The 144,179-nt window shown below is 39.9% G+C and overlaps 1 protein-coding gene across 3 annotated transcripts; it reads left to right on the forward strand.

Annotated features, from left to right (window-relative positions):
- Positions 1–1,053: 1,053 nt before the first annotated feature.
- Positions 1,054–115,424, forward strand: NETO1 (neuropilin and tolloid like 1). Of its 3 annotated transcripts, XM_055559113.1 has the most exons (10): positions 1,054–1,081; positions 3,094–3,147; positions 3,385–3,522; positions 8,279–8,527; positions 57,989–58,030; positions 58,110–58,276; positions 69,475–69,703; positions 96,301–96,414; positions 99,094–99,652; positions 115,071–115,424. In XM_055559113.1, the coding sequence occupies exons 1-10, from the start codon at positions 1,054–1,056 to the stop codon at positions 115,117–115,119; spliced, it is 1,629 nt and encodes a 542-aa protein (XP_055415088.1). In that variant the 3' UTR covers positions 115,120–115,424. The 3 variants fall into 3 exon arrangements, with proteins under 3 accessions (XP_055415088.1, XP_055415089.1, XP_055415087.1); XM_055559114.1 differs by lacking the exons at positions 1,054–1,081; positions 3,094–3,147; positions 3,385–3,522; positions 115,071–115,424 and adding exons at positions 6,822–7,072; positions 100,626–100,700; positions 101,559–103,407; XM_055559112.1 differs by lacking the exons at positions 1,054–1,081; positions 3,094–3,147; positions 3,385–3,522; positions 115,071–115,424 and adding exons at positions 7,119–7,414; positions 100,626–100,700; positions 101,559–103,402.
- Positions 115,425–144,179: the final 28,755 nt, after the last annotated feature.

The following is a 144,179-nucleotide window of genomic DNA, read 5'->3' on the forward strand; positions in this document are numbered from 1 at the left end:
TGCCCGGCGCCCTCTGGCCCCCTCTGCCCGGGCTTGCGGAGTGACGGCTCCCAGCCTGGTCCTCGCCCCTCTCCCCCTCGCCCCACCCCCAGGATCGGAGCGGGTGTGATGTCCTTGCAGCCGCCGCCGCCGCCCCTTTCGGCCGCGCACCAGCCCTGGGGGCGCCGGCCGAGCGGAGCTGCGCGGCTGTACGCGGGCCGCTGGCTTCCCGGAGGGTCACGCCGCCCCGGGCTATGACTCAGGCGCCCACTTGGTAACTCTGCCATCTTCCCGCTCCCTCCCCGCCCCGTTCCCGTCCCCGCCCCCCGCCACCCGGGTCTCTCCGCCACCACCCTGCAGCCCTCCTCCCAGACGCCCACCCACCCGCTCCTCTCTCCGCAAGATCGCAGAGGTGGCGCGGAGCCCGGCGAGCCGATGACGGACCCCTTCCTCCTCCTGTCTTCAATGCCTCAGCGGACGATCCCCAAGGGCTGGACCGAGGAGGGCTGCTCCGACCTGCTGCTCGTGGTGTATGAAACTGGGGACTGAGCGAGCCCCAGCCGCCGCCGCCGCTGCGCGCTCCGTCGCTGCCGTCGGTCCGGACCTGCCCCCGCCTGGCCGCGCCGCGCGGCCCCAGCCCTTGCCCGGCCTCGGCTGGAGTGCCCCAGGGCTCGCCCCGCGCCCGCCGCCGCCCGCGCGCCCTCCTGCCAGCCGCGGCGGCGGCGGCGGTGATGCAGAGGGGGCGGGAGCAGCCGCCGGCGGCGCGGATGGAGGCACCCGGCGCCCGGGCGTGAGGCGAGCGTCACGGCCGGGATGCTGCCGGCTTCGCGGCGGTGAGAGGGCGAGCGGGTGCGAGCGCGAGCCCGGGGCGGAGGACGCGCGGACTCGGATCTTGCTGCTGTGTGGGCTCGGATCGCTGGCTTTCCCCCACCTCACTCTCCCCCCGCTCTTCATCTGTTCCCGGTTTGCACCTCTCAACCCTCTCTCGACTCCGTCCTCTCCCTGACCACTGGAAGTCTTCCCATCTCTAAATGGAATTAGTGGAGCCTGGAGCCTCTGGTGTAAGGAACAGACATGATCTATGGACGCAGTTTGTTTCACAGTGAGTACCTCTTCCCGCCACGCCGAGCCGCCCCGGGGACCCTCCTCCCACCTCCCTCCCCTCGTGGCCGAGCGCTCAGGGAGAGCCTGGCCCCCGCCGCGCCCTCGCCGGACCCCGCAGTCCCCGCGAGTCTGGGGCAGATGTAAACTTTCTGTATTGCAGCATCCTCGACCCGGCGTGGCGGCGGCGCGCGGCGGTGGTCCCTAGAGCTGAGTGTCGGCCGAGGAAAACAGCCTCGCCGCGCGCCGGGGTGTCGGCGGGTGGAGGGTGCCGAGTACCCGGTGGGGACGCGCACGTGCGGCAGAGGACGGGGAGCGGGTCCCAGGGAGGTCGCAGGTGGAAGCGGGGGGAGGCAGCGGGTTCGACAGCTCCTGGGAGAAGGAACGGTCCTTTCAGGGGCTTCTGGAGCCCAGCGGGCCCGTGTCGCCCCTCCGGTGGGTCGTGTGTGAGCCACCTGAACGCCACGCTCGAGGCTAGCGCGAGTGCCAGCCTAAACTCTTCCGGAGAGTGTAGATAGACCTCGAGTGTCGCTTCACGAGTGTGCGGTTCGCGTGCGGTTCAGGGGAGAGCGGGGGACTGGAGGCAAATAGCGTCACAAGTCATCGAGTAAAGGCAGGCTAAAAAGATCCGTGGTGGGAATCTCACAGGATAGAGGGAGGGTGAGGCTGCCCGTGCCACGCAGCCAGGAGACAGGCGTTGCTGCTGTGTTCCTCACAGGACACAATCCACAGTGCGGTTCCATCCGAGTAGAAACCCCAAACCAGCAGCTTGGTATTGGTGGCTGTAAACGTGTGTGTGTGTGTGTGTGTGTGTGTAGACATGGCAAGAGTAAGACTTTTTTTTCTACCTGAACACAGACAGTAACAACCAGTGTTTTAATCTAAAAAGCAGACAGGCTATATAGAGTACAAGTAAAATAATGGACATACTTTCTCAAACATTAATATCAGGGCTCACATATACTTTTCCTGGAACAGTCTTAATGGATGCCTTTTTAAGATCCTGTCCTGAACTTTCGTGTAGGAAATCATTGTGGATTATACCTGCCCTTATCCAAAATCATTTTTAAGTGGACTTAATAATTATAGACCCAATGAAACTGAGAGCTTTTAGATAATTGACAAGAAAATAAATGATAAAAGAGAAATACAGAAGGCAAAATCAGAAATTATGAAGACTAGATTGCTTTAATACTTCTCTCAGTTTTAGACTTTGTGAAAATACTAAGTCAAGGATGTGGAAGTAAAACAGTAGGATGCATTTTAATGGTCTTCATAGATTTACTGTTAAGTTTTAGATCAGAGTCTTTTTCTGATACTGCAAATCTGCCTTAATAAAATGTTTATAGACATAACCTTTCTTAAAATTATAAAATATTCCTGGATAATACAAAGGATTGCATCAAAGTTAAGGTTAGGAGAGATTCATTTCCTAGCCTAAGCATGCTGAGGACTGGGGTTACTTGGCAGGTCAGTTTTGTAAAAGAAACATGTTTATTATGGTACTTAATGCCTTCAGTCCACATTAGGCTGTTCTTCCCTTGTTTCCCTCCCCCACCTGCCATAGGATTTGGTGAAATATTTGTTTCCTAAAATACAGTAACATTGTTGATGCAAACACTTTTCCTTTTCGTCTTTTGACCTGCTGACCCTCTGTCTTCTTTGCAAGAAGCTGGCAAAGTCATTTACAAAGGGCAGCCAGGCCACATTCCTGAAAGCCCACCGTGATGTGACATTAGTAGGGGACAATGTTGGCTCTTAGTCTCAAAGTCTGAATTTGCCTTAGGAGCTTGAGCCTTAACCATTCTTAACTGGCATTACTTCCTGAGGAGATTCCTCAATTGTCCTGATTTGTACATTTTGAATCAGTTTGTGCAAGTTCTTAGTTATCTGAGAAGGGTTGACGGTAATAATCTTCTTTGATATCTTTTTATCTTTAAACTGTTATGTTGTTAATAGAATTTGGTCATTTCAGGGTACATTAATCTTCCCAATTTTTCTGTTCTGTTTCAGTTGTAGCAAGTTTAATCATCCTCCATTTGTCTGGAGCAGCCAAAAAAGGAACAGGTGTGTTTCTTTGGAAAAATTCAAGTGGGAGGCCTCTCCTCACTTGCATTTTCCTGTATTCTTCATATTCTTAATATTCCAGAATATCTGAGCGTTTTATAGTGTGTATAATTGATTGGTTTTGACTAAGACAGCATTTAGAAGTTAATTTACTAATGGATATTGTAAGAATGTCCTCTCTATTTTTAGTTGTATAGAAAATTGGATAATGGGGCTTTAAAAAATTTTATTTTGCAGAAAAGCAAACCACCTCAGAAACACAGAAGTCTGTGCAGTGTGGAACTTGGACAAAACATGCAGAGGGAGGTATCTTCACTTCTCCGAACTATCCGAGCAAGTACCCCCCTGACCGGGAATGCATCTACATCATAGAAGGTGAGGGAGCCAAGTCCGGCCTGGCCGTCCCTGAGCTCAGGATGGACAGTGTGCATATAGGCATTACAGAGATTGCTTCTGGAGACCGTACACATAAATATCTCTGAGTGAAGCCAATAGCCATAAAATCTGGAATCGAGCTGATTATTGAAATGATTAGTAAAGGCTTTGTTGTTGTTGTTTAGTTGCTAAGTCGTGTCCAGCTGTTTGCAACCCCATGGACTGTAGCCCACTAGGCCCCTGTGTCCATGGGATTTCCCAGGCAAGAATCCTGGGGTGGGTTGCCATTTCCTTCTCCAGGTGAACTTCCTTCATCTAGGGATCGAACATGTGTCTCCTGCATTGGCAGGCAGAATTCTTTACCACTTAGCCACCGGGGAAAGCCAGTATACATAGAGACATTACAAAAATTGGTTCTGGACACCCTACACAAAAAATGTCTCTGAGTGAATCCAGCAACTATAAAATGTGGGATCGAGCTAATTATTGAAATGATTAAGTGAGTGAATGAAGTTGCTCAGTTGTGTCCAACTCTTTGCAACCCCGTGGGCTGTAGCCCATCAGGCTCCTCCATCCATGGAATTTTCTAGGCAAGAGTACTGGAGGGGGTTGCCATTTCCTTTTCCAGGGGATCTTCCCCAAACCTGGGTCTCCCGCATTGAGGGCAGATCCTTAACCCTCTGAGCCACCAGGGAATCCCTGAGTGAAATGATTAGTAAAGACTTATAAACAGGTAAATTCTGGAAAATAAAAAGAATTCAACAACTTAGTTTATTTTGCAGTTGATTTCATTGATGTGGAATTCTTAATTAATGGAATGGATGTATGATTGGTGTAATATTACCGAATGTGTAACAATTTTGGCAGCTCATCTTTTATGGGTTAAATAATTAGTAGAATAATCTATACTTTTGTTGTTTTCTCTCTTAAATAATATGAAGCACCCAAAACGTATTCATGTAGAAAGAAATGTAATCATGTAGGGTGGGAGGGAGGCTCAAGAAGGAGGAGATGTATGTATACCTATGATTGATTTGCATTGTTGTTAAGGCAGAACACAACATTGTAAAGCAATTATCCTCCAATTAAGCTTTTTTTTAAATTCATAATCATATTTTCCAAATATCAATCTGAATATTATTCTGAGCCTCAGTCTGTGCTCAAAAGTGACATTTTCATCCTTTCACACCAAAGTCAGCATTCCAAATGATGATGATGCTTCTCATCAGCTTTTTTCCCAGCCCGAAGAATAAAAAGTGCTGAAAAAGGGATTCGCTTCTCTTTGAACATTTTCCATTTCCATTACCCTTGTAGACACCTCTCTATTAAGGACAATTTTTTTTAAATATATGAACATTTCATTTAGTGGTAGAAGTTCTTAATATTATGTGTTAGCACCTAATGGCCCCAAACTTGCAACTTCCCAAACACCTGTGCTCCCCGCATCACACACACACACACACACACACACACACACACAGAGTTACCTTACCAGAGTTAACCATAAAAGGTATTTATGCTCACTATTTACTTACAAGCAAGGCACATGTTAATTTGATAGGTCTTTCTTTCATGTCAAGGACAGAATTGAAAGTTGGGAAATAAAGAGAACCTCCTATCACTGTGAACCCTTCTTGAAATACTTCATGCTGCTGCTGCTGCTGCTGCTAAGTCGCTTCAGTCGTGTCCGACTCTGTGTGACCCCATAGACGGCAGCCCAACAGGCTCCGCCGTCCTTGGGATTCTCCAAGCAAGAACACTGGAGTGGGTTGCCATTTCCTTCTCCAATGCATGAAAGTGAAAAGTGAAAGTGAAGTCGCTCAGTCGTGTCCAACTCATACTGGCCCCTTTTTCATTCATACATTTCACAAATATTTACTGAACCACTCTTGTTAGTACAGTTTAGAGAGTATTGAGCAAAATAGACATGGTACTTGCCTTATGGAACCTACAATGTGGCCTGGGTACTATGCTCTTTTCCAGTAAACAATCTAAAGTGGCTCTGAGATGAGCAGTGTTTGGAACAGGGAGAAAGAGAAGGCTATAAGGAGAAAGAGATGCTTGCATTCAGTTCTAAAGACCATTCAGGACACTGCCATTCTCCGTGTAAAATAGCATGTGCAGAAGTTCAGAGATACAGTGTGGTTGGTTAACCACGTGTCGATACAGAGGGCTTTTGCAGAGGGTAAGGAGAGGGACAAGTGAGGAGGCTGGCGTGCACGTGGTCTCAGATAAAGGAGAATTTGGTATCCGTCTGCCACCTAGGCCGGTTTGGACTTGATATTGTAGACAGTGGGGTGCCACTGAAATAATCTCAGGAGAGAAATAGTAAGCTGAGATTTTGATGAAGTAACTGGAAGAAAAGAACCGAAGTGGAAACTATTGTGAAAGACCAGGTAAACCACAGGGAAACCCTGAACTACAGAAGTGACATTGATGGGAAAACGATGAAAGGTATTTGGGAAACTGAACCTTGAGTGACTGGATGTAGGGAAGGGAGAGTAGGCCATCCTGGGACTGTTTTATAGGTTCTGGCTTGGTGACTTGTTAGATGCGATCGTTATGCCACCTAAGGAATAGGGGTGGAGAAAGGGGGCTTAAAGGGAAAGCCACGTGTTCAATTTCATGTTTATAGAGATGTCTCATGAAGAAATTGCATGTGTGGATCTTGAGTTCAGTGAATAGTCCTGGCATGAAAGTATATGTTTACAGGTGATAAATACAGAGATTGCTGTTGAGACTGTTAGTATGAATACCATCATCCAAAGGGCATTTATAGCATTTTAACTTTTTTAAAAAATAGAGATACCTGGGTCAGCCTCCAGATTTTCTCATTTAATTGGTCTTGGATGGAGCTGCAAATACTATTATATTATAATCTCACTCCTTTGGGATGTCCATGGCATCCAGTGAGTGCATTGGTCTGGAAAGAGAGGAGATAAGAAATACATAGACTAGATTTTTGTAAACTAATACGTAAGGGAGGGCAGAATAAAGAGAAAGGCGATATGGACTATGAAGGAAAAGGCAGAGAGTTTCTGGGTTATAAAGTGGTCTCTAATTTTCTGGTGATCACATATCTCAATTCTATATATGTTTTGATACCCATGCATTCATTTTAAAGGCAAGCATATACCAAAGGCTTTAGTTTTAAAGCCACTCAAGTGTGTGATATTCAATATATATTTAAGAACTGGTGTGGAGGGAACAGTAGTCATTCGGGATGATTGCTGATCACATGGGAAGTGGGCCCTCCTGTGCCAGGTCTTAACTTTCAAGTTTCTGGAGGAGTTGGTCTTTGGAGACGGTCAGGAGGCTAGAGAGCACTCAAAGGATTCGAGACAGCTGTTTGCTAACTAGGATAAACGTGTGGATATTTCAACAGCTGTGATGGCTATACTGGGGGTACCCTGACTGATTTTCAGTCTAGAATGCCAGGATTTTGAACTGTTGGCCATGACAAGGCAAGAATGGAAAGGCTTCAGCAAATGCCTCCATGCAGAGGTTTACAGAGCCGCTCACCTGATCTCACTTTCCTGTGATGAGAGCTGTAAGCACATTTATAAAGATAAGCTCATTTACTGCAATTCACCCAACAGTGTTGTTGTTTTTGACAAATCCTTAGGGACAAGTACTGTGCTTGAGTGCTGAAGGAGGAAGGTGGTTGGTGGTGGTTTAGTCGCCAAGTCGGGTCCGACTCTTGAGACCCCATGGTGTGTAGTCTGCCAGGCTCCTCTGTCCATGGGGATTCTCCAGGAAAGAATACTGGAGTGGGTTGTCATTTCCTTCTCCAGCATATCCTACCAACCCAGGAATGGAACCTGGGTCTCCTGCACTGCCGGCAGGCAGATTCTTTACCGACAGAGCTATGAGGGAGGCCCGAAGGGAGAAGGTAGACAGATACAGTTTGTGTCTTTAGATTTAGAGAGAAGATGTTTTCTTTGTGTGTGTGTGTATTGTTTTGCTGTTGTTTGTTTGTTTTTTAAGCAAGATTTCCTCACGTAAACAGGAGTTGGTTTGGAAGTATACAGGTAGTCAAGAATGTGGGAAAACACATGGAAACTTGAAAGGGCATGCTGTCTTAGAAAACGTGAAGGCCTGGAATGGCCTGGGCTTGAGCTGTTCGTGAGGTGGAAGGGCCCTGCTGGGGCGAGCGGTAGGAGGCTTCGAAGAAACCTGTGTGTCCATCGCGTTGATTGTTCCCTTATAGCTGAGAGTCTCTGAACGAGTTTAAGCCTGAGAATGACGGGATAAGACTTGTGTTCTGGAAGAGTTACTCTTCATATTCCTCTTCACACATTTCGCTCTAACCAAGACATCTGATTGGGACTACTTGAATGACTGTAGAACTCCATGCGAAGCAGATCTCAAGTGGTGTCTGACCGGAAAACTGGCTTCTCCTGAAGATACGGGAGAAGTAACGGAAAGACGCCTCTCCATTCTTTAAACCTGAATTGGGAGCCTCTCACAAAAATACCGTGACTTGTTCATTGTGTCAGACATTGAAATGGTCTTTTTATATCAGAATAGTATTTTGGGCAACCTCCTCAGTTTTAAGAATCATCCCTTAGACATTCTTACAGAAATTTAATCCCTTAGAATACTAACTGAAACAAACGTCCTTAGTGTTTCTATGTATGTCACAAAGTTGGATAGAAGTTATTATACCAGATGAAATCTTAAATAGAATCAGAAAAGTCAAACTACAAATTTAAAAAAGGACCTTCTAGACATAATCTTCCTTTCTTTTTTTTAGCTGCCCCAAGACAGTGCATTGAACTTTACTTTGATGAAAAGTACTCTATTGAACCATCTTGGGAGTGTAAATTTGATCATATTGAAGTTCGAGATGGACCTTTTGGATTTTCTCCAATAATTGGACGTTTTTGTGGACAACAAAATCCACCTGTAATAAAATCCAGTGGAAGATTTCTATGGATTAAATTTTTTGCTGATGGAGAGCTGGAATCTATGGGATTTTCAGCCCGGTACAATTTTACACCTGGTAAGTGGGGACTTGTTTTTTTCCCATCTCTGTTTTCTTCCTTAGCTCTCTTGCTATCATAGTGTAAGACCTTCTGTAAGACAACATTATCATTTCCAAAGAGATTCCCAGTTCTATTTGGAACCAAACCTACAGTGCTCTTTCTTTTCATTTCATAAATTCTGAAAGGGAAATTACTTTTCCTTAAAATTTAGCCTACTCTAGAGGTACACCGTAGTGACTCAGGGGTTTACGTGGTCATCAGCAACACAGTTAATTAGTTGGACTTCCATTATGCCGAAACATGTAATTCAAGAGGCAGTCTGTAATAGAGAAACTAATTATACTTTGAATCCCAATAAACTTGAAAAGGCAATTGCAATACTGCAAAATGTATCCATCAAAATGATCTTTGGAGAACTTGAATAAAATATTCATTTGTTCTGAAAATTATCATTTTTAAAGCAAATGGATCTCAGGATAAAGCCGTCTAATCTCTTTTTTAGAAATGCAAATCCCTAAGAGTTGTGATGAAAGGAAAAGTGAGCCCCCTAGCAGCCCAGTATTCATTTGCAAGGCCTGGCACACATTATCTGTTATTATATAATTATCCGTTCTATGTCAATTTTCCTTTTAAACTGTTAATATTAAAAAAGGCCTATGATGTTGACTGGCTCACTTTATGATGAGCTATCATTTGTTACAATAAAAATTGTTATCACATTTTTAAACTTTGTGAACATCAGGCTGCAGCAATTTGAGATTTGATGAGGTCTTTTTTTTTAAATGGAAAGATGACTCAAATTACATAAAACACATTATTTACTTATAATTACATATTTTTTTAAAGTTTGTGTGTATCGTTTTACTCAGGTTGTAACAGGCAGTAAATTAAATTGGAGTGTACATAAACTTTGTTCAAGTTTCCATCCCACATTACAGAGGTAACATCAGAGCAGGGCTGTGATGCTCCATTCAAACACTAAAATATTTTAAATAATTAATATGACATTAATGATGACTTTTATTATGATACTATAGACTAATAATACAATAATTAAAGTAAGTGAGATATAAACTCTATGTGTTAGCCTTAAACATTACTAGATTGTGGTTTTTATTATGCTTTTCTAATATTGGGTTGTTAACAGAAGTCATGGATATTTTACATGTGGCGATCAAACTTGATGTGTTCTGAAAACGTATAAACATTGTGATTACTTAATTTGGGTTTTTAATGGAAATACATATTTTCTTCTTGACTGCTAATTTGGAATATAACCAGAACCTAAAGACAATGACGTGTGTTATGATCTAGGCTTTCCTAAGTTCCATTTTCATCCTGAGATTGGTAATCATGGAAACGATGTGAGGATATAAAATTGTAGTCTCATTAGAGATGTAGAGTCAACTTCATCAATTTATCAACTTAAGCAATGTGATCCAGATTCTGGCTCTATTTGAGATGCATAAATGGTGACGCTCAACTGCTGTCCTTGGTTTTCAAAATCTTCTTGGTTCTCAAGTGCTGTTCTTTGCTCCTCGTTTCTTTAGAGCCATGCTACTTCATCTGTAGAAGGAGAAGATTTTATCACCAAGAGCTACTGAATCAGAAGGGAATGTGGGGAGGTGGTTCATGAAATGATGAATACATCAAGGATAGATTTAAGCTTCTCTAGTCACTTGGACAAACTAAAGTGTATCAGGAAGCCTACACCTGGCATCTGAGGGAAATGTAGGACCATAAGAGATGTGTAAAAATCCCATGTCTGTGGAAGTGACATTCCATGGCCCAAGGCCATTGTCTGAGTGGTACCATAATCCACAACTCATTCTGTAAAGAGACAATATTGAGGAGGCCACTTAGTTGATGAAGGAGGCAGAGATTAGTGATAATTTGTCTGTGGACAGAGGAGTCTGGCGGGCTACAGTCCATGGGGTTGCAAAGAGTCAGCCATGATGGAGCGACCACAGAACACGCAGCATATAGAGAACAGGGAGTCGCAGAGACTTCACTTTAATTTGGGCTTTATTTTTATTTGGTAGTATGCTTCAAGTGGTGATTTGTGGAAGTTGAGCAGAGTTCTTCAAGTTCACTTTATCATTTAAGTTATAAAGCAGTGCTGACATTCTGAGGGCCCCCAAGCGGGATGCCCACTGCGAGGGGATCTTCCCCACTGGCCTCCAGCATGGCTGTGAGGAACACTGGTTTTAGAAGCAGATTAGGCTTCCAGTTCAGACTTTCTTATTCTTGCTTGCTATAAATCTTGGACATGATTCTTAATGTTTTATGACACAATATTTTTATTTGTAAAATAAAAATACAAATAATATTGATTACCTCAAAAGATTTGTTGGAAGATTTTTTGATTACTGACCAATGCATATTTATGGACTTTTCACTTCCTGTAAGATCTCAACTATTGATAGCTCATATTTTATTAATTTGATTGTGTGTTCTTTAGAAGTAAAGGAGACTTGGCATACTTTATTGGGAGAGCAAGCATCCCACATTTTTTTAAAATTACAACTGCTGTTTCCCTGACTTTGGGGGGTGGATATGCAAAACTTAACTTTCCTGATGTCACTTTTCCTTATGAGGTTTGTTTAAGTGGGTCTAAGTCTCCACAGAAGGGTTATAGTTACTTCTGATAACAGTCATAAAATACGTTAGAGCAGAAATAGCACTGAGAAGACCAGGTGGTCTTCATTATTTTTGAAAATTTATCACAATCTGGAATCGATCTTAATTTATAGTCTCGGAAACTTGAGGTGGGCACATGAGAATTTACCCACTCTTAGTAATGAGTCCCATTAACCAAGCTTAAAAGACTGAATATACACATATATGTGTAAACATCTATGCATATACATATATGCACACATATAAAAACATACATACATTTTCAGTTAAGTGTTCCTAGGCTCACACAGCTCAATGTTTCTTGTAAGCAACCATGCATAGACATCCAGATTATAATAAGAAGATTATACAGTGAGTGTGAAATCCAAATATTGAAGCTTAACTTTGTAACTTGCATCCAGCTAAGATACATGATGATTCACCTCTATAACATGGATCATTTTTTCCCAGTGATGGTTTAGGTTTAAGCTTTTTGTTGTTGTTTAGTCACTAAGTCGTGTCCAGCTCTTTGCGACCCCGTGGACTGTAGCACACCAGGCTCCTCTGTCTCCACCATCTCCCAGAGTTTGCTCAGAATTGTGTCCATTGAGTTGGTGATGCCATCCAACCGTCTCATCCTCTGTTGCCCCCTTCTGCTCCTGCCCTAAATCTTTCCCAGCATCAGGGTTTTTCCAATGAAGCAGATCTCTGCATCAGGTGGCCAAAGTATTGGAGCTTCAGCTTCACCATCAGTCTTTCCAGTGAATATTCAGGGTTGATTTCCTTTAGGACTGACTGGTTTGATCTCCTTTCAGTCCAAGGGACTCTAAGAGTCTTCTCTAGCACCACAATTTGAAAGCATCAGTTCTTTGGCACTCAGCCTCCTTTATTGTCCAACTCTCACATCTGCACATGACTACAGGTTTCAAACTGCCATGGGTCATTTCCTCTGTCCAGTCTTGAGCTGTGGTCTTGCCTGACCAGGACACTAATTTGTGTCAACTCTTATCTCAAAACTTGTTTTTGTCTCTTAGTATCTGAGTATCTTTGACTTTCTTTCCTAGTCACCTCTAAACATAGGCCTTTAATCCCTGGCTCCTGTGTTCCTGGGAACTACTTGTGATCTGGTGGTAGATAGTGGTGGATGGAGGTCACATGTGGACTTGGAGGGTGAGAAGCAGAGCCAGAGAAGATGCCACCGATTCACTCTTAACAGGGATTTCCCATCTTCTGAAACATTTTGATGACTCTGCAGTTTTTATTTTATAGACTGTGACTATTTCTGGATGCTGTACCTTTACACAGTGCAGTGAGGAATCACCTAGGATTACAGTCTAGCATGCACCAGAAGGATTGTGAGATTGAGCGACAGTCAGAGAAAACTCAGCCGGTCAAACTCTGAGGTCTGCAGAAATGAAGGACAGAGTGAGGTCTGAAAAAAAGGGCTGAGGACCCCAGAGCCCTGGGGGGAGGTTCTGGGATGATCCCTCTTGGGAAAACCTCTGTGCTTCCGGTGTAAACACAGCTGTGTTGTGACATACACTTTCCTGCTCCTGAGACAAGAAATGAATTCAGAGTTACTGAGAATGTTACAAGTTACATGATGGAAAATTTGATAACCCACAGATAATCGAAAAAGAAAACATATTAAAATTGCAATAGACTGATATTATTTTCTCATCTTAATAAGGTTTTCTCATCTTAATAACATTTATTGGGAAATATTTTCTCACATGAGAAAATATTTTATAATAAAATTACCTTAATAAAACTGGAATAATATTCACCAAACTCGTAACAATAATTACCTTAGATGATTTTGGGAGTAGGATAGTTGAGAAGGAATTGAAGAAACCAAAATAGACATATAGTGAAAATTTATCAGCATTATCAGTTTTTTTATTTTTGAAAAGGATACTATATTATTTTTGATATCACTCATATAAATAAAACTTAAGATGAATCAAAAAGAGAACATACCATAGTTGGTCATTTTAGGATGAATTTTATTCAAATTTAAAATGTATTTTTAAATAAAAATGAATTTTTAGAAGAGTGGATACCACTTCTCCACAATCCACATTTTTTTTACTTAAACAGAAAATGCCGTTTCAGTAGAGAATAACTCCCCCTGCAGCCAGCTTCCCTAGGCCTCAATTTTCTTTGCCACTTGAAAATATAAACTAAAGAGAAAATATATAACCGTATGTGCTGTTCCACCAGTTCAGAGGCATTATCAGGGACTCGGTGTGATATTAAGAAAGAAGAACATCCCAGATATTCTACTCTTGGGGGATGTAACCCTTTCAATCTCTTTAGGAACAAATCTCTCTTCTTGTTGTTTAGTCTCTAAAGTGGAGTCCAAATCTTTTGTGACCTCATGGACTGTGGCCGGCCGGGCTCCTCTGTTCATGGACTTCTACGGGAAAGAATACTGGAATAGGAAGTCAATCCCTTCTCCAGGGGATCTTCCCATCCTAGGGATCAAACCCCATCTTCTGCATTGCAAGCGGATTCTTTACCAGCTGAGCCACTGGGGAAGCCCAATTAGTCTTGTGCTTTCCTTCCTAATGGGGAGACTTTCTGCTCTTTCAGTTCAGTTCAGTCACTCAGTCATGTTCGACTCTGCAGCCACGTGGACTGCATAACACCAGGCTTCCCTGTCCATCACCAACTCCCGGAGCTTGCTCAAACTCATGTTTATCGAATCAGTGATGCCATCTGACCATCTCATCCTTTATCATCCCCTTCTCTCCCTGCCTTCAATCTTTCCCAGCCTCAGGGTCTTTTCCAATGAGTCAGTTCTTCGCATCAAGTGGACAAAGTATTGGAGCTTCAGCTTCACCATCAGTCCTTCCAGTGAATATTTAGGACTGATTTCCTTTAGGATTGACTGGTCTGATCTTCTTGTTGTCCAAGGGACTCCAAAGAGGCTTCTCCAACACCACAGTTCAAAAGTATCAATTCTTCACCACTTAGCCTTCTTTGTAGTTTAACTCTCACATCCATACACGACTACTGGAAGAACCATAACTTTGACTAGATGGACCTTTTGTTGGTAAAGTAAAGTCTCTGCTTTTTAATATGCTGTCTAGGTTGGTCATAGCTTTTCTTCCAAGGAGCAAGCATCTTAATTTCATGACTGCAATCACCACCTGCAGTGATTTTGGAGCCCAGGAACATAGTCTGTCACTGTTTCCCCATCTATTTGCCATGAAGTGATAGGAACGGATGCCATGATCTTCTTTTTATGAATGTTGAGTTTTAAGCCAGCTTTTTAGTCTCATCTTTACAGACATAGGAAATGGAAACCCACTCCAGTACTCTTGCCTGGAGAATTCCATGGAGGGAGGAGCCTGGTAGGCTCCATGGGGTCTCAAAGAGTTGGGCATGACTGAGTGACTTCACTTTCACTTTTACAGACATAAAATGTAATGTTTTTGAAATCTTCCTCTTTTGATGATATTTTCCTGAACTTGAATGTATCAAAGTTATACACATCCTATTGGAGAAGTTTAGTTTAAGGATTATGCCTCAAAGGATCAAATAAGTCAGGTCGAGTTAGGTGTTGTCATGGGATAAGTGGCATTGTCAATATTGAAATTATCAGGATATTTTGTACTTAAATAGCACGTTTCATCTGAGCAGTGCAAAGTGTTTCAGGAACATTCTGCACAATTCCTAGACTCCTTGGAAAACTCCATACTGATTCACTCCAAAGGCAATGCAAGGGATACACTGCAGTGCAGTGATTTAAATTGAATGTTTAAAAAGGATTTCTGTGCATATTAAATGATATATATTAATTAGGTAAAATACTGTCGTAGACTCAATGTTACTTTAATTATCCATTGCAGTGCTTTTTCTATCTGAAATATGTGAATATTAAAACATGTTGAAAATTACTAATTTTTCTTGTCTAGATAATCAGAGTTTAGATATGTGCTTTGGTGGTAAGAACGAAAAGCTATATTTCATCTATCTGTACCAGTTTTTCAGTAACTAAACTTTAATTTGCATTTTATACTAAAAGATGAAAGAATAAAAGAGTTTATAGGTTAATGTTAAAACAAGGACAAGGACTTTATCTGATTATTTTTTTCACCTAGAAATAAAAGATTGAATAAGTTTTGGTCAGATAGCCTTATGTTGTCTTTCTATTATCTTTACACTGTAGGCTCCCAGTATTCTAATTTCAACCCAAACAAATACTGTCAAATGGAAAATGTATGAAATGAAATTACATTTCTTCTTGAGGCTTTTATTTTTCAAGAAATGAAACTGAAAACTTGAGAGTCACAGTAGGGACATATAATAATTACCAAAGATATTCATGTAAGGGCAATTTCTCCATGCTTCAACTCTCATCCCCCCAGCCTGTGATTTGGTTGATCTGATGTGTATAGAAGACGGCTCAAGGGAAAGGCTGAGGAATAAGTAAAGAGAGAGAGAGAGAGGGAGAGAGGCTGTTTGGTCTAGGTGGGTGTTCAGGAGAGAAGTTGAGAGTGGGAGAGAATTTCCAGGATTAGCTCCCATCTGTACAGAGAATATTGAAAGCTGTAGCAGAAGAGAAGAAAGATTTTAAGAAGTTTCCTGTACAGACAGAATACCTTTCCTCATCTTGCTCTTTCCTGGAAAGGTAGAGAAAAGTGTTTAGGTGTGTGTTTTATTTTTTATTTTTTGTTATTTTAATGATTAATTGTTGGACTGCATGTTTTTGAATATGATACATTTGAGACTGGTCCATGTGGAGCCTCAGGTATATTTACATTATAGGCATGTGTTTTCTTTAGATCTGAAAGAGACCTTGAAGTTCATCTCATTCAGCCTTTTTATTTTAAAGATAAAGAAAGCAGTGATCTAGAGAAGAGGCGTTGCCCAGGTTTGTGAGCTCTGTGTAGAAGTTCAATGACTGCTTGTTCATCAGTTACATAACCACTGTGCTGATACACCGTTCACAAAGGTAGAGATCATGACTTTAATTACACCACATATTATAAGTGCTTTCAGTTTAGTTATATTAAGAAATTTAATTAAGGGATAAAACTGTATCACCCACATTTCACCATTACTGGTTATGGATTTTAAAATTCACCTTTCCCATGTTGCCTGAAATGCCGTTCAGTTGACAGTGATGAAAAAGGCAATGATTTATCTTCTTTCCCTCTACCTCTGTTACAGACATCTGCCTTTTCAGCCCCCACCCCCCAGCCGGAAGTGTGTGACTCATTTCCTATTCTTCTCCAATGTCTGCTGTTACTGACCTGGTCAGTTAGCTGTGTGTAAAGTGCTCTCATGACTTGGAACCTGTGACTGATGTGCTAAATACTCAAGGAAACTCCTTGAATTTCTTCCTCCTGCAATGACTCCCTCTTCCTAACACATGTGTCTCTGACTTTTTTCAGAGACCAGTTGCTTCCAGTCACCAACAGCTTCCCTCTCCCCAGGGCTGCTGTGTACAGCTGTGATGTCCAGGACACTAGGCTGAGGGAAGGAGAGCTGATTCTGTGCCCATTCAGGCGCCCCAGGCAGACCCATATCCGGAAATGGGTGCTGTTTACTAATTTCCGCAAAGGCGTCTTATGGATTATCTAGGATTATACATTGATCAATCAAAACATCGCCTCTGAACCCATCACCTTTGGACCCAATCACACCTTTGGATGTCCCAACATTCCAAGACCACCATCCACCCTCCACTAAAATTGTCCTAAAGAGAAATGGTATCATCCGAGTCAGAGAAACATTCAAGAAATACAATAAAAGAACAACAACAACAAAAAGCATCTGTTTTATCTCCATTTTGCATTCTTATGTTTTTTTCTAAGTGTCCATAGTTATGAGGCTTTTTGGTAAAATCTCCTAGCAAACGCTAACATTTAACTTATAGCATATTCAAAAAGTATTATGCTTTTCAAATTATAACATCCTATATCTATATGTTTTGACTAAGAAAACATTATAGTCTAAGCTTTTTTATTTTCCAAAATTTTTCACAATTCGCCCATAGTTTAATACTTCTTATTATTTATGTGCAGAATCAATCAAATAGTTATCAGGAAAACACTCACACTGTTATTTTGTTGACCCAAAATGTCTTTCTATTTTATAATTTGTCTTCCATTATAGCTATTTAAGTGCAGCTCATGTAACTATACTCAAAGTGAACTCACAGAATGACTTAATCTCCACTTGTATTTGCCACTTACACTTATTCAACAAGTATTTATTGATTTACTGTGCTAATATTGTAAATATACAGTGTGTAAAACATCCTGTCTTCCCTACAATGAGTCCATATTCTATGAGAAGAGTAAGATATTGTGTAGTAGAGTAATGCCCTTCCCCCTTCAAAAAGTTGATACTCTATTTCTATATGTATGTATGTATGTACCTATCTCTCTATATCATTTGATTTTATGTGAATGCCATCTTTATACATAAATATGGCAGCAACTCCAACAAAATAGCAACTTGTGATCCTTTCCAGAGATGTGCATGGGATGGTGGCATTTTTGTTTGCGGCAATAATAGCTATTTGTAGAACCTGGCACTCTTTAAGCCTCTGCCTCTCCATGACATATCTCCCTGATGCCTTTGCTTCAAAAGAGCTATGCTGTCTGTTGTTGCTTGCTCACTTGGCTAGCTTCCCACCATTCCACAGCTATGCTGACTTGCTTGAAATTCTGCTTCAGTACATCCTGATGGCATTTTCCCTCTCCAACTCATTTCAGACACCTCACTTCACCCAGACGACCACAAGGATTACAGAGTGATTATGATACAGAAGGGACTATTCACAATCAGCAAGCCATGTACCACAGAAGAGCTAAACTTGGCTTTTAAGCAGAAGATCATATTAGTCGTACATATGTCACTTCTATTCTGTTGTCTATTGATCATAACCCAAATCAGAAGACTGTTCTATTCCTTTGGAACTTTCCTTCTGAAATTTGCACTTCAAAGCCCCAAGGAATGTCTCTAAGTGATTCAAAGAGAAATGAGATACAGAGATCCCTATTACCTTAAAACATTCCCAGACTCTATTATGCTTGCTGGTGCAGTCTGAAACCGTATTACCTTTAGCAGATTTGGCGGGCAAACAAAGTCGAATTTGTAGACTGGTCAGTGGTGGTGCTGATGAGCTAGGAAAGCAGAGATGAGGGTTGTCATGGCAATGATAGGTGAAGTCTGACATAGAGAGTTTCCACAGCATGAAAATGAGTCAGGTTTGCAGAGATCTGCTGTGGTAGATAATTGGTTAACTGGTGAGAAAATTATTCTTAGGTTTTCTGCATGAGCGTATTACTTTCCTTTAATAAGTATTTTCAAATAATATTTACAATTTTATTATTTTATTTAAATTTTCAAATAATACTTGGGATAAATAAGGTTTATCCCAAATTTAAATTCAAAGAAAATTATCATCAAAAAGTAATACAACCATGCTTACATTTTGTTGACCACTGTTTTATCATTTGTATCATTTCTTCTGTCCATTCCATTCAGTATCCCCTTGGTTCTTGCTCTTGCTTCTGCTTCCCCATTCCTTCTTTCATTTACCTGAGTAGTGGCCACATACCTCTTTCCTTGACAGCTATAGGCAGTGTGTCTTCCACTGGCTTCTACTAACTCCTTACTGCCTTCTACTCAGAGGTTGCTGGGTCCCTAGGCTCTTCATTATGCCACCTCACTGTACCAGCCCCATTGTTTGGTCTGATCCCACATTTTCTAGAAAAAATTAAGATACTGTGTCCCTCTTGTTTATGAGCCCTGACATAGGAAAAATGTAATGATTCTATGAATAAATTCAGTGTTTAGTTTCCTGTTCAAATGTCGTTGTTGGCATGTATGTTCTTCAGACTACCCTTTTCATGTCTAGCTTGAGTTGTGTATCAGTTTTTCCTCCATTAACAACTTAATATGTTCCATTCTAGATCATAAAGTAATCCACAGTGAAGCCCAGCTTTTTGTTAACTTAAGGCACGTTGCTTCTAAGGATGTGATTTGTTGTGTCGTCTCATTATCTATGGATGACATGTTCTTTTATGCCTAAAAGGTACCCTTGTTTTAGAAAAGTTCCTCAATAGCTTCAAGTTATTTTCAGTGTAACATCTCTGTCCTCATCAGGAAAAAATAAGTTGATACCATAACTTCTAGTACATATTTAAGTGAAAAGAGTTGTTTAGGCATTTCCTTTGAAATGTGCAGGGGAACGCTCCGTTCCTCTCAGAGAATATCGGCACTATGCTAGGTCTTTGTTGCAGTCTACCTGGATGAGTCTTCAGTTTTTCATTTCTGCATAAACCTATTTTTCTCAGTTTCATGGTTTTCTAATAATTTCATATTGTACGCATGTGTACATATACATGTATACATATATATATATAATATTTTGTTAAATGTGGTCAAATATGGGTCATAGTGCTAGACTGTCGAAGGTTTGACTTAGAAACTTTCTTATTATGTGACTTTTGGCAGCAGCAGTTTACTTAATCTCTTAGAGTTTCAGTTTCCTCATGAGACCAGTACTTGACCCAATATCATTATGGATTTTGCTACCAAGGATATAGCCAAAATATGAACATATTTTGTTGGATGTGATGTGATATTCCCTGAGGTCACATCTAAACCTCTGATTATTTCTTGGAGTCATTCAACAGCACTAGAAGAGTTTTGACCCATAGTTGGTCCAAACCGTGCAGTAAACGCTGAGATGTGAACATGACTGAGATGCAGGATCTACTCTTGAGGAACTGAGGATGTGTTTGAGGACAGGAATATTTATACCTAATATAGTGAGTGCCACGGCAAGTGCACAGAGCGCTGGCCCCTAAAGGGTAAGTGGGGGCATCACCTGATGACAAGAGACATGTTGCTCAGTGGCATTTCCCTGCACACCCCTCCCTGCATCCTCAGCATGACCCTGTATCCTCCCGGGCTCACCCAGCCAGCTCCATCATGCCTTAGTGACATGCATTACAAAAAACTTTCTTTCTCTCCATTGACTCCAGACTTCTTGAAAGGAAGGAACTTTGGTTTATATCTTTAAGTTTCTAGAGCCTCTTCAGTGTTTGGCATGATCTGATAGTTACTGAAATTTACATGAATGAACACCTACATGAGTTAAAAGAGAAATTAATGGAGTTAAGTACCCAAAGAAGATAGAAAGAATGAGATAGCAGGCATGTAAAAGTTGGTAAAATGTATAGCAGGAAGTCAAGATCATTTGGCATGTGGGAGCTTTAGTTGCAGCATGTGGGATCTTGTTCCCTGACCAGGGATCAAACTTGGGGTCCCTGCTTTGGGAGCATGGAGTCTTAGTCATTGGACCACCAAGGAAGTTCCAGTCAAGACCATTTGGAAAGCAGAGTTGTGACTTTGTAAAAAGTTGAGATGAGACTGATTCAGATAAATAATGTTTCAAAAGCCGTGGTAGTGAAAGTCACTCAGTCATGTCTGACCCTTGCGACCCCATGGACTGTAGCCGACAAGGTTCCTCTGTCCATGGGATTCTCCAGGCAAGAATACTGGAGTGGATTACCATTTCCTTCTCTAAGCCATGGTTCAATTCAGTTCAGTTCAGTTCAGTCACTCAGTCGTGTCCGACTCTTTGCCACACCATGAACTGCAGCACACCAGGCCTCACTGGCCATCACCAACTCCCGGAGTTCACTCAAACTCACTCCCATTGAATCGGTGATGCCATCCAGCCATCTCATCGTCTGTCGTCCCCTTTTCCTCCTGCCCCCAATCCCTCCCAGCATCAGAGTCTTTTCCAATGAGTCAACTCTTTGCATGAGGTGGCCAAAGTACTGGAGTTTCAGCTTTAGCATCATTCCTTCCAAAGAACACCCAGGTGTGATCTCCTTTACACTAAGCCATGGTAATGATATATAATTTTAGGAGAAGTGGGAAATAGACTAGTATTTTAAATTGAATGGCAATATTTGAGACATTTATTGTACTCCTGCCTGTGATTTATTAGAATGTGGAGGATGGATTGAGTAGAGAAAGAATAGAAATGCAGGAAACAAAGATAAACAATTAAAGTCATGCAGGTAAGAAATTGTAAGAGGCAAAATGAGCGTAGTGTGTGCGGCAATGTACTGAAAGAACAAATTTGACATCACTAAGATTTAGTGAGATTAGGTGTGTGTGTCAAGAAAGAAGAGTAGAAATGACTGAAGTTTCCATCCTTAATGATTTGGTGATTATGTCATAACTTATGTTGGAGAATCAAAGAATAGCAAGTGCTATGTTTGTTTTTAAAGATGTCGAAAGGGAAGTGCCTAGTGTGATAGCCCTGGGGGCACATTGCAAGCCGGTTAGCAATTCAGAGCTGAAGCAGGACGAGCAGCTAGGGAAGGTGAAGAAGTGAGCGAATTAGAGAGCTGAGCACAACTAATTATGACATCCACAAATTAGAATAGAACATTTTATGAGTTTGAGCCAATACTCTTCCAAGTAAATTAGAACACAAAATTGTATATTTTGGAATTTTACATTTTATTTGGTCTTGGCTTCTTCTTATTGGACAGTCTTAGTTGGTAATCAATTGGCATCCATTTTTCTTTGAGTGTAGGTGAACTTTAGGGGCTTTCCAGGTGCCTCAGGGGTAAAGAATCCACCTGCCAATGTAGGAGATGCAGGAGACATGGGTTTGATCCCTGGGTCAGGAAGGTCCTCTGGAGCAGGACATACCAACCCACTTCAGTATTCTTGCCTGAAAAATTCCATGAACAGAGGAGCCTGGCAGGCTACAGTCCATGGGGTTGCAAAGAGTCAGACACGACTGAGCATGCACGCCAGGACATAGTCCCATGATTGGAGGGTTCTAATGATTAGGGGCTTTTTCCTGAGTTATGGAGAGAACTACTTCCATGAGACAGGTTACAAAAGATGAGCTTCCCTGGGATGGTTTTGAAAGGTTCAAGGGTAGACATGAGCTGTACTGCATATTGAATGACAGATCATTTAGTAATATTTTCATTTTCTTTCTGTATGGCTTTGCCATACTTCCTTTTAGTAATGATATCATTTATTATACTTTTGAATATATAATATCTCAATTATCAGGATAATTTCAGGTGTCTTTCAAGATTTGAAGAAACACATTTGGTCTAATTTAATGAAGAGGTCAGCGGAGGGAGAAAAGAAGAGTTCCTTTTCTATATTCATTATTTCCCTGTAATTCAGACAATATTTACTTTACTATTTTATCTGCTGCTTGATTGTCTCTATTGAATTTACGCTGATCGCTGTTGCAAGCTGTAACATTGTAAAAGAGCAATGGTATTCACTATCGGCTACAATTTAGATGGTAGGGATAAGAAAGGGGAAGTTAGTTTGGAAAATATTCTGATACACATATACTACATATTTATCAAAAGCTGCTTTCTTATCAAAAGTATTTGGATTTATTAGATAAAATATCTCCTTCCCAAATTTCTCCATGTTGTTGTCCAGCAGAACAATATGTGATAAATGTAGTCATTCAAAATTAATTTAAATGAAATAATGGTATGATTAGACAGTGATTCTTGCCTTCCACTGTCTGATTATAAGATATTCATCTTGATAAAGCTAAAGAATTATTGAGTTCTTATTCTATGCCAGAGGTTGTTCTAAGCACATTGCATACACTATTTCATTTGATTTTTATAGCCCACCTGTGAGGTATTGTATCATTGCCATTCTCATTTTAAGTTCTTGAAAAAACAAATATTTAAAATTTTGCATATTGTGCTTAAGGTCATCTCCCTACCAAAGCTGAGATTTGAACATAAGAAATGTTTATATTTAGGTATTATGTCCTGCTGTTAACAGACATCTGTTTCCTTCAGGGCTAAACTTGACTTTTTTTCATCCTTTGTGATTTTTATTGTAGAGCACTGAGATGTTTTCATTCATCCTAGAGTTTATCCTTTCTGTGTATTTTGCCATCTTTCAGATAACAGCAAGTTTTGTCTCTATGTCATAATTAAGCAAATAAATAAATTCCCCTGGATTTTTAAAACCTTAATTACAGGAAATTACTTTTATTATTGGTTGGAGAATGATCCTATAAGCCAGTCTCTACTGATGAGAAATATTACCTGATGTGGAATTTTAGTCACCCCAGCCACGAAAATCTGCATTTTATTTTTTAAGTATTTTAAATTAATTATTCATTTATTTTTAAATGTCTAATATTAATTTTTTTGGCTGTGCTCGGTCTTAGTTGCGGTATGTGGATCTTTAGTTGAGGCATGAGGTATCTAGTTCTCTGACCAGGAATTGAACCCAGGCCCCCTGCACTAAAAGTGCAGAGTCATAGCCACTGGACCACCAGGGAAAGCCCAAGGGAGAATGTTTGGATGACATGCAACTATTGGATTTTGAGAAGCTGAAATATCAGAAAGTGAGTCTTAATGATCATAAGAAGAACTTTCTTAGAAATTAAAGAGTTATAGAATCCTCTCAAGCTTTCATTCACCGACAGGGAAAGAAATTTCTACATCAGTTAAAGGCTATAGTTAGAAGTAAAATAAAGTAAGATTATTCCTCTTTGAACTCCATAGGAATAAACCTAGTAAATCCTAGTAAACAAATCTATTAAAACTATTTTCATATTTTAGAAAGAAAAAAACAAAAACTTAGAAATGTTTAAAAACCTACCCAGCCTCACCCAGTTTACAAGTTACAGTAGAAAACGTAAAATCCCTTGAAGTTTGACTCTAACTCTTGCTTTTAACTCCCATGCAGTACTTCCCAAGAAAGTTAAATTGATAAACTAATTGTGGTCCTAGATACCTTCACAGTAAGGAAGAACAATATTTTAACTCAATTTTTATTTTGCCGACCAATGCAGTGATTGTTTAATCTTCATCCCACGCCATTGCTCTTCCTACATTTATTTTATTGTAGTCCCTCTGGAGTCAATTGGGGAGTCAATTCTGCAGAGAGCTTCTTAATAGAGATCCCCTAGATGTCCACTGTTATATTTATGATGTTCAAACTTGAGCTCATTAATTTTGCATGCCAAGTGAACACCACACACTAAAAAATTCCCCCAGGCTTAAGTCTTCTCCTGTGTTCTATTTGTTGTTATTCAAGAGCACCATGGTTCATCCAGAAATTCAAATTAGATGAACCATATTTAATTAGAGAACCATATTTAATTTTCTCTCTCCTACTCCCCAAGTCCTCATCACTCACTAAGTTCTCCTGAATCTACATCCTGAAAGTTCTCCACTGCTTCTAATCTCCCCCATTCCTACTCACATTATGTTCATTCTGGCCCCCAGGATGCCTCATCTGGCCAAGTGTAATATCTTGCGTCCTTTTTTTCAGACACATTATCCCATCTCTCTAACCCACTTCTGCCAGAGTTATATGAGACAAAAATCTAATTGTATTCACCCCCTGGTTAAAACCATTCAGTGGCTGAGTATCCCATTTCTTGGGAGGACAGTCGTGGGCCTTAACAATGTGATGTCTGTCTAGCCTTCCTCCACCATTCTACTTTTGACTCATGTCTTCCATTTATAAAAAGCCATTTGCAGTTACACTCTTCTGTGCTTCTGCACGTTTCTCCTGCCTAGAATGTCCTTCTACTCATTCATTTATGTAGGCTTTTTTTTTTTTTTTAATTGGAGTGTAATTGCTTTACAGTGTTGTGGTAGTTTCTGCTGTACAACGGAGAGACTCAGCCATATGTATGCACATGTCCCCCTCCTCCTCTCTCTCCTCCCACCCACCTAGGTCATCCCAGAGTGCCGAGCTGAGCTTCCCACGCTATGCATCAGCTTCCCACTAGCTGTTTTACACGTGGTAGTGTGTATACATCAATCCCAGTCTCCCAGTTCATCCCACCCACCCTCTTTCCCCACCCACCTCACCAGGCCCACGTGTCCACTCACTGTATTGGCGTCTCTATCCCTGCATTTATTAATCAAGACTATATTGTGTACTTGTTCTGAGCATTGTGGGCATTGGGATCCACTGATGATCCTGACAAATAAGTATCTTCATCTTAAAGGTCTTAAATATCTGGTTACAGATATTAAATAACATATTTTAAATGATTAATTAGTTACACCAAGTCCTGGAACCAATCCCTCATGGATCCTTAGGATGACTGTATTATATCCCTCTCTTATTGCTCTTCCACATGGTATTGTAATTAACTGTTTACATCATTTTCCTCCCACTAAACCATGAGATTCATGAGGAGGTAACTGTGAGTCATATTTGTGTTTCAAACATTAGCCATGGTATTAACATATAGAAGAATACGCTTCAAGTATTTCCTCCTTCTCATCTGTTTATTTCTCTCAACCAACTCCTATTTTTACTTGCGTGTCCACTTCAAATTCAAGAGTATCAGTATTTGCTTCCCAGAAAATTATGTTTTCCTTCCATATTTCATGTTTTGAGTAGTGGCACCACCAATTCCTTGGCCTTCAGACAACAAGCTGTGCATTATCCTTCACTCTTCCATCTCATTTAAACATTACATCGTTCAGAAGTGCTTTCTAATTATTTGTTGAATTTCTGCCGTACCTTCCTGCCTTGGCACTGATTTTGCGCCCTCCTCATTTCTTAACTGAGTTGCCAGAAAGGAGTTTTAATGTATGTTCCTGCTTCTGGATTGTCCCTCCTGTAATACCCAAACATCTACTAAAGTGATTTTCTAAAATTCACAGCAGGTCATGATGCTGGCCTAATTGAACTCCTTTATTGGAAGTTCTTTGCCCCGGGATAAAATCTAAACTCTTCAGCAGGGCACACAGGGTGTTTTGTGATCTCCTTGCTTCTCCAGTCTGATGCCTGGATGCTCCAGTGCTCAGAACTCTGATTTAAACGTCTTGAACCACACTCAGAGCACCCAAGGCGTCACCGTTTGTGCCACTGGAAATGCTGTCCGGCTAGTTGCCTCTTCCACTTAGCAAATTCCAAGTCACAGGCTAATCTCAGATGAAGACCACTCTGCTCTGTGAGGCCCCTCTCCTGCATATCCCTGCTGGCACTCATGGGCTTCCTATTGCAATCTTAGTTGTGACTTAACCCTCTTCCACTAGAATACTGTGAGTTCTTCAGCTCAGATGTTTTGCCCTAGGACTTTAAAAGGAGAAGGCAATGGCACCCCACTCCAGTACTCTTGCCTGGACAATCCCACAGACGGGGGAGCCTGGTCCATGGGGTCTCTAAGAGTCGGACACGACTGAGGGACTTCACTTTTACTTTTCACTTTTATGCATTGGAGAAGGAAATGGCAACCCACTCCAGTGTTCTTGCCTGGAGAATCCCAGGGACGGGGGAGCCTGGTGGGCTGCCGTCTATGGGGTCGCACAGAGTCGGACACTACTGAAGCGACTTAGCAGCAGCAGCAGCAGCAGGACTTTAAAAATCACCAGTGACATAATCCTGGAAACTACTATATATTTAACATATTTTAGCCCAAACAATGTTGTCAATAAAAATTCGAGATAGTAGTTTATTTCTCTAAACAGTGAGACATTTGGAGATGACTTCAGGGCCAAAAATAAATGCATAAATAAATGAATGAATTTTCTTTGGCTCAGCTCATTATGATCTGCATAAAAATGTTATGTAGTTGACAACTAAATTATTTTCATTACTTCTGTTATGCAAAAAGAAATTAATATTGTTTAAAATACTTGATTAACTTTTTAAAATATCATGTAACTTAAAAGTGGAATTGGAGCTGGAGCACAAATAGTTTTTCTGTGTTATATTGTCTGGTATAGACTCTGTTTCTATGGAAATGGTTTGCATTAAATATCAGCAATCTAGCATAAAGTTACACATATTCAGATCCTTTTAACTGGTGTTCTAAAGATTTTGCTACAGCAAAATAGAACCTGTGGTTCAAAGGCAAGTATCTCACTTTAAAGGAGTTCAGTTAAATCCTGCTCCATCTACTTTGTAGTCATGTGGCCTTTGATACCCTTCAAATTTCTCACCTAAAAAGTGGGAACAACAGCACCAAATTCATTGGGTTACTGAGATGTTTAAAATATAAGGCATGCAAAGGTTTTGGTACGTTGTATGGAATTATTGACTTAGAAAAATTCACAGCCTAAAAGTTGAGAGTTATGTTAGAACTTCAAGCCTGGGAGGCAGCATCTCAAGTAACCCGGAGAGAACTGCTCTCAGGAGGTTGGTGGGGGATCCAGGTTATATGGAAGTCATGCAACAAAGGGCAGGTAGTCTGAACGTCAATTGATTATTGTTAAAGGGAAAGCAGATACCTCCAGTTAAGGAATTTAGTGCTTTTCTATTAATATTTATGTAAAGATGCAAGAGTCTGGGCTCACTGAAATCCATCCTTTGATGTGCACCTCAGCCATCTGGGGCCAGCCTCCTGTGTTTTCACTTCCAGAGTCCTCCCAGCCCCGTGGGGGAGGGGCTGCAGTCTGATGGCTGCCTGATGGCAGGTATTCTTTCCTTCCTGAGCCTCTCAAGGCTCATCAGCTCACCATCGGTGGTGCTGGCAGTCTCAGATGACTGTTACCTCCTTTGTTGATATGGCAGGAAATATTTCATTTCTCAGAATATATTGCTTAATAAGCATTTATTGCATTTATCACTTTTCTCTAGATTGCACATACACACTAGAATCTTCAGTGACTATTTGAGCAAGAAACATGGTTAAATCTGTCTCCAGGGTAGGAAATAAAATATTTCTAGTGGGTACTTTTAGTCACAAACTAAATGCAACCTGTAGATTCTCTGTTTTGATTGTATGAGTTATTTAAGTAAATAGTTTTCATGCTTTTTTCCCCTTTTTTAATTTTGTATGTCAAAATCTACCTAATGTTGGTCAGAGTCATTGAAGAGACAAAACTAGGGAAGGAAAGTGATGATTGCCACTTTTTGTTTTCTCTGAAAAGTTCTTTACCACCTTTTGCTGTGTTCTTATTAGATTCCTCACCATTAATTGCTTTAAGTAGAACTCTCTGGGCATTTTATCCTGTTGAGAAAAAATATTCTTCTTTCATAAAATGTTTTTCCCTTGAATATTCCTACTTTGGTGACTTTTCTTTGAATTCCTATAGCATGCCCTTTCTAGACTATATCCCCAGATTTGGCAGTAGTTATTTTTTACTGCTGTGTGTTATTCTATAAGTTTCATGTTAATAGGTTAAATTTTCCTAGGTAGGTTTTACTTTCCTTGACCTGATTCTGTATATTATTCAGTATCTACTGAGGTTCTTTTAAAATCAGTATATAAGTAATGATAGATTGATGACCAGAGAAAATAAAGTAGGATAAATACTTTTAAAATCTTTAAATTAATAAGACATTTCCATTGAAGAGTGTTCAGACTACCCAAGAGTATTCCTAACTTTTGCTCATTATATTTTTCAAGTTATCCACATAACGAGCCACATATTGAAAAATTGAATAAGGTAGTATTGTTAAGGAAAGAGTGTGTGTGTGTGTGTGTGTGTGTGTGTGTGTGTGTGTGGTGGGGGGGGCAGGGTCTAGCTGCTTGTCATTCAAAAGCCTATAAACAGGCCAGGTGGGTGAAAAGGAAAGTTTGCTTTATTTCAGATGCCTGCAACTAGAGGGGGGAGGGTGGCCAACATCTATTCAAAGGTCTACTCCCTTCACCCCCTACTCCCCTTCCCCTGGACAAGCAGGGAGTGAGACCTTTTATAGACAGAGTCAGACAGGGCAGGCTCCATGCAGAAACAGCACAGTCAGCTCTGACAGCCTTCAAATTGGTCATCAGTGGTCTGACCAGTGTCATCTTGATTGTTTTAGGTACAGTTGTTTCAGTTCCAGGGTCCATTTGTTCCCATTTCTTTGAGGCTGGTTCTCGGAATTGTGGCGGCTTATGTCCTGGATACAGTCTGGTCATCGTGTAGTCAACTTCTTCCACCTGGGTTTTCCGTATCTATGAGACAGCTCACAGGATAAGGCTCGGAAATTATCTATAATCTTTGAGAAGGAACTAAAAGTCCTTGACTGTGCTTAGTGACTACATTATTATTATTTGGTCTCCTTTGACTCTTTTCCTTTGTCTCAGCATTTCTTACTTCTCTGATTGCACTTGTTCTTTGACTGAAGTGTTCCCCAGATGGAAGGCAGGCTGAGGACATGGAGGGGCAAGGACCATAGGGCCCTGCTTCTTGTCAATATCACTTGCTAATAAAAATATATCATTATTAGGAACAGTATTTTATTACACTCCTGTATAAGCAAAATGTACATCATTTACACCAAAAACTGTAAAATTTTAAACAGAAAGCTGAATTATAATAAGTGATGCATTGGTCTCTTCATCCCTGTTAGTCTGTCTAAACATCAGGGCAGCCAGCAGAGTATATTAGGTTAGTCTAGTCGCAGATCAGTCCCTTGGGTCATCCTAATACACCAGAGATGTTGTAACAGGGATGATAAACATCAACTGCCCAATGCTACCTGTGAGCTCAGGAGACAGAATTATAAGCCTTGCAGTGTATGGGTTAATAAAAGCCTAAAGAAGATGACTTGGCTATTTCTTAATTCTTATGCAATATAATTCAGAAGTGGCTCTTCCTGAAGGGTAAATGTGAGCAAATAAAACCTGAAGTGTTTATTTTTCCCTGAAAGAAATTTGATCTTTAAGAGAGTGGTGCAAACTACCCAAATTTCAGACCTGAGACTTATCAACTCTTGCAAAAAATAATAATTTTCCTAAAACTGTTTTGAGTCTTACTGAAATATCTAGGGTGTTATGAAATATTTCTGTAAATAAAGTTCAGGGCCTATATGTTTGTATTATATTTTCTAAGAATTATAAAACATTTTACATTGCAGCAGAATTTAAGAGTAAGCACATGGTAGACCTAGCAGGAATTTTAAAGATTATCACCAAGTTTTCCTGTTAGTTATTTATTCATGTGATAAGAATTGGAGATAAATAAATAAAGCTTATATTGTTCATATTCTACTTTAGGAGACAAAGGGTACAATATGTTACATGTCATAATAAAGGTAACATATGGTTTTAGGAAGAAGATGCCTACAACTCAGACAAGACTAAGCAACAGAAAAGCATTCTCAAGGGGTAAATCTAAATCTCAAAGTACTTAGAAGGAGGAAGGTATGAACAGACCTTCCAGACTCTTGCAGCACAGTGCCCCCAAACAGAAATATTGCTATTGCTTTTCCATTTAAAAAAATATGCAGCAAGTGATTTGGCTTGGTTGAAATAAAGGCTAGGCACAAAAATATAATAAATGATGTGTTTGGAAAAGGTATCCGAGATCAAAGTCAGTATTTGTTATGCCAGCGTATTTGTTCAATCTTTAAACAATGGAAACCACTACCAAAAGATTTCATGTATGGAGATGATCATTGTTGAAACAGAAATATCATTGGATCACAAGACAGAAAGTAATTTGGGAGAAGGTAGACTTGTTTATGAATTGGGAACCTGTAAAATATGTCCAGGTGAATCAATATGAGTTCCAGTAGTAGCACTAGAGATGAACAGGAAGATATAGCACCAAGAGTTATGGAGATGTTAAAATTTATAGCATATGTTCTCTGATTATATGTGCGGGGAAAAGACAGTGAGTTACATTGAAACATCTTTGGTTTGAGGTGAAATACAGAAGTGAAGCAACATAGTGTTTTATATTATCTGATGCGCCAGACTGCAATTCTGTGAAGTAGATCATTTTTAATTCATTGTTGTAGCTCCACTTGTTGAATAGAATTTTAAATTATAGGAGAGATCTGATCAGTGAAATCAATTGTGTTAGTCATTGGCTTGGGGGTGGTAGTAGAAATCATGAGTGTAGATTGTATTGCTCAGCAAAGAAATGCCAAGAAAGATAAAGACAACATTTGAGTAGGTGTATTGGCAAGAAAACAGAGAGGGTGCCGTTTGACACCTAAAATAAATGCTCTGATGGGTGGCTAACTAGTGTCAGAACTTCAAGTGCTGGAGTGAGGATCTCAGAAACCAAGGGGAAGAAACCATTTCAAGTAAGTTGGTTTCCAGTGTATAAGCTGAAATATAATTATCAATCTGATTTTTTTTTAATTTATCAAATAGTTTTCCCAAGTGGTTAAAGTAGAATTCAAACTGCAGATAAATAAGCAGTGAATAAATTTGGGCAACCAAATAAGTAAAGAATAACCTTTCAAGGACCTAGTCATTGAAAGAAATAATGGGATGGGAGGATGAAGAATGGGTTGGTGATTGAATCTGAGGGGCAATGCAGAGACAAAGAAGGGGGATGGTTCAAGTCCATCTCTTGTCACTTCTTTACGCAAGACTTGGCTTCACTAGGAATTCGCTTTAACACAGGTTTTTCTTATGCCTTGCCTCTACCTGGTGAAATCCATCTCCTTCCTGCCTGTGTTATCCCCCAAATGAAGTCTGCTCCACCAAATTCTGGCAAGCTTCTTTATTATATCTGCTCAATGAGGAATCACTAGCCAAGTCACAGCACCTAGGCCTTTGTTATTTTTGCCATTTTTCTACTTCTTTCTTGGGATCCTTGTTTAGATATTCCAGTCCTTTCCAGTGCCCAATATAAGTGATATGACAATGGTTTTCTGAAGACATATGTGGTGTTACCTACATTGCTGAAGTTCACACTTCGATGCCAGCCTCAGTTTCCGGTGTCTGGATACTGTCCATGGTGCTGAACATGTGGATGCACATGCCACAGCTTTTGCCAATTTCAGCAGCACGGTTCCCACTCTCAAGCCTGAGCCAATACAGCACTGCTGTTCCTCTCTCATGTGGGGGCTGCTCCCTGCTTCCGTAATTCTGCAGATGACATATATGCCATACGATAGGATGACAAAGCAATAGATATTTTAGTACTTCCTCTTTGATTTCATCCACACATGTAGCCCTGGGGACTGGACTGAGGCAATCTCAGAGACATACACTATGAGTTCTTCCAAAGTGCCCTTCTTCTTTATTTATATAGCCAAGAGTTTCTATTTTCTTGGGCTGAGGTTAATTTCACCCCCACCCCTGTGGATACACCCCCTGTGTATTCAGATGTATCTTAACCTGCCTGGGTCAGTCCTGGGATACTGTATTTCATCCTCTACCTCTACAGCAGTGCTAAGCCCTACACATACACACATTGTCTTTATAGCTGCACTGATGTGGCAGAACCATACTGTCACTAGAAGTCCTAGCAGGACTAGCTTATGATCCTGACTAAAGAACAGTGGGTGTGCTGCGTCGGTTTCAGAGAAGCTGGGCAAAGATTGTTTTGTTCCCTAGGGTTTTTATTCTGCTCTTATTATTCCATTTATTTTTTTCAATCTACTTGTTGGCAAAGGAGAAAATAATTTGCTTGTGTTCCAAAAAGTAAACATATGTTAGGGTAAAACAAACACAGATCTGTTTTAACAGCTAAAGTAGATACTGGATGTTGAAATGCACATTTAAATTTCTCAGGTTTGAATCATGTCAGGTGTGTCAGGAATGTGCTGAGACTAACTGTGAAAATATAAGAATAATGATAATAAGTTGTATTATAATAAGATTTAATAACTAGTCATAGGGTCTTGGGTATTTCTGGATCTTTATTCTTCCATCAAAGAAGTGGAATCAGCTTGTCATGACCCACTAAAGAAGACCACTGTTGGGGTTTTGGTTGGTCTGTAGATCAACTTGAGGAAAGCCAGCATTTTTAATATGTTGAGTCTTGTAAAATTTCATGATCATGGTGTACACTATAACCCGTGTCTTATTTAAGTCTTATCAAATCCCTTTCAGTATCATTCAGTCCTGTGTCTTTCAAAAAGTCTTCTTTGACCCATTCTTTTGTTGCAGCAATTGTGGTTTTCAATTTCTGTATGAAGTTAATTTATTTTTGTTACTAACTTCTAATTTAAGTTGTATTGTGATTAGAAAATGTGGGATGCTCTTTATTCCCATTTTTCCTTTATTTTCTGATCTTTCCTACATTTGAAACTGTTCTGGCATCATATTTCTTTGAGAATTACAGCCTCAAATTTTCCTTTAGAACCAGTCTCTTGGAGATAAAAATCTTCCCATGTTTACTTACTGTCTAAATGTCTTTATTTCCCCTTCATCCTTGAAAGATCCTTTGGCTGGCTGACAATTTCCAGGTTGACAGGTATTTTCTCTCAGCTCTCAGTAGATATTATTTGACTGTCTCTTGGCTTGTGTTTTTGCTATTGAAATGTCTGCCATCACTCTAACTGTCATTGCCCTTAATTGACATGGCCTTTCTTTCTGGTCCTTCAAGGTTTTATCTTCATCTTCTGTTTAGTGATTCTCCTGCCACATGTCTACATGGATTTCCTTTTATTTATTTACTTTGTTGGAAGATACTATACCCTCTAGATCGGTGGCTTCATATTTTCATCAGCTCTCCAAAATGTTTAGCTATTATTTTTAAAATATTGCCATTTTCAATTGTGTTCTTTAACAAATTTATATACAGAAATTCCATTTTCAGTCTTTTTTAAAAAATAATTTCTTTTTGCATACTTCTTTTTGCAAATGCCTCTTTCAAATCGTTATATGTGTATCTATAGAAAGTATATTCTGTATTTGATGATTTCACTCTCTAGAATCTACTGTATGTTATTTCTGCTGGAGGTCATGTGGAATGATGACCCTTCTCCTTTTGTGAACTTTTTATATTCTCTTTTAATCTATTGCCAAATGTGGACTAATCTGGGGAAGCTTCCCTCTTAAGATGGCTTGTTCTGCTTCTGCTGTGTTTCTGCAGTAGCAAAGGGTAACACCTGACCAGTGCCACTTCAGCACCCTTGAAAGTGGTTTTCAAATTTAAAAACCCCCATAGAAATGTCCATACAGAGATCACATATCAGCAGTACCCTCTTTTGTTGTTTTATTGCCTAGTTGCTCAGTTGTGTCTGACTCTTTTAAGATGCCATAGACTGTAGCCTGCCAGACTCCTCTGTCCCTGGGATTTCCCAGGCAAGAATACTGGAGTGGATTGCCATTTCATCCTCCTGGGGAATCTTCCCAACCCAGGGATCGAACTCACATCTGCTGCATTGCAGGCAGATTCTTTACCACTGAGACACTACTGGAGAAGCTCAGTACCCTCCTTGATGTATGTTCAAACATTCAGATCAATTTATGTTTGCATTCTTTTCCCCACATTTTCTCCTCCTCTGGACCAGGTCACTTAAGCCCAGCCTCCATCAGTGCAGCAAGAGCTCAGTTCAGACTTGTAGGATTGTTTGAGTCTGAGAGTCATTTTGTGATTGGTGAACCAATGAGGTCTCTATGAGTGTGATTGTCATGGGACTATCCTTGAGGAAGAGTGTATACATGCGTGTGCATGTGTATGTATGTGTGTTTAAGTGTAGTGCTTCTTAGAACTTCTAGTCAATTAATATGACAAGAAATCGAAGTCCTCAGAGTCATTTCCAAACAATTTACTATGAATATATTAAACATCAAGAAAAAATAGACTAAATATAAAATTCTGCAAACCCACTTCTGAGCCTTTAAAATATTGGAAGGTTACCATATTAAACAAATAACTTACACATTTGAGAACAACCACTACGTGTATACAAATACCGTCTTACTGTCTGTGTCTGTTAGAAGGGAATACAGAAAGCTTATAAATCAAATAGAAGGCAGAAAGACAGGACAAAAGAAATGTGAAGAAAAAGGAGGTTTAAGAAAATTTAAAATTTGGTGGCAAAAAACATCTTTGTTTATATTTAATACTGCTGCTCATGCTGCTAAGTCACTTCAGTCGTGTCCGACTCTATGCGACCCCGTAGAGTGGGCTGGCAGCCCACCAGGCTCCTCCGTCCATGGAATTCTCCAGGCAAGAACACTGGAGTGGGTTGCCATTGCCTTCTCCTATTTTATACTAATCAATATAAAATATAAACAAAGTAAATTTACCAATTTAAAAAAAACTGAGAAGTGGATTAGATTAAGGAAAAGAATCAGCTATATAATACTCACAAGAAACATTTCTGAAATTAATTAAAGTATACATATACACATACAGGAATAGAAAATTAGGACTATAAAAAGATAGAGAGGTATTAACTGGAAGAAAACCACCATTTCTTATCTCTTTCCATGTTTAGTATGGTTACCTGAACCATCCATGACTGGAAATTTCTTATTGTATTAGAACTTTCACAAGAATATGTGACAGCCCTTCTTGTTCTATAATACTAAAAGCAATATGTAATTTTATATTTGGTCCAAATCCCTTTTATTGTAATTTAAGTAACTTTTCTAGTCTTGAGAAATGAATATTTGGAAACTATTCTCATCCGATCATGTTCTCAGTAGTTAATGAATATTTCCCAGACCTTTCCTGTTGTCCAAAGAAGACTCTTAATTCATCTATACCAAGTACTCAGAGCCAGATAACTGTAAATTCAATTTTAGATCATAACTCTAAAACTGAGGCTCACAAAAACTTTATGAGCAGAGAAACATACGCATGGTAGAATGCCATGGAAATATACTTAGAAATAAAGTTCCCTTCAGTCAAGTCCTATATGTGACTTGAGTCACAATATGACCAAGTCCCATTACTTCTTCAACAGTTATTTCATGAGTAGCCACTAAATGTTAGGAATTTTGAGAACTGTGTTTACTGAGATTAAAACAAACCAAAAACCTCTGCCTACTCTCTAAAGTACTTGTCTACTCCATTAAAAGTTTTGGATGAGTAAACATTATTGCCATAGAACAAAATGGTGTAATACAGACATAAAATTGTATAATAAAGTCAAGTTCTATTCCCAACAGAATATTTTCCACATGGCAGTCACAGTGTTCTTTTAAAAATACAGCCACAAAATCATCCCTCTATGCAACCGCCTACTATTTTTCTTTTCCATCCGGATCCTTCCATTGCCAAGATTGCCTTCAGGAAAGGACCAGGAAGTAAATATTTTGGGGCCACACAACCTCTGTGAAATTCACTCAGTTCTGCCATTGTGGGGGGAGAGCAGCCCCAGACAATGCATAAAAGAGTGGGTGTGGATGTGTTCCAATAAATCTTGTGGGTGGACAATAAGAATTTTTGAGTATCTTTATTTTTTGGAGGGAAGGAGATTGGAGAATTTATTGCAGTAGCTTCTTTTGTTCTTGTTTTCCCAGAAGTTGGATTGTGTATGCAGGTTTAATAATTTACTTTTTAAAAAAAGCTTAGAGAACAATGTCTGCCAAGAGTTAAGTCTTCAGCTTTTATTCCTATGACAACTCATGCTGTTTTGATAATAGTAGCACAATTATTATCTATTCCGTAGATTTAAGATGCATGAAATTTGGGCTTAGAAAAGTGTCACTCTGTTTCATCACCAAAATTATGTTCTTGACTCTGAGCTCGCAGATTTGCTTAGCAGTAAACAACTTCATCTTATGCAGCACATTTTCTTTTTCTTTTTAGTCATAGTCAAAATTCCCCTCAATTCTTTTGACGCCTCCTCTGCAAATGGCTCTGTTCTCTGCTCTACTTCCCAAGTCCTGCCATGGGACACAAGAGCAGGGCAGCGCTCCTCCTTATCTTTCGTTGATGGTGTCAGGAAACGGTAGCTACTACACTTGCAGTCTGATCTGTGGCTTGGGTTGTGCCCAGTGCCCACTGTCCACGGGGGCATTGGTCCATCAGTAGCTTCCTGGCATCATGAGCCCATGTGAGTTTACTCTCTTGAATGGTCCGCCTGCCTGTTTGATGATCAGTTGTCTCTCTGGTACCACCTGTCCCCACCTCCTCCAGCCTCAGGAGACTGGAATCCCAGTCAAGCTCCCACGTGTCTTCTAACATCCTTTCGGTACCTGTGAGTCACACACAGATCCCCCTCTATCTGTGAGGGGTCAGAGATGCTACAAGACCTCTGCTATTCTCCTCACAGGCTCTTTCCCGCTGAATCTGGTATTAGGAAAACTGTGGTCACAGACAGGTTCGATCCCTAGGTCAGGAAGATCACCTGGAAGAGGAAATAGCAACTCACTCCAGTACTCTTGCCTGGGAATTCCAAGGACAGAGGCGCCTGGTGGGCTACAGTCCACGGGGTTGCAAAGAGTTAGACATGACTGAGCACACACATGGGCACAGAGGTGTCTAGGGAACACCCTCCACTCATCAGAGCCCAGCAGCTCTTCAGCTTCTCTCCTCTTCTGTTGAGAGCACACTGGGACAACCTAGAAGACTAACAGGAAACCAGCAGGAAGGTCAGCATGTAACCCGGGTGACCGTGGGCACACTGTGTCATGACAGCCTCATGCCTGTCCCCTTGCAGCTCCTTTAAATCATAGAATGACACTTAGTCATGTAGCAGGTCAGAGTATGGGCTCTAGAGCAAGATTACCTGCATTTAAATTCCACTTTTTCCACTTGTTTGACGCATGATCTTCACCATTTTTCTCAGTCACCTGAAGTTGTACTTCCTTCAGCTTTAAAAATTGGGATGATAACCACCTTGAGAGATAGATGTTACTGTGAGAATTCATTCAGGTCAGTTCAGTCGCTCAGGTGTGTACAACTCTTTGTGACCCCATGGACTGTAGCACGCCAGGCTTCCCTGTCCATCACCAAGTCCTAGAGCCTGCTCAAACTCAGGTTCATCGAGTCGGTGATGCCATCCAACCATCTCATCCTCTGTCGTCCCCTTCTCCTGCCTTCAATCTTTCCCAGAATCAGGGTATTTTTTAACGAGTCAGTTCTTCACATCAGGTGGGCAAAGTATTGAAGATTCATCTTCAGCATCAGTCCTTCCAATGAATATTCAAAGGACTGATTTCCATTAGGACTGACTTGTTAGATCTCCTTGCACTCCAAGGGACTCTCAAGAGTCTTCTCCAACACCACAGTTGAAAAGTATCAATTTTTATGCACTCAACATTCTTTGTAGTCCAAATCTCACATCCATACAAGACTACTGGAAAAACCATAGCTTTGACTAGATGGCATAGTTTCACTAGACAGCAAGCCATAGTTTGACTAGACTTGTCAGCAAAGTAATGTCTCTGCTTTTTAATATGCTGCTTAGGTTGGTCATAGGTTTTCTTCCAAGGAATAAGCATCTTTTGATTTCATGGCTGCAGTCACCATCTGCAGTGATTTTGGAGCCCCCCCCCCCCGCCCCCAAAATAAAGTATCTCACTGTTTCCATTGTTTCCCCATCTATTTGCCATGAAGTGACAGGATTCGATGCTGTGATCTTTGTTTTTTGAATGTTGGAGTATTAAGCCAGCTTTTTCAGTCTCCTCTTTCACTTTCTTCAAGAGGCTGTTTAGTTCTTCTTTACTTTCTGCCATAAGTGTGGTATCATCTGCATATCTGAGGTTATTGATATTTCTTCAAGCAATCTTGATTCCAGCTTGTGCTTTATCCAGCCTTACATTTCTCATGATGGACTCTGCATAGAAATTAAATAAGCAGGGTGATAATATACAGCCTTGACGTACTCCTTTCCTGATTTGGAACCAGTCTGTTGTTCCATGTCTGGTTCTAACTGTTGCTTCTTGACGTGCATACAGATTTCTCAGGAGGCAGGTAAGGTGGTCTGGTATTCCCATCTCTTTAAGAATTTTCCAGTTTTTTGTTATCCACATAGTCAAAGGCTTTGGCATAGTCAATAAAACAGAAGTAGATGCTTTTCTGGAATTCTCTTGTTTTTTTTTTTAATGATCCAACAGATGTTGGCAATTTGATCTCTGGTTCTTCTGCCTTTTTAAATCCAACTTGAACATCTGTAAGTTCATTGTTCACATACTGTTAAAGCCTGGCTTGGAGAAATTTGAGCTTTGCTCTGTTTATGTGTGAGTTGAATGCAATTGTGCATTAGTTCTTTGGCATTGCCTTTGTTTGGGTTTGGAATAAAAACTGCAGAGCATCAGAGTCTTTTCCAATCCTGTAGCCACTTTTCCAGTCCTGTGGCCACTGCTGAGTTTTCCAAATATTCTGGCATATTGAGTACAGCACTTTCACAGCGTCATCTTTTAGGATTTGAAATAGCTCAACTGGAATTTCGTCACCTCCACTAGGTTTGTTCGTAGGGGTGCTTCCTAAGGCCCATTTGACTTCACATTCCATGATGTCTGGCTCTAGGTGAGTGATCACACCATCCTGGTTATCTGGGTCATGAAGACCTTTCTTGTATAGTTCTTCTGTGCATTCTTGCCACCTCTTCTTAATATCTTCTGCTTCTTTTAGATCCAAACCATTTCCCTTTATTGTGCCCATCCTTGCAAGAAATGTTCCCTTGGTATCTCTAATTTTCTTGAAGATATCTCTAGTCTTTCCCATTCTATTGTTTTACTCTATTTCTTTGCATTGAACCCTGAGGAAGGCTTTCTTATTTCACCTTGCTATTCCTTGGAACTCTACATTCAGATGGGTATATCTTTTCTCCTTTGCCTTTAGCTTCTCTTCTTTTCTGAGCTATTTGTAAGGCATCCTCAGACAACCATTTTGCCTTTTTGCATTTCTTTTTCTTGGGGATGGTCTTGATCACTGTCCCCTGTACAATTAACTTTGAGGATTAATGAAGTCAGCAGTGTTAAAGTGTCTGCAAATTGTGAGGGTTTGCTAAATGTTTCACATTTCTTATGAGATAATTCCCATAACTTTATTTATTTATATAAAGTGGAGGTCAGAAAGGGCAAGAAAGCTCAGCTCCAAGAATCAAAATATAGGCACTAAGGCATAATAAGTAGGGTGCTAGCCAGTTTTAGGGCTGTTTCTGGGCAAGAGGTGGGCAGGAGAGAAATGGGGACCTGTGTGTCATCTGTATTGGTCAGGGTTCTTCAGAGAAATGGAATCGATTATGTAGGGAATCAAATATATCAATCATAAATATGAGATTTATTAAGTGGAATTGGCTCCATGATTATGAAGGCTTAGAAATACAAACATCAATAGGTGGGGCCAAAGAAAGCAGATGGTTTACTTCCAGTTCAAATCTAAAAGTCTGAGAACTAGGACAGCCAATACTGTTTAACTTATATGCAGAGTACATCATGAGAAATGCTGGGCTGGATGAATCACAAGCTGGAATCAAGATTGCCAGGAGAAATATCAATAACCTCAGATACGCAGATGACACCACCCTTATGGCAGAAAGTGAAGAACTAAAAAGCCTTTTAATGAAAGTGAAAGGAGTGAAAAAGTTGGCTTAAAGCTCAACATTCAGAAAACTAAGATCATGGCATCCAGTCCCATCACTTCATGGCAAGTAGATGGGGAAACAGTGGAAACAGTGGCTGACATTATTTTGGGTGGCTCCAAAATCACAGATGGTGAAATTTCACTACATGAAATTAAAAGACTCCTAGGAAGGAAAGTTATGACCAACCTAGACAGCATATTAAAAAGCAGAGACATTACCTTGCCAACAAAGGTCTGTCTAGTCAAGGCTATGGTTTTTCCAGTGGACATGTATGGATGTGAGAGTTAGACTATAAAGAAAGCTGAGAACCGAAGAATTGATGCTTTTGAACTGTGGTGTTGGAGAAGACTCTTGAGAGTCCCTTGGACTGCAAGGAGAATCATCCAGTCCATCCTAAAGGAGATCAGTCCTGGGTGTTCATCGGAAGGACTGATGTTGAAGCTGAAACTCCAATATTTTGGCCACCTGATGTGAAGAGCTGACTCATTTGAAAAGACCCTGATGCTGGGAAAGATTGAAGGCAGGAGGAGAAGAGGATGATGGAGGATGGGATGGTTGGATGGCATCACTGACTCAATGGACATGAGTTTGGGTCAAGTCCGGGAGTTGATGATGAACAGGGAGGCCTGGCGTGCTGCGGTTCATGGTGTTGCAAAGAGTCAGACCCGACTGAGCGACTGAACTGAACTGAACTGAACAGTATCAGTGGAAAAGCTCCAGACCAGATTTCAGTTTGAGTCCAAAGGCAGAAAAAAAACTGATGTCTTATTCAAGCAGGTAGGCTGGAGGTCTTTCCTCTTACTCCAGCTCCAATGTTGTTCTATTCCAGTCTTCAACTATTCCATGGATGAGGTCCATCCACATTAAGGAAGGGGCTTCCAGGTTGGCTCAGTGGCAGACTGCCTGCTAACGCAGGAGACACAGAAGACATGGGTGTGATCCCTGGGTGTGAAAGATCCCCTAGAGAAGGGAATGACAACCCATTCCAGGATTCTTGCCTGGAAATTCCTATGGACAGAGGAGCCTAACAGGCTATATGGTCCATGGAGTCACAAAGAATTGGACATGAATGAGCTCACATTGCCTACCTTATGCTAAAGAGGGCAACCTTCTTTACTCTCTACCAATTAAAAGGTTAATGTCATTCAGAAACACCCATACAGACATACAGAGAACAATGTTTGGCCAAATATCTGGGCACCGCAGGGCCCAGTCAAGTTGACAATTAATTGTTGCATCATCCTGTGTGTTTCCCAAGGAGCACAGATGTCTGCTGAACAAATGGTACCACCAATACGAGCAAGTGGCCTGGTGGAAGACGGACAGAGTTCTATTGCCTGGTTAGGTAAAGATGGCAAAGGATACTGCAACCAGCATAATCTGTCCTTGATTCTGCCTTCCAGTCTGGATGGTTCCAACACATTAATCTTGATGTTTAACTGCTCTACATGGAGGTAAATTGTGACGAGTTGAAACTTTAGAAATAGGAGCTTATACAATCTATTTCTCACACATTTTTTGTCAGTCTTTCCTGAAATGTAAAAAGTAAAAAATCATTTATCTGTCTCTCATTGTCTATATATAGATTAAATGAACATCAATGAACTGTCCATATGTCAAAGACTTTTCTGAATTTTTTAGAGTAGTTTAGAAATTTGAATTTTCTCACTTATGTAGCTTTAATGTAAAACATATTCTTCACTTCCTTCTAGTACAGAAGCAGAAACAGAACCATTTTATTTTTTCTAGTGCCAGAATAATGCTGTCTATATGTTTTAGTTTTTATAGTATGCATCTCATGCCAATAGGTACATTTTGAAATAGATTCTGGAAACAGTTTCATTAAATATAATTAGCTGAAAAAATTAAGTCCTGATATATTAATAATATATAAATTTAATATCCTGAAATGATAGTCATTTCATATCAAGTATAATTCAGAATTAATTTTATGTATTTAAAGAAAATGTAGGGCGGCAAGATAGGGGTATAAGATTAAGAGATAAATTAGCAACAAGGATATATTGTGCAGCACAGGGAAATACAGCCATTATCTTGTAATAACTTTAAATGGAGTATAATCTATAAAAATGTTGAATCACTATGTTGTACAAATACATCAATTAAAAAATAAACTTTTTTATTCTAACATTTTTATTTTGAAATTTCTCTACATTTAACATTGTTTTTCATGCTTAATATTATTATTGTTTGTTTCCTTGTGAGGAAAGTTTCATGATAGTTGACAATAAGGAATTTCAATATTTGAGAAAATAAATTTTAAGATAGGCAAATTAATAAGTGAAACTAAAATTATATCAAAAGTTTTAATGTTTTTAATATTTCAAGTCTTTTAAAATTCAGATTTATATATTTTAGTGTTGGCAGACTTAAGATTAATTAAAGGCTTTGTTGTCAGAACAGAACTTAGGAATGTTATGAAAATATCTCATTTTGAAATAAACCCTATATTGATGTTAAATATGTTTGTAATCATAGCATTACTTAATTGTGAAGTGTTAATCAATTCTCAAAATTTCAGCAATTATACAGTTTTTTAGAAGTTCATAATTTTCTGTAAAGAACATAGTATCAAATATATAAATAAGCTAAGATTTGTTAGAAGAATATATACATTGTTGGAATGAAAAGTGTCACAATTTTCCCAGCATCATTTGTTGAAAAGAAGGTCCTTTTGCCATTGAATGTTTTGGAACCCTTTTCAAAAATCATTTGACCGCATATGGGAGTACTTAGTTTTGCTTTTTATGTCAATTCAGCTAAAACATTATATACAAAGTACTGAAGAAATGGGGGACTAAGGCAAAGAGATTGGTTAGAATTCTGATGCCCTAAGGTGAGAAGGTGGGACTAAGATCTTTGCAGACTGGAAAAGGAGGTTGGTAGTGAGAGGTTTTACAAAAATAATTGAAAGCTCTTGGTATCTTGCTGATGAAAGAACGGTGCAAAGTTAATTTTGTTTTTGAAGTTTTCAGCTCAGGGAATCACGAGAAGGCTAATGATTGATAAAATGAAAAGTCTAAGGGAATAAAATTAATGGGATCTCATCAATCTTACTCTCTGACTAAACAGGAGGGACCTCATTTTCTCCTTCCAACCTAAAATTTATGATGTTGATTTATACTGCTATAGACCATTACTTTGGGGAAACTATGGATTATTTTTACACCTCTTAAAGAAATAACCTGAAGTGCGGTTATATTTGAAAGACAGAAAAATAAGCAAAGGGAATGCAGATTTAACAAATGTCTCAGTAAATACCTGGGTCTTAGACTAGTGCTGTCTAAGGGCAAATGAACAATTTCAGAGTTTTTGTAATGCAATAGTGTTTTCAGAGTTACACAAGTATTTTTTTAAATGCCAGTGGAAAGAAATGTCAGTATAGTGCTATTTAAAATTCTAAGACATATTCCAATGAACATTTCAAATTGTGTTTGATGTAGGTTGAAAATTAGCTTGATTCTTTAAATCTTTAGGAAATGATAGATTTGGGGATCAAATGGATGCTCTGGCATCAATCATTCTCCCCAGGATGGAGGTTACACTTTTGAGAGTTAACTCTTTTTCAGAGTTGGATGGGTTTTGGGAGCTCTGGTCTGATATGGCTAACATGTTATTCAAAACTAGGTTCCCGATTCCAATCACCTGTATTCTCAAGTGAAACAGTCATGAAAAATACTGTCTTATACACTCATTCGAACCTGCAGAATCACTGTGATCTGGGGGACCTGAGGAGAGGGGGATGGAAATCACTGTGAAAAATGGAAATGGAAAGATGATGATTTTTTTTGTAATTATATAATTCCCCTAGATTTAAAATGGATAAAGATTACTCACTAGTGGAGAATACAAAAAAGTGATGATCTTTCCATTTTCAGATAGTTTCATAAACCTAGGAGAAGACCTCTGAAATTGCCAATTGCGATGTTAGATACAGTGCTTTCTTACATGGCTTCATACATATTTAGATTAGCTCTGTTTTACTCTAAAATTTGGACATAATTTTTGAGCTAAATGACATAAAAGGTCCTTTTGTACCTAGTCTATGTTGTTATACACTAAGGGAAAAATGGATATCTGGAAATTTACCAGGTATCTAGCTTACATTTGGATATTTATAAACATTTGTAAGAATTATGTTATGACTTTTATGCAGGAATTCTCCAACTCATCTCAGGCATTTGAGGAAGTGAGATGCACTTCCCCAAATTGAAGGCTTTCTAATAGAAATAATTGCAGTGTGAAGAAGATAATGAGGCTACAGCAATTGTATTTAATTTGTAATTTTAAAACCACAAATAATATTTTAGGTATATAAAATAATATTTCAGGTATTTTTCATCCATTTTTCACCCAAGAGCGAAAATTCTAGATTTTACATGGATATAATTTGTTTTTAGGTGTTGCTTTATACATCAGGAAATATGTATCCTATCTATGATCTATCAATAGTTGATATTGGCAAGTCTGCTTTGTACCAAGCCCAGCTGATATTTTTATCCTAATCTTTTAGAAAGAAGCCTTATTGTTGTTACATAATACAAGTTCAACATCATTAAAGCTTCTGGTGGATTCTTCTTGATGAAATTAATATTTAATTCACTTTTTGATGATATATTTTGGCTTTTCTTTCAGGTCCATTTTGTTTAATTGAATACATTGTCATTTTTTCATTTATTATCGTTATTAACATTATTTAACTGGCAAATCATTTTGCCCTTCTAATCTCAATCCTTCCACATCTCCATGCATTGCTTGTGGCTGTGATAAAGGGCTGCTCATGGCCAAGTTTGGGGATTTGAAGAGCAGAAGACTAGCTAGAACTCAAAGATTCTGTCTTTGGTGAAAGGAGGTGGGAATTGTGACTTAAAAGTAAGATCACATTTACATATAAAGACAGAACCAGTCTGGTCTAGACTGGGAAGCCATTCCATGGACTTCAGGAGGATTTCTCAGCAGGAGCATCCTGCGTGCTTCCACACAAATCAATTGCTAGTGCCAGAGCTTGGCTTGTTGAATTTGCTCTTTTTTCTGGGCCCGTTGTGGCTCTTTTTGCCCATGTGCACTGCTAGTGCCTGGCATATACACTCTAGTGTCCTTGCCAAGGGTACCAACAGAGAACATTCCCCATGTTTCCAATTAGGGGCTGTTCCAGTTCTATTTAGAAGGGGCTAAGCTTGTCAAATTGACAGGAAGTTCAAAAAAATCTTGCCTTAAAAAAAATAATCTTGCATTGAAGCTAAATTTGCTTGGCTTGTACAACTTTGCTATTATTGTTGTTGTTCAATCACTAAGTCCTGTCTGACTCTTCGTCAGACACCCACAGACTGCAGCACGCCAGACTTCCCTATCCTTCACTATCTCCCGGAGTTTGGTGAAACTCATGTCTATTGAGTTGATGATGCCATCCAACCATCTCATCCTCCGTCACCCCCTTCTCCTCCTGCCCTCAATCATCAGGGTCTTTTCCAATGAATCAGCTCTTTGCATCAGCTGTGACTTATAAGGCTTCTTCAGGATACTTGCATTTATATTTTTAAATGAAGTGAAAGACATAGCATTTTAATAAAATATATCATTTTATTAGTTGTCAGTGATGTGATTTATTTAGCATGAAGTGACCTAAATGGGATGAAAGATGCTGATGTGAGGATGAGCCATTCCTCACCACCCCCCTCCCACACACACACAACTTGTGGAGCCACCCCTGCTTTCGGTTCCTGTCATGTTCAGAGCCGGGGGGATTCTATTCCTCTGCAGCCATGTGCACACATGCTGGGCAGATTCCAAAGCAATTAGTTATCCCCAGATTCTCAGTTGCTCTCAAGAAGTCATTTCCTGTTCTGACTCGTCTAGGCATAAAACCTCAGATCCAGTCTCTACTACCTGCCATGGTCTGCTCACTGGCTGTAAAAGGATTTCCAGACATGAGGCTGAATGAGAGGAGTATAGAGTTTATTAGAATCAGAGATGCTGTTAGAACAGTGGGATGGCTCAAGAGAGAGTCAACCCCTTTCGTGGACTAGTAGCCAATGGTTCTGGGCTTCCCTGGTGGCCCAGCTGATAAGAATCCGCCTGTGATGCAGGAGACCTCTGTTCCATTCCTGGGTCAGAAAGATCCCCTGGAGAAGGGATAGGCTACCCGCTCCAGTATTCTTGGGCTTCCCTGGTGACTCAGATGGTAAAGAATCTGCCTGCAATGTGGAAGACCTGGGTTCAATCGCTGGGTTGGAAAGATTTCCCTGGAGGGGGGCATGACAACCCACTCCATTATTCTTGCCTGGAGAATCCCATGGACAGAGGAGCTTGGCAGGCTACAGTCCACAGGGTCGCAAAGAGTCAGACACGACTGAGCAACTAAGCACAGCTAATGTTTATAACCTGAAGACAGAGAAAATCCCTACTGGAAGGGTGGCTTTAGGTGACTGGTTAGGATGCTATAGCTGCTGCCGCCAAGTCACTTCAGTCGTGTCTGACTCTGTGCGACCCCATAGATGGCAGCCCACCAGGCTCCCCCGTCCTTGGGATTCTCCAGGCAAGAACACTGGAGTGGGTTGCCATTTCCTTCTCCAATGCATGAAAGTGAAAAGTGAAAGTGAAGTCGCTCAGTCATGTCCGACTCTTAGCGACCCCATGGACTGCAGCCTACCAGGCTCCTTCGTCCATGGGATTTTCCAGGCAAGAGTACTGGTGTGGGTTGCCATTGCTTTCTCTGAGGATGCTATAGAGCAGGTAATAAAATGAGTATTTTACCAAATATGGGGCCAGGGAACTGGCTGTTTAAGATCAGGAGACTCATGGTAACAGTTGCTATGTGTGTGTGCTAAGTCGCTTCAGTTATGTCTAACTCTGTGCGACCCCTTGGACTATAGCCCGCCAGGCTCCTCTATCCATGGGATTCTCCAGACAAGAACACTGGAGCAAGTTGCCATGCCCTTCTCCAGGGGATCTTTCTAGCCCAGGGATCGAACCTGTGTCTCTTAGTCTCCTGCATTGGCAGGTGGGTTCTTTACCACTGGCACCACCTGAGAAGCCTTTTGGGCTTGGTTAATCCCAGAAATTTTTGCCCTCCAACCTTGCTACAAGGCTCTACACCTGGGACCTTGAAATAGGCCTCCACACTACCTGCCAAAATATTTACTCTAAACTCTCCTATAGTCAATCTTCCAATCTTCCTCCTGATTACTAAACAATACTCACTATGCATGTCAAAAGACATGAATGGGTACCAGGAAGGGAGCGATGAGAAGTAATGGATGAAGAGAGGAGGACATTGGAGGTATTTTAATCACTGACAGTGCTGACCCCACAGTTGTGCCAGCAGGAAATGTCCTACTAAACCAGTTCTAGTGGAAAAAGATGGTTCGGAAGATGGATTCAGTTATTTGTGGTTTCATGTGATTTGGGACCTACTTAGGAAGCCAAATCCAGCCTCTGTGCCCCGACAGTGAGTTAATTCTAGGAGACAGAGTTCTAGATCACGTAGAAAAGATTGGCTTTGTTGCTTTGCTGGGTGAAGGGGGCCACAGTGGGCTAATGTCCTCAAAACTGTGTGCCCCAACCTGGAGGTGGTAGTGAGTTGTTTTGTATTAGTGGTCCAAAGAGGGCTTGATCAGCTCGTGGACATTCTCCTTATTGGTTGGTGGTGAACTAAACTGGAGTCAGTCATCGGCCTTGTGGTTCCAATGGGTCTGCGGTCTATGTGTTTGTGGGCAGCATACTGTTAACCTCTCTCACCTGGTGGGGGTTTCAGTATCTGCAAAACAGTTCAAAGATACTGTGTTGTATGGGCTTCCCCGGTGGCTCAGCAGGAAAGACTCTACCTGCTGATGCAGGAGACTCAGGTTCGACCCCTGGGTCAGGAAGATCCCCTGGAGAAGGAAATGGCAACCCACGTCAGTATTCTTGCCTGGAGAATCCTGTAGACGGAGGGGCCTGGTGGGCTACAGTCCATGGGATGGCAAAGAGCTATGGACTAACTAACAGCACCGTGATGTGTATCCCTTGAGGGGAAACCAGGACTCTGGACCAGGCCTGCACTATTGTTTCTTGACTGCTCCTCTTTATCTCTGCAGCTCCCCCATCCCCTACTTCGCAGTTATTTGGACTTGGTCGTTACAACTCAGGGAGGGTCCTGGAGGCTAAATGAAGACTGTTTCCAGTAATCCAGAAATGGGGGACACAGGAGCCCCACAGGGTCTGGCTTGTGCCCAGGAGCCCCACAGGGTCTGGCTTGACACCGTGATCATCTACTTACTGGATGAGTGAATGAGGGAATTCTGAGAGAAACTGTTGGCAGGGGAGTGGTTTGCCAATAATCAATCAAGAGCTTTCCTGGTTTTCCTTGGACAGAAAATTTAATACGTTCTATAATATCTGATTCAAATACCAAACTCTGGTTTTGGACAATCTAGTTTATTTTTTTTAATTGTCTTTGTTATTCTTTTCACCTTCTGATGATTTCTTCTTCTCTTCTTTCCTCAAGGTTTGTCTCTATTCTATAGAGAAATGCATATTTTCTGCCTGGAATATTACTATTGCCTTGTGACTATCAAAAACAAACATTGCAAAAGCCTACTTCATGTGAACACAAGCAAAATCCAGCATCTGTGCATTCATTTTATAAGGAAGAATATATTCTCTCAGTATATTTAAAATTAAGAATATGAGCATCATGAGGACACAGAATATATTACAGCTAAATAAATAAGGAAGCAATACATCTATAAAAACCATGCAAATATCAATAATATTTTACAGGACTTGCAAACTTCCTTCCAAAAATTCTTGTATGTTTTTATTTCTAAGATTCATATATGCATAAATTTTATGTTAATCTAGAAAGAAGAAATCATGATATGTAAACTCTGCACTGCGGGCTACAGTCCATGGGGTCACAAATAGGGGGACACAACGGAGTGACCAGCACTTTGATTCATAGTCACGCTTCCCTTATGAAGGCAAACTCGTAGTGAAGCCGCTGTTGCCACAAACAGTAAACCTTTAGAAGAGGCTTAAATGCATATTACACTGTGCATTTTATGCTGGGTTGATGTTGCTTCTGGAGAGAGATAAATCCAATTATTAGAACACTATATACTATGATGATGCAAGCTATCTTAGTACTGTGCTGCTGAGTGTTTTTGCAGTCAGTTTTTAAAATGGCATCCTAAATTCAGTTAACCGATTTCCAAAACCACAAACAGTACTTTTCAATCTTGAGTAGGAAACAAAGCTGAACACCGATGGGCTGCAGGCAGGTGAAAAAGACAGGAAAGTGCTTATTGACGTGGGCAGTTAGTTTCGAGGCAAAGGCTGATTTAATAAAGATACAGACATTACAGATTCTCAAAAATAAGTAGAGATGAGAGGTGGAAACATTATGGAGCTCATGACATAATTCAGGCTGTGTGAGATGGTGAAAATTTGACCAAAATACCAATTAGCTTTCTCTGGTTGAGCTGTGCACTGCAAACATATTACAGTATCAAAGTTGATTTCTATAATCAGGGGGTTTTACATGGCCATGTCAAGCAATTACATTTTCCCATAAATGTTCTTCTAGAAACACTGCTGTGCTCTATGGTATAATGGCTCACTTGTACATTTAAAAGCCTAAACCAACAACATCTTGATGTTAGTTAAGAAAAATATGCTTCCGAACTATTCAGTGATTTGTGCAAAGTTTTAGGTTTAGCCTTTGGGTCAGAACTAGTTTATTTTTCTAAAGTTGTTGAAGCTCTATTTTTTTTTCATTTGTAAAATGAAGATGCTTCTGATTTTGATTTAATCATAATTTAGTCAGATAAACAATAGTTTACTGAAAGTCCAACTACAAGCTGGGGCTTCCCTGGTGGCTCAGATGGCAAAGAATCTCTAACAACAATGCGGTAATATTGCTAACATTGTGGAAATTTCCTTGGAATATAAAATAAATGAATTGCACAGTCCTGAATTTAATAACTTGCCATAAGAAGTTTTGTTGGGATTAGACATTTCCCCATAATTCAAAGATGGAGTTGGTTAAGGCAGAAGTTCTGAAATATTTTGGTCTCAAAAGCCTTATCTTCTCTTAACAAATACTGAAGACCTCAAAGTGCTTCAGCTTATAAGCTATATCATTCAGTATTTGTCATATTAGACATTTAAACTCATAAAATTTTAAATAACTATTAATTCATAGAAAAATCACACTGAAAACCAATTACGTGTTAACATAAAAGCATATTTTAAAACATTGATTAATATTAGCATATCCATTAATGAATATTAATAATAATTAGGGGGATTACATTGTTTCACAATTTTGTCTGGCTTAATAGGACATAGCTAGATGCTCAGATCTGCTTCTGTATTACAAATTTCTAATGTGCTCTTATGATGGAAGTATATGAAGAAAATTCAGCCTCACAGAGAAATGTAGAGGGAAAAGGGAAGAGTGTTTCACAGCCTTTTCACATGGATACTAGCCCAAACTTCATAAAGTGATAGTTTCTCAAAGCTTAGTTGCAATGGGGAATGGGAAACTGTGTCAGTGTTCATATTCTGTTTCATTAACATCTGTTAATGTATTTTCCTCTTCAAATGCCTCTTTTACCCATGCGTAATTATTTAACACCAAAATCACTAAATAACAGTTATTGGATCACTGCTAAGCAGATCTGCCAAATATGAACATATTTCATTACTCAATATCAAAAGTCACACTTGTTTACATAAACAACAGTCACATTGAAAAATTACTTCGGAATTGAGGATCTATCAAATACACATGGATGGATATGTTTCAGTTCACTTGAATTTCTTCGTTGGCAGCAAATATTTTCAGTTTGTTTTCCTTGAAAAGTCAGCAGATTTACTCTGTTCTTTCTGCAGAAAAGATATGTAATCAAAATTTTACATTTTGAAAAACTAGTAATTTTGAATGCCTCATCAAGGAGATTCTAAAGCAAAAGGCTTTTGTACCGTCAGGAATGCACGGGCGTGAATTATGTAACGGACCCTAACAGCTGAGGTTGGTGCCACTGTCCTGATTCAGCAGTTTTATTCACTTATTACTTTTGCAGCATCGGTGCAACTGTCAACACAGATGTTTCAGTGGCAGTCCTAAGATTTAAAAGTTACCCAACAATGTGACTATTTCAACACTACTTGTGTTTGTTGCCAAGCGTTCATATAAACGAAGATCTCTGATGACTTTGAGAAAAATAAGCAAGCTCAGCCATGTCTGTACATCTGTCTATCTGTTAGAAAAAAGTAAGGTTCCGTAGACAAAATGTTAACTGTCTTCTTGTTTAAAGCTAAAATTTTACATCTGCAAGTTTCTGTATAGTTGGAAAGTGGCAGTGTCTTGGGTTTCGTTGCTTTTTAAAAAAATACTCTTCAGCCAGTAGACATTCAACAGTGTCAGCTGACGAAAGCATTGCTTGATTAGTTTTTCTGGTCTTGTGTGTGCTTCTCTAGTCGACACAATAACTTGCTTTGTAAGATATTTCAGTGACTGTTATTTTTAGTTTGAAAAGTGAAACGAATTTTTGCTTTTTTTGGTTTTGCAATATTATTTTTTGTTTATTCAAAATTTTCCCAAATAAAAAGTAATATGTAATAACTATGCAATTATATAACATTATCTCATATACAATTATTAACATACATTATTTCACCATAAAATTAAAATATGTGTATTTTACTATATTTAAAGAGGCATTGTAGACTTTTGTAAAATTAGGAAACTTGCTTTCTTAACCTAAGTGCATGTTTTAACACCTAAGGATGCTGAAAAACAAATTGAAATAACAGAGTTCTCTGACTCATGGAAGTGAAAGATCTCCTTCAAAGAAAATGAACTAAACTCTAAATAAGAAATGAAAGTATAATGAAATCTGTACTTCCCCAGGCTTCATAGATGTTAAAATTTAACTGACTGTGTGTTATGCAACAGGACATTTTTGAATGGTATTACTGCATTAGTTCAGTTGTGGCATAATTTTGAGGTCAATCATTAAAGCAAAAGAACTGAATTTTTCAACTGTAAATGTGATGAACGCTTTAAAATAAAAAAATTATCTGTTACAGCTTTCAAACTAGAAATGCAAAAGATAGCAAAGCATCTTAAAAGGTAAGTTCTCACACTGGTTGGAGAAGCACACACAATACTCTCTCTAAAAGAGAATTTTAGCTTTTAAAGAGCGTATTATGTTTATGTTTAAAATATTCAAGACTTCCCAAACTATTAACTGTCTCAAAATAATGCTGCAATCAAACTGTCACAATAAAACTACTATAAAATATATTTCTTCCTAAATCACAATAGGGCAAATTATTAACATCAATAAAGCTGAAGGAAAGATAGTTTTTTTTTCCTATTTTTTCATTTCTTATGTAAAGCTTTTTCATTTTATTTGGAGTACATTTCTCCTTTCCATAAATAAGAAACCTCTTTGAAATATGAGTTTCATTCTTTTCTCAAACTTGAGATACAGACGTTGTAATGGTGATGGAGAAAGTGAATTTTAGTCTCCTCCATCTCTGACAAAATGTCCATCCTTCACAGTAAGAAAAATATAAATACATTTATTTCATTTCAGAGGAAATACTGTTAAATTTCATAATGCTTATACTTTATCTATCTATATCTATCTATATATATATGTATGTGTGTGTGTGTTTGTGTATTTATAAAATAGGACAGGAAAAACGTACTAATTCTAGCTGTGCTTCCGTGTGGACTCAAGACAAAGTTCAAGATTTCTAAATTAGAATGTATTGGACAAAAATGGAGTTACAGAGATTATAGCAGGGGAAATTAAAGATAACAGGTCAGTGCCCTGTTAAATCATTGAGAATAAAGTGGGCTCATCTCTGAAACTGTATGTCATCTCTACCCTAAACTCACTGCCTGAGACTGCTCTTGAAAACATAAGCGAATCCTTCTTTAACCACACTTGTGATGTCATCACGTGTCATGTAGGATCTGAAAAACTCTGCCCTACATTCCTGAGAAATGAGGATAGCAAAAGACAGCATTTTAGTAGGACTGTGAAACAGGTTAGCCACTGGATATCATGAAAGAGTCTCCTGAACCCTAGAGCCCCTGACCATAACTTGAACAGTGTTGGGTTAGGAGAATAATTTGTGATAATAACAACAAAATCCTAAAACCTCAGTAATTTCAGGTAATTGAAATTTACTTCTTGCTCATGTAGCCTCATCAGGAAAAGGCTGTGCTCCACTTCCATTTCGGAATTGGGGCTGGAGTTCTACATCTTTGAGGTCTGCCTTCTGATGTTGACCCTGGGAGAGAGAAAGGGAGTGGATAATTTTTTCAAGAAATACTTGTGAGCTCAGCCTTCAAGTAAACATTACTGTTGTGCCCACATTTCACTGGACATGGTACCCAGAGTTGCAAGGAAGCCTGGAAACATAGTCAGCTGTGTGCCCAGGAAGAAAAAAGATGTGGTTCATTAAATAGGAGATCAGTCTTAAATACAACACCTAAGTACACTTAAATACAACATTAATGATTTCCTATAAGTGCCTCTGGATTGGAAAAGTGTTGATATAAAGCATTGCAAATCAGTCAACAATACAAGATAATCAAGTTATATCAGTTCATATAACTCATACAAGTTATACATATAACTTGATTATCTTGTATTCTTGACTGATATGCAATTATTTTTATACACAAACACAAAGACATATGTTATATTCAGTAACATTTATTGTGTACCTATTATGTCCAAGCAATGTCCTGGGTCATGGATAAAGGGAGGAAGAATAGATATAAAGGCCCTTGTGTACTTTTTTATAGTCTAGTGGGAGTAGGTGGTCAATAAAAAGATAATAAATATGAAATAATGAGTTTTTATATTAAAAAAAATGAACAAAAGAAAGTGGGAGTCAATGCTGCCTTAGAGTGGGTCATTCAGAAAGGTCTTTCCTCAAAGATATTTGAGCCAAGAACTGAAGAATAAGAAAGATTCATGGGTGCAGAGCCCTGGGGGAGAGAGACTGCAGACCTAGAAAAGAGCAAGTTCAAAGTGCTGAGCATGAGAACAGCTTAGGGTGCTGGAGAAACAGAAAGCGTCCAAGTGTTTTGAGAGGAGACAGTGAGGTTAGCAGCCTGGGGTGTGCTGGGCAGGTGGTCTGGGAAATGAACAACCAGGATGTTGTGTTCCATTACAGAGAGTTGTGGCTTTAACCTCAGGGCAGTGGGAAGCCAGGTGTGTATCATGATTTGATTTGTGTTTCTAAAAGTTGATTCAGATTGTTTAGTGGAGCATAGACTTGGGGAGCTCTAAGTCCAAGGTCACTGTGCTTCTGCATAATAATTTATGTCATTGCCCTGGACAACCTGAAGCAATAAATCAATCTCAATATCCTTAAATTCAGTGATGGCTGTTTTTACAAATCACTGTGTTGTTTATGTTTTGTTTGTTTCTGCAGCTCACAGGGGCCATGTATTAATGTGCTGGTCATATCACTGGTGTCTAATTCACAAATGATTATTTTCTCCAAAGAATTTTTTTTAAGCAATCAGTGCTCTCACCATTAATAAAATGACAAAAATACATTTTTTCAATCCTCAGAACTGGAATTTCTCTCAACGTTGTCTGGCATGAGTTATAAAAATGACAAATGTTAGCCTTCAAAGTAGAGAATAGAATACCAACTACATTCTCACAGGAATCACAGGAACAGCTCTGCAAGGTTGAAACATTCTCATCAAAAAGGAGATAGTGAGTAGCACTAATGACCATTGTTAAGTATTATGCAAAAGAGTAAAAAAGAATGTAATGAATAATAAAGATTCCAGATAACTGAGCATGAGATGGTTAGAGTGCATCACCGACTCAACGGACATGAGTTTGAGCAAGCTGTGGGAGATAGTGAAGGACAGGGGAACCTGGCAAGCTGCAGTACGTGCGTCTCAAAGAATCGGACACAACCGAACAACAACAAAAATACCTGAAGTAGGCAAGCTTAATGGCTGGATCTTATCAATACCAATAAAACTGCTAAATGATGACAGGCAGTTTGCATAATTCTCTACAAAATAAGTCTTTTCTTGTATACAGTAGGTATTAACATACGCATTTCTTGAAAAAATGATCAAATACCCGTTGACTTAGATGAAGGGAAAAAAGTCTCTGCTAGGAGGAGACCAATCCAAATAAACTCTTTGTCCTCATTTCTTTTTCTTTAATGGAAATTCCATGCAGGTATTTCTGTTTTTCTTTTCCAAAAAGGTAAAAAGAACTGTTTTCAAAATACTTATACAAAATAATTTTTTTGTTGATTCTAAATGTATTGTTATTCTAACAGTGTCCTGCAATAAAGTGAGTCTAAGAAGAGGACAGAGGACATGTCTAAATTGTAGGGGGAACAATCCTACAATCCTTTCAGCTTCACCAGATCAGTGCAATTTACTAGTTAAAAAACCCACAAAAAATTAAATATTTCCTTTACTTTGTAGAACTAGTGACATCAGTCTGCAGTTATGGGCTTGTGCGTTCACATACAGAGATGCACTAAGAGGCATTCTCAGATACACACAGACATACACGCACACATGGTCTTAATATCCAGACCTAATTGTATCCGGAAAGAGTGCTAGCCTTCAATACTTCAGCCCCAGACCATTATTAAGTGGTGTCTTACAAAACATTTCTAACTTTGTACGACTTTTGATTTATCACTAATACCATAGTAGCAAAGACAAATTAAATTTCACAATCATCTTTTAAATTGAATACCATGTGTCTCCAAGATAAATCATAGCCTTTGATGCCTTTGCCCATAAATAAGAGAAAATCAATTCAAAGTAACCGAGACTATAGGGACGTGTATTGTTTCAAAAAGCAAGAAGCTCAGAGAGTTGCAAGTCCAGACAAGGTGAATACAATGCCCAGTGATATCCTTAAGGACTCACAGTTCTCCATGGTTCCATTCTGCTCATCATTTGTTGTGGTTGTTTAGTCACTAAGTGATTTCCGACTCTTTTGTGACCCCATAGACTATAGCCCGCACGACTCCTCTGTCCATAGAATTCTCCAGTCAAGAATACTGGAGTAGGTTGCTGTTTCCTTCTCCAGAGGATCTTCCAGACCCAGGGATCTAACCCTCATCTCTTGCACTGCAGGCAGATTTTTTTTTTTTTTTTTTACCACTAAGACACCTGGGAAGTCTCTGCTCATCAAAAGATTCAGCATTTTCTTTCTTTAGCCTCTGCCAACATCATAAGTTGCCCACCACACATGATCCCAAAGGGGCCAACACCAACATGCTGACAACCTGAGCTGGGAAAACTACACGCCTTGTCTCTATATATTATCAAGTGAAACATTCTCAGAAGCCCTCCAATAGGTTCAGTGGTATGTTATCCTGGCTGCATACTCACTTCAGAATCAATTCCAGGAAATGGAAACAAGACTACCACTTTTGGTTTATAACAATTAAGATGCTGCAGAGGCTCATGGTAAATCAGGCTTCCCTGAAAGCACATATGGGGCTTCCCAGGTGGGAAAGGATCCACCTGCCATGGCAGGAGACTCAAGTTCAATACCTGGGTCAGGATGATCCCCTGGAGAAGGCAATGGTACCCCACTTCAGTATTCTTACCTGGAGAATCCCATGGAAAAAGGAGCCTGGCGGGCTGCAGTCCATGGGGTCACAAAGAATCACATACAACTGGGTGACTGAGCAGGAAAATACCTAAATGAGCAGAGAAGGACAGACCCCTGGACTGGGGAGACTGAGAAGACTGGGAGGAGACTGGATGTTGAGTAGACAGAATCCTGAGGAGCACTTTGAAAACTAGCATGGGATGAAGAGTTGGGGAAGAAGATTTGAGGAAAACAGGATGGGGAATTCCCTGGTGGTCCAGTGGTTAGGACTCCTCACTTTTACTTCCTGGGGTCTGGGTTCAATCCCTGGTCAGAGAAGTAAGATCCCACAGGGTGCACAGCCCAGCCAAAACACCACCACCAAAGGAGCAGTGTAGTGCAGTCGGCGGAGGAGAGGGACTTTATGGTTTGTGGTGTTCCACTTTCAATTCTGTTTCAACAATTCAAAGATTCTTTGAAATCACACAAAATAATTGTATCTAGAACAGGTGGACGTTTACCCAAACCTTGACTTACCTGTGGATTTTGTTGTTGGTTAGTCACTCAGTGGTGTCAGACTCTTTTGTGACCCCCATGGACTGTAGCCTGCCAGGCTGCTCTGTCCATGCGGATTCTCCAGGCAAGAATACTGGAGTGGGTTTTCATTTCCTCCTCCAGGGGATCATCCAACCTAGGGCTCGAACCCATGTCTCCTACGTTTCCTGCATTGGCAGGCGGATTCTTGACCACTGCACCACCTGGAAAGCCCTAATTATGGATTCATTTTACAAAAAAAAACAAAAACCTGTTGTCTGATTATAAAGACAATGAGTAAGATTTTTACTTGATTATTAGATGAAGGAATGACATTGGAAGGTTTTTTAAAGTGGCTCTTTGATAAAAATTCTATAGTAATAATATTATATAAATTAACATTATAGTCTTAACATTATTATATGGTTTTTATTTAACCATTTAATTTTCCTTAATAGGTTTATAAGGGAGATTCCTGAATGATTCAATGATATCTGACTCAGTATCATTTTAAGTCATAAATACAGAATAAGACTAATTGTCTTTTTCTCAATTTTTAAGATCCTGACTTTAAGGACCTTGGCGTTTTGAAACCATTACCAGGTTGGTAAAACAGATATTTAATACTGTTCAGAGACCTTTGTTTTCTGCTGTGATGTATACTTTTGGTTTATTACTCAAGTTCCACTTTTGTATGTTTGTCTGGCATCTCGTTATTTAGTGTGTGAGTTTGAGATGGGCGGCCCTGAAGGCATTGTGGAGTCTATACAAATTATGAAGGAAGGCAAAGCTTCTGCTAGCGAGGCTGTTGATTGCAAGTGGTACATCCGAGCACCCCCGCGATCCAAGGTCAGTCTCAAGGTGAAATGCAGGTTTGACAGACAACTTGAAAAGTGTCTCCAGCATTGCATTGCTTTGAACCAACCAGACATGCTCAGTATATTTCCGAGTGCAATCATAAGCGATCATTTTATTTTTGTTTTGAAATGTAGCATGTCTTCCTCTGTTTAATGTAACTTTCAAGGTCACAGTAATATGGAAAGAATGCTGAAGAGATCCTTGGATAATCTGAACAAGAGACTCTAGGGTAAATCTACCTCTAAAAAATGGATTGAAATGTTGTAAGCAAGCTATGGATTAATTAACTTATGCCCTTATTGTCAGTATCTGCAGTTTGCTTGCTTTTTAACTTAAAATCTGTGAAAGAAATCGTCCAGGGCTCACAAAGTCATGTATTTCTGGTGTGTAGCATTGTGGTCCAGATTCAGACTCAGATCTCTGTTTTGGAAACACTTGTTTAGGACAACTCTATTCATGCTATTATGGATGTGTCTTAAGAAATACTGGGATGAGAATTTTGTACCAGTAGCAATCACTGGTTTAGTGTGTTGATTATTTGCTTATTCTCCCTTTATTGTCATCCTTTAGAAGTAGAATATAGTTATAATAAGGCTTTACTGATTTGTTAGAGTTGCTGGTTTATTGAGGTTGAACAGTTTGTTATTTAATTAATTGGCCTAGTATGTATATAAACTCTCAAGCACTATGGTGAAGAAATGAAAAATTATGATGTCATATCTCCAGTTTAATTTTTAGACAACTATGTATCAAAATAATCCATGAAATAAGATCATTGAGGTATTTTTAAGGTGTAATAGAGTGAAGGAGAAGACCACTTGCCCCTGGTGAGGGGAATCAAAGGTAGGATCAAGTTGCATTGCAAGGCATCTTCTGAGTTTTGATGAGAAATGATGCTCTCAGGTAGACAGAGAGGGACTTGCCTTGATAGGTAAATAGCTTCCCTGAGGTCATGGGATCATAAGAGATCCCCGCTCTCGGGGATTAACTGCATGTTACCACGTGAAAGCAGAATTCCGGAGGTGAATCGTTAAGCTGAAGGATTCTGTTAGTGCCCTTCAAGAGCCCAGATTCATCCTGAGAGCGTTAGTGATGCATGAGCGTATGTGTGTGCTAAGTCCCTTCAGTCATGTCCGACTCTGAGACCTCACGGACCATAGCCCGCCAGGCTCCTCCATCCACAGGATTCTCCAGGCAAGAATACTGGAGTGGCTTGCCATGCCCTCCTCTTCGTGATACATACAAGACTGTGAAACAGCAAAGTGATGTGGTCAGATGTATATTTTCAAAAAAACAGATTTTCCTTGTCTAGAAAGGACAGAGTTGTCACCCCAGGCTAGATATGAAAGAACTTGTGGCTGGATATTCCAAACAAGGGAAAAATAAGACTCATCTCCATGTGAGTTGGAGGAATATTTCAGGAAATATTTCAGGAAATATTTTTATCTTTCTTCTCTTGATTTCCTATGCATATGTCTTTGGGGTTTGCATATAATTTGGAAGTATGGCATATTTTCCCCAAACTTCTGGTGATGGAGATTCAGACCATAGTCCACTTTCCAGCTTTACCACTACAGGTCTCTCTGCATCAGAACAATTCTTTTAAAAGGTTAATTAACTTTGTTAAAATTATGATTTATGATGAAAGACATAGTAATATTTCCATTAAAAAAATCCGAGGCTACTGGGGACATAAAACCCAACCTACGACAAAGATTACGTGAGAGTTCAATTGCAGTTTATTATGTTCTTCCTTAGTTTGTGGATTCACGTGTGCTATTCATTTTCCTTCAACTCTATGAGTGAAAGCTATTTTAGATTTTTTTTCAACAGGAAGTATCTGAGCCCCACCTCATGGTCATAACTGGCATCATTGTCACTGCAGTGTCAAAGAGAGGGTGTCAATGAAAGCGCGAACACACACCGTTTCCTTCCAGCTGGTAAACAGACCGTCTTTTGTACAAGCCCAGAACAATGCCGGGTGTACCTGCCTGTTACAGAATCTGGCATTCTGTGACCCAAAGGGGAAGCCGCCTGCAGAGCTGGACAAAGATGGCTCTATTGTGACAGGCCTTCTCTGTTAAATTAAAGGTTAGGGGATAGGAAGTGGCTTTGAATAACTGTTGAAAAAAGCAAGAAGTGGAGATGACGCTTTACTTGGGGTTTCTATTTATATGGAGGTCCTAGCAGCCTAGGAGAACAGACTATCAAAGCACAAGTTAAGCTTGAAAAGGCTCCTGTGAATATGTGAATGATAACTGGTGACTGCAACATATTACACAATGCAAGTGCTAAATAGCTTACTGCGGTTCCATTAAAATTTACGTCAAGTGTATGTCGCTTTTCAGCCCTTTCATAAATAGAAAATACACTATCTGATACCACCTTTGTCTGAGAATTGTAATACAGATGATTGCCTTTAATTAGAATGTGATTAACCCAGATTTCTTAGAAATTGGAATACCAGAGCCAGAAAGAAAGTTGGAAATCCATTACTGATAAGTGCGTTTAACAGATGAATAAGCAGAGTCTGGATAGTGAAGTTGGTTAACAATGAGATGTTGAAATATGTCTCTGTAAGCAACTCTTTCGGAGTAGGCAATGGCAGGCCACACCGGTACTCTTGCCTGGAAAATCCCATGGATGGAGGAGCCTGGTGGGCTGCAGTCCATGGGGTCGCTAGGAGTCAGACACGACTGAGCGACTTCACTTTCACTTTTCACTTTCATGCATTGGAGAAGGAAATGGCAACCCACTCCAAAGTTCTTGCCTGGAGAATCCCAGGGACGGGGGAGCCTGGTCGGCTGCCATCTATGGAGTCTCACAGAGTCGGACACGACTGAAGTGACTTAGCAGCAGCAGCAGCAGCAGCAGAGAAGGATATTGGATGAGCCAATTATGGTAACAATGTTAATTTCATGAAGGTTGGAGCTTATTTCTCTCTAGGTACATGTGTGTCTGTGTAAGTCACTTCAGTCGTGTCCAACTCTGCAACCCTATGGACTGCAGCCTGCCAGGCTTCTCTGTCCATGGGATTCTCCAGGCAAGAATACTGGAGTGGATTGCTGTGCCCTCCTCCAGGGCATCTTTCTGACCCAGGGATGGAACCTGTGTCTCTTACGTCTACCTGCATTAACAGGTGGGTTCATGACAACTAGTGCCATCTGGGAAGGCCCTTCTCTGTAGGTACCCAGTGCCAGGAAAAATCTGTCATTCAGTTAACACTCATGGAAAAAATAAACTGATATATATATATAACTGGACATAGTGACAATCTATAAACATTTGAAGAACTGTCAGGAAATAGAATTGAGGATAAGACTTAATTCGCATGTTTTTTAAGTACTACAATTTATTTGAATGCTTGGATCTAGAGAAATATTCAATATAAAGAAGGTTTTTGTTTTTTATTTTAATAATGGAGATGTCCAAAGATCAAATGAGAATTCATGGGAGGAATCCAATAAAGTTTGGCTGGGATTTTGTATAATAATTAAAAAGTCAAGTTATTTTTTGGCATAGATAATACTAAACTCCTTTTAAGACCAAAACCTGATGAATCTATGATAAGTAACTGCTCAAATATTTGATTAGTTAGTAGAAGGATTGAAGCAAGTCTCTCTCTTGACCCCCAATCCAGTGTGATGTCACAAAACCACAGTGTTTGGGGAAATCAACAACTTTGTTAAGACAGGAAAATAAATAAGTCAAAAGACTTATAAACATATATAAATTTAAGATTATTTAATAATTAAGGTTTAGGGAGAATAAAACTATAACTTTTATTAACTATCCATCATTTAAAGCTTCAAAATAATTTTTTAAATGTTACTTAATTCAAAATGTTGTGAATAATATTAAGACAAAAAAGAACAAATTTACAAATACAATAAATTAATATTTTATAGTGAAGTTGAGTTTTCAGACTCATGTGACCTTAGCAAAGAACACAGTGCAGCTCACCATTGCTTCTGACCTACAGAACTTAGATATAATACATGGGCATTATTTAAAGCAGACTTCCCAGGGGGGCCAGTGGTAAAGAATCCACCAGCCAATGCAGGAGATGCAAGACACGTGGGTTTGATCCCTGGGTTGGGAAGATCCCCTGGAGGAGGAAATGGTAACCCACTCCAGTATTCTTGCCTGGAGAATCCTACGGACAGAGGAGCCTGGCAGGTTATAATCTTTGGGGTCGCAAAGAGTCGGACAAGACTGAATGACTGAGCACAACCACACAACAACATTGTTTAAAGCTGCTCATTTTGTGGTGACTTGTTATGGGAGCAAGGAGAATTACTGCATAAGCAAAGGGTAGCAGCAAAAATTGATGACAATGATAAGATTAGGGGCTCTAAAGACTGGGCCTGCCCTTATTATCTCCAAAAATTAAAATAAAAATTGGATGAACGACATGAAAATTTTAACTGACTAGAGAACTACCAATGACAGTGTTATGCTTCAACTTTGTTTTTAAATGAAATCTCAGTTTGTAGCATCAGATTTTGGAAAGTTACTGAGATGCTTGTCTGTGCAGGCCAGAAAATCACGTTAATGTTGTTTTATCTGGGTTTGTTGTGTGGAGTGTGTGTTTTTTCAACACTTCAGAACACAGTATGATGTTCTGGTTTTCTCCTCTGAATAAAGTGTGCGCTGCTCTCCTCCAAATTCATGGGGTATACTACTTAAAATTAGAAGGTCCTGCAAGTCCAGCCACAAACAGCAACCACAGAAGTCCTGGGCAACATGGTTTTTAGAATGTAGCTTTATCTATCAAAATGTAAAGTAATATTGAAACTGTGGTCAGTGTTTCTCAGACTGTGGTGTATTTAGTTTATATTTATCATGGAGAAAACTGTTCTGGCAAGTCTTAAAACATGACCCCAAACAGTGTTTGTCTTTCGCACATCACTGAGAGACAGACAATGGAAGCAGGTTGAATGGTTGATAGTAAATGTTTGCAAGTATATTAACTTAGTAAATTGTTAGCCAGATATCCTTGGTTTAAATATGCAAAAGGGATTCTACTCTCCTAGTAATGTGACTTGGAAGACAGACATTACTAGAAATTGCTTATATGTTCTGAAGCCTCCCAAGTCCTATTCCATAAATCATTTTGTCAGCTCAAACTGTTTGTGATTGATTAGAAAGAAGAATGCATCAAAATGATGCACTGAGACAAGATTGCAATCTGACTATTTTACTGAAGTTATATATGATTCTGTTTATCACTTTCTCTTTTCTTCAGCAGACACACTAATAAGCTTTCTATTGTTTTCTACCCTAAGTAAAAACACTGTCACACGGCATTTTTCCCCTTAGTGATATTATGGCATCAGCTTTAAGCTGACAAAATATCATTTAAATCCTAATGTGGGAAGGCTTTTTAATATGCTATATACTATAGCTAGAGTGGGAAAACTTGATCACTGGTCTGGTTAATGGATTTGGTTTGTGCAGTAACAACTCTGTACTCAGTAAAGCTAATTATCATTGGATATTTTATTTATTTTTTTAAATTGTTTTTAAAATTTTTTAAATATATAATATCCTGCTGCTGCTAAGTCACTTCAGTCCTGTCCGACTCTGTGCGACCCCATAGACGGCAGCCCACCAGGCTCCCCAGTCCCTGGGATTCTCCAGGCAAGAATACTGGAGTGGGTTGCCATTTCCTTCTCCAATGCATGAAACTGAAAAGTCAAAGTGAAGTCTCTCAGTCGTGTCCAACTCTTAGCGACCCCATGGACTGCAGCCTACCAGGCTCCTCCATCCATGGGATTTTCCAAGCAAGAGTACTGGAGTGGGGTGCCATTGCCTTCTCCGATATAATATCCAGTGAATGTAATTGTTCAATTCCTCTATGGATAGCATTCTAATAAGTTTAGTTCAGTTGCTCAGTTATGTCTGACTCTTTGCAACCCCATGGACTGCAGCATGCCAGGCTTCTCTGTCCATCACCAACTCCCGGAGTTTACTCAAACTCACATCCATTGAGTCGATCATGCCATCCAACCATCTCATCCTCTGTTGCCCAATTCTCTTCCCACCTTCAATCTTTCCCAGCATTAGGGTCTTTTCCAATGAGTCAGTTCTTCACAACAGGTGGCTGAAGTACTGGAGTTTCAGCTTCAGCATCAGTCGCTCCAATGAATATTCAGGACTGGTTTCCTTTAAGATGGACTGGTTGGATCTCCTTCCAGTCCAAGGGACTCTCAAGAGTCTTCTCCAACACCACAGTTCCAAAGCATCAATTCTTTAGCACTCAGCTTTCGTTATAGTCCAACTCTCACATCCATATATGACTACTGGAAAAACCAAAGCTTCGACTAGACAGACCTTAGTTGGCAAAGTAATGTCTCTGCTTTTTAATATGTTGTCTAGGTTGGTCATACCTTTTCATCCAAGGAGCAAGTGTCTTTTAATTTCATGGCTTCAGTCACCATCTGCAGTGATTTTGGAGCCCCCCAAATATAAAGTTTCTCACTGTTTCCATTGTTTCTCCATCTATTTGCCATGAAGTGATGGGACCAGATGCCATGATCTTAGTTTTCTGAATGTTGAGTTTTAAGCCAGCTTTTTCACTCTCCTCTTTGACTTTCATCAAGAGACTCTTTAGTTCTTTTTTGCTTTCTGCCATAAGGGTGGTATCATCTGCATATCTGAGGTTATTGGTATCTCTCCCAGCAATCTTGATTCTAGCTTGTGTTTCATCCAGCCTGGCAATGGCACCCCACTCTGGTACTCTTGCCTGGAAAAGCCCATGGATGGAGGAGCCTGGTAGGCAGCAGTCCATGGGGTCGCTAAGAGTCAGACACTACTGAGCGACTTCACTTTCAGTTTTCACTTTCATGCATTGGAGAAGGAAATGGCAACCCACTCCAGTGTTCTTGCCTGGAGAATCCTAAGGACGGGGGAGCCTGGTGGGCTGCCGTCTATGGGGTTGCACAGAGTTGGACACAACTGAAGTGACTTAGCAGCAGCAACTCTGCATATAAGTTAAATAAGCAGGGTGACAATATACAGCCTTGACGTACTCCTTTTCTTATTCAGAACCAGTCTGTTGTTCCATGTCCAGTTCTAACTGTTGCTTCCTGACCTGAATACACATTTCTCAGAGGGTAGGTCAGGTTGCTGGTATTCCCATCTCTTGAAGAGTTTTCCACAGTTTACTGTGACCCACAGAGTCAAAGGCTTTGGCATAGTCAATAAAGCAGAAGTAGATGTTTTTCTGGAACTCTCTTCCTTTTTGATGATCCAATGGATGTTGGCAATTTGATCTCTGGTTCCTCTGCCTTTTCTAAATCCAGCTTGAACATCTGGAAGTTCATGGTTGACATACTGTTGAAGCCTGGCTTGGAGAATTTTGAGCATTATTTTACTAGCGTGTGAGATGAGTGCAATTGTGTGGTAGTCTGAGCATTCTTTGGCATTGCCTTTCTTTGGGATTGGAATGAAAACTGACCTTTTCCAGTCCTGTGGCCACTGCTGAGTTTTTCAAAGTTGCTGTCATATTGAGTGCAGCAGTTTCAGAGTATCATCTTTTAGGATTTGAAATAGCTCTAATAAGTATGGTCTTTAAATATAGAAAGTTCTTCCACTTCAGCCATGCAGGTTCTTGTAAGAGTGCACACCATTCACCTCCCATGGAAAATGTCAAATGAGAAAACAAGGGCTAACTATGCAAATCACCTTTTTAATTATATCAGTGTTCTTCTATAAGATAATCTTATTTTTAAAGAAAATTTAAAACAGCCATTTATTTCAAAGGGACACATTTGTTTCCTGTGATTTCATTCATATGTCAATCATCAGTATGTTTCTTAGTCCCTTTAGAAAAATAGAAATGGTTTGTTTTGCTTGCTTACTTGTCGATTTTGTTGTAGTTTGTTTTTGTTTAGGACTATAACTTTCTTTCTGGACTATCAGTCTGAAAATTTTCAAAAAAATTTATCTGAGTCTGCAAAGTTTGATACCAAGGAGAAAAGTGTCAGGCAGAACTGAGTTGAATACTGATCTATTACTTAAGGTCCTGTGTCGCTTTAAGAGCATCACTTTGCTTTTTTAAACGTCATCTTATCTTAAAATAGTTGTGATAACAGTGTGCATCACTGTCAGAGAGATTTGAGTGAGATAATGCCTGTGCACAGTGTCTTGAGTTATTGTCAATATACGATGCAAATAGTTAGCATTTTAAGTTTTGTTTCTTTATTCAGAGTCAGAAAGAAACCTGAAATAATTGTCCAGACATATTCACCCCTGAATCAACCTGAAAATATGACACAATCAAAAATCTTTCTTTCTTAAATTAGTTGAACAATCACCTTAATTATTTTTCTTTCTGTGGGCATCATGTTTGTTTCTTATAATTTTGTAAGAACACTGGAGGGAGGCATTTTCAGTCCCTCTGCTCAGTGTCTTCTATTACAAACTATGTGTGTTTACAATTCTAATTGCATATTATTCTGAGGGCTAATTAAATATGCTGGAATCATTGCGTACTATTTGAGAATATAAATATATATTTGATTTTTGTTGCATTTAAGTTCTTCTACCTTCCAAGAATACTTAGACTTTGTAGTTATTTATATTTTTATACAGTTTTCAATTTGTTTACTTTTAATCAGGATGGGCCTAATGAAAAGATCTTTAAAGTAAGAGTTCAGGATTTTAATCCTGTTTAAGGCTCTCATATTGATTTATTTTCCTTAAGTAAGCTATTTGGTCTCCTTTGCTTCCTGGCAAAGATCATGTGAATGACAGATACAATTCCTTTGTACAAATCCATGTGAAAATTTGAAAAACAAACTAGTTAGCAGAAACTTGTTTGATATTTTCAGATATACCTTCCTAGGATGAACAGTAGAATTTTCTGGATAATTTTCTGAAATGCAATATTTGGTTGGGAAGAGTAGATCTAAGATAGGCTACATGAGTAATATTTGAACTTTTGAAAGAATGAAATAAAGCAATAACCTGGGAATGATAAACAGGAGGTTTTCTTAGGCTCTAGGTTTTATAAGGCTGCGGTAATGGTGGCTCCGTAGTAAAGAATCCACCTGCCAGTGCAGGAGACCCGGGCTCAATCCCTAGGTCAGGAAGATCTCCTGGAGAAGGCAATGACTCCAGTATTCTTGCCTGGGAAATCCCAAAGACAGAGGAGCCTGGTGGGCTACAGTCCATGGGCTTGCAGAAAATTAGACATGACTGAGCAACTAAACAACAGCAACAACAAAGTCAGTTAATTTAAAATCAGTATCAAAGTATTTGGGAGTTTTGGTATAGCTTCCAACCGAAATTTTACAGATCACATATACATGAAAACCTTCTCACCATACAAAGCATAATAAAACTATGGTGTTTTTCATTGCTTCTCAATTTCCTCTATTTCTCCCTATTTTCTGTTTTGTTCTTACTCCTGAGAACTATATGAAGATTTCCTGACTTAAGATTCACATTTTACTCAGTCAGTTCCTTTTAAGTCTGCATCATACTACATATATGCTTTTATGTCATAATTTAGAGTTATATTATAAATAATTTGTCTTGAGAATTATTGCATACCATTTCCTCTGAAAATAATAAATTGTTATTTATTATATATATATAATTATTATGATTTATAGCACTCAAAGTCTGTGTAGGTACCCAATAGATATGTGATGGATGCTGGAAAAAATGAAGTCAATAAAGAAAACAAAATTATAGTCAGTCATTAAATGTACATCCATTAAATTTTATGGTGAGTGTTTAACATACATAACACATGGTCAAACACTGAAAATAAAATAAGTACACCAGTGTCCCAGCTTTTTAGGAGCACACAGTTCAACAAAAGTTACATATGACCTGTAACTAAAGCTTAAAATATGTCCAAAATAATATTGTAGCACAAAGGGAGAATAATACCACTGTGGTTGGAGAATGGAAGAAGTCATTTTTTAATATTATTGTTACATGAGTTACAGGCATACGGCACTATAATTTGCCACCTACATACTCTGCAAGGTCGTCACCGCCTCAAGACCAGTGACCTTCCATCACCATACGGTTGACCCCGTTTACCTCTTTTGCCCACCCTCAACTCACTTCCCCTTTGGTAACGACTATTCTGGTTTGGTTTTGTTGTTTTCTATCTAACAGATTGATTTTTTTAAACTGTGTTTGGTTTGGTTTTTAGATGCCACATATGTGTGAAATAATGTCTGTCTTTCTCCACCTAACTTCATACAGCATGATACCTTTGGGGTCCATCCATGTTACTTCAAATGGCAGGATTTCATTCTTTTTTGTGGCTGAGTAGTAGTCCATTATGTATATTTATCATTGGTTGGATTAATTGCTTTCAGTTTTTAATTCACATTCATGGAGAGTCAAGTAATGTCTGTTGCTCTTAAAACAGAATGTCTGAAGCAGTGTAATATGATAAAAGGACTACAGACTGGCTTGAGGGACCCTGTGTCTAATTTGCAATGTATATCATCCAAGTCTGCATTTCCTGAATACAATAAGAAATGCACCACTTTATAGAGTTTGGGGGAGTATTTAACAATAATCTCTAAAGCAGGTTGTACAGTCCATTTTACCGATTAAGTGTTAATTTAATTTTTATTTACATGGACTTAACTAAATGCTTTGACTCTATGTTATGGTTAGAATGACCACAGATTTAGCTGTATTTTAAAATATATATACTCTATCTTAAAAATGAAGTAGTGTAGTTATGTGAAATAATTTAAGCAAAGTAAAAGTACAGACTATCTTCTGATGCCATTTCTGGTTTTGTTTGATATTAGTACAAATGTTGCATTTCCACACATTTTTGGAAATAAATTGAAGTCATGGAACTCTAACAAGAATATATCAGCAATATTTAAAACACATTTGTGCTGATTAAAATAAAACAGTAAGTATCAAAACTAATAACTGATTCCAGAAAAGAGAAGACATAAGGATTATCTGGGTAAAAATACCTAAAAGAAGGGATAATAACATTTGAAAAAAGTATTAAGCAGAAGTTGATCTGAGTGATATACGTCTTTACTGTCTACCACCCACAGGGACAAAATAATAAGATTGATTGCAATCAAGCTTGTCTTGTGAGACTGAGAAAGAGAAAGAAAGCCCTGGTGCTTACTGAGCTACTTCCCTCTTTTCAGGGAAATTACCGCATCTTCGTTGTTGTTTTACAGATCTACTTACGGTTCTTGGACTATGAGATGCAGAATTCCAACGAATGCAAGAGGAACTTCGTGGCGGTGTATGACGGAAGCAGCTCGGTGGAGGACCTGAAAGCCAAGTTCTGCAGCACTGTGGCCAACGACGTGATGCTCCGCACGGGGCTCGGGGTCATCCGCATGTGGGCCGACGAGGGCAGCCGCAACAGCCGCTTCCAGATGCTCTTCACGTCCTTCCAAGAACGTAAGCGTCTCCGCTCTTCGCTGCTCGGCCTTCCAATGGGTCGGAGGGTGCAAATCTCATGCATTGTGAATGGTGTTTGCTTCATGCAGCTTGAGCCTTAATAAGTTGTTCAAACCGCTTAGATTCCCTTTCCTTCTCTTTGATCCAGAAGCAGGAGAGTTACATATGACCTTTTGATTACTTACATCAGCATACGCAGGGCTTCCCCAGGTGACTCAGATGGTAAAGACTCTGCTTGCAATGCAGGAAACCCGGGTTGGATCCCTGGGTTGGGTAGATCCCCTGGAGTAGGAAATGGCAACCCACTCCAGTATTCTTGCCTGGAGTATCCCATGGACAGAGGAGCCTGGTGGGCTACAATCCGTGGGGTCGCAAAGAGTCAGACAGGACTTAGGGACTAACATAGCAACACAGTATCAGCATATGCACTGTAGCCTTACTTAAGACATTTCACACTACTAAACTGGGGTATAATGAATTCTGTTTGTCTTTGGGTTAGATCTTAGGAAGCCAGGGAACGGAGGCAGCAGTTTCTGATGATGTTTGAGTTTAAATCTTAAAAACCTGTATAAAAATATTTGGTAGGTTCTCTTTAGTAAGCTTCTCTTGCAGTCCCATTGATTTTAAATAGGTCTGTGACTGCAGAGTTCCAGGTGAACTAGACAAAGAGGAAGAATTGATTGGGAAGAGAGTAAACAGAAAAAGGTCCAGAAAATAGTTTAAATGGCACAATGGATGATACCCAGAGTTATGGGCAAAAGCACAGCAATTTTAGAAAATCATATTCTTACAAATAATGAGTCATATGAATAGACATATATTTGGAATGTTCTTCAGAAACCCTGAGTAATTTATGCTTGATAAATGTATGCAAATGAAAAATAACCCCAAGAAATTCGGCTTTATGGAATCAGTACCTTGTCATTTGAAACTGTACATAAGGAAAAAAAAAAGACAAAATGTCTTTGAAATGTCAAGGATTTCTCAAAGTTAGCTGCAGCAGCCACTATCTTTTTTTTTAAATCCAAAAATGTTAAATGTACTAGATGATTACTTTGCACTATGAATGAATGTTTTGGCTTTAAATTGCTCTCTACTTACCCAGTTGGAGAATTCTATGGCACCAGAAGGAGGGAATGTCCCTCAATCTTTCTGAATCTTGATACCGTCACAGAGTATGTTAAGTCTCCCATCCTGGATTGTTGCAGATTTAAACAGCAAGTTGTTATCTTGGTCTTCTTTTCAGGAACTGATCAAAATGTTAGAGGTAGCCCATCTTTATTTCAGCAAGGTATCTGGAGGAAAAAACCTCATTTTTTTGCTTAGAATTTAAATCAATTCAGGCTAGAAGATAGCACATGTGGTGTTTTCATCAATGAGTGCTCTTCTGAATCCAATAGATTGTGCCTTTGGTGAGGATCAGATTATACCTTATTCAATATTTTTATCAGCCTTGGATAATTATAGACTAAGAACTTCTTTCTAGTTTAACATATATGGCAGGTCTAGTTAATGCATTAAATGATATAAAAAAGTTATTAAAATATTACAAAATATGCAATTTTTATCAAAACTGCACCATAATTTAGTAAGGATAAATTACAAAATATCTTCTTACATTTCATATGTCAAGCAAAGGAACCCAGACTTCAGGATTTCCTAAGATTTTATTTCATTTAACCTCAATAGAAACCAATACTTTTCAAAAATAATTGACAACAATATCTAATGCAGTCTTAGCTTGTGTTAACAAATGTGCAATAAGCAGCTCAGAGGAAATACTCTCACAGGAAGCTGCAGTGGTCAAAATGCAAATTGCACAGCCTGTTCTTTTCTGAGTGTTATTAATGAGAGCAGAGTAATTAGCTAGGAGCGGCTGATCCAGATGCAGACGCATTTAGAGTCAGGGGAAAAGGCTAAAGGAGAAGGTATCCCTATCCTAGAGATTTCTCTTGTCCAAAATGTGACAACTACCTGAAACTTGGGGGAGTGGTGGTATGGATCAATGTCTGAGAAGTAAGATTAAGGTTAAATTAATTATATGAAGCCATTTGATTGTGATTCAGGGAGAAGTGTCTAGCTCATAGAAAGTGTGATATTACAACATTGAATGAACTTCCATGGAAAATATATGAGAAATGGGTTCTCATCAGGTGTAAATGGTGTAGGGCAAGTGTCTAGGCTGGACAGGGGAGGGAAGACAAAGCGCCTTTCAATTCAAAGGTAGGGATCTGTGAGTCTTTAAAGTTCTACGTATTTAAAGAATGATGGGATTGTATCATACTGTGTATGTATCATGCTTCCCAGATGTTACAAGAGGTAAAGAACCCACCTGCAAGTGCTAGAGATGTAAAAGATGCGGGTTCAATCCCTGGGTCAGGAAGATCCCCTGAAGAAGGAAATAGCAACCCACTCCAGTATTCTTGCTTGGCGAATCCCATGGACAGAGGAGCCTGGGGGTCTACAGTCCATGGGGCCTCAAAGAATAGGGCACGAGTGAGCACAGCACACACATATGCAGTAAAGATTAGAGATGTGAATCAGTGACCAGCCCTTGCTTACTCTAATAGTGAGAAAGCACCTTGATATTTTTCTTAGTTCGCACATTTCTTAGATGGTATCCCCAGTTCAGTGTTGAGAGGTGCTTTAGGGCGTATTCAATAATATTCTAATGTCTGTCAAAATGTCTTTTTTAGGGCTCTAAGATATTTTAGAGGTTAGATAAGAGCTTAGATAAGAAGAGGTTAGATAAGAAGTCATGTATTTCAATCCCAAACACTTTATGAATTCCAACAGAAAAAGAAAAGACCCAGGGAAGGTTAACTGACTTCCCCTGAATACCCTCAACCCCATGCTCAATGATTTGTTAACGGCACTGAAGCGAGAACGTAAGACCTGAATCCTGATCTTGACAGGTCTCCATGGATACCTTTGTCATCTTTAAGGAATGAGCAGAGCTCCCACTTTCTAAAGATGATAATGATGTTAAAAGCAGATTGCACTTATGCATCACTCATGACACATATTTGTCAGCATAGTTTTACTTGCTTTACAAACTGAATTTTCATTCTTCTGTCTTACCTAATACATCTTACATTTATGTTTCATGGTTACATTCTGTAATCAGCATCGTCCATCACCATAAACATCAGACTAAAGTAGAATCATGACAAGGGGCTTCTGTTCTCGAAATAGGAACCCAGGAACTAATGGATGCCAGTGGGAATATATTTTCAATTCATTTTTATTTTTGCATTTGAATTTGTTGTTGTTCATTGTTTTTGTTCAGTTGCTAAATTGTGTCCAACGCTTTGCAACCCCATGAACTGCAGCACACTGGGCTTCCCTGTCCTTCACTATCTCTCAGGGTTTACTCAAATTCATGTCCATTGTGTCTGAATAAATCACAGAAAAGACAAAGGATGAGTGTGTAAGAGACGTACAGAAATTCTTACTGTGAGTCATCAGACGTTGAGGTTTCCCATGCACATTAGAGGCATTTTAAAAGTCTGGGTTAAATGCCAGCATTTGCAGCTACAACAAACATCGTCTAGTATAATGGGGGGACTATAAGATCACTGAATGGAGAAGTATTTACCTTCAACTGTGTCATGAGGAATAATGTGATGTCTTCACTGGATCGCTCCCATAAATAGCATATTCCTGCCCGCACTGTCTTGCTGACTGTTCAACTCAGCCTTTTCTCAGCTCTACCTGAGATGGCTGCCTTGATTAATAGTATCACACTGCTGCTGGCTGCTGCTCAAAGACACTGGCTTCAGAGGAATAGTATCCAGACTTTACCCCACAGAGCAACTTTGAAACCTAGCAACTAGAGGAAAAAAAAAAACAGCATTATCACCAAAGAGGCACTGTCTTACTTGATTATAGTCTTTTTAATACTGGCATTTTGTACGCAGATTACTCACAATCTCAGTCCTCTCAAACAGTCCATCTAATGGAGATGAAAGCACATATAGGTACCCAAAAGATCTCAAATTTTAATATATTATTAATAACCTTGGATGGTGTTCTCTAAGAAAGATGACTAATTTAAACTTTAAACGTATTCTGAAATGAAGAAGAAAATATATTAACCATTGTGACTCATTTGCTTTCTTGGATCAAAAATCAACAAATAGGAGGAAAAAAATCAGATTAGAAATACAATTGAGGATAAAGAAGAATGAATCCAACTTGACATAAACATAGAACACTTCGAATAATTCTTACAGTGATATTGAAAGTGTGTTATACTTTATTTTGGTAACTCAATTTCAGATTGCCTGTAAGGATAGAGTTTTACACATTTGCATCATTTTATATAAAGACATTGTCTTGCTCTGAATAATCATTCAGATTTTTAAAAAATTGATTAGAATTGGTGTAATTTCAACTTTGAGCATACTTATATATGAAAATGTGTGATCAATTATGATAGAACCGCATGGTTAAGTATTTGATATGCGTAATGGAGACATTAGTGGAGTGCTCCTTGTCACAGGGAGTCACAAGTCAGACTTTCTGAGCCAGTCTTTTTTTGTGTTCCAAGAATTTGCAGCAACTGAAATGAAAGAATACCCTGAGTGACTTCTCAAGCTCCACCTTCAACTGCTCTTCTACTCTTATTTAGGCCACAATAAAATCTCAATCACTTAATGCGTGATTAATGTGCAGCGTATTTCTGATAAAAACAGACATGCAACTAAAAAGAGATGAAAAGAAAATTGTTCACTTTAAGGATGTGGGAATACTTTGCTAAAATGAGATTATATATTTAGTTTCATATCATTTTATGGCAAAAGAAGATAGAATCTAAACTACAGGTTTATTTTACAGTAAAGAAATATATATATTGAAATTAAATATATATATTTAATTTAATTTCAATATATATATTTCTTTATTGTAAAATAAACTATATATATATATATAGTAACTTTTAATTTCAATGAGGAGTTGAGTTGAAAGGTTCTGTAGAAGGCAGAATTCTGAGATGATCCAAAAGATTTCCACCTCTAAATATTTGTTGTTGTTCAGTCAGTAAGTTGTGTCTGACTCTTTGCGACCCCATGGACTGCAGCATGCCAGACTTCCCTGTCCTTAGCCATCTTACGAAGTTTGCTCAAACTCATGTCCATTGAGTCAGTGATGCCAACCATCTCATCTTCTGCAATCCCCTTCAGCCTTTCCCAGCATCAGGGTCTTTTCCAATGAGTTGACTCTTTGCATCAGGTGCCCAAAGTATTGGAGTCTTACAACCTTTCTCCCCCTTGAGATAGGCAGAACCTGAGTAGCTTGAGCTATGATTTTTTAATTAAAGTACATTATATGGTAGAAGTTATTTTGGAGATATAAATAAGATCCTTAGTTGACTTTGATCATCAAAAGGGAGACTTCCTTCACTAATATGTTACGTACATGTCTTTCATCTCCTTGGTTAAATTCATTCCTAGATTATCTTCATCATTTTGATGTAATTGTAGATGGGATTGTTTTCTTAATGTCCCTTTTGGATAGTTTGTTATTGGTATATAGAAGTGCACTGGATATTCTGGTTGGTCTGAGTATACACTACAAATATTGATAATAATCTTTATTCCCTTTTGAAAGAAGTTTGAAGGTTCTAGTCCTTGACAAGGGTACTTCTTCCTGTTCCTCCATTCATTGTGCTGTTCCTTCAGTAAACACGGAAGCACCAGGCACTGTTGGCACAAAGATGAGTAAGAGGGTTACTCCTCTCAAGGTGCAGCCGCACTCATTCAAAATTCAAATGTGTGACTCATTTCAGCAAGCATTCCCTTGTATCTGGAACTCTGTTCCTCCCACCACATACTTCCTCATGTACCTCAGTATCTCATCCACTTAAACCCTGCATTCTAAGAAACCAAATTCTCTTCTTGTATAGTTTTTTTTTTTTTTTTTTTTTTCCCCTTCAGCTTTTGTTTATACTAGTAGGATCCTTACTCTTCTGTCATGGTAATCGGTGATTATTTCACTGTTCAGTTTATTACCCTATCCTGTCTTGTCTAGAACATGGTTTGGCCTGCCAGCTGCTGCTTGTACCCAGTCTGCATTCTGTCCTAGGTAGTACAAATTCTCCATTTTGTAATGCACAAGTAAATTACCATATCACCTCAATAAGCTAAATTTAATGGATCCTAAAATGAAAAAAAAGTGTGTCGATTGTACTTTGATTATTACTATAAAAGTGCACAGAGCTCAGTAACACTCTGGAAAAATACACCAAAAAATTTTGATAGTAATCTAACCAAAACTGTAATATTTAGTTTTCCCTCTGGGAAAGTCTAGGCCAAACACATTTACAAGTTTGGGTCATGTGCTGAGATCAAAAGTCATTATCAGTTCAATTCCATAGTCATTCAGTCATGTCTGACTCTTTGCGACCTCTTGGACTACAGCACACCAGGCTTCCCTGTCCATCACCAAATCCCAGGGCTTGTTCAAACTCATGTCCATAGAGTCAGTGATGCCATCCAAAAATCTCATCCTCTGTTGTCCCCTTCTCCTTCTGCCTTCAATCTTTCCCAGCATCAGGGTCTTTTCCAATGAGTCAGTTCTTCGCATCAGGTGGCAAAAGTTTTGGAGTTTCAGCTTCAGCATCAGTCCTTCCAATGAATATTCAGGACTGGTTTCTTTTAGGATGGACTGGTTTGAGGGGGACTCTCAGTAGTCTTCTCCAACAGCACAATTCAAAAGCATCATTTCTTTGGCACTCAGCTTTCTTTATGGTTCAACTCTCACATCCATACATGACTACTGGAAAAACCGTACCTTCGAGTAGATGGACCTTTGTCGGCATAATAATCTGTATGTATTTCATCAAGGAAAGAAAATTGTAAGTGCTAGAGGGAGCAAATGACCAATTATGAGGTAGATTAAAGTGTAAATTGACGTTGTCCTGATACAGATCTTTAGTCATCACTATGGTGAGTTTGTGTATTTTTAAAAAATTAAGACCAGTAACCCAGTAATTCGTTAGTCTTTGAATTAACAGAATTGCAAGCCTGAGGCTATGGTCTCCATTGATGCTTGGTTTTAATTCTTATTTACTCCAAGTTCTGGACTTCCCTGGATGCTCAGTGGTAAAAACCTGCTTGCCAATGTAGGAGACACAGGAGACTTAGGTTCCATTCCTAAGTCAGGAAGATCTCCTGGAGAAGGAAATGGCAACCTACTCCAATTCTTGCCTGGGAAATCCCATAGACAGGGGAGCCTGGCAGGCTACCGTCCAAGGATTGGCAAAGAGTCAGTTGTGACTGAGTGACTAAACAACAACAACACTGAAAGTCCTCCTTTGGGGAGTTGTCATGTTCAATAATGAAACCAAATATGCATTAATGTCTTTAACAGAATGCTGCTGCTGCTGCTGCTGCTGCTAAGTCGATTCAGTTGTGTCCGACTCTGTGCGACCCCATAGACAGCAGCCCACCAGGCTCCCCTGTCCCTGGGATTCTCCAGGCAAGAACACTGGAGTGGGTTGCCATTTCCTTCTCCAATGCATGAAAGTGAAAAGTGAAAGTGAAGTCGCTCAGTCATGTCCGACTCTTAACGATCCCATGGACTACAGCCCACCAGGCTCCTCCGTCCATGGAATTTTCCAGGCAAGAGTACTGGAGTGGGGTGCCATTGCCTTCTCCGAACAGAATGCTGAGTCTATACTAACAACTGTTGCAAACATGTGTTCATCACCTATGAAAACAAGCCCTGGTCCCCACCCCTAAGTCCTAATAATAATCAGAGTGCAGACCCCAGAGAAATATAATATCCTAATTATTGTAACTAGAGCGATATCTAATTGCACACAATGCATAAATCATCAGGTACTTGACCCAATGCAGACATAATCGCAGTATAAAACTATGTAATGATTTCTTGGCATCAAATGGGATGGATAAATCATGAAGTGGTCAGTGCCCTCTGTGAGGAAGGAAGTGGTCTCTATACATGCATTATAATATTCTCATGAAGATGCTTCTCTATTTGTAATAGCATATTTCTTAGAACTGTAGGAATATGCAATTTTAGAGGAAACATTTGGGGATCTAATAAATGTGAGTGGGATTAGAATGTGGATAGAACTTCTTGTATTAGAAAAGAAAAGATTAAGCTATAGCTTAATAAAAATACTGGATATCTTGACTGATAACTAAGTCACATTGGAACATAGAGTTTTGGAAGCAGATATTGATTTTTCAAAAAAAAATATGAAGATGATAAAAGAGATGAAGAGAAGATGCACAAATCTATTTCTGGCCTCAAATCTAGTCAGCATTTTTCAAGTAAAATGGCATTTCCTCTAATGGCATAGCCCAAGATACGTTTCATGTTTAAAGTATGGTGGCAGGGAAATTATTCCATTCATTTTGGGAAAAACAAAATGTTTGTTTTAGGAGGCAATTCTAATGGCTGTATATATATGTGTGTGTGTGTGTGTGTGTGTGTGTGTGTATGCCTGTATTTCTTTTTCTTTTTCTATAATTCTGATCTCACCATTAAAAATCATACTTAGCAGCAAGTTATACATTTTTTAATACAGTTTTTGAGTCCTGAACGCTGACTCAGATACTTACTCATAATTGGGATCTCTGATGTTTTAGACATTTTCTTCCATCGAATGCATAAGAAAAATTTAGCTATTCCTTAGAAATTAAAAGCATTGTTAGAATTTAATGAGAAGACGGTACTTCATATCCATTTTACTACTTAAAGGAGTTTTGCTCTGATATCTAGTTAGCAAGTATTTAAGGACCTACAATATAGAACCTGTTGTTCTGAGCCCCATTGATAAGGCAGTGAGGAGAACAAGTCCCTTGCTTCTCATTCTTATAAAAGGAAGCTAATGATGTGCAAGTGAGTTAATTTAAAAAGATAAACCCTAATAAGAATTGTGGAAAAACACAATATGAGGTAACGTGCTGGAGAACGATGTGGACATGAGTGCCCTGGGTGGTTTGGGCAACCTGGAGCTCAGGGAGAAGCTGAGTAAGACCTTGGGTAAGGAAAAGGAGCTTCCCAGGTGGCTCAGTAGGAAAGAATCTGCCTGCAATACAGGAGACATGGGTTCAGTCCATCGGTTGGGAAGATCCCCTGGAGGAGGAAATGTCAACCCACTCCAGTATTCTTGCCTAGAAATCCTATGGACAGAGGAGCCTGGCAGGCTACCATCCATGGGGTACCAAAGAGTCAGAGACAGTTTAGAGACTGAGCACGCATCCATGTGCCAGAAGAAACTCCAAAACACACAGTCAGTGCTAAGGAGTTTGGGATTTGATCTCACTTTACTGGGAAGGTTTTGGAGTGTTTTAAAAGGGAATGATGTTTCCTAAGGCCCACTTGACTTCTCATTCCAGAATGTCTGGCTCTAGGTGAGTGATCACACCATCGTGATTATCTGTGTCGTGAAGATCATTTTTGTATAGTTCTGTGTATTCTTGCCACCTCTCCTTAATATCTTCTGCTTCTGTTAGGTCCATACCATTTCTGTCCTTTATTGTGCCCAAATCTTTGCAAGAAATGTTCCCTTGGTATCTCTAATTTTCTTGAAGAGATCTCTAGTCTTTCCCATTCTATTGTTTTCCTCTATTTCTTTGCATTGAACCCTGAGGAAGGCTTTCTTATCTCTCCTTGCTAATCTTTGAAACTCTGCATTCAAATGGGTATATCTTTCCTTTTCTCCTTTGCCTTTAGCTTCTCTTCTTTACTCAGCTATTTGTAAGGCCTTGTCAGGCAACCATTTTGCATTTCTTTTCTTGGGTATGGTCTTGATCACTGCCTTCTGTACATTGTCATGAACCTCTGTCCATAGTTCTTCAGGCACTCTGTCTATCAGATCTAGGCCCTTAAATCTATTTCTCACTTCCACTGCATCATCGTGGGGGATTTGATTTAGGTCATACCTGAATGGTCTAGTGGTTTTCCCTACTTTCTTCAATTTAAGTCGGAATTTGGCAATAAGGAGTTCATGATCTGAGCCACAGTCAGCTCTGGTCTTGTTTTTGCTGACTGTATAGAGCTTCTCCATCTTTGGCTGCAAAGAATATAATCAATCTGATTTCGGTGTTGACCATCTGGTGATGTCCATGTGTAGAGTCTTCTCTTGTGTTGTTGGAAGGTGTTTGCTCTGACCAGTGCGTTCTCTTGGCAAAACTCTGTTAGGCTTTGCCCTGCTTCATTCTGTACTTCAAGGCCAAATTTGCCTGTTACTCCAGGGAGCTCTTGACTTCCTACTTTTGCATTCCAGTCCCCTATGATGAAAAGGTGATCTTTTTGGGTGTTAGTTCTAGAAGGTCTTGTAGGTTTTCATAAAACCATTCAACTTCAGCTTCTTCAGTATTACTGGTCAGGGCATAGACTTAGATTACTGTGATATTGAATGATTTGCTTTGGAAATGAACAGAGATCATACTGTCATTTTTGAGATTGCATCCAAGTACTGCATTTTGGACTCTTTTGTTGACCATGACGGCTACACCATTTCTTCTACGGGATTCGTGCCCACAGTGGTAGATATAATGGTCATCTGAGTTAAATTCACCCATTCCAGTCCATTTCAGTTCACCGATTTCCTGAAATGTCATTGTCCATTCTTGACATCTCCTGCTTGACCACTTGCCTTGATTCATGGACGTAACATTCTAGGTTCCTATGCAGTATTGCTCTTTACAGCATCAGACTTTACTTCTATCACCCATCACATGCATAACTGGGTGTTGTTTTTGCTTTGGCTCCATCTGTTCATTCTTTCTGGAGTTACTTCTCCACTGATATCCAGTATCATATTGGGCACCTACCAAACTGGGGAGTTCATCTTTCAGTGTCATACCTTTCTGCTTTTTCATACTGTGCCTAGAGGAGGTGATAGAATTCAAGTTGAGCTATTTCAAATCCCAAAAAATGATGCTGTGAAAGTGCTGTACTCAATATGCCAGCAAATCTGGAAAACTCAGCAGTGGCCGCAGGACTGGAGAAGGTCAGTTTTCATTCCAGTCCCAAAGAAAGGATATGCCAAAGAATGCCCAAACTACCACACAATTGTACTCATCTCACACGCTAGCCAAGTAATGCTCAAAATTCTCTAAGCCAGGCTTCAACAATGCATGAACCGTGAACTTCCAGATGTTCAAGCTGGATTTAGAAAAGGAAGAGGAAGCAGAGATCAAATTGCCAATATTCGCTGGATCATCAAAAAAGCAAGAGAGTTCCAGAAAAACATCTACTTCTGCTTTATTGATTATGCCAAAGCCTTTGACTGTGTGGATCACAACAAACTGTGGAAAATTCTGAAAGAGATGGGAATACCAGGCCACCTGACTGGCCTCCTGAGAAATCTGTATGCAGGTCAAGAAGCAACAGTTAGAACTGGACATGAAACAACAGACTGGTTCCAAATCAGGAAAGGAGTACATCATTGTCACCCTGCTTATTTAACTTTTATGCAGAGTACATCATGAGAAATGCCAGGCTGGAAGAAGCACAAGCTGGAATCAAGATTGCTGGGAGAAATGTTAATAACCTCAGATATGCAGATGACACCACCCTTATGGCAGAAAGTGAAGAACTAAAGAGCCTCTTGATGAACATTAAAGAGGAGAGTAAAAAAGTTGGCTTAAAACTCAACATTCAGAAAACTAAGGTCATGGCATCTGGTCCCATCACTTCATGGCAAATAGATGGGGAAACAATGGAAACAATGACAGACTTCATTGTTTTGGGTTCCAAAATCACTGGAGATGGTGACTGCAGCCATGAAATTAAAAGACACTTGCTCCTTGGAAGAAAAGCTATAACCTACCTAGACAGCATATTAAAAAGCAGAGACATTACTTTGCCAACAAAGGTCCATCTAGTCAAAGCTATGGTTTTTCCAGTAGTCATGTATGGATGTGAGATTTGGACTATAAAGAAAGCTGAGCGCCGAAGAATTGATGCTTTTGAATGGTGGTGTTGGAGAAGACTCTTGAGACTCCCTTGGACTGCAAGGAGATCAATCTAGTTCATCCTAAAGGAAGTAAGTCCTGAATATTCATTGGAAGGACTGATGCTGAAGCTGAAACTCCAATACTTTGGCTACCTAATGCGAAGAACCCACTCATTGGAAAAGACCCTGATGCTGGGAAAGATTGAAGGCAGGAAGAGAAGGGGACAACAGAGGACGAGATGGTTGGATGGCATCACTGACTCTATGGACATGTGTTTGAGTAAGCTCTGGGATTTGGTAATGGACAGGGAAGCCTGGCATACTGCAGTCCATGGGGTCGCAAAGAGTCGGACATGACTGAGCAACTAAACTGAACTGAACCTCCACCTGATTTACACTTAAATGACCAAGGCTTCTCTGTTCGCTGTCTCCATGGATCCATGTAGGAGACCATCAGTGAAAGATGATTCCATCATACCAGTGGAGACATTACTGGAGCTGAGAGAGAGCTGGCAGACCTACAGGACAGTTTGCTGAGGGCATCAGGGCAGAGAGGATCCAAATATGACCCTAAAACTTTAGCCTGGAGCTGAGGAGGTGCCATTATTCACATCAGGAGGCTGTGTGAAGGCAGAATTGAGGCAAGGAGTGATTAAGAGGAGTGGGGTGGTAGTGTGTTCTGTGAGCCCATCCAGCCATGTTCAATTTGATAAGGTAATTAAGATGCAAAGTGGGGAAGTTATGGAGTCTGAATGCACAAAATAAACCCTTATCTCAGATACAAGTCAGAGCCAGAAGAATGAGCCCCTGAGAATGAAGGCAAACTCAGACTCTTTGGAGAAGAAAATTGCAGCCCACTGCAGTATTCTTGCCTGGAGAATTTCATGGACAGAGGAACCTGGTGGGCTATAGTGCATGGGATCGCAAAGAGTCAGACAGGATTGAGTGACTAACGCACACACAAACCCAGATACTCATTTAAGTCTCGGAGACAGAGAGCTTTGGGTGAAGTAGGTGAACAGCTTTACTGCTTTGCCAGGCAAGGGGGCCACAGCAGGCTAATGCCTTCAAAATGTGTCCTGACCTGGAGGGGGAAGTGAGGAGTTTGATTCAAAAAGGGTGTGATCAGCTCATGAACATTGTTCTAATGGGCTGGTGAGGAGTTAAGTGAATATCAGCATCATCAACCTTCCAGTTCGAATCAGTCTGGAGTCAACATGCTGGTAGGCATAGGGGCATCCTGCTGTTAATTTCTCCCACCTGGTGGGGGTTTTAGTATCTGGGAAACAGCTCAGAGATACTGTTAAGTATATCCTTGGAGGGGGAACCTGGACTCTGCCCCTAGGTTGCAACATGTTTCTTCTGACTGTTCCTCTCTTCCCTAATTAGCATCTGTTTAAACCTGCTCCTGGGAACTCAGGGAAGGTCCTGGAGGCTGAATGGAGCCTGTTTCCTATAATCCAGAAAGGGGGGACTGTAAACCCCAATCAGTTTTTAGATGATAAAATGATTTTTTTGAGTTAGTTTTTTTTTTTAAGTTATTTATTTATTTTTGACTATGCGGGATCTTTGTTACCTCGAGGGCTTTTCTCTAGTTGTGCTTGGTTGTTCAGTTATAAGTCGTGTCCAACTCTTTGTGACCCCATAGACCCTCCAGGATCCTCTGTCCATGAGATTCTCCTGGCAAGAATACTGGAGTGGGTTCTCTGCATCCTCTAAGGACACAATTTGCATTCTCATAGTCATTTACATTACCAACGGCATTCCACGACTTAGCTCAGAGACACTGGAATGAAACCTGAAGGTTGTAGCAAAGGGCACACTGAATAAGAAATTTTTTTTGGGGGGAGGGGAGGTTGGGCAACTTCAGTTTTTCCCACCAGGAAAAAGGGGAAGAGGTATTCCCACTAGTTTGCACGCTTCTCATTGCGGTGACTTCTCTTTCTGCAACCACAGGCCTAAGAGCACAGGCTCGATAATTGTGGTGCGTGTGCTTAATTGGTCCTTGCATGTGGGATCTTCCTGGATCAGGGACCGAACCCATGCCTCCTGCATTGGCAGGTGGATTCTTTACCACTGAACCACCAGGGAAGCCCCAGATGATAAAAATAATTTTTAAAGAAAAATAAGATCAAGCATCACTTCTATTTCCAACTTTTCTTGATGAAATACAATGTAATTTTGATTTTGAACTGATCTAGCAAATGATAGTTTTATTAACCAGAAAGTACAGGTATTTGAAATATCAATGTTCCAGAGAGATATCTGACAGTTTTTACTTGCATTTTGTTTTAATAGTCTCTGAGTAGTATTTAGTGGATTTCTGGGCTTGAAAAGAAATGTAGTGGGTGAAGGAAGAAATAACGTGAATAGAATGAACTTCAGTGTTGGCGCATTAAACAGCAGTTAGAATTAAACATCTTCCGGTTGTGCTAGTCCAGGAAGCATAGGAGATGTGGGCTCAGGCCCTGCAGCCAGGAAGATGCCCTGCAGAAGGGAATGGCAACCCACTCCAGTGCTCTTGCCTGGAGAATCTCATGGGCAGAGGAGTCTGGTAGGCTACAGTCCATGGGGTCTCAAAGAGCTGGAAACAACTGAAGCGACTTAGCATGCACCTAATTACAGAATTGGAACAGTACTTAGAGCATGTGACATGATACTGAAAAATGATGACAGATCTATGATTAACACTATAAAATATATGTTTTGTGATTATCATATTTTTAAATAAATTTAATTTGGGGTGTTTGATTGCCCTTCTTCCTCTTGTCCTCCTTTACCTAATTCAGATATGCCAAAAAATTCATTTTGTTATCTCCTGATCAAGTTTTTATTCCTTAACAATCAGCCATGTATAGATGTAAAGGTTATTTGTCTCAGATACATTCATAATATAAGCATCTGGGAAGATTGAATCACTCTTTCACCGAAAAATGGTAAATGCTTGCCACCTAATGGTAAGAATGGGAACATAAGAGGATTTAAAAATATCAACAAAAAATAATTTCCAAAAGAAAGAAATGAATTCAGTGAAATATGTAGTTCATTATCTTTGAATATAATAAAATATAAATGTTATTTGAAAGCTACTCTTTTACTTCTTAAAATTTGAAAGATAAAATAGACTTGTTTGGATTAACATTTGACTTTTTTTCATGAAAAATCATCAGATTTTCCCAATCATAAAAGTAACTATTTGTGTGTATATGTATATATGAAAAAGTTTCCCAGAAAAACCCAAATATAACTTATAAATATCCTAGAGGCAATGGCAACCCACTCCAGTACTCTTGCCTGGAAAATCCCATGGACGGAGGAGCGCAGTGGGCTGCAGTCCATAGGGTCGAGAAGAGTCGGACACGACTGAGCAACTTCACTTTCACTTTTCACTTTCATGCATTGGAGAAGGAAATGGCAACCCACTCCAGTATTCTTGCCTGGAGAATCTCAGGGACAGAGGAGCCTGGTGGGCTGCTGTCTGTGGGGTCGCACAGAGTCAGGCACAAATGAAGCGACTTAGCAGCAGCAGCAGCAGCAGAGATAGTGATTGCTAGCATTTTAGCTTAATATTTCCAGTAAAGGTTTTCATATATATATTTACATGTGAGACTATAATTTAAAACAATTTTCATCCTTATTTTCCACCCAATTTTATACCTCAGTAGTTTCCCTCCTACTACTCCATGACACCTTAAGAATTAAGAATCCTACCACTATAATGATTTTTGAACATTGGGGCAACACTTGCCAAACTTTTGTTTTTGAGTGTGTGTGTGTGTTGTCTCTTAAGAAGTATACAAATAAAATCGGAGATAGTTGGATTAAACATGGTTAAACATACACTTTTTCAGCAGGGAGGATCACTAGAAGGGTAACGCCAGGAGGTCATCTTGGGATATGGTGCTGTGGTGGATCCTAAAACCAGGGAAACCAGAGTCTCACATGCAGCCACTTCCAGCAGCTAGGAGGCAGCTGGCCTTAAGTCAGTCACATAGCTTCATTTGCCTTGAACATCAGGAAGGAGCATTTTGTCTGCAGGTAACAGACATGGGGCTTCCTTGGTGGCTCAGTGGTAGAGAATCCTCCTGCCAATGCAGGAAGCTGCTGTTTGACCCCTGGATCAAGAAGATCCCCTAGAGAAGGAAATGGCAACCCACTCCAGTATTCTTGCCTGGGAAATCTCATGGACAGAGGAGCCTGGTGGGCTACAGTCCATGAGATCGCAAAAGAGTCAGACACAATTTAGCAACTAAACAACAGCAACCCATCTCCCTGTTCTATAGACATGGTAACTGAGTGAATATTGTTGAAGAAAGTGATCTCTCCTTAGGGATTATCACTCCTTAAGTCTGAGTTGCTGCCCTACCCTCTGTAGTGTTTAGTACTCTACAACCCCATGACCAAGTGCCTGAAGAAGCACTCTCTAAGCTTCAAGTTCATGGACAATTAACCTGGTCCAAAAGGGTGCTTTACACAATCGTCTTTATCTGTCCATGCAGGAGAGAAGAGGAAACAGTTTGGAAAGACTCGGGGTTAAAATATCCATTTTCTATGTCTAGAAGTATCATTCTATGAATGATTAAATCCAGAGCACTGCTGTGGTTACACATAAGGCATCTTTTGGCTCATGGAATATTTCAATACATTCAGTTTCTGGTTTTTCTCAAAAAGAAATACTTAGCGTTAGATTGGATGATAAAATGGTGATGGTTGATAAATCCTTCTGATGAAGTGCAATTGCTACACTCATTATGTCCAAACATGCTTTTAAATAATTCAGAGACCAAATGCAATGCAAGTTCTTTCTTCTATGTACTTGGGTTTCAGCACCAATATGAGGCTATGTTTGCTATTCTGAAATAGCAACCTAGTCCCAGAAATAAGCATATTTCTGATCGTAGGAACTGCCTTTGTGAAATACTTTGAATTTTAAGGGTTACCTTATTAGCTGCATTATTATGTGTCGAGGAAGTGTGTAATTTCCTCGGTTCTCTCTTGTTGCAGCAAAAATTTGAAGCAACAGGTGAATCGGTGTTACAGCTCAGTTTTATTTAGAAAGCAAAGGAAAAGACATCCTCGGGCCATGAGGGCAGGCTGACCCAAAAGATGAAAAGAGAAGCCCCTGGCTCAATTTTGGCTCCTTTTTTTATATGTTTTTTTCTTCTCCCTCTGAACCTGACCTGTAGAAACTGGGCTAGCCAGGAGGCCTGTTTGTTCTACCTAAGGTCCTCACTCTGGTCCTCAGACCTTCCTTTGTTCTAGTTTCGTGGGCTTTTCCCTTATATGTGTTCCATTTTGGACTCCTTTTTCCTGTTCTAACTACTTAACATTCCCCCCTCAAGAGATGGGAGGCCCAATTCTTTGGGAATAGGCACATCAAGGTCTCTCTGGCTCCTTCCTGCTGAACTGGATGGCAAGCATCATTGGACCTCCCCCTCTTGCTAGTCTCAATCCTCAGAGTCCTTATAGTGGTGTCCATCCAAGGGTGAGTGATATTTTCTGTGGTCGGCTGTAGTTTTATATGTCCTTGTTAAACTGGCACTGCACGTTGTAGCCTTTTTCCCTGGACAGAGACAAAATGTGTTAGACAATTGATAATATATGGAGCGATCATAAGCAGCATCAATATGGTGATAACAAGGATTAGTAGGGGCATTAACCAACTCCAAATGTCCTCCACGCCAGGAGAAGGATCCCCAAAAAAGAGACTGTAGCCACCCCAAGAACTCTCCAGCTTGTTCTCTGAGGTCCTGTAGGATCTAGAATGTTTTTCTTGAGGACTGTGAGACTTTCTTTAACTTAGCTGGAGGTATTTACCCAGAAACAACACATCTCATTCAAAATGGCTCAAGTCCCTCCTTCTTCAGGGATCAGGAGATCTATCTCCTGTCTATTTTGGAGTACAACCCCTGCCAAGCTGTATTGGCTCTTTAGAGCTGTCCTGAGAAATCTTACCCCCAGAAACTTAATTTTGGGGGTGTTCATTAGAATTGCAGTCATTTTTAGTCTGAATAGGTATCTGAGATCTCCAGGGGCTCACAGTTGGACTGAGAGCCCTCTTCTGTTTTTTTCCATGGCTTGACTCATGAGTAGTGAATCCAGGAGTTGTGTCCTGGAACCTTGACTGCTGTGGGGGTAGAAAGTATTACAGGGTAGGGGTCCTTCCATGTGGGCTGGAGTGGAGCCTTTGGCGACCCATCTTTCCAGATTTTAATTAGGACTTGAGTCCCTGGAGCATATAGTGGTGGATCTTCAGAATCTTTAGGGTGCTGGTTGACAAGCATATAAATTGTTGGAATTGTCCAATGGCCATGGTATAAGACCAGAGGATCTGAGCCTCTGGATCTAGGAAGAAGTCATTGGCATAAACAAAAGGTCTCCCATATAGCATCTCATAAGGACTAAGACCAACCTGTTTCTTAGGGGCAATACGGGTGTGGAGGAGAGCTATTGGTAAAGCCTCCTTCCATCCCAGGGAGGTCTCCCTGGTTATCTTTTTTATCCCTGATTTTAAGAACTGGTTGGCTCTTTCTACTTTTCCTGAACACCGACACCTCCAGGCACAATGGAAATAATAAGTAATGCCCAATGCTTTAGAGAACGCTTAGGTGACCTTAGAAGTAAATGATGTCCCATTGTCACTTTGTAATGACCCAGGGGCAGACCAAATCTTGTAATGATTTCATGGAGCTTTTTTTTTTTTTTTACCACCTCCTCAGGCTTCTCAGTCCAGGTGGGAAAGCCTTCAATCCATCCTGTGAATATATCTATCATGACTAATAGGTATTTATACCCTTAAGAAACTGGCCTCTGGGTGAAGTCCATCAGCCTACCTCCTGGATAGGTCCCACGTCGTTGGATGGGCTGGGGTTTTTGAACTCCTCAGGGGTTGTTTAATTGGCAAGTGTGACAAGAAGAAACCACTTGCCTTATAGTTGTTTAGAGGCCTGTTCCTCTGAAGGACCTTTCTAGTAATCTTTGGAGTGCCTTCTCCCCTAAATGAGTGGTGGCATGTAGGGAGTTAACTAACTTCTATTGGAGGCTCCAGACAGAAAAAGGAGTCCTTCCTTTTGGAACCACCCCATATGATCCTCCTGAAGGCCTTCACTCTTAGCTTTAAGAGTCTCACCTTCAGTATATGATGGAGTTTCTGGTAAATTAGTCTCTGGAACTAAGGTGGCAACCCCTATTAGGTCATTGTTCTGTAATACTGCTCTCTTAGCAGCTTAATCAGCTGGTTGGTTCCCTCATGCCACTTCATGCTCCCTTTTTAGTGTCCTTTACAGTGGGAGACTGAAACCTCAGTGGGCAGATGAACTGCCTCTAAGAGCCTGAGGATTTGATCACCATATTTGACTGGGGACAATTGGGTGGTCAAGTGGCCTCTGTCTTTCCAAATAGCCACATGTGCATGTAGCACCAGAAAGGCATACTTGGAGTCGGTGTAAATGGCTACTCTTTTTCCTTTTCCCAGCTCTAAAGCTTGAGTCAGGGCCATAAGCTCAGCTAATTGGGCTGAAGTACCTGGTGGCAAAGGCTTAGCCTCTATGGTCTCAAAATTGGAGACTACTGCATACCTGGCTCTTCTTTTTCCATACAAGACAAAGCTGCTTCATCAGTGTGCCAGATTTCCTCAGGATTGGCCAGAGGATCCTCTAATAATCCCTCTTGGGGTTTTGTCCAGTGGTCCAAGGTTTCTAGGCAACAGTGAAAGGGGAGAGAGCCCTCGGGGGTAGGCAGGAGGGTGGCTGGGTTAAAAACCTCACAAGTGGATATAGTGAGACCTGGATTTTTCCATACGCTCTACTTGATATCTGAGGCTCCTTTGATCAGACATCCATAAATGGCCTCTCCCATTCAGGAGTTGTTTCACTTGGTGGCTGATAAAAATAGTTAGTTTGCCCCCAAAAGAGAGTTTTAAAGTGTCTTCTACCAGGACTGCAATAGGAAAAATCTCTTCCCAATAAGGGAGTAGGGCACTCAGGGACCAAGAAACTGATGGGAAAATAGTTGTCCATGCCAGCACCAAAGAAGTGCTCAGGTGAATCTTTTTGTAATTGTTTTTCCTGTAGCACTCAAAATGGTACAGGTTTGGGGGGAGAAGGCTGTGAAGCTGGAGGTCAGGACAGAGTAGGTAGCCCCTGTGTCAACCTGCCACATCCAGTTGCACCCTTGGCTCCAGCCCTGTTGATGATTATCTGTGACAGGCAGGCTGGCTGGAGCGGGACGCTTCAGTCCTCTTGAACCATCATGAGGGAAGGCTTGGCACTTGACCTTGAGACTCTTGAGTCCTGAGGCCAGGACTCAATTAATGGCATTGGGACTTGCCGCCCAAGTCCCAATTAATGGCATTTGTAGCAAGCCGCTTTATGAGACTTGTCATGGTTTTGACACTCTTTGGCTCAGTGTCCCGCCTGTCTACAGATTAGGCATTTGCCCTGTGCCTTGTCCTCCAAGGACTCGAGGTTTGCCATAGGGCTTCCCTGGAGGGTGGCCAGCATCTGAGCATGACTTATCTCTTTCCTTCTCTCTTTCTTCTGGGCCTTGGCCCCTCTCTCCTGTTCTCTGTTATAAAAGGTATTGGTGGCCATCTGGACTATCTCATCTGAAAAGGCAGCAGGGTCCTGCTACTGGAGCTGTTGCAACTTGATCCTGATACCTGATGCACATAGGGACAGGAATGTGTCCTTTAAAATCACCTGTCCCTTGTAAGAGTCTAAGTCCAGATTGGTAAACTTTTGGAGGGCCTCTTTTAGACTTTCCAGAAAAGCAATGGGATTCTTGTTGGACTCCTCAGTTATTGCTGAGACCAGGCACAGTCCCAACTAACAGGCCTCCTTCTGTTTCCATGGGTGGACTTCCTTAGTGGTGAGTCTTTAGGAAGCTTATCCTACCCAGTATTGTTGCAACCTGAGAGCCGGGCATCCTGAGTCAGGGTGCAGATCCCCAGGCAGGTTGAGGCATGTCGGCCTCCAGAGAGTTGATTCCCTGGGCAGGTCGAGGCATGTTGACCTTCTGGGACCCCAGGCTGGTGGATCCCCAAGCAAGCTGAGGCACACCAACCTCCCAGGGATCAGATCCCTAGGCAGGTTGAGGCAGGTTGACCTCCTGGGATCTCCAGGCTGGAGTTGGGCATCTCGAAGGTCTCCAGCATGACCAGTGCTGGGAAGGATTAAGGGGTTGTAATCTTAACTCTGTGCTGGTTTGTCCACTGCGGATGGGAATAGATACTATGATGTAAAGCAATCCAAGACTGTGCCCTGAGACTGGGAACCTGGTAAAACAGCCATAAGCCTTATCCTCTTATTGCTCTGAGGAAATGTAAGTCACTGATTTCTTCCCCTAGTCCTCCATAAGAGCAGTTTAGGGTGTTTCCAATGGTAAACATTTTATTGTCATAGATCCACTTTAGGTAATAACAGAAGCAATGACAAAAGAGTGGGTTATCTGGTCCTGTTAGGGGCCTTAAGAGTATTTTAAAAATAGGCTGGGTGGAGCAATGTTGCCTACAAGGGGGCAGAGTCCTGGTTGTAGGAGTTATGAAGTGGCTTAAGAACAAATTGATAAGAGGCAACAAACTAGATGTTCCATAAAAGTGGAGTGGAGATTTGATCCAGGGGTATGTCTCCTATGTAACTTTAGGAGAAGCGTGGTAAGGCTTTGGGTTCAAATGGCCTGCAGGGCTAACTCCCCAAATGGCGAACATTATCCCCATAAGCCCAATTGCCCTTGAAGAGATGCCACCAATAGATGGGCTTTTAGCAGGCATTGTGTGCCTGTCATCTGCCCTAGTGGGTTCACTGAGAAATGCTGTTGATGCACATGTTGTAAGAAGCATGGAAGATGAAGGCCTGAATGTCTAGAGAGATTGGATATTATACAGTATTTCTCTCCCAAGGGCCAGCTATTTTCTGGTTGTCCTTGCAGAAGATTGGAAAGGCAACATTGTGAGCCCAGAAGGGGCTCAGGAAAAGAGCATAAAACAGGAGGGAAGGGGGCAGGGCCCAACTTTTGAAAAAATGACAAAGCCCAAGGGCATAACATAAACCAGTTAAAATCAGATGGGTCCAAGATGACTAGTCAAATTCAACTAAACCTTGATCCTCAATCTGCAAGCTAAATGACACACCCAGAGGCACCAGCACAGTTCCAAGGCACCGTCAAGAGACTGAGGAGTGGGTGGTTCCCCAATTGTTGGAATGATCCTCCCACTCATTAGCATATGAAATCACCCAGCCCACAAAAACTAACCACATCTTATTCCACAGCCGCTCCCCTCTGTGATGGCCCACACTCTGAGTGTGCTTCTCTCTGAATCCAAACAAAGCCACGTCTTACCTATCACTGTGTCTCTCACTGAGTTTTTTTCAATAAGGCATCAAGAGCCTGAGCTTCATTAGGTCCTGACGCCAGGCACAATGGATTTTGGCCAGTCTCAAGTCCCAGTTGGACATAACTAAGTGACTAAGCATAGCACAGAGTCCCTGCCACGAGGGTTTGAGTCCCAATCTTAGCTAAATGATTTCAGGTACAACTTTCAGAAATGGAAAGATGATGACTTGCCCAATACTTTGTAAGCAGTGGCATAGGTGGAGAGAGGAGCTGAAGGACAGGAGAAAGCAGTGGGAAAAACATGCCAAGGAATCCCCTTCATAACCTGCCAGAAAATCTGCTAAATATCTGATCTGTGCTCACAGTTTTCATTGGCCTGATCCTTGGAAATAAGTAGATTTCTGATCGTAGAAACTGCCTGTGTGAAATACTTTGAATTTTGAGGATTACTTTACTAGCTGCCACTTTATTATGTGTCAGAGAAGTGTGTAATTTCCTCCGTTGTGTCTCACTGCAGCAAAAATTTGAAGCAACGGATGAATCAGTGTTACAGCTCAGTTTTATTTAGAAAGCAAAGGGAAATACATCCTGGGGCCATGAGGGTGGGCCAACCCAAAATTTGCGAAGAGAAGCCGCTGGCTCAATATTGTATCCTCTTTTTATATTTTTTCTCCTCTTCCTGAGCCTGCTGTATGTAAACTGGGATAGCCAGGAGGGCTGCTTGTTTTACCTGAGGTCCTCACTCAGGTCCATGGACCTTCCTTTGTTCTATTTTCACGGGCTTTTCCCTCCTTTGTATTTTAGCCACCACCATTTTGGACTTCTTTTTCCTATTCTAACTACCTAACATAAGTAAACCTTGATTTCTTCCAGATAATTTTAGGAAATAAAGGGGTTGGTTTTTTAAGAGACAATCGCTTTTGACAATGTATATTGGATTTCCAAGTAGAATAAGTCCTCTAAAAATTGATAGAATATGTGCTTTTTCAGCAGTAGTCAGAGAACCAAATGAATGAATGAGATTTAGTTGCTGAGAATATCACAATTTCTATTATATTTGAAGACTTGACCTGGAAGGTTAATTCTCCACCAATAATCACACTTGCAAGAATCATCTCTGGGATATGAGCTAAATTGGCCAGCTAAACTTTTGTTCACTGATATTAAATTAATTAAAATATCTGTTGATTCTTTACTACAACCCTAGAAATATTAACCCACCTAAAGTGAAAGTGAAAGTGATGTCGCTCAGTCGTGTCTGACTCCTTGTGACCCCACGGACTGTAGCCTACCATGCTCCTCCATCCATGGGATTTTCCAGGCAAGAGTACTGGAGTGGGTTGCCATTTCCTTCTCCAATTAACCCACTAAGAAATTAAAAATACTCTTTTTTTGTTAAAAAAAAAAAGCATGTCCATAGCCTTAAAGAACTCATGGGGAACGATGAAAAACTTATACTAAGTGTTAAACTCTTTTAAAAATTAAAAGTAGAATAGGATTTAAGGCAAAAATAACTTTCTGATAGATTGTAATGATATTTCAAAACTCTATAGATAATTTAATTCTGATAGGATTTGGATAGCAGAGTAGAGATGGAGTTTTTCTAGAACAGAGAGAGAGGGAGGGAACAGTGTAGCCAATGAACCAAAGATCTCAGGAGCATGTGGAGAGCAATGGGAAGTGCTCATGGGCTGTGTGTATGTATGTCCCCAGACATCCTTGAAGGGACGGTGAGAACATACATTGATTTGGGAGGCAGGAAGGTGCCATTTAGTTTTTTTTTTTTAGCAGGAGGTAAAAATAAGAATCTTTAATGAACTCCTGTGCATTCGCATTTTAGATGAGAGAAATGTCCAGACGTACAACATGAAGACAATTCAGAATCCGATTCTATTTTGTTTTTGGTGTCTATGAGACAAAATTCATTTTTGTTCAAGGAGTAGAAGCTATGATCATTTGTTTCTTAGCCACTGCACAGGCTGCTTATTTGTTTGTGTTTGTTGTTTGCCTGTCAGTTCTATAAATGTTAGCGAAGGTGAGGAAGGAAAAATGAAATAGTAGTGGAATAGTAATTGTTTTGCAAGTGAGGATGGTTTCAATTAACTGGCATATTTGCATAATTATCTCATGTAATGTGTCAGGAATATGATTTATTGACAGTCCTAGATGCCCTGTTCCATTCCCAGTCAAACCACCAATATTTAATGATAACTGACTGACACATTGATGTTTTGTAAGACATTTTTGAGACTCATTAAGTAGCAGAAACAGAAACAACATCGCTTTTGGAGAATTTGGAATCCTAATCTTTAGTGCCCTTACTAAGCTACTGTTCTACCTCACTGGTACAGAATGCGATGCCATCTTTACCTGTAGATTTAAAATTTTAAAAGTAAGCCCATCCTATTTAATAGTAGTTCTAATAATTTTTCCACCTCTTTCTGCAAGGTCAAAGCATATTTATGGTCTTTTAAAGGTATTCTTTACTTGATGGATTAGCTGTACTTTCAAAACCACTGCAATGTATCAGGTAGTAAGTTTTTTTTTGCATTTTGCAGCTGCTCTAATCTATTTGCAGAAAACTCCTTTTTTGTTCTGTGTACACATTTTGACAACATTCATTATCTGCTAAACAGACCATATTGGTTCTGCAAAATAGTTGACTACAGAAATTCAAATTTAGTTCCATACTGAAAAGCAGACTTTTGCAGTAATAGATTGGATCATTACATTTTGCATTGTAAAAGCTTTACACCATGTTGAAAGCAGGAGTCAAATAAAATGTTAAGCCTGATACTTTTCAAGATGACCACTGCATCTGCATCTTTTCTACTCTTTAATACTGTTTTTCAAAATGACAGTTACATCCTTTTTATTATTTAACAAGGGATTTAGAGGCAAACCAAGCAGAAGGAAGAGGAAACTCTCCTGGGATCTGGGATGAGGGGGACAGCGGGGGCGGGGGGTGGGGGGGGGTGGGTGTGGGGAAGGGCTTGGAGAGTCAGAGGAATGCCTAGTTCAAGTTATGTTGCTTTTGATTTTCAAGACTTGATCATTTAAAGAAAGTATTCCTCTGGGAATGTTAAAATATTTTAACTTACTTTATGTAAAGCATTTTCCTAACAATTTTGATTAATATGGAAAACATGTTTAAAGACGATAACGTTCCTTAAAAAAAACCCCACAACATGTGGTTTTGAAGGTGAAGATTATAATATGACTGTACTGTTTAGATAATACTGATCACTGATAAAAACTTTACTGATTGATGAACCACTGTAAATTTTGTGTTTTGTATCTAATGGGTTTTTCTGGGGATACCTGTCCTGAAAATGGTTATGGAACTATTATTGACAAAAATAAACACTAAAATTACATTTTATGAGATGTGGATGATTAAAAAGGCAAAAACAAAAATTACTTTATAGCCCTGTCTGTAATTCATAGTGTAGTATTACTCTAGAGATTTGTTATAAGTAACCAATTATTCTATAATGAAAGAAATGTATTTTTGAATATTGAAGTCATATCTAACATTAGAATTTGTTTTATTAGACTCATCACTAGTTCTTGTATTTTTATAACCAAGTTACATAATTCTTAGAGTTCTTACTTTATCCAACATGAATTATAATGTGGAGATCATTGGCCATCATACCTAAAGTTAGTAGAATGTGTGAAATATAGGCCAAGTAGGCTAATTTCATTACCATATTACATGCTAAATGTCAGTGAGAATGATATGCATTTTTCTTATGTTGTTCAAGATAAATTTTCCCTTGTTCTGAATTTCCATGATGTTCCTTGCTTCTTTTGTATGCTTAAATAATATCATAGGGTTTGGTTTAGTATATAGTTTCTTCATTAGTATTTTGTAAGCATACACTTTCCAAAGTATTTCAATATTTCCATTAAACTAAAAATTTTTTGAACAGGACAGTTAAATTCATACATACAGAATTTTAGTGTAAAACATAATGTTATGCACGTGGTCATCAGTGAAGTTTCACTAAATGAATGCACAAAGTTAAAAAAAAAAAATAACTCACATTGAAAAAGTGCTTCATTTTTATGATGGAAAACCTCCTGTGCCGGTTTTATAAGCTGAACACATCTAGAAGAATGCCAGCCCTGTTAGTAGCACAAGAAATAATTACCGCTATGGCAACAGTTCTGCGAATGGAATGTTGGTCTTATCGTTTATCTCAACTTGACGGCAAATTATCATACTAATCTTTCTTGTTTCTAGGTTTGTGATGTGAGTGATTTACAACTGAACATCAGTTAGAACTGTTTCCTTCATTTTTTTCTTCTCCTCTTTTAGCTCCCTGTGAAGGCAATACTTTCTTCTGCCACAGTAACATGTGTATTAACAATACGTTGGTATGCAACGGACTCCAGAACTGTGTGTACCCTTGGGATGAAAATCATTGTAAAGGTAATCATGAATCCCTGGACTTGGCAAAATCTCTCTATCTGTAGTGTGGGAAGAAGCTTATCCAACGTTTGTATGCATCAGACGATCTTAAAAATAGATTGTATATTGGCTTTACCAACTTCCCATATGTTTTAGAATTGATTTGTAGGCCTTTTTCTTGTTGTTTTTGCAATCCTTAACACACAATGAACTGTCTTTTACACTTGAATGGGCTTCCCTGGTGGCTCAGATGGTAAAGAATCTGCCTTCAATGCAGGAGATCCAGGTTCGATCCCTGGAAAGGGAAGATCCCCTGGAGAAGGGAATGGCTACCCTCTCTAGTATTCTTGCCTGGAGACTCCCATGGACAGAGATGCTCATTGGCTAATCTCCCTTCTGGAGCTGCAGCCCCATGGACTGGCCACTGGAGCTTCTCAAGCCAAGTTGGGATTCCTATCAGAAGCTCCCTCGTCAGTGGCTACACCTCTCCATCAACCCCAGTCTGTCTTCACGGGACATTGTGCATATACTCTAGAGGTGAAAGTGTATCCAAGGAACCTTAGGGCCCTCAGGTACCTAAAGCCACTTACCTCGACTTCAGTTTTCCTACTGAAATGCTTTGTTTCCTTTCCAATGAGAATATCTTCCTTTGATCCAGCCTCCTTCTCTGGCCTGTACACAAAGATTTGTTTACATAAAGAGCTGAGACTGAAGCTCCAGTATTTTGGCCACCTGATATGAGAAACTGACTCACTGGAAAAGACCCTAATACTGGGAAAAATTGAGGGCAGGAGAAGAAGGGGGTGACAGAGGATGAGATGGTTAGATGGCATCACCGACTCAATAGCCATGAATTTGAGCAAACTCCGGGAGATGGTGAAGGACAGGGAAGCCTGGCATGCTGCAGTCCATGGGGTCTTGGAGTCAGACACAACTTAGCAAGTGAATAACAAAACTCTTGGCTTGGTTATGAATGATGCAATTTTGGTTAAGTTCAAAGTACCACATACCCTCTTCTGTTCAGATCTTATATTCACCAATTTGCAAAGGAAAAAAAAAAAAAAACAGGCAAATAACTGTCCATACTTAAAGTCCAGTGTGTATGTGCACACTCAGTTGCTCAGTTGTGGCTGACTCTTTTTCAACCCCAGGGACTGTAGCCCACCAGGCTCCTCTGTCCATGGCATTTCCCAGGCAAGAATACTGGAGCAGGTTGCCACTTCCTCCACAAGGGGTCTTCCCAACCCAGGGATCGAACCTGCATCTCTTGCATCTCCTGCAATGGGAGGTGGATTCTTGACTACTATGCCAGCCGGGCAGCCCTAAAGCCCAGTATCTTCTATTAAAATACTGAAGCAGAGAGCCATTACCACACTACCTATTGCTCACAGAATCAACAAGAAAAGCAGACCTGGCAACAGCTATTTAGAGGATGAGGGCAATGATCCGTGTTGTGTCCAAGGAACCACTTTGGAATGGAAGGGGGATTAAATGTTTTGTGAAGACCCTCATACAGCACTGTTAGAGATTGGCTTTACTTGGTTAAAGCGGATTTGTTGCCATGGTTCTTGTGGCCCACCTCTCTCCATGGGCACCGCCACTCTCTGTGCGCTGATGGGAAGGGTGGGATGGAGGCAGGGATAGTGCCTCACTTCTCTGGGAGGAACACTCCCGCTTTATGAATCAGGCCCTGGCTGAGGATGGTGACCGCTGGTCTTCTCAGCTTGCCCCTTCAGATAGTTTCACGCTATGAGTGAGCTGGGGCGCATGTGATTGGAGCCTGGTGTGCTCAACCTGCTGTCCAGGTGTAGAACTTTTATCCTACCAGTGGGGCCTTGGAGGGAGGAGGCGAGGGCCCAGCATTGGCCCCCCACTCCTGCCTGGAACTGAGAATCTGCAGGATGGATCTGGGGGGTTGGAAAGAGAGTAGAGAAATGCTGGCGGCTTGCCCTCGCTGGTGGGGTGGGGGGTGCTGTACCTCCAAACTGGGGTCAATAGGGAGAGAAACCATCAGGACGAACTGAGGGTGGAGGAGCTCAAAGGCCACCAGCTATCCCTGTTCTTAAAGAAATTTAGTAATTTTCTTGAACGTATGTACCTCTGTTTGCTGTATGCCATTCAATTTCCAGAAACTTTAAATGTTACTTTAAAAATTTTTGCCAAAACTGTTTCACTGGGGAAAAGACCCACAGAAATCCTCATGCCAGCATTCCAGAAGTGTCTGTCTTAAAGTGTAATCATAACCTTTTGATATCAGAAAACTGTGAGTTCAGTTATCCACATCAAGAATAAATACAAAACAATATAGGTATGTTCATGTTCCCATTGGTGGCATGTGTGAGTTTTCTTACACCAACGAGAAGAAAAAGAATGTACTGTTTTTTATAACATGACCAGCTGATTTCCAGATGTTATCCTAAAGGTTTTATGAGACCTTCTCCAAAACATATATTACATTTAAGGGAGCGATGCTGTGCAATGGCGGGGTTGGTGGTGGCTGTTTCTGAGGCTAGCAGATAGGGCTCTTGTGAAATTCTTTGTGTCTTTTAAAGACTCGTTTTACATTTAAGACAGTGAAAATTTTTATGCTCAGCCTATTTCATCTTGAAGTTCTCCATGTACACTTTGAGTGCCATATTAATGCGTGGTGGGTTGTTTCTTGTTTTGTTTGTTTGTTGTTTTCGCTTCCTGGACCTGTAGAAAAGAGGAAGGCCGGGCTGCTGGACCAGCTGACCAACACCAGCGGGACGGTCATTGGCGTGACTTCCTGCATTGTGATCATCCTTATTATCATTTCTGTCATTGTGCAGATCAAACAGCCTCGTAAAAAATATGTCCAAAGGAAATCGGACTTTGACCAGACAGTTTTCCAGGAGGTGTTTGAGCCTCCTCACTATGAGCTGTGCACCCTCAGAGGGACGGGAGCCACAGCTGACTTTGCCGATGTGGCCGACGACTTTGAAAACTACCATAAACTGAGGAGGTCCTCTTCCAAATGCATTCACGACCATCACTGTGGTTCACAACTGTCCAGTGCGAAAGGCAGCCGCAGCAACCTCAGCACGAGAGATGCTTCTGTCTTGACCGAGATGCCCCCACAGCCCATCAAACCCCTCATCCCGCCCATGAACAGAAGGAACATCCTCGTCATGAAACACAACTACTCCCAGGAGGCTGCCGACGCCTGTGACATTGACGAGATCGAGGAGGTGCCCACCACGAGTCACAGGCTGTCCCGCCACGAGAAAGCCGTCCAGCGGTCAGTATCTATAGATTTTTTGATGACAAGTATAACCTGAAGACTGAGATGCTTCCAGCATACCGTGTTCTAGTTTGTCTTCCCATTTCAGTCTCTCTTTCGTTCATGACAAACCGTAGTATTTCAGAGTTTGCCTCTTCTTTTCCTTGTTTCCCTGCTATCTATACTTTTCCTAAATCCCATTTAGGTACATATAGGTGTGCTTACACAGACCAAAGAGATTTTGTTTATTTCTATACATATATAATATTTATTTCTATAAAAGATCTCGTGTTAACTTATATTGCAGATTTATATGGCTAATTTTCTTCCATGTGGTGATAAAAGGTTGCTCTCATCAATATTTCTATATTTTAAGATGTGAGATGATATTTGGAATTAATTGCCTTACCAAGGTGGTTAACCCATCTTGCTGAACAATTTTAATGTAAAAATAACATATTTTGCAATATAATGCATTATATTTTTGGTATGAACATTAAAATACTTTTTCCCACATACCACATAATACTTATATTACAAATTGTGTTTGATAGTGTGGTATACTAAAACCTTAAACATTTATATTTAATTGTGGCAAGGATTAGTAAAAACATTTTCCTTTTGATATGAAGACAATATTATCTATATTGTATTATGAGCCCCCAAATTAATAAAAGTCTTGAGGAAAGAAAATTTAAACTTAGAAAAAAAGAAGTGATTTTAAATCCCCAAATCCAATCTACTTTTGTTTTGCTTTGCATGTTTACTAGCATTTAGTTTGTTTTATAAAAGTTCATACTTCTTCAATTCATTATATAACCTCAGAAACCTATTTTTAGTTGATTAGCTATTTTTGCATGCTGATGGGGAAAAAAATCTATTGCCACACTTTTATGAATTTTTAGGAATGCTTTTAAGTAAATATTTGTGTGCATATTTATTTTTCTGTGAAAATATTACTTTGTTGAATGAAATAGCCATAACATTCCAGGTTCTGCCTCATTGGGTCTCTAAGCAAACATGAATCTGAATACAACACAACTAGGGTCTAAAAAGAAAATGCAAGGTAAGCAAGTGCCCTCGGTTCCTTCTCCCACTTTGTTGTATTCTGTTTTGTTTTGTTGCAATCGTCTTGCAGTTTTTTTAGGGAATGTGCTATCTACTCATTATTTCCTGAGATATGTGTTTCATAACATTTCATGATTCGAAACATACTGGATTCAATGCTGATGGATGGATGATTCTTAGTAGACGTAACTTTAAAATACATGTTAATATTCTTACCATCAAGCATTAGACTACAATGTAATTTAAAAGGATGTTAAGTTAAGAAATTAAACTTTATATGCTTTAAGGTAAAGATACAAAAATTGGTGAACTCTTAAAAGAAATACCAAAAAGAAATCCAAGGTTCTCATAGTTAAAGAATTGAATACTGTCTCAATATAACTGAAGTCAACATATAAAACTGGCAATAATTGTATTAATTTGGCAATATCTACTCAAAACGCATACACTATTTGGTGGTACTGATACAATTTGCACACTCTTATTTTTGCATGAATATGTAGCTTATTTCATCCAAATTAAATGCAGCATGTTATGTCAAATTTTATAATATAAAATTTGAATGCTTGATAATGTAAAACTTTCCATAAATATCAGTTGTCTGTGTGTACATCTATTTTTGTTATCAGGTAACATAATGGCTTTATTTTTAGCACTTAATAGTCTATGTCTCTATTAGACTAATTTGTCTCCAGTTACATTTACTTGACAGTTAATCTCTTCAAAGCTCTTCAGACCTATCAACTATTCTTGAATTAGGTGAATGCTTTCCTGTGCTCTATGTTACCTTGATAATTGGTGGATTTGTGCGCATATTTCATTGGGAGAAAATGTTTTAACTGTGTTTTATTTTCAGAGAAGAACTATTTATACAAACATGGGGACTGTGAAAAGGAAATTCTGTAGTGAATTGTGAAAAGTGGACATATTTCTAAATTCATTCCACTGCCTTTATCCAAACTTAAGAATTACAGACATTTGTTATTACTTCGGCAAGACCTCCCCGCTGCACAATGATATGTTCATTTCGTAATTTGGTTGCAGGCCACCAAGTGCTCCTTAGTTTTTAAATACATTTTGAGATTTACTGGAAACTTGAAGAAGAAATTAGTTCCTGATTGAGACTATCCCAACTTTATTTTTCCTGTCGGTTTCACTTTGTTTCTATGTTGCTTTCTGTCTTTGTTAGATAATTGTACATTGTGTGATATGTGAAAAAGCCCCACAATTTTGGATGAACTTTGTGTTACATGTACATTGTTTTCATTATGTAGACTGCTTGAGAATAGTGCGTTCCTGAGTGATTTTGAACATGCTACAGTGAAAAGTGAAAATATGGACCATGGAAACACCAGCTAGAGGTTTTATGGACTATAAACATCTTGTTGTAATATCATTAAATGCAGCCAAAAGTACTTAGTAAAATTACTAGATTGCAATAAGAAAAATCTCAATTTTTTTTTTTGTCTTTCCTATATACCCCCATTTCCTTTTTTTTTTTTTTTTTTTTAAACCAAAGGAAGATTCCAAGTTTCAGAAATAGTTTTGAAGTCAGGTATTTTACCATTCATACCCTTTACTAGAAATGATTTTTGATTAAGCATTAGCAATATGATTGATTGGCAGTTTAAGAAAATACCCTGCATGTCAGTACTGGATATTTGAGTTGGAAAAATGTTCTTTTTATTAGACACACTGTAAAAAGCATGCATTCTCTAATACTGCTGTTACTCTTCTATTTCCTGTGTCACATGCTTGCTCTTGTAACTTTTTATATAAAGATATATAAAAATGTATAATAATTTTCTAACTTGAGTTAAGAGAAATGCTTTCTTCTTTTAGAGTGATAAAAACTGACTTACGTAAGTACACGCTTTATATCAATTCTTCCCACCTTTTAGACTACAGGAGGTCCTGAAGAATTAAGGCATACTTCTTCCAAATTTGACTTTGAAAACTTTATGGAATATGGTCCCCTTTTAGAAAAGAAACTTTTTTTTCTTAATACTTTAAAATCACAAGCCCCATATGACCCAAAATTACACAATTCTGAGTTTTCCTTATACTCAGGCACATATATAAATCCTGAAAGCTTACTAATTATGATGTTTAATATAAATAAAATAATATTATAATATATTTAATTGCTTTTGAATTATATACACATTCTATAGTTTGATTTAGTGAGTGGGTAATTTTAAAATATTGAATGTGTTTTCTTAGAAAATAATTTATAAAAACCAGATTACTATAAATCTGCTTAATAGCATTTCCAAAACTGCTGAATTCTACAGAATTTTGTCCTTCAATGGCAAAGCTGTCTAGTCTATCACAATTCCAACCTGGTAACACAAGCAAGCTCTACAAACTCAATAGATGAATTTACTCACATACATCCCTGTTGGGAATTCTGTGTTACAGAAACAAATAAATGGGAAAGAAAAAATTATGAAAAGAAAATTAATTATGATAGCAATTCTGAGTAGTCTGTATTTAAGAAAAAATATCAGTCCACAGAAATAATCACTTCATGAATTTGATAAACTGGTGAATAGAAAAGCTGGGTAGAACATTATAAAGAAAGATTATTTTTATTGTTTTGCTACAGATTTTATACACATTATGTTAAAATTTAGTCTTTTTTAATTTGACTTGACTAATTCTTTTATTATCATGCTTATTTTCATGCCCTTTTTATTTCAAAGTTAATGCATCCAGAGATCTGTTTTTAAGTGATTGGCTATATTTTATAGTATTCTCTCTGTTGTTGTTCAGTCGCTAAGTCATGTCTGACTTCTTTGCGACCCCAAGGACTGCAGCACGCTAGGCCTCCTTGTCCTTCACCATCTCCTGGAGTTTGCTCAAACTCATACCCATTGAGTCTATTTTAAAATCTCTATTTAGAAATATTATCTCTATTTAGAAATTGTCATAAGATCCTATACACTTTGAATGAATAATCTCAAAAAGGATGGTGTACATGTGAACCACTTACTTTCCACTGTCCCTTGAAATATCCACAGGACTTTTCTCTCTAGTTCTTCCTAAAGAAGCAGGATTCTTCCGATCTGCTGGTTCACGGCTGAAAGGAGATTTACACCATAAATCAAGAACTTAAAAAACAAATCCAACTGCATTAGGTATAATGATGAAGATAGATGGCTTACATATATTTAACACACAACAGCTCTATAGAAAGCAAAAATATTTCAAATGAAGATAGGCCTCTCCAGTGGTAACACTAAAAATGTCTAAGTATGGGCATTGCCTGATGATTCGAGAAGGTAGTGATGAGTCTGAGGAAGGGACCTGGAGGCACCTGTTGTCCCTGCTGTAAATCTAGATGCTGGACCCTGAGAGTGCGGCGGCGCCACAATGCCTGAGAGTCCCCTGAGGGAAGGTCTTTTAAAAGTCAGCATTAAAATTTACCAGCATATGTATTGGCTATATCAGACCATATCATCTGAATATCAACCTTTGATTTAAATTCAAATGGGGAGACATATGTAGATAAGGAAAGGGATATTTTGAGACTTTCAAGATGTTTCAAATCAAGTTATTTTAATAAAGATACATTTTTGATAAAGTGAATTCAAATATTACTTGCATGACTGCTTTATTAATCCCATAAGATACTTTTCTGATAGCGTAGTTACACACCACATTCATTCGAAAATAGCTGTTTCGGTTTCAATTCTCTACGTTTGAATTCACTTTCAAAATCTGGGAGGCATATCATGTTTATGTGCAACACCTCTGAAACCCTGAATGAAGATTTTTTTACTTCTGTCCAAATGCATTTTAGTTGCCTAATTCAAGTCTAGTGTGCTGACTTGGAAATACAATTTTTTGCACTTGATTTTATACATATGCCATTTTTACATATCATATTGGAGAATAATCATATGTAATGTTTGATGTGTCATAATTAAATTCCATTTGATTAGAGAATTAAAGTGTGGCTATAAACCTAATTAGAGAGGTACGAATAATAAACTCAACCTGCTTCAGACTTCAAACTTATGAGAGCTGGTTCCCAGAAGGCTCTTATTACTGCACCAGTGTGATTGTTAAGTTAAACCATTTATTTTTATCTACAGTTGTGCAGCCAACATGTTCTTGTTTATCCCCAGCTTCTACCACCTCTCCATACTCTAAAGCATTGTCATTTTACATTGGCTCATTCTTTGGAAAAATAAACAAATTTTGCCCTCCTCTTAATAGACACAGATCTAGACACAAATGTAAAAGTGGCCAGAAAACACAACATATAAACTATTTAAAATAAAAATTTCCTTATTATATCACATTATAACATTTGTGCTTTCCATTTGTTTTCTCATGGGCTAAGTTTAACATAGCCAGTGTTTTTTGAGCCTGTATAAACTGTGTGCCAGGACTCTTCCTAAGTGCTTTGGGGACAACAATAAAAGGTGGCGAGCTGACAAGGAACAAAATTATGGAGGCTTATAGAGGAAAGTGTTCTTAGAGGAGGTCAGTAAGGAAAATGAAGTTCAAAATTATTTGCCAAGCTTTCCATTAGAAAAGCTAATTAGTTACTTCCTGCTAATCTGGCATGGAAGATGAAATATATTCAACTGTCAGGACTGTACAATACAAAGAGTGTTTTATAATAAAGACATTATTAGCACAGATATGGAGGTAGGATATATTCTCAAGGAGAGAAGAGAGGTTTAATGAATAGTTGCTTTTCTAAGCAGATCTTGAAGATTGAGGACTGTGGCCAAGTAGTATATCAGGGAGATTTCCACCTAGAGAAATCAGAGTAGAGAACAGTCTCCCAAGGCCATGGATTTGAGTTGGCTGGAACAGAGGATTAGACTAAAGGAATAATAGTCAATACAGTTGGAAGAGCAAAATTGCATTTACATCTTGATTTCTGAGTGCAGGTAATGCCATCCAAGGGATTTCACATTTCATTCTCAGGATTTCAAGATCTCAGCAAAGTTTGGCTGAAAAATTGTTCTTAAAGTAGAATCCTTGGACAGCACTGTATTACCTAAACTGAACAAAACTGCAATAAATAGAGGAAATCAGAACAGTACAGAAACAAGATATTAAAAAGAACAACTAGTGGATTGTTAGATACCTAGAAATATCTGTCTTACTCTCTGTTTGTTTTCTACCATTTTTTATTATTTCAAGATTATGGTTGGGTAACTAGTCAAGATACTGAGTGTTACATGCTAAGCACCATTCTGGAAGCTTTCCATGTGTTTATTCCTTTAGTCGTCTTAGCAACTCTATGATTACTACTAACAATACTTTTTATGGTTGTTCTTGTTGTTGTCATAAATTCCATTGTACATATGAAGAAACTGCAAAGAGTTTTGGTGGCTCCTCTAGGATTACACAATAAGGAATGAAATATCCAGGTCTGAACTCAAGCTGATTAACCCTAGAATCAGCCATCAGTCCTCATTGATGTGAATACAACCCTTTAATATTCAATATAGTATGTTTCACTGAAATAAGTTGATGCTTAATCACAAAATCCCATGCTTTTGTGTTTTCTCAGCTGTAAAAATATGTATTATAGTAACTTCTCTCCATCCTATTGCTCTTGAGGACCAAACGACAATGCATTGGAAGATACTTTTTATACCCTATAATACATTATAAATAAATCATTTTTCCTAAATTATGTGTAAACTTCATTTCCTAGTCAGCATGGAACAAATGCATCATCTACATGGAGCACTTATGAAAAAAATAACTCCCGGCCTCCTCTTGTCCACAGTGAAATGTATGACTTCTGGAACCCACCAATTTTTATTTCACCCAAATGAGATTTTCTCCAGTGCTTATATTATTGCATCATCTTACTGAACAACATTGTGCTCCAGAGCTTAACAAGTACAAACAGAAACACCAACACTTGACAGAAAATTCTGATTTTCAGTCCCAGACAATAGTTCAGTATACATTTGCATGATAGCTTGAGAGCAGGATAAGCAAGCATATAGCTAACTAGATAGGTAACTTCAGTCTCATAATCATTATTGTTGTTCAATCGCTAAGTCATGTCCAGCTCTTTGCAACTCCACGAACTGCAGCACACCAGGCTTCCCTGTCCTTCACCACCTCCCAGAGTTTGCTCAAACTCATGTCCATTGAGTCGGTGATGCCATCCAATTAACTCATCCTCTGTCACCCCCTTCTCCTCTTGCCTTCAATCTTTCCCAGCACCAGGGTCTTTTCCACTGAGTTGGCTTATTGCATCAGGTGGCCAAATTATGGTATAAAAATGTGGTATGATGCAATGAAAATAGCTTTTCAACAGAATGAATTCAAATTCAAATATTAGTTGCACTTTGTATTTTTCATGCGCCCTTATGTTGTTGGAATTCTCTGAGCTTCACTTTCTTTATCTGTAAAATACAAAGTCTGTACCTAATGAAGAAATTTGCTACAAAAATTAGAGATGACACCGTCTATAAATAAACAATGTGAAATGGTGGTGCCAGTATGGGAGCTCTAGTTTTCACATGTGTGTCCAACCAGTTCGTCCCGCAGAGTGGGGAAAATGTCACCTCTGTGGCCCATGTTTATCCACCTGTGAACCAGGCATTGCTGACAAAGAAGGAGCTCTCCAGCACTGTGATCAACCTGGGATTTAGACAACTCAGGAGTAGATCTCACCTTTCATCAGTTTGGGAGGGCTTCTTAGGACAGGACCAAATGGAAGGACTGTAGGGGTGAGTAGCTGGGGGAGAAGGAGATCAGCCTTTACCTCTTAGCTATTAATTTGCCACCATCTGTCATAACTGAGGTTGGTACTGGAAAAGACATAGCACAGGTGTGCTACTAATGATGTATAATTGAGAATTGTTATTTCTAGAACATAAGGATTTAAATGTAGGTATCGGGAATGGGCAATTTGGGTATCCCTCAAAATAGCTGTTAAGTGCACAGTCAGTATGACTCTGTTTGAAGGAGCAGATGAGTACAAAAGTTACATTTAAATGAATCATCTCTTTACTTGGCACAGAAGCACTGTCCTGACCTGTCACTTGGCTTCTATTTATTAGCCCTTCCTTCTAGAAACTATGGTCCTTCCCTGGTGACTCAGATGTTAAAGAATCTGCCTGGAATATGGGAGACCCGGTTTTGATCCCTGGGTTGGGAAGATCCCCTGAAGAAGGGAATGGCTACCCACTCCAGAATTCTTGCCTGGACACCCATGAACAGAGGAGCCTGGTGGGCTACAGTCCATGGGGTCACAAAGAGTTGGACACGACTGAGCGATAACACTTTCACTTTTCTAAACACTGTAAAATTAAGCCAGATTCAAAGTAAGCCTGAGGGAGTACTACTTAATAGCTTTTAATAAAAGTCTCTCTAGATTTTTATATTCTTACATATGCTAACTCTATGAATAAAAGTATCTTTTTAAAAAACCACTCTTTGAAAGGCAGCTCTTCCTAGTAGATCATTATTGTTAAGGATGTATACTACTACAAAATAGTTTCATATAATACACTTGCCCAACTGTCTGAAAGGACATTTTTTATGTGTCAAAAGAAAAGATTAACAAACTCTTATTAATTGATAATATTAAAGAATTATGATTTTATAAATATTCATGCACTTGTGAGAACACACACCCTCTTTACCCCTTTTCTAAGGCCAAGTTTCTTCTCCCAATTTTGCTGAGATTTTTCTATGATATACAGATATTTTCTGACCCTATGTTGTCCTTCAGCCACCTGTAAGCAGGCATCATTTTTTGAAGGACTGTTCTTGTTGGTAAGGTGTTATATATCACCTTCAAATCGACTCTGCTCTGGATGAGTAGGGCTGACACGCTGCAAATGAACCATCTCCTTTGCCAGCTGATCCCTGCTCAGACCTCCTCACAGAGGTGACGAGAGGAAGATGGAGTGACAGATGAGGACCCAGAGGACATCTAGGTTTTCTTCTGTTTCTGTCGGCCTTCGAGGGATTGAATTCCGTCCGGCATTTACTTGGACTCAGTGCAGCCTCCAGCCTCCTTCAGCACCTGGGGACCAAGGCTCGCCGCTTCCTCAGAGACAGATGAACCAGCCTATGTGCCTCCCTCAAAGCACTCAGCCCTGCCTCTGAAGGACTCCTGGATTCTATATTCTGAAAACCTCGGTTCATTTCCGTGTTTCCTCAGTCCCAGAGCTGGCCAGGCTTTGTGTGGCTTAATACCTGTGACCCCCCATCCCCTTTTCATTTTTCCTGTCTTCCAACCTGTGTAACAGAATTTCCTTGAGCAGTCTCTCTGTTGATGTATCTACTGTGTTTTCTGTTTTCCTGACCCAAAGATGTTGATGGATTTTAACTGAAATGTTTTCCCTTGCTAAGGGCATTTTCGAAATCCTTCCCTGAGATTGTTTTGCTTAACTTATGACAACGTTGCCTAATTAAATTTCACACAAGAATGAAGTATTTGACTCAATTGTTTCTGAGCTATTAGTTCTTTAGTCATGAGACATTAAATTAAATATGAGAGCAGTGCATATGTTTCTGATGAGCAGGTGTTCCCTTTTGTGTTGTTGTTTTGTTGTTTGGTGCCTCAGGCATGTCTGGCTCTTTGCCACCCCATGGACTGTAGCCCACTAGGCTCCTCTGTCCATGGGATTCTCCAGGCAAGAATACTGGATGGGTTCCCATTTCCTTCTCCAGGGGATCTTCCCAACCCAGGGATTGAACTGATGTCTCCTGTATTGCAGGTGGATTCTTTACCACTGAGCCACCAGAGAAGCCCTCCCTTTCATGGGTATCTCTCACTTCTCATGGGGATTTAAAAAGGAGACTATCATCTATATTAAAATGGCATTGAAATGAAAAAGCATCACATGTTCTCTTTCTGATTTATATTCCTGACCTAAACAGCTCTGGGGCTTCCCAGGTGGTGCTAGTGGTCAAGAATCTGCCTGCCAATGCAGGAGATACAGGTTTGATTCCTGGGTCAGGAAGATCCCCTGGAGGAGGAAATGGCAACCCGCTCCAGTATTCTTCCCTGGTTAATCCCATGGACAAATAAGCCTGGTGGACTGCAGTCCATGGGGTCGCAAAAGACTTGGACATGACTGAAGTGACGGAGCATGCACGCAAACAGCTCTCGTCAACTCTCCTTAATTCATTCATGTGGACCAGAATCAATTCTTATGGATCTCTAAATTTTTCCTTTATTCTCAGGGAATAAACTCCCTTTTTAAAAATGGTTGGTCAGTGCCTCCAGGAGAGCATGGAGATTCTACCCGGGTCTATTAGACATTTTAGAGCATTTCCTAGGAGGGTTAATAACTTAAATTCTAACTAATCAGCCATGGATGGAGAAGGCAGTGGCACCCCACTCCAGCACTCTTGCCTGGAAAATCCCATGGATGGAGGAGCCTGGTAGGCTGTAGTCCATGGGGTCGCTAAGAGTCGGACATGACTGAGAGACTTCCCTTTCACTTTTCACTTTCATGCATTGGAGAAGGAAATGGCAACCCACTCCAGTGTTCTTGCCTGGAGAATCCCAAGAACAGGGGAGCCTGGTGGGCTTCCATCTCTGGGGTCGCAGAGTCGGACACGACTGAAGCAACTTAGCAGCAGCAGCAGCAATCAGCCATGGAACATAGAAAGTTAAAATTTTATAACTTCAATTTTCCCAAGGAATGACTTCAAATCTAATCACCCAGTGATAAGAATTTTAATCTTTCTAAAGTCAACCACCATCAAACTTTTATCTCAAGGGAACAGGGAGACAACGAAATGTGACTGATAGATGCACTGAGTAATTTGACTCAGTCTGGGGTCTATTCAATTGTGATTCCCTGCACTTTGTGATTACACAGAGGGGAATATCCATTTTCCTGGCTTAATTGGATGAAACTATAGATTGTTATGATAAATTCATTTCACACAAAAAATATTCTTGATAGTACTTAAATTTGAATTTTCACCAGAACACCCACCTGTATTTATTCCTGTTTTCCTAGTAAGTTTAGCCCACTTAGCCATTTCTGAAGGCACAGAAAGGAGTTTTATCTCAAAAGGGTGATGACTCCCTAAACAATAGCTCTGCATTAAAGTATTTGGTCAGAGACCATGATTGAAGGTTCAACTTTTGTGAATCACTGTTCTAAACATTTTACAGGTATTTCCCAGTCAATCCTCATAACAACCTTAGAAGGTAGTTATTGTTAGCTTTATTTTACAGACTTGAAAATGCAGTTCAAAGAAGTTCCATAACATACCCAACCTCTTGTAACCAATACATTGTATGGCCTGGACTTAATTTTGGAAGTCTAGGTATTGAATCTATCGGAGAAGGCAATGGCACCCCACTCTAGTACTCTTGCCTGGAAAATCCCATGGATGGAGGAGCCTGGAAGGCTGAAGTCCATAGGGTCACTGAGTGTCGGACACGACTGTGCAACTTCACTTTCACTTTTCATTTTCATGCATATGAAATGGCAACCCACTCCAGTGTTCTTGCCTGGAGAGTCCCAGGGATGACGGAGCCTGGTGGGCTGCCATCTATGGGATCACACAGAGTCGGACATGACTGAAGTGACTTAGCAGCAGCAGCAGCAGCAGGTATAGAATCTATAGTCTTAACCATGCACGATTTTGCTGCTTTTTGATAACCCACTTGATTTTTTTTAAAAATGAGGAAGAAAATGTTAGCCACTAACTTAAAACCACTCTTTCTGATCTAATGAGCGCCAATAGAGACAAGGAACAAAAGACAGAAATAACAGTCAATTCTCCTTGAAAGAATGCTTTATGAATTCCTGATGGGAATCACTGGAGTAAGATAGTAGAGAATCTTCATCTGTGGATTCATCGTAGCATGATGCAGTGGGCTGTCTAAACTGCTTGTGATAAATGAAAGTACAATTCATGGATTTATGGCACAAAATCTGCTAAAAACTGTCCAAATCACTATGCAACTATCTAAGTAATAAATGACAATATTTCATCACTGAAATATCTCTCTCAGTAAGGGAAGTCATACACAATCCACTTAGAGGGACCCTACGCTGAAATTGTGTCTGGTGGTCCCACGGCAGCAATAAAGGACTGGGAGTGTTGAGTTTGCACCACTGTACTTCACATGCTTCACCTTAGATTCATGATGACCTGTATCCTTTGACATATTGGTGAATTTTGATCCTGTGTAACATGTGATTCTTGTGTGTCTTAATTGAGAGTCTGACTCTTCTTTCTATATCCATGAATTTCCTACAGTTAGACATTTGGCATTCCAAGAAGTTCAATGCCACAAATGTATGCTCCTTTGGCTTGTCTTGGTAGTTATCAGGCCATTGCCAATTTATTCAACAAATGTAACACAAACAGTAGCAATTCATCAATAAATATTTATTGCAAGCAATTGGTGAAGAACCTGCCTGCCTATGCAGGAAACTAGGGTTCGATCCCTGTGTCAGGAAGATCCCCTGGAGAAGGAAATGGCAACCCACTCCAGTATTCTTGCCTGGAAAATCCCATGAACAGAGGAGCCTGGTTGGCTACAGTCCATAGGGTCGCAAAGAGTCAGACTCGACTGAGCCACCAAACAGCAAAGGTACATGGACTGTTTTAGTCATACAACAGATGAAAATATTCCCTTTTGTGTCATGCAAACTAGTTAAAGGAAATATACAAAAGAGAACAAACAACAGCAATAACAATCACATGTCATCTTATGAATGTGTCTTGACCAAAAAATTAGGCATACTGGAGGAATAGAAAGAGCTGAGATGCAGAATTGTTACTTTATGAGGAAAAGATGAGAGCACGTCTGATACTGTCATGCTTGACCAAAGTCTTAGTCAAGTAAAATAGGGAGATGTGAATATCTGCGGGAAGAGATTTCCTGGAATTTGGAATGAGAAGACAGTGTGGGAGGGATGGGGCGGGAGTGAGCATCAAGAGATAAAGGGTGGAGCAGCTGGGGATGGCATCAGATAAGAATGATCAAGCCATGCTTTAAAAATCAGATTTTATTTTGACTTAACTGTGAAGCCATTGCAGGGTTTTAGCAGAGCAGTGGCTGAATGTGGCTCAGGTATACCCGGTTCTTTCTGTTGCTGTCCGGAGAAGAGCCCATGCAAGAGCAAGGACCAAGGTCCCCGAGAACCACTGGGAACCACTGGGGCATCAACAGTGCAGGCAAGAGAGGACAGACATGCCTGACATGGGGCCACCAGGAAAATCAAAACTGCCTGGGCTAGTCAAGGCATGGGAGACACATCTAGGAAGTAAGGGCTTTTAAGTAAGTTTTGGGAAAGCCTGAAGGAGCAGGGTTCAGAGATGTTGCACCAGAGGTCTCAGCTGGAAGCACCAAAGGAGCTCTGATGCCTACACGATTCTGCTGTTCTCAAGATTCTCTGGCCAAGCCCACACAACTGTTGGAGTCCACATAGCGGACGGAGTGAGGCGGCGAGCTCTCGAGAACATGCCTGCACGTTGGGGAGCCACGTGCATGCCCACAGCCTCCAGCCATGTGTGCCTTGCCCTGGAGGAGTCTCTTCCAGGCTGCAGATCTTGCATGAGCATGGATCACTGACAAAGCCTCTCCTTAATTTATACTTTCTAAATTATTCAGACAGGAATTATTCCCTGCTTGTCATCTTGTCTTGGTGTCATCATCTTTTCCTGTGTCATTCAGTATTCAGGGAGTTGGTAGAGAGGGAAGATCAATATTTGGTCTCTGGGAGGAGAAGTCGATGCCCAGCGTATTTTGTTAAATAAATAATTAAATTGCTTATGTTTGTATCTTTTCTTCCCACCAGGGTGCCAGCTTTTTGAGGGAAAGAAGAAATCCTTTTCGGTTTTTTGTAAACCCAGAAGATATGCTGGACGCACAATAAACACTTTCTGGTTGAATGAAAAACTTTTCCATAATAAGAGGAATAATCATAGGGCAAGCTAACGTCAGTAGGTGTATATTAGGGTGATCTATGCTGAGAGAAAGTATCTACATGAAATTAGATTCCATTTTTTAAAGACTTTTCTGCTATGTACTACTTTTAAAGTCTGTATTGAATTTGCTACAATGTCACTTCTGTTTTATGTTTTGGGTTTTTTGGCCACAAGGCATGTGGGATCTTACCTCCTCAACCAGGGATCGAACCTGCACCCCTTGCCCTGGAAGGTCAGATCTTAACCACCAGGGAAGTCCCTCTGATTTGAATTTGAGTGAGTGTGTGAAGAACGCATTGGGCCAAAAGAGCATAGTGTGAAGAGCAGAAAAATACATAAGTAAAATTTTTCAAAAAAATGTGTGCTGGGCATAAGCCAGGCTTAGCAGAACTGCAAACATTTTACAGGTTTTTTTTTTTTTTTTTTTTCTATTAGCTTTTTTTTTAATCACAAAAATCTCAACTATTCATGATGGACTTGATTAAAAAAAAAAAAAGATTAGAGATTTACATTCTCCTCAAGGTTTACCAAGAATGATTACTTTGATATGCTTATATATTTTTTTCAGATACCATTCCATTTCTTGGTGCAATTCTTTGTAAATTGACAGCTTAATCCTGTCAAGTTCTGAAAGGATATATCTAAAGACTATCCAAGAAATTATTTTGGAAATTGTACTTGTCAAAAAGCAAAAATGCAATCACACACCAAAAAAAAAAAAAAAACAAAACACCATTGTATAATCAGACTCAATTCATTGCTTTCCCTAGAGTATTCTCGATTTACCTGATGGTCATGCACAAGTCAGATTATGGCAGAAGCTGGAGCTTGGTCACAGCAAAGACAAACAATTTATGCATCTATTAGGAGGGTTTGGTTTCTCAACAATAGATATGAGTTTTCTCGTTTCAGCGTGAACATTTGTACTGAAAATGACAAGTTACTGTGAAATCATTTAAGGTTAATTATTAAGTGATTCTTGAACATACATTATTTTGTTTAATTGTATCCTGCCTGTAATTCTGAAGGAAGATATTATTATGTTCTCCATTTTACAGGTGAGTAAGATGAGTCTTAAAGATGTCAACTGATTTATCCAGTTCACAGAGCCAATAAATACAGGGACTCCCAGAGATTAATCTAGGTTTCTCATTGACGAACGTATTCTAAATGATGACTGCATTTATCAGGCTCCTGAGATGTGCTGGTGTTTGATATGCACTATCTAATTCAATCCTCAGAACCTCATTATAAGATGGGTATAAGTAGCCCCATGGTTTTCCTTGGGGAATTGATGCTCAGTGACATTACATGACTAACACCAAAGAAAGGATTTAAAACAATTTGGCTGGTTAGAAAGAAAAACAAAACAAAAAATAACAATATGCATGCATCTTCATCTCCATGAAAACTAATTTTCCCATCAATGGTGAGTTGTTTGTTTGATTTCTCTTTACAGGAATTCAGCTGGATTGTCTTTTTCACGAAGCACCACCAACACTGTGTAGTAGGATGGGAAACGAGGTTCAAGGTATTCCCTCCCTCTCTGACTCAGGGGTAGTGTTGGTGATAGGAGGCCCTCACACAGCACTTGGAAGGGGGAACGGGGTGGACGTCGTTTTCAGGAAGTCACGCGGGGGGCAGACGCAGCACCTTCGGGGCCACGTCTCCAAGCTTCCGGTTCCCCGCTCTGGTGACCAGAAATGGCGGCTCCAGCGGTTCCTGAGCTCTGTCTTCTCTGTCCCCTGTGCTTCGCTCATTAAGTCCTTACGGAACGTGTTCGCAGTTCTCAGCCCTACGTGACCCTTCTCCTCTTACATCCGTGGAATCCCCAGTTCCCGTATTAAACTCCTTATTCTTATGATGTGTGTGACGGAGTGTTAGTCACTCAGTCGTGTCCGACTCTGCGACCCCATGGACTGTAGCCCGCCAGGCTCCTCTGTCCATGGGGTTCTCCAGGCAAGAATACTGGAGGGGGTGCCATTCTCTTCTCCAGGGGATCTTCCTGACCCAGGGATCGAACCCAGGTCTCCTGCATTGCAGGCAGATTCTTTATTGTCTGAGCCTTATAATACCATGGAAATTCTACTTTCCTGACCTGACCTAGACTAATTACAGGTGGAAGATTTGTCCTACGGCTTAATCCAAATGGTGGTATTGCCAATAGTAGGGGTGCAGTGATTCTTTTCTGAAAGGAAAAAAATGGTCATTGGGAAGAACACACTTGAAATTTTAAAAATTTTATATATATATATATATATATATATATATATATATTTCACTGAGCATCTGTGCTAAGTCGCTTCAGCCATGTCCAATTCTGTGCAACCCTATGGGCTTTAGCCCATCAGGCTCTTCTGTCCATGAGATTCTCCAGGCAAGAATGCTGGAGTGGGTTGGGGTTGCCATGCCCTCCTCCAGGGGATCTTCCTGATCCAGGGATTGAACCTGTGTCTCTTACCTCTCCTACATTTTCAGGTAGGTTCTTTACCACTAGCGCCACCAGGTAAACCCCATATATTCCAACCAGTGTGCTTAATTCAACCCAGTTAACTGTGGGGGAACAAAGTAGAAAGCATCATAGAAATAGTCAGCATATACAAAGAAGCCTGTGTATCTAAAATGGACAATTTCTCTAATTGCTTTTTGTGATCAGCTACTGGTTCAAACCACCTGACCTGCCCCTTGAGAAATCTGTATGCAGGTCAGGAAGCAACAGTTAGAACTGGACATGGAACAACAGACTGCTTCCAAATAGAAAAAGGAGTACGTCAAGGCTGTATATTGTCACCCTGCTTTTTTAACTTATATGCAGAGTACATCATGAGAAACGCTGGGCTGGAAGAAGCACAAGCTGGAATCAAGATTGCCGGGAGAAATATCAATAACCTCAGATATGCAGATGACACCACCTTTATGGCAGAAAGTGAAGAGGAACTAAAAAGCCTCTTGATGAAAGTGAAAGTGGAGAGTGAAAAAGTTGGCTCAAAGCTCAACATTCAGAAAACGAAGATCATGGCATCCGGTCCCATCACTTCATGGGAAATAGATGGAGAAACAGTGGAAACAGTGTCAGACTTTATTTTGGGGGGCTCCAGAATCACTGCAGATGGTGACTGCAGCCATGAAATTAAAAGACGCTTACTCCTTGGAAGGAAAGTTATGACCAGCCTAGATAGCATATTCAAAAGCAGAGACATTACTTTACCAACAAAGGTCCGTCTAGTCAAGGCTATGGTTTTTCCTGTGGTCATGTATGGATGTGAGAGTTGGACTTTGAAGAAGGCTGAGCGCCGAAGAATTGATGCTTTTGAACTGTGGTGTTGGAGAAGACTCTTGAGAGTCCCTTGGACTGCAAGGAGATCCAACCAGTCCATTCTGAAGGAGATCAGCCCTGGGATTTCTTTGGAGGGAATGATGCTGAAGCTGAAATCCAGTACTTTGGCCACTTCATGCGAAGAGTTGACTCATTGGAAAAGACTCTGATGCTGGGAGGGATGGGGGGCAGGAAGAGAAGGGGACGACAGAGGATGAGATGGCTGGATGGCATCACTGACTGGATGGACGTGAGTCTGGGTGAACTCCGGGAGTTGGTGATGGACAGGGAGGCCTGGCGTGCTGCGATTCATGGGGTTGCAAAGAGTCAGACAGGACTGAGCGACTGAACTGAACTGAACTGGTTCTGGCTTTGGCAGGAGATTATTTTGGAAATTGCAAAAGGATTTTGCAAAAAGGATTTTGACCTCATAGAAATAGTAACAGTATTCTTATCGACATCTAGGAATGAGACTAAGGGTTTAAGTATGCTGACAAGATGTTGGCATATTGCATATTGACTATGTTTTTAAAGTTTATTCTCTAGAGAATGTATTTCATTTTTTATTATTAATATGGCTATCATTATTTTGGTCACCTGATGCAAACAGCCTACTTATTGGAAAAGACCCTGATATTGGGAAAGAGTGAGGGTAGAAGAAGAGGGCATCAGGGAATGTGATGGCTGAATGGCATCACTGATGCCATGGACATGAACTTGGACAAACTCCGGGAGATGGTGACAGACAGGAGGGTCTGGAGTGGTGCAGTCCATGAGGTCGCAAAGAGTTGGACATGACTGGGCAACTGAACAACAATGGCTACCATTTATTTAGAATATGCAACATTTGAGCCCCCTGAGTTTATAAGAAATTTCATATATTTTTCAATAGGTAATGTAGTGCCATTAAATGAAAATAACGCTTCCAGGTAAGCATATCTTTAAAGAGCCTGGATTTTTTAAATCATAAATGGTAAAGATGAGGTCTTCCTATATACCAAGTGGCAGCATATTGAATTATACATGATGCAAAAATAAAAAAAAAACCTTCTTTCGTGCAGAGTCTACAAACCTAAAACACACAAAATGATAGCACTGTCACGAATGCTGTCATGAAGATTCATGCAGAGGAAGGCCTTTGAAAACAAAACCTGCTGTTAAATGTTCAATGCAGTTACCATCAGGAGATTCAGGCCCATCTATCAGGACCCACTATTTTACAGGTGTTACTTATTCCTATTCTATCTGTGTCTCTGAGGAATAATGTAATCTTTATCCATAATACTGCTGCAAATTTATTATTGAATGGAGTTACTATCAATGTATACACAAATATGTAATTTGACTCAATAATCAAACAGTTATATACCTTGCTGCTTACCTGTGACTGAAACAGATTATAGACAATGTTTTGAAGACGTAAGTGAATACTGATTTGTGTTCAAAATGCAACATAATTGAGTATAGTATTTCCAAAGACAGCATGAAAAAGAACTGGGTCTATAATATGGTAAATATGGTGTTATGGAGAATCTATCTATGGCACATTTACAATTAAGAATATCCCTGAAGATGATAGCAAAAACACCTAGCTTCTGCCTCTTTTACTTGAAATGCTGAATCCTTTGCAATCATCACCATGACTGTGATGAATTAAATGAATGTCCAAGAGGAAACCTACATGGCGGTGTTTGCAACTTCTATAAGATCCACACTTCCTGTTTACCCTGTTTTTTAACTTGGATTTTGGCTAAAACACTGTTTCTGGTCTTTGGTCCTCGGTATCCACATTCCCTGTGTTTCTGTTGGGTGATGCTCACCCCGTGTCCCTCAATCCACTTCTCTACTGAGATAATGTTACTCCAATATGCCAACAATAAGTAAAGAAAACAGTCATCCCTGTAGACTAAAAATTCCGCTGAGGGCAAGCACTATTTATTGTGTGTTTTGTATACATATAGTATCTAACATTGCCTCAGGGACACAGCAGGCTATCAATGTGTGTGTGTGTGTGTGTGTGTGTGTGTGTGTATGTTATATTATTCATCAAATGATAACAGAAAAATATAGATATATATAAAGAGTTGGGCCACAAAAATGGCTGAACATCAAAGAATTGATGCTTTCAAATTGTAGTGCTGGAGAATACTCTTGAGAGTCCCTTGGACTGCAAGGAGATCAAACCAGCAAGTCCTAAAGGAAATCGATTCTGAATATTCATTGGAAGGACATGTGCTGAAGCTGAAACTCCAATACTTTGGTCACCTGATGCAAAGAGCTACCTCATTGAAAAAGACCCTGGTACTGCAAAATATTGAAGACAAAAGGGGAAGGGGATGGCAAAGGATGAGACGGTTAGATAACATCATCGACACAGTGGACGTGAATTTGAGCAAACTCTGGGAGATGGTGGAGGACAGAGGAGCCTGGTGGGCTGCAGTCTATGGGCTGGCAAAGAGTTGGACACGACTTTGTGACTGAACAACAAACAGTTTCATTGCTTTTCTCAGTAACTTTGGTTTCCTGAAATCTATCTTCTCTTAACATTTTTAATATCTCACCTACTTCTCACCAACTATCTTTGACATTGAAAGCTGGGGGTTTTTTCTCCACTTCTGGTCCTGGGATTTCAGTCAATTTTCATATCTTCCTACTGGCAACATATTCTCTCAACCTACGCTATTTGATATAAATCAAGAAGTGATTTTGCTTTTTCTTTTTAACTCTAGAGATCTGATAGGTCACTGTCATTTCTTCAGTCTTTTCCTGGATCCTTCTTCTTAAGAAAGGTATTTAGAAACATATGAGACCATAGTTACTGGCAGCAAGAAAATCAACTTTTCAATTCCATTCTTGAAGAAAAATCTTCTCTCGCCCACATTCTTTCAAAACGTTGCAGAATAAAGTGACTGTTTGTACTGTCTGCCAACCTGAAATAATTTGACAGATTGCTTCTAAAGTGAATCTAAACTTAAACAAAATATAAAACTTTAGTTAACAAATTGAAGTTATGCCATACTCATAGATTTCATAGTTTCATGACAATTTGACTCAGCTATACTGCTTCTCACATTCTTGGTTAAAAAGAAAGTGTTTATTAGTTTGACTTCTGAGTAGCAGCAACAAAAAATAAATACGATAAATATTTGAAGTATTATAGGGTATGTGCAATTATATAGGCACATATTATACATGCATAGTAAAGCTTATAAAATTATAGTGTATGTACAATTATATATACATATTATACACATATAATAAAGCAATAAAGTAATTTGATTGTGCTTATGTGAGTTTTACCATTTTTACATTTCAAAAAATATTTGCATGTTCACTTAATATTTTAATCATGGCTTCATACATTAAATTAATATTTGTAAAGTACATACTCTGTGCCAGATACCTATTTGTGACCTAGAAATTTAAATATGAACATCCATGTTCTCATGAAGATGATAAGTAAATAGATAATTGCAGTGCCATAGACTTAGCTATGTAGAGATATAAGGTATATTTATATTTGTATAATATGAATAGAGATTGAGTATCCCGAAAACAGGTAATTCCCTGAAAAAATCAGAAAGATATTTCCCACATCTCTGATATTGGTCTGGTTGTTATATCACCTTCTTACAAACTCACAGAGACAACCTTGTTCTCCAGCCAAGGCAGGGACCAAATGCAGTTTTTCTGGCCATGAAGCCTGGCCATGAAGCCACTCAAATAACTCTTAAGCTGGGCATCAAAGGAAAATTAGGAGTTTTCCAGCGGAGGTGGCTTGTCAAGGATTTTTCAAGAAGGAGGGCTGCTGCTGGTGGCTGAAAAATGAAAGTGTTTCAGATGCTGTGCCCAAGAGCAGTGACCAGTCAGTGAATAGAGGTCAGGTTGTCTATTTTCCACATTGCTTCTTACTCAGTTTAAAAAAAGTGATATTTGCTCAGTCATGTCCAACTCTTAGCGATCCATGGACTGTAGCCCGCCAGGCTCCTCTGTCCGTGAAAGAATGGACAGGTGTGGGTAGCTATTCCCTTCTCCAGGGGATCTTCCCAACCCAGGGATAGAACCCAGGTCTCCTGCTGTGATCCATGGACTGTAGCCCACCAGGCTCTTCTGTCCGTGGAAGAATGGACAGGTGTGGGTAGCCATTCCCTTCTCCAGGGGATCTTCCAGACCCAGGGATTGAACCCAGGTCTCCTGCACTGCAGGCAGATTTTTAACCATCTGAACTACTAGTTTACCTTCTTGTAAATCCCAGGTGGCGCAGTGTAAATAATCCACCTGCCAACGCAGGAGACCAGAGACACAGGTTCAATCCCTAGGTTGGGAAGATCTCCTGGAGAAGAGAATGGCTACCCACTCCAGAGTTCTTGCCTTGAGAATCCCGTGGACAGAGAAGCCTGGCAAGCTTCATTCCAAAAGGTCATGAAGAGTCAGACATGACTGAGCACTCATGCACACACAAATTAATATAACCAGTCGCCATTCACTCTTGCTGTTCAACGTTTGCTGAACTCCATGCCAGAACTCAAGAGAGATGGTGATGAACAAAAAGAGAGTGATTCTCCAACTGTGAAAGACTTTAGTCACTAGCAGAGGAGAAGAAACTCATTGAGTGTTCACATTAGCCACTGCAAGATCGTGGGGAGAACAGAATCAGATACTTGGAATCCAGTGTGAGAGAAATGCCCATGAGAGCAGAAAGCAGAAGTCTAGTTAGCCTGAGTCAGTCAAATATCTTGGCTTCTGAATCAGGAAATTACCTAAATTTCTGTCACTTTTGTCTGCAGAGTGGCTTTCTGGATCCATTTTTAAGTTGCCCATATGCTGTTCATGTTAAAGTTAAAGCTCATCTCTTGTTGTGATACCTTTTAGGGCTTTCTGATGTTTCTTTTGGCTTCCATAAGTTCAGACTGCTGTTGTTCGACTTTCAACAAAATAAGCTCTGCTTTAAGTATCTTTGACATTTCTCTGGTCTTTTCTCTTTCAGTCACCACATATATTACTTCTCATCCATCACCATTAGACATCCAGACACCTAAATTTTCTAATCTGACATCCTAGATAAACTCACCTTCCTTTTGATGAAGAAATTCTGTTCTGAGTGGCTTCCCTTGTGGCTCAACTGGTAAAAACTCCACCTGCAATGCGGAAGACTTGGGTTTGATCCCTGGGTTGGGAAGATCCCCTGGAAAAGGGAAAGTCTACCCACTCCAGTATTCTGGCCTAGAGAATTCATGGATCAGACACGACTGAGCAAGTTTCACTTTCACTGGTCTGAGTATTTCTATGGTGCCAAATTGGCATTTTGGAGAACCAGTCTGCATTACAATAACTTCTGTTTTCACCTGAGGGCTTCAGCATCATCTTATCTCTTTTCCTTCCAGATTGCCTCTTGGCAACCCTGTAAGAGATTCAGTGCCTTTCTTGCATTCCAGGACACACCTGACTTTCTCAGTGTGATGTGGTGGCCCCTCTATTCCCTCCTCCCATAGACTTGAATTCAGATACAATAGTCTGTTCTTGCAATGATGGATTTTCTTGGTTATTTCTCCTTATTGCATTTGAATTTGAGACAAGGGATTTCAGGGGTTTTACTGGTGGCTCAGGTGGTAAAGAGTCTGCATGCGGAAGACCTGGATTCGATTCAGTCCCTGGATCAGAAAGAGCCCTGGAGAAGGGAATGGCTACCTATTCCAGTATTCTTGCTTGGAGAATCCCATGGACAGAGGAGCCTGGTGGGCTACAGTCCAGTGGGTTGCAAAGAGTTGGACATGACTGAGCAACTAGCACCCATGGTCCTATTAACATTTTTGTCCTCTACGTGTGTGTGCTCAGTTGTGTCCGACTCTTTGCATCCCTGTGGACTGTAGCCCACTGGGCTCCTCTGTCCATGGAATTATCCAGGCAAGAATACTAGAGTGGGTCGCCATGCCCTCCTCCAGGGGATCTTCCTGACCCAGGGGTCGAGCCCATGTCTCCTTCATCTCCTGCATTGCAGGGGGATTCTTTACTGCTGAACCATTGGGGAAGCCCACACTTTTACTATAATCCAGCAAAACATCTGATATAGAGAATGTCCAACAAGTGTCTATAGAATTTATGAGCAAATGATTACTTATTAAGAGGGAGAAAACTTGCTTCACTTTAGTCTTAAAAAACATTTTATTAAGTATTCTAGTCATGATTCCTTATATTATTCTTCAAACATTACTCTGCCTTTATTAATAATTAGTGTGCATTATGTATGAATAGACTTTAAAAAGTCAATTAACCCACCTGAACTACACTACTGTGAGGGAGGGGGTGGTCAGGAGTCTTTGTTTTTCTGTCTTAAGAGTTAATTCCCCAGCAATGAGGTAGATAGTATGGGATTTTAATCCCTTTTGGAATTTGGGGTTTGAAGCTGTACCCTTCAGAAGGAATATCAGAGTGAATTTACATGAAAATGTTTCCCTAAATAACTAAATTGTTAACAAATATTAATTATAGTGACTATAGTAGTAGGTATATTCTCACTAACTTCTCAACCTTCTTTGAAAATGATGAGGATAGAAAATGATGGGGAAGCAATGTTGTGCCCTCTAAGTAAAGGAAACCATATCGAATGATCTACCTACCACACATGTGAGCTTTTTAAAAGACACATTGAGGAATGGATCATCAAGTTCTTGCCTTGTGGAGGGAGGAGAGAAGAGAGTACAAGCTGAAAGGTTTCAGAGTCATCCAGGGTGAACCACTGGCTCCATAGTTGACAAAAAGGACCAGAGAGGTTGAGTGACTTCCCTAAGGTCTCCCAATAGCTCTGAGAATACAGTCCTGCTCTTCTCTTTGCCAGTTGGGTGCTGCCAACATAACACCCACACCTTCTAGAAGGAGAACTATGTCAGAAGGAAGCAAGCTAGATCCCAACATATCTGAACGTAGACTCCAATTTTCAAGACCATCTTCTATTCAATACTAACAAAATCTCAGAGGGGAAAATGCTGTCTCTTTAAACAAGGAAAATGACCTATTAGGTCCCTGTAGTCACCACGATATGGAATTCAGTGATTGCTTGACACAGGCTGGGGAAGGGGGCCCTGGGGAGACCCCGCCGAAAATGGACCCTGCAGCCAGGCCGTTGTCCGTCCTAATTATCAGATGACGACACCGAGCCTTAGGTGTTGCTATCGTCACAGCAGATGAAACACATCCTTTTGGCATGTGGAGGGTTTGGAGTCCGTTCATGAAACCAGATGGGTTCTAATTAATGCAGGAGCTGTACACAAGCCTCCTTCTTTTTATTCCTAACTGGCAGCCTGAGATCCATTTGGGATTTACCTAATGAGTCTATTCCAGGAAACTACCATTTGCATTAATTAACTCTATGATAGGAATGGGGGTGCATTTAGAGGGCTGTTAAAATTGCAAGGAGAATGACAGATTCACAGTTCTATGACTCTTTTGGCTCTTGAAGAATTGGTTTTTAAGAGAAGAATGATGGCCCCAAACCATCTAGAGTTCCTCAGCCTTTGAAGTGTGGCCCGTTTCACCCAGTGATGTGCCCAGCTTCACATCCACCTTCCTGGCCAGACATGGCCCCGTGAACAAGTCCAAGGTGGTGATGTGTCAATAGAAGTCTTTGCATGAAGATTCTGCAAATGGATTGTTTCTGACCCAAAAAAATAGAACTCAGGTGACCCATAACGTTTACCTTCTCTTCCCACTTGGATTCTATACATGGTGCATGAATTAAAGTAGTTATCTTGGTTTCATAAGGGCAAAGTGAAAGTGATAGCTGCTCAGTCGTGTCTGACTATTTGCGACCCTGTGGACTGTAGCCCGCCAGGCTCCTCTGTCCATGGCATTCTCCAGGCAAGAATACTGGAATGGGTAGCCATGCCCTTCTCCAAGGGATCTTCCTGACCTAGGGATCGAACCCAGGTCTCTCCCATTGCAGGCAGATTCTTTACTGTCTGAGCCACCAGGGAAGCCCCTTAATAAGGACAAAGTCCCTATGAAAAGAGTTCAGTTCAGTTCAGTCACTCAGTCGTGTCCGACTCTTTGTGACCCCATGAATCGCAGCACGCCAGGCCTCCCTGTCCATCACCAACTCCTGGAGTTCACGCAAACTCATGTCCATTGAGTTGGTGATGCCATCCAGCCATCTCATCCTCTGTCGTCCCCTTCTCCTCCTGCCCCCAGTCCCTCTCAGCATCAGGGTCTTTTAGCAGAGCAGAAAAGTGGACAGAGTTCAAGATGGGTGGCCTCCTGCATCCAGGCTCCTCTGCGGGCTGGCACTGTGTCTAAAGACCAGATCCCCATTTGGCAAATTAGCTACTCATTCATACCCTGAACCCCATGGTGCCCAAGATCTCCCTAGAATATTCTTGTGAATTAAATAGAAAGAAGTCTTATATTTTATGGATCACTTTTCCTTGCATGTGATCATGAATTTGCACATTGTCATGAAAACACAGATGAAAAAATCAGCATCTCACCTTTCTCTTAGCACAGTATAATATAATATTGTGTATAACACAATACTATGTGCTCAGTCATGTTTGATTCTTTGTGATCCTCATGAACTATGGCCTGCCAGGCCCTTCTGTCCATGGGATTTTCCAGGCAAGAATATTGGAGTGGGTTACCATTTCCTTCTCCAGGGATCTTCCCAATCCAGGGATTGAACTTGCATCTCTTGCACCTCCTGCCTTGGCAGGCAGATTCTTTACCATTGAGCCACCTGGGAAGCCCATCCAAGATCAACTCACACAAAACAATTATGAGTAAGAAAGAATTTACTAAATAATCAAGTACATTTCAATTAAAGATCCCAGGAAGTGTTTCACATTGTTGAACCCCAATACACATTCACAAATTCATAGCAGCGGTTTTGTCTTTTGGGATCCCACAAAATGGAGATTTTCTTGAGAATGACCAGGCTCCTCTTTTCCCCGGGATCTTCTCTGCATCCCTCAGTTTTCACTTTGATGTTTCTATGTAACGATCTTTTCTTTGAAAGCCTGAAAGCAATTCCTGCTCTTTACCTCATGAGCAGTACTTTGACTTCTTTTTTGAAGTCTTTATCCCAACAGAAATCCTGGCTTTCTACTGAAACTATCTTAAAATATTACTTGTTTACATTTCTTAGAAAAAAATCTCATTCTTTTGCTAAGTAGAATATCAATATCTGTTGTGAAAACATAAGGATTGTTTCACAAGTAAAGGAGCAGTTTATGTATACACATTAGTATGGATTTATGTCTAGTTTTATATTTCTAAAAATGTCAATTTTTGTTGACCTTAGTAGTTACATTTCTACATTTCTACTTCCAGATGTAGTCTTTATAAATAGCTCCTAAAATATCTACAGAATCGCAGAAAACTGTGAAAAAGCAAGTGGGACCTCAGACCACGCTTACTTGCTCTTAGTCGTATAACTGTTGACGTCTCTGCATTTCTCTGACATTTTATGTGTTAAACACAAATAGTAACCCTGCAGTCATTATATAGCTTCCATCATAGCCTGCCTGAGACAACAAGGAAATGTTGTAAAAGGCTAAAGTTGATTTTCCTTCTTTTTTTCCTCTATGTTTTGGCTTCACTGCATGGCATGAGGGATCTTAGATCCCCAGAGATCGAACCCACGCCCCCTGCGGTGGAAGCAAAGTGTCCCAGCCACTGCACTAGCAGGGGAAGTCCCATGGTTTTCTTTTGAGAAAGATGATGAATCTTAGTTTTTAGGTCAAATCCATATATTTTTTAAACCCAAATGAGTTCTGAATCTTGATAATTGTGGTTTGCCTTAAAATTTCACCTCTCAGTATATATTCTATTGAGAATTAATTCAGGAGATGAGCTTGTTATCCCAGGTAACGATCATTTCGCCTTTCAGTAGCATTTTTCTATAAGATGATTATAGCTAAACTATAAAGCAAAAGGTAAGACAGACTCTCAAATAGACTCAAATAGAATTTTCTTATGTGGGAAACTTCTCAACTAATTCATGGCCACTAGCACCCTGACTAGAGCGTGGCTTCAGGGTGATTCATTTTAAAACACGCCCCTCGCCTTATTTTTTGACAAGTGAAAATTATCTGCAGATAAAGTGAGAGAAGACTTCCCCAATGGCTCAGCAGTAAAAGAATCCACCTGCAAAACAGGAGACTCAGGAGACATGGGTTTGATACCTGGGTCAGGAAGATCCCCTGGAGAAGGGAATGCTTACCCACTCCAGTATTCTTGCCTAGAAAATTCTATGGATAGAGGAGCCTGGTTGGCTATAGTCCATGGGGTCACAAAGAATTAGACACAACTGAGTGACTAACACACACACACACACACACACACACACACACACACACAGGTGTTTCTCATGACTTCTAATTTTTGCAAAAAAGGAAATGCCAAATTCATCCTGAAATTCTTATATTTTCTTCTGATTAGATAAGTTCCCTTTTTTCCTTTACTACCTGATTATTTTGGCTTGAAATACAGAATTACCTTTATTTGAAGGGTGTATATCTTTTAGGAAACCATTTTGAATTTAAAATAACCTTGCATAAATATTAATAACACATATTTCTGTGGTTATATCAATGTTCTCTCACTAGGCAGAATGTCTTTTTCTCATCCTGGTGAAAAATGCTGAAACAACATACAGAAAAATAATTGCTTAAAATGTTAAAGCCATTTACTATTTCATCACATTTTTTAAAAGCATATTTTATGGTTGAACATTAGATGGAAGCAAATAATTCAACATTGTGCAGATATAATCGACCACTTTTGGAACCAGGAATTCCTCTTGAAAGAAGTTTTACTAAAAATACTTTTAGTGTGTATAAAACTGACACCGTATATTTTTTACCATAAAAAATACACTGAATGATTTTATTGATCTTTTTAAAAAATTAAATGTGAGCCTTTTATAGATCTTAGAATTTAAAATAAGTTTGAAATTGAGTCTAATACATTTAATAAAATGTATTATATTTTACAGTATTAGATTTTATTTTATTGCAGTATAATTTACTATAAATCTAATAATTTCTAATTTATTATAAATCTAATAATTTCTAATCTATTAAAATCTAATAACTTTATTAGATTTTAATGTATTTATTAAATATTAATAAAAACATATTACATTTAATAAATGTGATACTTATATGTACAAAATAATATAATTATTTAAATATTTTTCCAATAGCTATTATTTATTAACTGCTTACTATATGCCAGGAATTGTGCTTAACAATTTATAGGCATTATCTTCTCTAACACCCACAGCAACACAATGAAATAAGTATTATTACTTTGCCCGTTTTAAAATAAGAGCCCCTAAACCTAGAAAGATGAAGAATCTTCCACAGGTTACTTGGCTGGGATTAGAGTCACAGCTGTTTATCTGTGAATAAACAGCTCAGATTCTTAACAATATGGCGCTCTCCGACAATACCCTGCCAGGGTTTTATTTCCTTATTTCTTTTGTCACAAAAGACTTTTATCTAAGTGCTTCTGGCTACTACTCTTCTTTATGATGTTAAAAATAGGTGCAGAAATTTATATGATAAGAGCATGACATTTGAAAATACTTCTCCTTGATTCCAATACTGTAATCCCAATAGAGGCACCTCATCGACTTTGTGTTCAAAATGACATGCTTTGTAGAAATGCCGCCGCAGCCTTTGTGAGGTGACGAGGCTGACCTTTCTGCTTTAAAACCATGTGTGTCTGGTTGAATAGAAAAATCTCAGGAGAGGGGTCCTGGTAGTAACTCTCTTCCATGGACTTAGAAGCTGTGAAGCACTGTTGTGTGGAAGAAGCCATGTGGGTTTCATATTTATTCCAAGTAATGATTTGGGATTTTCCAGTCTAATAATACATCACAAAATTAGTGAGCCAAAAATTTAAACTAGGCTTTAAAATAACTTTCTCAGGAGACTTCTGCTTCATTACCAACTCCAGTTCTCCATCCTGAAAACGGAAATTATAACATAGACATACATAGGTATGTAATGTAGACATACCATAGTGGGAGGTTGTGAATGATTAACCATATGGTTTAGCTTATTGAAGTCGTAGATTATTACTGAGGATCCCTTTAGCCTCTGCTCCGCTCTGCCTGAGGGGCGGAGGGCATGAGCTAATGGGTCTGTTTGCTTCCATTCTAAGTACATGATCTTTACCGAATTTGAACACCTGCACTAGCCCATGCTTTCTGGTGGAAATCAAGCAGAATGAAACATAATACCCAGAGAAAATGGGCTAATTGGTTCAAAACAGACCATTTACTCTTGAATATCATTTGTGTGTATTTTGCCATCATTATTACTAGTTCCTAGTCAATCTTTCCCCAGATTCCTAACAATCTATCTTGGAATAAGCTGCCGGCTAACTGCAGCCATGAAATTAAAAGACGCTTACTCCTTGGAAGGAAAGGTATGACCAACCTAGATAGCATATTCAAAAGCAGAGACATTACTTTGCCAACAAAGGTTCGTCTAGTCAAGGCTATGGTTTTTCCTGTGGTCATGTATGGATGTGAGAGTTGAACTGTGAAGAAGGCTGAGTGCCAAAGAATTGATGCTTTTGAACTGTGGTGTTGGAGAAGACTCTTGAGAGTCCCTTGGACTGCAAGGAGATCCAACCAGTCCAATTCTGAAGGAGATCAGCCCTGGGATTTCTTTGGAAGGAATGATGCTAAAGCTGAAACTCCAGTGCTTTGGCCACCTCATGTGAAGAGTTGACTCATTGGAAAAGACTCTGATGCTGCGAGGGATTGGGGGCAAGAGGAGAAGGGGACAACAGAGGATGAGATGGCTGGATGGGATCACTGACTCGATGGACATGAATCTGGGTGAACTCCGGGAGTTGGTGATGGACAGGGAGGCCTGGCGTGCTGCGATTCATGGGGTCGCAAAGAGTCAGACATGACTGAGCGTCTGATTTGATCTGATTATTCATCTGCCAAAACACTTTTGTCCTTCCTGATCACCTCTTCCCTGTTACAGCCGCATAGTTAGCTCACAGACTTCAGGTCTCTGCTCAGTTGTCACCTGAAAGTTGACATCCACCACCTCTCCATCCTGAAGAGCCATGCTCCATCCTCTTCTGCCCACACTGGCACTCTTTATCCCTTTGTCCTGCCTTATCTCTCCTGATTGATCAGGATCCCTCAGCACATTGTGTGTGCTTGTGTGTTATCCATCATCCACTCTGTAAAGGGAAACTGTGAGATCAGGGAATGTATACATGGGGCTCATTGTCATCTTCTCAGAACCAAAAGTGGGCTTGGAGCAATTTGGGCATTCACTGAATATATGCTGACTAAATGTGGTATTTCTGCTGTATACATCCATCTTCTTAAGTGGCTGTTTCCAGTAATCATTGATGTGGTCTGCGTTAGATTTTTGACATTAATGAGCAACATAAAGGGCTTATTAAGTGGAGAAGTGGTAAAAAAAATCCACCTGCCAATGCAGGAGATACAACAGATGTGGGTTTGATCCCTGGATCAGGAAGATCCCCTGGAGTAGGAAATGGCAACATGCTCCTGTATTGTTGTCTGGAAAATTCCATTAACAGAGGAACCTGGTGGCCTACAGTCCACAGGGTGGAAAGGAGTTGAACACGACTGAGCAGTCGACTGAGCTTCCATGCATGCACACAAGATACAAAAGGTCTTGTCCTTCAGGAAGTCTTGCAAAACAATTGTAACTCACTAAAGTAAAATTTTAATTTGTTGTGTAAACATCTGAAGAGAAGGTAACAGAAACACTTGTCTCTGACCTAATATCAGTTTTCTTATGTATATATATATATATATAAATCTGGATTTATTTTAAAATCTCCTTGGCATACATGATCTAGTGTAGATCTGAGGTTCATAGGTACCTGAGTTCCAGTCTGAATAAACCATTTGCCAACCGAGTATTGCTTGAACTATAAATTATGGAATAATAATACCTATTTATAATTTTTTGTCACGAGAGTTTATTAAATAAGACCATTTTAAGATCAGATCATCTAGGAAATTAATGACAGATGTACATTAGGTATCCAATGTGTGTTCCTTTCTATCAAAGCAAAACATATACATTTTTATCCAAAAAAAACAGAAAAATGTGTCAAATCTCTATTTTTACTCCTTTCAAAGACTAGTCACCACTAAATGCTTTGTGGGTACATCTGCTGTTGATCAAGCTCTGAAAGACTGTTTCTTCCACCTATCTTCTCATTCCTGTGGCTCTCTCTGAACCTTTGCAATTATAATGTCTTTATTTGCTCTTGAATTGCCTGTCGTCTGACAATCTCATCCATACTACTGTCTCTAAGGATTCTGCTCCTGTCCCATCACTCTCCTCATCCCATAATTTTCCCCCAAGTGGTTTCACTCATTCTCTTCATTTTAGTACGATCTATATGCTAATGGCTCCCAGGCCAGCTCTATCTTCTAAGATCAGGCCCCCATAATCACCCTGAACCCTGACGGCTCCAATTCAGGGCTTCTAATAGAACTGAACAGGAGACTATCATGTCCCCCAAATGAAACTGTTCTTCTTGCTGTATTTAAGTGTTTGATGATTGGATGGCGAGAAGGAGGAGAAGGGAGAAGACAAAACCGGTGATTGGTTTCCAGGTAACATGGTAGCAACAATCGAGAAAAAGAATAGGGCGACAGTGACGTTCTCATTCTCAAGTGTGATGTTGGTTGAACGGATGTGTAACTTTCCGGAAAAGTCTGGCAGGCGCTATTTTAATTAGGGAATCAAAGTTAACATCAGAGAAACGAGTCACATCAAACTTGATAGGATGCAATGAAAAGAACACATGGTCACTTTCATGATATTTGCTTCAAAGGTGTGTAACCTGAATCAAATCTTATAAAAACATCAGAAAAACCTAAATGAAAGCACATTCTAGAAAACGTCTGGCTTGTAATCTTCAAAAGTGTCAAAGTTATGAAGCCAGGGAAAGGTTGAGAAGGCATAACCAATTTTAAAGCATGGTTTTGATCTGGGTCATTTTGCTATACAAAATGCTGTTGGGAAAACTGGCAGAACTTGAATGGTATCTGAGGATGATACTCTGGAATTGTACCCATTTTTATTTCTTATGTTTGTTGGTCTTATTGTGATTACATAGGAGGGAAAAAAAAAGTGAAAATTGATAGTTGCTCAGTCATGTCTGACTCTTTGTGACCCCGTGAAATGTAGCCTGTCAGGCTCCTCTGTCCATGGAATTCTCCAGTCAAGAATACCCGAGTGAGTTGCCATTCCCTTCTCCAAGGTATCTTCCTGGACCAGGGGTCAAACCCAGGTCTCCTGAATTGCAAGCAGATTCTTTACCATCTGAGCCTCCAAGGAAGCCCAACATAGGAGAAGGTCCTTATTTATAGGAAATATACACTCCAATATTGAGTATGATGGACAACACATTGACAATTTCTCTGAAATGCATTGTGGGAAAGAAACTCCTTTATATTGTATTTATAGTGTTTTTTTTTTTCCTGAAATCTTCAGATTGTTTCAAAATAAAAACAATTACTTAAAAAAAAGATTCGAATTTTTCTCATTGCTACACAACTGTGGGGAGATATGAGCTATATGGCAACACAATCAGACTTATGTCTCTGAAAGGTCACCCTGGCTGCTCCAGGAAATATATTTGTTTTGCTTTGTTTTTTTGACCACACAGTACAGCCTGTAGGATCTCAGTTCCCTGAACCTGTGCCTTCCTGCAGTGTCAGTGCAGAATTTTAACCATTGGACCACCAACGAATCCCTGGAAGAATATTTGCTAAGTGGGAGAGTGGAGGGATTGTAGCACACAGGGCTTCCCCTATGGCCCATCAGGTAAAGAATTCACCTGCAGTGTGGGAGACAGAAGAGATATGGGTTTGATCCCTGGGTCAGGAAGATCACCTGGAGAAGGAAATGGCAGCCCTCTCCAGAATTCTTGTCTGGGAAAGCCATGGACAGAGACAGGACTTAGTGACTAAACAACAACAAAATTATTTACATTTAAAGGCTTGATTGGTTAAGAATCCACCTTCCAATGCACCGGGGCACAGGTTCAATCCCTGATCTGGGAAGATCCCACATGCCAAGGAGCAAATAAGCCCCTTCACAACTACTAAATCCAGCATGCCTAGAGCCCATGCTTTGCAACAAGAGAGGCCACCACAATGAGAAGCCATCACACCACAACTAGAGAATAGCCCTCCCTCGATGTAACTAGAGAAAGCCCACAAGAAGCAAGGATGACCCAGCATAGCCGAAAACAAATAAATTAAATTTAAAAAATATTAAAAAGCAGAGACATTACTTTGATGACAAAGGTCCATCTAGTCAAAGGTATGGTTTTTCCAGTAGTCATGTATGGATGTGAGAGTTGGACTATAAAGAAAGCTGAGCACCAAAGAAATGATGCTTTTGAACTATGGTGTTGGAGAAGACTCTTGAGAGTCCCTTGGACTGCAAGGAGATCCAACCAGTCCATCCTAAAGGAAATCAGTCCGGAATGTTCATTGAAAGGACTGATGTTGAAGCTGAAACTCCAATTCTTTGGCCACCTGATGCGAAGAGCTGACTCATTGGAAAAGATCCTGATGCTGGGAAAGATTGAGGGCAGGAGGAGAAGGGAAGGACAGAGGATGAGATGGTTGGATGGCATCACTGACTCCATGGACTTGAGTAAGCTTCAGGAGTTGGTGAGGGACAGGGAAGCCTGGAGTGCTGCAGTCCATGGGGTTGCAAAGAGTCGGACACAACTGAGCTGAATCTAAAAGAGACATTGGGATATATCTATCCACATCCATCTATCTATAATATTCTTTCTGGAGAAGGGAATGGCAACCCACTCCAGTACTCTTGCCACCACCACCCCCCACCCCAAGCTAAGGTCAGAATTCTCATTATTCCAGATATATTTACTAATTATTTCATATTTAATGTTTAAAGTACTACTATAATAATACAGATATCACTTTAATATTTAAGAGAATTTCTGGGTTTATGTTAATTAATTGAACCACCCACAATGCAAAATTAAGCCTTCTCTTTCAAAGGTAAGAACTGTGCCAAACTTTTGGCAAAGTGTAATTTTTTCCCCCTGAAACATCAATTCAATCTGATCACTAGTTTCTAATAAATTTAATTCTGTTATGACAGCTTCAGAACCTGAACCTCTCTTGATAAAATTAAGTCAACCGTCTGTACCTTGCTTTCTGCAATGGCATGCCCCCAAAATATTCAATACACATCAAACAATATTTTAAAGGCAATCTGGGAAATACTTTTTGCAAGAACCAACTGATCAATTTTATTTCAGCTAACTGTTCTCTGATTTGTCACTGGTTAAATTTAGATTTTATTAAATCTTGAGTTTCCTATCACAGTAACTAAAAACATTTATATTTTCAGAAGAAGGCTGGTTGCTAACACCCTCCAGAATTTATTCAATGAAACCATCTTGAAAACTATATTAGATTATTTTATTTTGTCCGCACCATGCTAGACTTTAGTTCCCTGACCAGGGATTGAATCTGTGCCCCAGGCATTGGGAGTGAAGAGTCTTACCCACTGGACCACCAAGGAAGTCCTAGATTATTTTTTAAATGGTAAAAAAAAAAAAAAATTACTATTAAATGTATTTTGATTACAAAGTAGTTCCCAAATATGGTCCCTGAGTGTAATATTGTCAATGATTCTATGTCACTGTTCAACATTGTTTTTGCAATCAGGCCAGCAAGGCTTCAGGGAACAGACCAAAAAGTGGAGGTTTTCCACAGATGGACAGGGAAGGAAAGGCTGATCTGATCAATAGAGGGGGAAAAAAAAGTGCAGGAAGTTGTGCGGTTGATAAGAGGGGGACTGTGTTGAGGCCACCACACCCATCACATGCCAGATGGGGAAGGCTCTTGGCAGCCATGCCAAGGGATTTTAGACTTTGTGGGCAGTCGGAGGGAAAGGCAAGATGGTGCAAGAGAAGTAACGTGGGTAAGAGATCAGAGCGGCGGGACTGTGGACTGTGAGGCTGGTTCCGCCAACTCTGAATAGTGCTGTTAAGAACTGGAAAGGCACAGAGGCTTCCCTGGTGGCGCAGTGGTTAGGACACTGCACTTCAATGCAGAGGGCGCAGGTTCAATCTCTGATTGGGGAACTGAGATTTGACAAGCTGCGTGGCGCTGTCAAATAATTTCAAAATTAAAAAAAAAAAAAAAAAAGACTGGAAAAGTTTGGATGTGTGGGAACCAATCATAAAGTGCTATGAGGGTAATAGTAGCTGTGAGTTTTCATACTTAGCTGTTTAGGATACATTTTCACATATTACAGAATTACATCCTTAAAAGTATTTATCCCTGAGAACACAGAGGACCAGGGAAGCCTTAAACCCCTACAAGAGGAAGCAGTTAGTCAGTGGCTGCTCTGGGATTAGAATATAAGCCTGAGAATCAGGGCACCAAATTCTACTCAGTGTTTTGTTTCTTCTGCAAGATAACTGTTCCAGTGACAGGGTTGTAAAGCCTGCAGAGTATTCCCACCTGATTTGATGGCAGAATAGGGAAGCAGAATTTAGAGCTTAGAGCTAAAGACCTAAGACCTTAGAGCTAAAGACTGGTGGCTCAGACAGTAAAGAATCTGCCTGCAATGTGGGAGATCCAGGTTCAATCCCAGGTTCAGGAAGAGCCCCTGGCAAAGGGCATGGCAACCCACTGCAGTATTCTTGCCTGGAGAATCCCACAGAGGAGTCTGCTGGGCGGCAGTCCATGGGGTGGCAGAGTCGGACATGACTTAACCAAACCGCAACAATGACGCCATCTGCCTGCTTTGTGGCAGTCTTGCTCATCACGTGTGCTGATAGGAAAGCAAAGGCCCACAGGCACAACCTGTTTCCAACACGATGGTGCCTTTCCTCAGTGGACACTGAGACTCCAGGGTCTCCGGGGTCAAGCAACCACCGCCTGCCTCCCCACAGTCTCGGCATCCACATCTCCGCACATCCTGACCTGACTTCTGGATCAGGCCCCGGCAACATTGTTGTTGTTGAGTTGCTAAGTTGTATCCAGCTCTCTGTGACTCCATGGACTGCAGCACACCCAGAAGTGTAGCCCTGTGCATAAAAATTGAGAAAAAAAAAATTGAAACTCTGACACTTGCAATGTAGAAGAGGATAAGCGATCTGGTCAGAAATAAATGGAGAATTAGTAGAAGCAGTTTCTATTATCAGCTCTGTTCCTGACCTGTGGTAACCTTGAGTAAAGCGCTGAATTCTGTGATTTCCCCATGTGTAAAATAAACAATGAAAAGATTTCCAAGGTGCCTTCGAGCTCTAAAATTCAGTTATATTTCAAATGGAAAATATCTGCATGAAGGCATTATCACATTGTTTATAGTTTTCCAATAAACTACTTTTCAATAAATAAACCGCCTAAGGCCACTTGAATAACAGTCCCTTTCTCTCCCCATCTCTTCTCCCCCTCTCTCTGCCATTCCCTCATTTCAAATCAATGACACACCAAGTGTACACTAATTATTTTATCTGCTGCACTGGCTTTTGATTTGACTGCTCACATAACTCAAAGTCATTCTCCGCTTCCCCTACTTTCTCCCCTGAATTAAGGTGCGCCTTCACTGGAGGACTGAGGATGCAGGCTAGGGAAGGAAACGTCACCCCCTTGCAGAGGGATCCTTGGAGAAGGTGTTTTATTGGCATGGCTCCTGCCAGGACTCTGCAGTTGTCTTATCTGCATGGAGCAGCTGGCGGGTGAAAGTTGTGCATCGCGTTGATTGATCTTGTACATATTTTGAAGTGTGTTTATACCTGTCAGTGAGTTTTATAACATCTCCCTTGTACTTTACATCAACAGCATTAAGTAGAGCTCATGGTGTTCATCTGCCATTCAAAATAGCAGATGGTACTTTTATTCTTTTTTTTCTTATGTAACAATTATTTGCAGGATTTTAAGGTATCCATTATGCAAACTAATATATTATTACAGTGGGTCAGTGGCAGCTGTTTGGAGCATACCATCACAGCAATTTGCTTTAAAATGACAGCCTCATATTTATCCCGTCTGATACTAAATGCAACAAAAACACCTTCTATAAAACCTTCCCAACTAGTTAACTCAGTGCTTTAAAATGGTTTGCCCGATGTTGAGAAACTATATCAACTGCCTTCCTTTCCTCTTTGAAGCTAAATTGTCCTTATTGAAACCAACATTGTGGAGTTAAATCCTGTTGGTTTTCTAAACAATAAAGCTCTTCACACACACACAAGAAGCCATTTCTGAAGTTATAGAAAGTAAACACATTTAATAGCTTAGGTACTGAGAATATCTAACAAGGACTTTGCAGTTTGAATCACTTCTCTAAATACAGTAGATATTTATTGACTTTCCATTTATAAGCTTATTTATGCAGATAATAATTTATGCCACCACAGATACTAGTACTGAATGGTGATTATTATTACTAATTGCTGAAAAAGAAAATATTATTTAAAACATTGTACCATCACATCGTAATTCTAAGAAATTAGAATTTCTTAGGTGACTGAGATAATAATTCAACCTCAGCTTGCTCTTATAAATCCTAGATTTATAAGGATTTTGTTTAATCCTCTAGGAATTACTCCGTAAATTCTATGAATATATTCAGTTCAGTGTATTTTCATTCGGTTCACTGTTTCTTTTATTTCCCTGGAGACTTCCTCTTTGACCTCAGGATTGTTTGGAACATATTGTTTGGTTTCCTAGCGCCTGGACTTCTCCTGTCTTTCTGTTATTGATTTCTAGTTCAATTCTGCTGCAGCCGAGGAACACATTCTATACGACTTCGCCTGTTTTAAATTTATGGAGATTTGTTTTCTGAGCCAGGGTAAAGTCTATCTTGGTAAATATGCCACCTGTACTTGAAAAGAATTCATGTCTTTTGCCGAATTTGGGAACTATTTAACTATTAAACTCCGCTTTCAGGCTTGCCATTGTCCTCATCCTCACCCAGAACTCCCATAACACATATTCACACAGGCCTCTGTTGATCTGCATCTTTTCTGTCCGTTTCTCTCCTTTTTACATATTTGTTGCTGTTTAGTCGCCAAGTCATGTCTGACTCTGCAACCCCATGGACTGTAGCCCACCAGGCTCCTCTGTCCATGGGATTTTCCAGGCAAGAATCCTGGAAAATCTTGCCGTGCCCTCCTCCTAGAGATCTTCCCAACTCAGGGATGGAACCCGTGTCTCCTGCTTGGCAGATGGAGTCTTAACCACTGAGCCACCCGGGTGTTGGCTTCTTGTAATATATATTCAGTGATACATATTATTCTAACTTTAAGTTCACTGATTTTCTTCTTCCTCATTCTTTTGTTGACCACATCCAATGGGTTTTTGATTTCACTTATTATATTTCATAGTTCTAGTACCTCTATTTGGTTCTTTATATCTTCGTTTTCTTTCTTGAAACTTGTTTGTTTGTGCTTATGATGTTGAAGCATTTTTTTTGTGGCTTTTTTAAAGCCCTTATCAGATAATTCTAGCATCAGTATCATGTTGCTGTTTGGAGTCTGTTATTTGAATGTTCTCATTTTAATCATTTTTTCCCTTAATTCTTGTCATGACAAGTGACTTCCAGCTGAACCAGGGTCCTGGACAAGAGAAGGGGGCAGCAGTTTCTTGCTGCCAGCTGGGGGGTGGTCCAGGTTTCCTATTCAGTCTCTGTCGACACGGAGCAGGGGGATGCCCCTTGCCCTGGTTCCTATTTGACCCTCAGTGGCTTTGAGGGGCGAGGGTGTCTTGCTTCAGCTCCTCAGCTGTTCTCTGCTGATGGAGTGGAGGGGTTGGCCTCGTTACTGCCGGGCCATTATCCAGCGGTGACAGAACCCAATGGTGGGGCAGGGGGCACCTCATCGATCCTGGCGGGGCCGAGAGTCCCAGCTCTCCATGTGTCATCTGCCAGCCAGAATGACAGTGGGGAGTCTGGAGCCTGGGGAGAGCAGGAATCTAAAGTCCCTGCTCCCTTTGATGGCAGAGGTGGGATGGAACTGAGTTTTTTCCCTGTGGTATTCGCTGAAGTAGAGAGACTGTTGTCTAAACTATTCTGTTGGAACGAAATTGGGTCATTTGTGAGATGAGCCTACAGCCTGTTATACAGAGTGAAGTACGTCAAAAAGAGAAAAAGACCACCATCATATGTTAAGGCATAGATACAGAATCTAGAAAAATGGTACTGATGAGCCTATTTGCAGGGCAGAGAGAGAGAGATGCAGACGTATTGAAAGGACTTGTGGACACAGCGGGGGAAGGAGAGAGGGAGATGAATTGAGAGAGTAGCATCGACTTATAGACACCACCACCTGTGAGAAAAGCTAGCTGCTGGGAAGCTGCTGGGTAGCACAGGGAGCTCAACTCTCCGCTCTGTGATGACTAGAGGGGTGGGGGCAAGAGGTTCGAGGCTGAGGGAACATGTGTTGTACAGCAGAAACCAGGTGAGCATTGTAAAGCACTTATCCTTCAATTAAATAAAAAATCAAAATCCTGTTTTCCCAGGATGCACCTTTCTTTTTAACCAGAGAGAACAGGCTTTGTTGGGACTTTTTGGACGGTGTTCATTCAGGTTTCTGGGTTGCCAGTAGAATTCTTCAGCTCTAAGTCTGGACTGTATGAGGCAAAAGAAAATCTAGGAACTCCGTTAACTCCTTTTTGGGTTTCAAGGTCACTGTTGGGTCTGCCTTTTCTTTCCACCTTTAAGAATCTTCTTATTTTTGTTTTACATGTAATGTTCAGAGCTTTATTAATGATGAGCAGGAAGAAAAGTGGGGAAAAGGTACTTCTGCTCTGTCTTTACCAAAACAGGAGTCCTCTATATGATCCTTTAAAAAGTATATATACAAGGTATGGCATCCCATTAACTGATTAGAAAGTCCTATCCATTGACAATCCAAAAAAATCGTGGAGGCACAACACCCCCCCACTCACCAGATGTGAGTCCCTATAGAGCCTGTGTTTGTAACGTTGCTAAGAAACAACAAGAATTGATAGGAATTGAGTCACAGAGAAAATGAGTTGGGGATCTGTTACATGTAAAATAATAGACTCATATCACTCTTGCAAATATTCTAATCTTTCATGAGCATATATATGACTCAAGTAAAATTAAAAAGGTTAGTAGAGGATAATTCTTTTTTGATCAAGACATGATTGATTATTATATTGTGACTATTTCCCACTTGTCTCTGGAACTGCTTTGAGTAACTTCAAATATCAGCACCAAACAAAAACTGTATCTCTACATACGACCCATCCAACTTCCACAACCACTCTGAATCACACTCTGCTGTGCTGTTCTCTCTGGATAACAATTTAATGCATGTTGTTTCATACTTTAAAGCAGAAGCATATGATGTGTTTACAACAGTTTCAGCTCACTTCTTTTGTTCAGACTTCCCTGGTGGCTCAGACAGTAAAGAATCTGCCTGCAATGCAGGAGACCTGGATTCACTCCCTGAGTCGGGAAGATCCTCAGGAAAAGGGCATGGCTACCCACTCTAGTATTCTTGCCTGGAGAATCCCATGGACAGAGGAACCTGGAGGGCCACAGTCCTTGGGGTTGCAAAGAGTCAGACACAACTGAACAACTAAGTGTGCACATGCATTCCTTTGCTGCAGAAAGTTTAATATAGCTTGGAATCTTCATCATTGAAATAGCTAGCATCAATATTATTTTATACTAGAGGAAGATGGGCTTCATACAAAGTAATTGAATATTTAGTTTTAGTGCATTACCATTCAATAGCCATTATCTAGAGATGTGTGGTTCACTTTGGTGCCTGTTGCTCCTTTTTTATCACTGTTTATGAAGGTTTATTCCAGGAGTTGGTGATGGACAGGGAAGCCTGGCATGCTGCAGTCCATGGGGTTGCAAAGAGCTGGACATGAATTGAACTGATGAAGGTTTATTAGTGGGCAGAATTGACAACCGATGAAGGCTTTCAAAGAAATGCTACTCTATTTACCTGACTTGAAAGTCATTTAGTAAGTAAAATCATAAAGCTTTTTATGCTTTAGAGCAGCAGGCCTCTTATGGGATCTAAGCTCTTTCTCTAAGATAAGGTAGATTGTCAACTCCTATTTTTATATTCATTTCCTGAGAAGATTAGTTCAAACATTTAACAGTAAAAAAAGGTTTATTAAACCCAAGATAGTTATGTGATTGTCATACAGATTATTTGATCTCTGAGCCCATATATGCATGATGAATACTAATACAAAGCTGTAAAAAATTCAGATATGACAATCTGGTACATTTTAGGCTTTAAGGTAGAGATTTTCTCATAGCAGAAAGAACGGGATGAGTTTTACTTGGAAGTGATACAGGCTTGACTTTACATTTCTAGTCACAGATGTTTAATTTGAGTTCTCTTACTATACCTCTATCAAGTTTGTTACTTTTCCTATAAAATGAGGATGTGCTAAGTCACGTCAGTTGTGTCCAACTCTTTGTGACCCCATGAACTGTAGCCCATCAGGCTACTCCAACCCTGGGAATCTCCAGGCAAGAATACTGAAGCAGGTAGCCATTCAATTCTTCAGGGATCTTCCCAACCCAGGGATCAAACCTACATCTCTTATGCTTCCCAGATTGGCAGGAGGATTCTTTACCACTAACACCACCTGGGAAGCCCAAAGTGAAAGTGTTAGTCACTCAGTCATGTCCGACTCTTTGTGACCCCATGGGCTGTAGCCCTCCAGGCTCCTTTGTCCATGGAATTGTCCAGGCAAGAATACTGGAGTGGGTTGCCATTCCCTTCTTAAGTAGATCTTTCTGACCCAGGGATTGAACCCAGGTCTCCTGCATTGCAAGGAAATTCTTTACCATCTGAGCCACCAGGGAAGCCCAAAGAAATGGGGTGTGGGGGGGAAGTTACTGAGTTTACAGGTTTGAGTGATGAGAAATAACCTTCCTTTGAGGAATAGCATTCCTAAGCCCTATTCCCCACCATCTCTCAACCACACACACATAGTCTTGCTCAACATTTCATGTAAACAAATGTAAAGGAAACAGCATTTCAAGCGAACAACTTCCCACTCTGCTCTCAAGACTCATTTTACTCAATTAAAAGAAGATCACAGCTGTTATCCTGTAGCTGCCACCGACGCCCTAAGTTCAGCTAAGAGCTGAGACTCTGAGTCTTGCTGCAGGAGTGAACAGCATATTTGGCATTTCTAGAACACCGATGGATCTTCTCTTGTCTCTTCAATGAAGGGGAATAGAGATGATAAATATCCAGGCATATAGAGCATGTCTTTCCTAAGATTTTGGTCAGTATCCATAATAACTGGAAGCTCCTGCAGCTTTTTTATGTGTTAGAATCACGCTCCAACTTCATTTAAAATTATGTAGAAGCAGCAGGAAAATATTCCTCTGATGATGACACAACTTGAAATTGATTTTCCAAAAACACTTAGAGCTGACAGTGTTAAGTATCACTGAACATCTGTAGAAAAGTCTTTAAAAAACATTGTTGTTTGCTGTTGTTCAGTCGCTAAGTCATGTCTTTCTCTTTGTGATGCCGTGGACTGCAGCACGCCAGGCTTCCCTGACCTTCATTATCTTGGGAAGTTTGCTCAAACTCATGTCCAGTGAGCTAGTGATGCTAAAGAACTCATTGTATTTTCTAGATTGTTGAGAAAGTATAAGAGAGACCTCTACTGGAGAGAACAGGACATCTGTTGTTATCAGATGAGGTTTCCCCTTCAAGGAAATAACACAATTCCCATTGCCTGAAGATTTTATATCATGTACTTCAGAGATCAACCTGTTACCATAGTTCTGAAGATTTATTTATGAAAATGAGTGGACACCATATGGTCAGCTGTCAGGAAAAGGCTGTGTTTGATTCAGAAGCTGAATACAGCAACCACTTAGTTACATCCTAGCCTGCTTATCTACTAATAAATAATAAGGAAGGCCAGTGGGGACACATAGCTGACAACTGAACAGCCCGGAGCAGAACAAGACGTGTTTAGTTCCTGCGCTCCCATTAACTGGAGTAGCCGTGGCTGGATAATTCTACATGATTGAAGATCACATAAAACTTACTGGAACTCAGCTACACCAACGACAAGACAAGTCCTTATTTAGCATTTGGAATAATTCCTCATTTGGCATATCCTGGATATTTGCTGAGGACACTTTTAACCTTGTAGATATACAAGATACAACATTATTACAGTATACTGGAGGACTCTGCATTTTCACAAGTTCTGGCTGCAGTCTCCTAGAGTTTGCACAAACTCATGTCCATCGAGTCGGTGATGCCATCCAACCATCTCATCCTCTGTTGTCCCCTTCTCCTCCCACCTTCAATCTTTCCCAGCATCAGGGTCTTTTCCAATGAGTCAGCACTCTGCATCAGATGGCCTAAGTACTGGAACTTCAGCTTCAGCATCAGTGCTTCCAATGCATATTCAGGGTTGATTTCCTTTAGGACTGACTGGTGTGCTCTCCTTGCAGCCCTAGGGACTCTCAAGAGTCTTCTCTGGCACCAAATCCTGTATTGTGTATAGAATATTTGAAAGGTTAGTAGGTGTTGAGCCTAAAGGACAGAAGTCGTAGACACCTGGGATGTCATAGATAAGTGTTCTGACTATTTTGCACATGAAAAGGGATATAAATTATGGGATACAGAAGCTGACTTACTCAAGTTTATAATAAAGAAGTATTTTCTAAAAAACACTGTCCAAAGAAAAGGTAGTTTTTTCCCTTTGAAGATACCACTTATAAATGTTTATTAATTGGCTACTATCAAATACACTATGCCTTAAATTGCAGTATCATATCACCTTTCTATACATCCAATGCAGGATGAACTTTTGAACAGTCTCGAAACAAAATTCTATTTGATCAAGAACACAAGGTGAAGGATAAAAGTGAGCATTTGTCCAGGTTGAGTGTTTGCTCTCTGTGGGTGCTTTTCTAATTGTTCTGCATGTATTTACTCGATCTACACAATAACCCTAACGCCGCGTGTGCTCCTGCTTCATGCTGGTTCACACCAGCCTCTGTCTCTTTCTATCCACCTTAAAAAGCAAAGTCTGCCTTCAGGAATTCTGAGTTTGTTTGCATTGGATGTAATACATCTGTGCCTTAAATATCAACATGTCACAATATTGGAATAGAGACTGAGAAAATTAGTAGCTTTAATGACTGTGGAACAAATTATTTTGCCACTAAACTGGGTCTTGGTTATATGCTTTAAAAA

This window comes from Bubalus kerabau, chromosome 21 (genome assembly GCF_029407905.1).
Source record: "Bubalus kerabau isolate K-KA32 ecotype Philippines breed swamp buffalo chromosome 21, PCC_UOA_SB_1v2, whole genome shotgun sequence".
NCBI lineage: Eukaryota > Metazoa > Chordata > Mammalia > Artiodactyla > Bovidae > Bubalus > Bubalus kerabau.

What these genes read in the sequence shown, in the direction of transcription:
- NETO1 (XM_055559113.1), top strand. Translation starts at nt 1,054, where the DNA reads ATGATCTATGGACGCAGTTTGTTTCACA. An exon ending in TGGACGCAGTTTGTTTCACA is followed by an intron (nt 1,082 to 3,093) that starts GTGAGTACCTCT and finishes GTTCTGTTTCAG; the next exon opens with TTGTAGCAAGTTTAATCATC. An exon ending in CACGAGAAAGCCGTCCAGCG is followed by an intron (nt 99,653 to 115,070) that starts GTCAGTATCTAT and finishes TTCTCTTTACAG; the next exon opens with GAATTCAGCTGGATTGTCTT.